The sequence below is a fragment of the Amblyomma americanum genome, chromosome 1 (assembly GCF_052857255.1).
Source record: "Amblyomma americanum isolate KBUSLIRL-KWMA chromosome 1, ASM5285725v1, whole genome shotgun sequence".
In the NCBI taxonomy this organism is placed as follows: Eukaryota; Metazoa; Arthropoda; class Arachnida; order Ixodida; family Ixodidae; genus Amblyomma; species Amblyomma americanum.
Window position 1 is genome coordinate 400749938 of NC_135497.1, and position 144179 is coordinate 400894116.

General features: G+C 44.9%; 1 protein-coding gene and 1 long non-coding RNA gene across 5 annotated transcripts; one reads left to right on the forward strand and one right to left on the reverse strand.

Moving 5' to 3' along the window:
- Positions 1-483: 483 nt before the first annotated feature.
- Positions 484-27960, reverse strand: LOC144102338 (uncharacterized). Of its 2 annotated transcripts, none has more exons than XR_013308199.1 (4): positions 27882-27960; positions 17415-17577; positions 15249-15382; positions 484-783 (listed from the first exon to the last, which is right to left on the reverse strand). It is a non-coding gene; the product is annotated as an uncharacterized LOC144102338 (long non-coding RNA). The 2 variants fall into 2 exon arrangements; XR_013308200.1 differs by lacking the exon at positions 27882-27960 and adding an exon at positions 21251-21381.
- A 5058-nt stretch (positions 27961-33018) lies between these two features.
- Positions 33019-102493, forward strand: LOC144115746 (mortality factor 4-like protein 1). 3 transcript variants are annotated; one of them, XM_077650237.1, is made up of 12 exons: positions 33019-33567; positions 34068-34114; positions 34208-34275; positions 37379-37465; positions 46737-46834; positions 63310-63425; positions 63576-63677; positions 95723-95814; positions 95961-96060; positions 97803-97872; positions 100954-101038; positions 101797-102493. In XM_077650237.1, exons 1-12 carry the CDS (start codon positions 33540-33542, stop codon positions 101879-101881), a joined length of 978 nt encoding a protein of 325 aa, XP_077506363.1. In that variant the 5' UTR covers positions 33019-33539; the 3' UTR covers positions 101882-102493. The 3 variants fall into 3 exon arrangements, 2 of the variants coding, with proteins under 2 accessions (XP_077506363.1, XP_077506364.1); XM_077650238.1 differs by having other exon boundaries at positions 63367-63425; XR_013311527.1 differs by lacking the exon at positions 101797-102493 and having other exon boundaries at positions 97141-97872; positions 100954-101022.
- The last annotated feature ends 41686 nt before the right edge of the window (positions 102494-144179 follow it).

Sequence of the window (144179 nt, forward strand, 5' to 3'; positions counted from 1 at the left end):
ACGATCACTGAAGTAGATTTTATTACTCATTCTGAAGTCTCATCCTACCTGAAACTGAACCTGCTTTTCAACCGCGAGACACTTTAGGCTGAGCTCACTTCATGTTTATTGCAGGCTTCATATGAGTACAATATCTGGGGAATGTATACAACGAAGACTCTAGAGGTAAAACAATTAGGAGCGACATCTTGTGATGTAGAAAACATAATAGCAAAATTGAAGCATTTTCTAACAAAATATATACAGAATAAAATATGAAAAACGTACCAACGCGAAGTACAGCAAAGCTGCTAGCATATCAACAATCCACATTGGAGATATTACATGTCCTAAAGACTGAGAGATAGGGAGTGTTATAGCAGTACTAAAACCGAATTCATACATCAAACGTGTCTACATTGTTAACGTCTTGCAGTCAGAGATTGGCCTCCAATATCCGTCGAATGTGCATGCGTTATTTTTCAGACGTTATACACATATGATAAAAATTACACTACACTACTACAACGTTAGAACATATTATTGGACATATTAGCGAATTGAAATTGACATCGAATTCCAACAATACGTCCGCTGGTACGCGCGACACAGCTGTTGTTCTTCGGGGCAGCGGAGTTCCCGTTCGAATCCATGTTCACCCGTGACGCGAGACGCGCTTCCCGGTTAAAAGGCGACTCGAAGGCGCTACATGACTGGTCCGTCGATGGCGCACATTGGCTCGCAGCAAGAGTCTGGTCGTGAACCGTGGGCATGGACTTCGCCGCTGCCCGCTGCCGCCTTTCACTGCGCATATGGAGAAACGAAAGTCAATACAGCAAACACACGTGTACAACGCGCTCTTCATATTCGATAAGGATGAAGGAGACAAATTCGTATAGCTTAGCTACGATGTGCATTGCACTTTCGAGTGTGCACATAAAGTCTTCCTACACGCATTGATGCCCTGGTTCATATTGCAGGGGTCAGAGTTCCACAGCGTATGCCACGGTTAACGTACCGTCAAAGCTTTAGAAAAGGTAACGCCTGTCGTTCCGCACAGCCCGCGTACAGTTTGCGGCTATCGCTGCTCGAAGAACGGAGGCATGCCTGACTCGGGTTCGCGTGCCCTCAGCGGCAGCGGCAACCGAAAGCGCTCTGTCGCTGGAGCAATCCGAGGTGCGTGCAACTGCGGGAGCATGTACATGGTTCATATTCATTCGTTCAGAGTTCATTCGAAGTTCTCGTCACCTGTGGTGCACTGCGCCTTTCAATACGCACGCTGTGCAGTCGGACGCAAAATCCAGATCGCCGCTAGTATACCGGCGAAACTGAAGAGCTCTGAAGAAATCTGAAGCGCACTTGTCGGTATTGCTCTTTGTATGCGAATTGGAGCATTGATGTCGCCTTAGAGAGATACTTAAACACATGCGCCTCATATGCTTAGTCGAAATGATATCTGTCGCATTGAGACTGATCTAAACTACATTTCTTTTAAAACAGAAATAAGCGCAAAAAATTTTCCCTGAATGACTCTACGTAGCCAACGCGTCTGAAACTGTCCGCAACGACCGATGGAAAGTGAATCTACCCAGACTCGCCACTTGCCATCGCCAGCCATCACCTGCACTAACGGATGTGTTTCACGTCCTCGAAAACTATAGGGACGCTGAAATCCCCCTACGAGCGCAATGCGTGTTCTCGATCCATTACAAATACTTGTGGCAACAACTTTCTGACGAACGTCCTCACCCAGGCAACCAGGAGAAGCTGCCAAGTCGCGCTGGGGCCCCCACGTATTGATTTCCCCTTCGCTATTCCACTGTCCAAAGCGGCCATGCGTTGGAATCCGGGCTTGCAATTGCAGGTTCCCACGTGCTTTTGGTTTTGCACAGACTTGCGCACAGGTAGAAGTGGACGAAGACGACGACATCCAAAGCACAGCGCGAGGGGCTGGCAGTTCAGCCATGCGACCAAGGCAACAAGTTCAGCGATCGGGATGTTGGGCTGCGGTAATGGCGTAGTGATATAATGCATTGGCGAGCGAAGCTGATCGGTTGGCACCGCCGCGCGCTTGAGCTCCATTCGCGGCAATAAAGTGCTTATTACACCATCACTGTTATCGACCAATCAGAAATTTTTCTTCGGCGGATCCGCAATTTTTATCAATTTTCATATGTGGCCGCGCTGTGATTGGTCATTGGTGGTCTGAGACTCCTGTGACGTCCACACTGTCACGACCAATCTCGGAATTTCGCATCTGACATGGGCGGGGTTTAATGTGAGGGTAGGTCTAATGCCATCGCATTAAAAGCGACGCAGGTGCACTCAGCCAATCGCAGATGCCGAGGAGGGCGAAAGTGTAAAGGCGCAACAGCTCACCCTCCTGCCTTCCTTTCAAAAGCGACCATCGCTTACGTGGTCTCCGCATTACATGCCCTGAGATAAAGCTGCCATAAAAAAATACATTTGGAAATGGCCATGCCCAATAGTTATCGATTTCAGCTATCATTAAATCGAATTTGTTCAGTGACCCGCCCTGCTCTCTTACTGGCCCCTAGCACAACGCCTATCGCTTTCCTTTCCATAGCTCGCTGCAATGTGCCCAGTACAATTTCAACCCATTACCTTAACCTCCAACTTTTTGCTCCGTAGGTAAGCACTCGCAAGATGATCATGATTATGAATTTTTATGGCGTGAGGGCGTCTATGGCCAAAGAGCGGCATAGCGCAAGGTATTTTTGACATCTCAAGGTGTGGTCAAAGACGCATTTACCAGGCATTTCACCCTAGATATGCGGAGCACCAGACCAGGGGACAACTTGTACCCATTGTATCAACGGTGGGTAGGCGGCACTGGGGATCAAACCCCGTCCCTACCGCATGCGAGGCGGATGCTCAATCACTCGAAAGATACTCGTAATCGCAGAAACTCGCAAGCTGCTATTCATAACATGAAAAAAAACTGCCAAGTGCACTTCACGCCGTTCTTATTTTCCTCGTGCCTGTTTAAATCGTCCATGCTATGCATGCAGTCCATTCCTTGAGTTACTATACAACGCATTGCCATCAGAAAATCTGAGATCGCTAAGGGATTCTCCACTAGCATTTATTGACCAACAGAAATATGGGGCGCTCGAGGACGCAGAAAATGGCCTGGGGTATAGATTTTCTCAATATTACCTACTAGCAGTTCACTGATGCTATATAACCCCCACAGTCCCCCAAAAGCTCCTATCAGGCTGGTCGACTGCCTGCTTCTTGCCTTTCCACTGAAGCCATCCATGAGTAGTGAGTGCTGGGGTTTTTACTCCACTCATTGCCGATTCCATGTCTAAATGGTGCCTTCCAACCATGACGTCATCATAACTCGTAGGTGCGTACCCTATGTAATCTTCAGCTTTCACCGCTTCTTGAACATTAATTCCGGTAACTGCAACCATCCTATCAATGCTGTAGAATTTATTTATGCTTCCAGCTATATTTTTATTATAATACGAAATTCTACACCTAGTTCTCGCCTATTCGCTAAACCGCGATTGTAGAATACATACACACACTTTAAAGCTATATATTCCTCTTATATCCTCTTAACCTCATTCAGCCCCATAACAACTGATTTAATGACCGATAACTCAACAAACACCACTGCTTCGCCAGCCTCAGTCGATAACGTTCTTGAGCTAAGCGTTGTCAGGTTCAGTTTGTAGCACAGGTCGGCACACTCATGAGTGCACTCATATCGTCTCGCTCACACTCACGTGAGCAAGGTGAGTGTGAGTCGAGTGCGAGTGACGGGATGTGAGTGTGGATTGTGATGGGTTTGAGTGATTGGATGTGAGTGTGAGTGAGAGTGAGTGGATGTGAATTAGAGTGGTCATGAGTGTGAGTACTCATAGTGAATGTGGATGTGAGTGGTCATGAGTGTGAGTACGCATAGTGAATGTGAGTGCGAGTGAGTGGATGTGAGTGTGTGTATAGATGAGAGGTGAGTAGACATGGGTGATGGGTGGATGTGAGTGGATGTGAATGGTTGTGAGTGGGCGTAGGTGGCAAGTGGAATTGAGCGGTGGGTGGACGCAACAGCGAAGTTTATCACGTGTGCCTATTCTTTCTATCAATCCCCTCACCTCTTTCATTTCATTTCTCCATTCTGCCTGATATCCTTTATTTCCGCTGCCCCAGCTCATCTGCTTTAGTATCGAGGGCAGATGCTGGGGCTAGCAAAATATTTTCCTTCCTTCCTTTATTATTATTATTTATAATAAACCACTTACTACTACTACTTCGCGACGATAGCATCCAATTAGCTATTTTCATTTTGGCAGCTGAGGGAAACAAATATTCACCACCGAAGGCACTCGAGGCCGCATAAGGCATCATGCCGGTGTCTTTGGGATACCGAAGCAGAGGATTCCGCTGGGGCGGGAACGGCAATCTTTTGTTGCTATACGCCTTACGAGTACACCGTTGGCATGGGCTCAGACCCTTCCCGGGCGTAGTGAGCCCCTACGAGTTGTGTCAGAAGGCAGCAAAAACCGTCCGACGGACGCCATGGCAAAAAATGTGACGAAAAAAGAACAGGGGAGCGAGGGTGGGGGAGGGGGGCGGTAGGAAGCCTATATAACTTTTCATAAACAAGTCGAAGGGTGCCAGTATGTTGGACACCTGATTGAGCTCGTAGAACAAGAAATAGTTGAGGATTAAGCTCCCCACGCACTCCCTAAAGCCCGCCCCCCTCCCCGCCCCTCCCCCTAAAAAAAGGTTTTTTCTGAGGGTACTGAAAAGGGTTCCGCTTGCAACATAGGCGCGGAATGACGGCGGCGGCAGTATGGGCTGCTACTGGCTACCCAGAGAAGTCAACAACTGCACTCACGCTTCCGCTGCATGCTTGCAAGGCGTGGTTCTGATTTGTGGCGCCCAATCTTCGGCACTGGGCGAATGAAATGGACGTGTGAGATGCAATTTAGTTTTACCTTTCTGTTTTAAATTTTTAAGCGGAATAACTTCTGTTTGCGCACTCCGATTCCAGTAATTCTATCCGCACTTATATCTGGACATAATGAGGCATCATTTGAACTGGATACTACGATTTCCTCTAAGAACTTCTGGACGGGGCTTTTACCTAGTAACATCCTACCGTTTCGAAAGGGCATGTACTACAAAATGTCTCACAAGTTATTATACTCCTGTCAAGCGCACAAGTTCAGTGCCCTTAGGAGGTGTCCGCTTCGTCTTCGTGACAGTTTAGGCTACGCGGTGCTAAACGGGAAGGCAAAGTGTACTCGTAGTATAAAAGAAAATGGCGACACGAAATGAACAAAATTTTTTAAGAGATCAGCGAAAAAGAAAAAGAAACTTTAAAGTTGACTGACGTGACAGCGCAGATAAAAGGAGCTTAAATAACAATAAACCAAATAGAAATATAAGAAAAGCCAGGACCAGCCAAGGACTATGCAGAATTTTGACAACAAACTAGATGGCGGCGTGCAGCGGAGTTGCTCCTGATCTTGTTCCTTCGTTGTGTTGCTTCGGTTGTTGCTATAACGAAGAAATATTTTCTTTAAATAGCGTTATAGCATTTAAAATTAACTTGTGAGTACTTTTTATGCACAATACATATTGTGCCTTCAGAGTCGCTGCTGTTGAGGTTACGCACTCGGCCCTCAAAGTGTGTTCCGTGAACACACTCCAACCGGAGTGCACTCTTCTACACCACGTGCGACGTTTAGGTTTTACAAAGTGCGCTTATAGTGAGTGATACTCTCCGAAAGTGCACTTGGCTTTCCCGCTTGACAGGGCGTACGCATTTTTCTCTAACGACGACTCCTCGACCAACGACGTGGCGGACTACAGGAGAATAATTAGGCGCAGTGTTAGCACCCCCTATGCCCACGCAGAGGAGCACGCGGTCTCCATAAGCACCGGTCTTAAACGAGGTTTCTAAAGCCTCCTTCAGACAGGGATCAGGTGCAGCGCAAAGAACGTACTGCACGGCGGGCATGTCCACTCGGTCAGGCATACCTGCTCTGGAAGCCAGCCCTGCTCTCTTAACTATGTCCCAAACGAAGCCCAACAGGCTGTTGTAAAGGGAACTATCAAGACCACTCCCCCCTGGATCCTTCTTCGGCAAGGCAAATCTTTACATCGGGGCCATTCAAGCTATTTTCTTTTTTTCAGATAACTCTCCATTTCCAACGCCGCGAAAACTATTCACTGTCGGCGCTTGCCTCCAATGTGTTCATGCAGACTGACGGACAGGTCATTGTCAAGGCAGACCCAATATTGTACTTACCCCCGTATTCACAAACGGATCTTATATTTATGACAAAGGAGCTGCTTTCATAAAAATAAGATAAGAAAAAGAATAAGGGAAAGTATAGGTGCACTTTAGATTTCCTATTAACGCTCCAAAAGAAAGCCTTAAGAAAGTTCTACTTATTGTGGCAGGAAACAAGCCTGGGAACGAGACTGCAAGATATTTTCAGAATAAACTGCTAGTTTATTCCCAAATAAGTAGCTACACATGACTGAAAACAATTAAACACGTGTTGATTCGTGCGTTAACATAATTTTACTCAAAGTTTGAATGCAAATATGCTACTTTCAGTGAATCGTCGTCTTTTTATTCTGTCAACACTTCTCCCTTTCAGTGCGTTGTTCTGTGCTGTTCATTTGGTGTTTGCTTCTGGTGTTTTTTCACCGCGTCTGCGTTGTGTTTGCAACCTCTCCTTTTTCGTTTTGTTTTTGTAATTTTAGCCCGCATATTTATTGTTTTTGTCATGGCTGGTGAACGAAGGAAGATTAATTTCACCGAGGAAGAAAGACGTATTCTCACGGACCTCTTTGACAGACACAAAGAAGTCGTTGAACACAAGCGGACGAACGCAGTGTCTGTGCTCCGAAAGAAGATAAATGTGAGCAAATAACGTTTGACTTCAACAGCCAGCACATAGTGCGACCTCGCAACGCCCAGCAGCTGCGTAAATGCTGGGAAAACCTAAAGGAAAAGGGGCGGAAGTGCAAGGCTGTCGACACGAAGGAATTGTTCCGTACAGATGACCTGCCTTCTCATCACATCCCTGTTCCGCTGTAATAAACCATCATCTTCCCTCCGCGGTGGCTCAGTGGTTACGCCGCTTCGCTACTGAGACGGAGTACCCGGGTTGCAATTTGGCCGCCTTTTTATATAGGAACGCAAAAGGCGTCCGTGTGCTGTGCGATGTCAGCGCACGTTAAAGATCCCCAGGTGATGAAAATTACTCCGTAGCACTCCATTTCGGCACCTATTTCTTTTTTCTTTTAGTCCCACCATCCTCTCTTCTGTCACGGTGCAATTGAAGTGTCCACTTAGTTGTGAAACTCAACATTACCTTTCCTCAAAAACCACTTTTATTTTTAGCGTACCCCTATGTTCCAAACATTGCATTAACGGCTGTACATTATTCGAATGTGAAGCTACTGTGGAGTGCTCTTATGTCAAGATATGTATCTAGCTATAGTCAAGACATGTGCTCTTCAGGCGGAGGCTCAGCGGTGCCGTCCTCGATGACGGACGAACTTAAAAGGGTTGGCGCTTTGGCCTCACATATGTCGGTGCGAATCGCCAACCCTTTTGACAGCGACCGCGCGCGACACGACGCAGCCAATGCAGCATCAGATTTTGCGACACCAGCTGTGCCTCGGCTGTTGGTCGGCGGTCGTTGCTGCAAAGGCTGCGGTCATTGGAACCTAAGGTACGGTTTGCCAACGCATTGCTCGTAATTAGCCCTTTGCAGTGTTGTGCACTGTTCACACCCGGCTGAATAGTATACATTTATCATCTTGAGTTACTTATTGTTAATATTGAAACCGGGCGGAAAAAGAGCGAGAGTATTTGACCCTCTGCAAATGCTGCGCCAGTGTTGAGGAGCGTACGCTTTTTTTGGACGCAAAAAAATAACGTGAGCAGCGCAAACACACACTATTTATTTGAAAGCTACCATGTCAAACCCACAGCAAGCAGGCATCGCTGAGCACTAAACTTTTTCAATCACCACGAACAAAGAGTCGATTCAGAATCAGTTCCAACTGAGCAGGCAGCAAATTCATTGTAATTGCACCCAGTTAAAAATCAGGATCAGTATTTTTGCTCGGTTATTTAAGTACCACATAATGCCATTATTTACATGTGCAATGTTAATGCATTCACAGACTGAGTAAGGTTGTGGATGTACCAAACTAGACGTCTAAACTTTTAACGACACGACTTTCTAACCTGTTGACAAAGTTCTCAGCGTTCACTTGAATCCTAGTCAAAGCGGACTGGCGTAGCCGCTTGGCTCTCTGTTGCTATTGCTAAATCAGAAATCGATCTTGTTCTATGGCCCTGCCATTCTGCATGTTAGTGTAATTTAGGAAAAAGACGACTGACGCCAACAAAGGTAATTTTTGGGTAAAAACACGACGTTTCCGGACCGGCTTGGTCCCTTCTTCAGGTTGTGACTACGAGCGAGGCGAAGCTTGGTTTTTAAGCCCTCGTGTGGAAGACTTCCGCGTCAGTGGCCACAAACCGTGGATTTAAGAAAAGGAAAGAGTCCCCAGAGAGCGGTTGACATTTTTTGTTGTCTGTTGGATGTGCCACGACTCGAGTAGAAGCCTTCTGCGCGAGTTAGCTTCGGTTTCCAGTATAATGGTACCGTCAAAGTCAAGAAGGGACCGAGCCGGTTCTGAAACGTAGTGTTTTATCCAAAAATCAACTTTTTTGGCGTCAGTCGTCTTTCTCCTAAATTAAATTCCCAAACAGACAGACTTCTATCAGATGTTCTCTTTCTATGTTAGTGTAAGTTATGCTCTTCCAGCTCTGCTGGTGAACATTGAACACAGTTCGTAACACGCAGTTCCTAGAAAAATGGAAAACTTGTTAGAGCCATTTGATTGGTATGGCCTCATGAATGTTAATCTACAGGTTACACATTGAAGGCACATTGCATGCTGATGTAAAGAGTTCATTTGCATTTCAGTCTAGCCTGATAGCACTGGTATCATATGAACGAAACATAGTTGAGCCTGTGGTAGCTGCAGCCATTTGAAGGATATCCATGCATTCCCAGTGCTTAAAAATATGAAAATGACCAATGATGCTGGACACAAATTGCTGCACGCCTATCATTCTATCATCGCATAGTGTACCATGTGATGTTTTCTTGGTCGATATCACTTACTGCTTTGGCTAACAGAAAAGACTGCTTATAAAAGACTGCTTATGGCATCTTGCTCTATTATATTATAGTCATGGCAAGGAGTAAAAACAAACAGCAAAAAGTGCTCATAGTATATGATATTTTGCAGAGTCCGATGACCTGCAGGATTTCCTGTACGATGAGAACACTGAGATAGTGTCTCTCAGCAGCCAGAGGGAGTTTGATAACCTGTTGCCGCCACCACGCCAGTCAGCCCCACAACCACTTGGGCCGGCGGCACATCCCACCATTGGCTTCGACGTACCAGACGCTAGTACAGCCCCCTCAACAAGAGTCAACCGACGCCGCACAGCGCTTGAAGACGAGTTTGAGGCACGCCTCGAAGCAGTGGCAGATGAAAAAACAACAGGCGAAAAGAACACCTCCTCCGCATGCGCATGATGCGTGCGGAGAGGAAAGAGCAGAAAGCTAGAAATGTTCAGAAGCTTAAAAATGCAATAAGCAGAAGGTGCTATTTTGCAGGTGCAATTGCTGTTGCTGCAGCGACAGATAGAAAGGGCACACGAGTGCTTTCTTTTCGCTTTTGTTTTTTTTGCACTGTTTGGTGTAATGGTTGACTACAAATTCACTTTACGTCAACAATAAATGCCTGTTTCACTTAAAAGTCTAGTTCAGGCTGCTTGGTCCGAGTTCATCTGGACTGCGTGGCACATAGCACACAAGTTCAAAGACACGTAAAACAATAATTAGTGCTTACAACCAATCTTTCTTCATTCAGCCTGGAAACTTTCAGGAAACTATCATCATGACCAAACTGCACTCTTATAATAGATTAACACCCAATGTTTCAGGAGGTTAAGCATAGCATTTTATCACTACAGTGCCTACAAGATCAGCCGAACACATAGAATTGATGAACTGAAATGTTGCAATGTAGGATCAGCCCATCACACACGACCACTGAATTATAGTGTCAATTGCAAGTCTGATACTAGGTGGACCATATTGGAAGCCACTTTGCCATGCATCAATTCCTGCTGTATCGGAAGTTTTATTTTAGCAAAAACAAGATTGCTTATGTGTTAATTGTGATGAGGTCTTTCTGTGAAGTGCTTAATACAGATGATTTCGAGCCAGCAATGCTCCTTGGCATACAGCTGCCACCACAAGGGAATGTAAGGCGGCTGTGTTGAATCGGTTTATTTGAATTAAAATTGTAATCATCGGCACTTAATGGTTCACAGTGAAATTTGCACAATCACATTTGGGCAGCTTATGACTGTTTAAGGATACAATTAATGAAGAAAATCATTTTTTGTAATAATATTGCCGTGGAGTTATATTTGATTGCACCGGTACCTTAATTGTATGATTTGTGCCAAACCGGATGCCTTAGGAGGTCCCTCACATTGCTGTGATGAAAAATGCTCAACAATTCGCTTACGGATTCTGAAGCCATTATGTGTGTCCTGCGGCTGTGGCTGTGCAGATGCCATCGCTGTTGCAGCAGGAACTGCGGCAAGAGAAGGCTGTGTGATGGTGGAAGGCTGAACATCTGGAGGGATTGGATCCACTAGGTGCAGGCTCAAGTTGTGGAGGGTGGCACACGCTGTTATCACGAGTGCAGAAGTGGAAGTCTTTATCTGGAGTTTCATATCCAGGCATGGAAAGCACCTTTTCTAAATTTCCAAATCCCAAACACCCTCTCTATGCTGTTTCGTGCCCTCTTCTGTGAGGTGTTGTATCTAGAAAAAAAATGTTGGCTAAAATGCTACAGTGCTCAATGAAGAAGTAATTTTCTACTCAGTGCTATTGTATTTATAGCTTACGTTCTCTCTGCACTGCTTTTAGGGTCCTTAAATGGAGTCATAAGGTACTGGCGACACGCATAGCCTGAGTCTCCAAGCAGGATTCCAGGCACAGCACCATTTCCGAACTGGGTTCTCGCATGACGGTTGTCGAAGATACGACTGTCATGGGCTGAGCCGGGCCAACTGGCGACGACGTCAAAAAATTGAAGCCGGGGCCCTGTGATTGCCTGGGAAAGAAAAATTCCCTTGTCATCAACCCTTTCAAACCGCTCACAATGCAGGCAAACTACGCCAGTATCATTACGAGTTACATTCACAATGTCACTGCGTCTTTTGAACACCAGTTTAGAGGCTACTTCTCTTTGGTCGAGCTGTGATTTGCAATGCCACAAGTGTGTGACGTCTCGCTTGGTAGCAACTAAGTTGAGAAACCACAGCTGACGTCAGAGACTGTCTCTGCGGTCGGCACGTTTCCCACCCACTTCTTTGGTGAGACACACACCTCAAAACGGTCATTAGCAGCATGTCGCTCTCATTACAGATAACCTACGCCAGTATCATAACGAAATTCATTCGAAATGTCGCTGTGTCTTTGTAACACCAATTTGGAAGCTGCCTCTCCTTGGCCGAGCTATGATTTGTAGTGCCAAAAGCGTGTGACGCCTGGCTTGGTAGCAACAAAGTTGGAAAACGACAGCTGACGTCAGAGAATGCCTCTGCTGTCGGCCCATTTCCAACCCACTTTTATGGTGAGACGCACACCTCAACATGGTCAACAGAAGCAAGCCACTCTCAATACAGGCAACCTACGCCAGTATCATAACGAGTTTCATTTGCAATGTCACTGTCTTGTGAACACTAGTTTGGAAGCTGCTTGTCCTTAGTCAAGATGTGAGTTTTAATGGTACCAGTGTATGCTGTTGGGCTAGCTAGTGACATAAAAAAAACTGCAGGTTAGGCTTTACAACGGCGGCTGCTGATGAAAAGGGGTGTTCGCTCCATCAAGACAAATTGCTAGCCCTCGTAACTTAGTCACTTTAACCCGAGTAGTACGGCAACAAAACACTTAAAAGTAATGACATGTCAACAGCTTAAGCAGGACTCTTAGTTACATTACATGTTGTCAACTGAAATAAAATAACTGCAATGCTTTTATTATGTGGAAGGTTGCCAGGGTAAGCTTGATGTGTTCATGCTACTATTCTTTTTAAATTGCATTTCTCTGCAACTTGTTATAAAAGAACTAAGAGCCCAATTTTTGTAGATAAGGTAACATAAATAACGCGAATCCAAATGGAGAAACGAAAACCCTCTGCTAATGCTGCTAAACCTGAGGGCTTTAAGAGAATTCTGCTAAAAGGTAGGAGATAGAACTGAGCACATACCTGAACATTGATGAAAAAATATCGTTTTCTGTTCCGGAACACCTCGGCGTCGTTGCCCCCGGGGCTCTTTATGCGCACGTGAGTGCAATCCAAGCACCCAGTCATTCCCGGAAACTGTCGCATTCTGTAAAATACCTGCATTACTCGAGGGGCTTGCGTGCAGTCAGGAAGCTTTACCAGCGCCTGAAACAATCTGGCTGCGATCATAGTTGTAACACGCTCTACCATTCGCGATACCTTTGGCTGAGTTATATTTACTTGGTCTCCGCTAACGACCTGGAAGGTTCTAGCGCCGTAAAAGCGCAGTAGCGGCAGCACGGGGCTGCCGCGGTCGTCAGTGTTCGCTTCCAGTGGAAGCATATCCAGCAGCTGCAGAGATGCTGGTTTCACGAATCGGTCCCGTGCGAGGATCTCGCCGTCTCCGTATACTTCCATTGGGTTCATGTGGTCCCTGATCATGTGTCGTAATGCTTTTGCATATGGGCGACCATCGCGGCTTTCAATTTCTCTTGCGAGGGCGAAGAAATCGACGAACGCTGAGAAACTTTCGTGGTGGTCAGCCATCTTGGATCCCATAAGTAGCGCGTTAAGCTAGCCCGTAAGCTACTTTAGAAATGCGCCCTTACCCTTAAGTTAATTAAGATCGCGAAAAAGTTCGTTTTAAGTACACGTTTGGATTCTGAAACACGTTTTGGCGCTGCCAAGTGGTGGAAGGTAAAAGATAAGTATAAGATAAGTTTTTGAATACGGGGGTTAGACACCGTCCAACTGTTCAACTTGCTGGCCACGGGGATGTGGGGAGCAAGGAAAGAGGAGGGGGGAGGGGGCTCGCCCCGCTGCCCTTAAATTTTTGTAAAGGGGCGCCAACTCTGCCTCATACCCTTACTCTGTTGGGCCTGTTCCATCGATGTTTATAGTGCAGTGTTAATCTCTGACTCCGGGCAGGCCGCCATTGGAATGTGAACCTGGGAACGTTTAATGCTAGAACCTCATCTAATGAGGCTAGCCTAGCAGTGCTGTTCGGCAAAGGACAGGGTTAATTGGAGAGACATGGGAGAGGCCTTTTCCCTGCAGTGGGTGTTCTTAGGGTGATGATGATGATGGCTTTGCAGGTTTTTTGACGACACTGGCGGCTGAGGACAAGCGATGTTGCGTTCCAAGAGCTGTCTACTTTCCGTGTCGTTTTCAGGCAATCTGTTCAAATTCTTTTTTGCAGCTAACAAAAGACAGATGTGTCATATTTTCTGTAGTTTAAAGGGAATGAAAATTCCTTCGGAAGCGCTTTGTAACAATGACTCCTCAGCGGCGCAGTGACTGCCTTCCTCTGCCGGGGTTACACATGGAACTAAAAACAGCTGGTGAATAATGTTTTGTATATTGTGCAATTGCATCACATTGAAATAGATGTTTTATTAGCGTTCCTCAACTTTGCGCTACGTTTTGACGGTAGGGGCATAGGTGAGAGGAGATTGGGAGGGAGGTGCTGCTCTGAAACTTGGTTCCCCCAAATAGAAGACCCTGCGCACGCCTGAGGACGCCGTTCAAAAGCGTGTCTGAGCATTTTAGCTGACGCTAAACAGGCACTCATCGTCTCAGCAGCAAGCGTTACGCACACGTGAGTAACACTGGTTCAGCACGTGGATGATACTTGAAAAGTAACCACCTCCTTCGAGCATCGAAACTGAAAATTAGCCAAAGATCTCGACGGAGCCCTGGGCAGCTCAACACCACATTATGTGTGACCAACTCTATGCCAGGGGAGCCATGAGCGATGTCGGCCGCGGCGGTAGACGTCTCATGCCTTCCGTTATCAGCGGACAAGGAAACAGTGAGTGAACGCGAATGCGAGTTGACGGACATGAGCTTGAGTGAACGGCTGTGAGTGTGAGTCAGCGGTTGTGAGTGTGAGTGGTCATTGTGGTTGTGAGCCTGAGTGGTCATGAGGGCGAGTGTGAGTGCTTGTGAGTGCGAGAGATTAGGAGTGCGAGCGAGTGTGAGTGAGTGGTTGCGAGTGACAGCGGACATGATTCGAGTGTGAATGAGTAGTTGCGGGTGCGAGTAGTCATGAGTAAGAGTGTGAGTGGCTGGTTGTGAGTGTGGGCGCATGAGTCGAGTGTAGATGAGTGGTTGCGAGTGCGAGTAGAAATGAGTGTGAGTGAGTGGATGTGAGTACGAGTTGCCGTGAGTGTGAGTGTGATTTAGCCATATTCTGTAACGAGGTATGATTTCTAATGGCAGCCTGCCGGAAAGCAAAGATTCTCAGCGTCCTCTGTTGCCTTACAGATCTCACCGACGTCTTTGGTCATTTGCACAGCAGCCACTGGGGACTGATGGCAGGAGGTGTATTCATACAGGAGACAGCGGTCAAGTACTGCAGCAGGGTAGCCAAATTCGGTTTGGTGAGGCGACATTTTTTCTTTGTTCCACCAGAGAATATTGCTATTGTAGTTGAACTTTTATAGCATAGCTTCATTGGCCCTAGGATCTGTTCGCCGAGAACAGGCAGCACCTCCCGGTTTTATTGTTCAGTTACGTCAACACTCGGATATTTTAACGGTAACAAATAGCGGCAGCAACGTGATTCGAACCATGACCTTATTGCAATCGAGGCGGATATTCTACCGCAAACAGCCATGCCATCGCCACCCATACTAATCACGCACAAACTATATCTAGCAAAGTGAGCATCCGAGTACTAGGTATCACCACCATCAGCTAACAGCCAGCTGCAAAAAAATAAAGGCAAGAAGCCTCGCTGAGCTTTACAACATCCCTCAAGACAAATGTAAGGTAAGCGTGCATAGCTGCTGTTCAAGAAACTTCCTTCCACAACGCGACACAGTTAAGCGAATGGCGGCTCTCTTCCTGGCCATGAAAGGCAGCATCGCGCTCACCTAAAATATTATTCGGCGTTCTCCTTGTCGAAATTCTCTGTGGCCAGGAAGTCGAAGGTGGCTAGGGCTGAGGCTACTGTATCCAGTGGCGTGTTCTCCGCCATGCTGACCCTCTTCTTTCGTGGCACCATTTTCTGCGTGTCCGACACCTCTTCTGAGACGATCCTCAAACACTACATACAGTTTCGGCACTCATACACTTCGCTCACCCCATCCTTCTCTTACCACAGTACAAGCACACATTCTCCGGGACAACCAGCACTGTCATCACTCAGCAGAGCGCGTCTAAACCGCTGCCATTACCGCTTTGAACAATCTTTTCCCAACACCCGCGCGCTCTATATGCAAACGTAGAACACATATTTTTTAAAGTCCCGTGGCTCTACTATCACACCATTACTTAAACCCTCCACTTCTATGGAGGAAGGAACACCTATAGGTCTTTGTTTTACCTAAGAGAAAGTATTTTGTCTTCCTTTGTCTCTCTTGGTATAGAGGGACCTTATTACTGTTTCGGCCAGAGTGAGTCCTCGCCTAGCGGTTGTTTTTCTGCTGCGCACTCGAAATCGCAGCGCCGCCCGGCATTTCACGTTGCATATAGAACCAGCGAGCGAGCACGTGCCGCTTCTCTCAGGACCTAATAACTGCATTTACGGCTCGTTTACATGTATGATACCGCACCTGTAGCACTGTTTAATATATGGAGCTAATTGAACACCTAACGTAACTCGCACAAAGCGAGTTTTTATACAGACCACTTCCCGGCGGATGCTCGTAGAGTGCACGTAGACAGTCAGCATCTGGTAACATGAACGTCATGTGACCAGTCGCGGAATCTACAGTCACGTGACTGTCATATGCAATCACGTGACGGACGCCGGGCATCTAACTGTAAGCCCGTTGTGATCGTTATGGTAGCCCCGATTGCCAGAAAGTCTGTAGTTCTTAAGTCTTTACTGAACGTTTTAGGCATTAGAAAAAGAGAGCCAACAAAACAGCGACAGCTTTCGCCGAGATTAGTGCGTTACGCAGCAAAGCGCAAACACTTGGCAATCTTTCCTTTCTACTCTGCCTCGGCACAACGTTGCATGAGTGTCTGATCGCCGTCATTGTAGTTTCACTGCGAGAGAGCATAATAAACATACGCCATCAGAGGACTCCTCGTTTGATATGGGAGTCGCTCAGCACATGACTCGTAATACGCGCTTGTGCCATCACTCGCACTGAAATTATGCCCTCTTGGCAACCCAATGCAACTGGTGACACTTATGGCTGAACTTGATTCATTTGAATGAAAGATCGTTAAATACGAGCCCCGTCTCCACGTTCCGGAACAGTTGGTTGAACGGGAGTGCACTAAGACGTAACCAGCTATATTGCGCGCAAATACATTATATTCCCAAATCGAAAAATTTCATAATGGACGCAAAAAAACCTATTACTCGCGCCGCCACTTTCTGCGCCTTTTTCAGCATACTTAATAGGCCTCCCCTACAGTCAATGAGTCTGTGATAGGCACCCACGTGCTGCCAGTTTTCGAAAGTGGGAACGTGTAAGCGTGCTCAGCATTTTAAGTTTACCTCAAGCTGGACGCGGCTATACGCGCGCTCATGAAATATCAAGATGCAGGTATCCGTGCCGAAGGCATGCAGCGATGTGTTCGACAACACGAATCGCCACGCGGAAGAACAGCGTTCGAAGATCACCTGGGCAGAGACAGCCGCCGCCGCCAAGAAATATGCAAGAAATCGAACATACACCAGGGTACTCGTAAGACAAGTGTGACTTCGGTATATTCGGTATGTTTATATTTTTACTCACTATCCATTCAAGAAATTTCCAGCCGCTGCTCGCGTCGGCTTAGAGAAAGGACCGTCGTTATTCCTTAACCATTCCGACGCAAAGATAATCACAGAAAGGGGTGGAAAACCTGCGGCTGTGGCTATAAGTTTAAATCCTGACGTACGACAAATATACAGCAGCGTTTGGGACTGGGGCGCATCCTGTTCAATATTCGCCCTCGTTCACGCAAATTCCCGCATAGCCTTTTCCAGCTCGTAACAATGAAATGAGCTATAGGTTTGTTTGGAGCAGCTGGGCAATCTCTTATAGTGCACTTTGAGTCAGGGCGCTTTTTCGCAGAGGGAGCAATGCTGATGGGTGTACCTTTATACTCCTCGTCCAGGTCTGCAGAGCAAGCGAAGTGCGCCAGCAGCGGTGGCTTTCCAGTCGTGCGGCGGGCGTTTCGCAACCACTTGCGCCTGTAGGACATCTATATGCAGGCAGGCTTACTGGTCAGAAACGACGACCTGTGTAGCGTCCCTGGCGCCTGCGTACACGGACGACCGTATACATGGGCGCGTAAAGGCGCCGAAAGACGTAATGAACACCAGCCTTAGTGATATGGCAGCAGTAATGCTGTTCTGCTGAACGCTATGTCGAGGGCCCAATTGCGAACACATGGGCAGAATTTTGATACAGGTGAGTGTTCCAAGATATTCCTACGGGATTTGAGGTCTCTACAAGTGAAGCGTTATTCAGGAGATTATGAGATTTTGAGAGGAGGCTCCACGTGAAAAAACACTGTAGGTGGTCGTGAATGTTCTCGAGCACTCCTCTACCATCAGCGCCTTAGCTGGCCGGATGCAGTTTTGGCACTCAACAATTTCTTCAATCAAACAAGGCACAGGATTGGAGGTTGAACAGTATCCAGTCGCCGTCGTGTGAGGCCCACGAGAATGAAACGCGTGGCGTACAGGGCGCGCAGACACAACGGTGAGTGCACTCAACACACCTCACTCGCACTTAACACGTGAGAGTAAATGTTAAACGTGAGTGAGCCCCTGTTTGAGTGAATGCATGTAATGGTACTTTCAGCTGGTGGTTTTCGAGTGCTCTAGAGCACTATTAGACGGGTGATCGCATTCGGGTGGTCTAAAAAGAGCAACAGAAATGTATTCAGCTGGTTGTCATCGAGCGTTTCTGACTTGAGCACACTCTGTCAGAGCGCTCTGAGTTGCTCTCACTTTCACGACGGAGCAGCGCCCGCTCTGGCAGAAATTGTATCGCGTGATAGTAGTGTTTTCGAGTGTTGTCAAGATACGCGCCAAGCCATGAAATTAAACACGAAGAACGGACCGCGCGGCCTTGCCGCACGGCGCAGTTTTCAGTACTCCTTACCGAGCTCGACGTTTCTGTTCAGTGCAACGTCGGCCGCATTCTTCAAATCACCCATGGTTATCATCTGAATTGTAAGATCTGTTTTAATTTTTCATATCAGATGATGCACCGAAAATAAATACATAGAATGCGTTTCACGTAATCATAAACAAAGATATATACCCTCGAAGACGCTATTTAGATGCAGACAGCCTAAAAACCTCTAAAAACCTCTAGCATGAGAGAAATTAGACGGTAAGTCGGACAGTATACACCATGGTGAGATTGGTTTAGAATTTATCAGCTGCCGATCCCCTGTTTTAAAGCAGCGAATAGCTCATAAGAACCCGGTATTGGTGACCTCATGTTACATGACAAAAATTACGAGACTATCATTGATGTCTGTTGATAGGTTGGCATGCTCACTCATGAGTTATGATGCATTGAGTGAGCTCCCTAAAACATAGACGCATGTGAGCATGCATGAGCGACCCCTTTTTATTGTGGGTGGATGCGAGTGTGAATGCATGTGAGAATGAATAAGCGCCTATAGCTGAAAGTGGTTGAGAGAGTGCGAAAGCACGTGTGAGTGCGGAACGGGTGTGGATGTGAGGAGAAAAATATTCGTCAGTGTGAATAATTAAGGCCATGCCGAGACACGATGTGGAAGGAATATATACCCAAACAGCGATGACTACTGTGGCGCACCTCGCGCCTTCATTACATCAGTGCCTGCGCAGAGAGGATTTCCCGAAAAGCAACTGACTGGCCTTGAAATCACACGCTGCCCTGTTTTCTACGCTATTGCATGTGAGGTGTTAGAAGGGCTCGATACACCTTCTGAGGAGAACACATCAACTCGCTAAACAAAGTTCATTGTGTTGTCAAGCACATATGCGTGAGATTAATAAAAAAATAGTAGCGGTTTAACTATGTTGCACCGATTGGTTGAGGGATAGCTGTTCTTGCTTCGGTGATTTGGCCATGTATTACTACTTGGCTTGATTTGATGCTTGCAGCTAGTATCCTGAGTCAGATTTTGAGGCTACCATCGTGACGCCCATAGTCAAATTAGCCTGGGCATCGAGTTTAGTCTAAATCGAAGGTAAATTTCGGGTTTGGTGCGCCAAATCTTGGAAGTGACCCAGGTCAAATATGGAGACGACCATCGCGTTAAGCACATTCAAATTACGCTGGACATCGATTTTGGTTCAAATTGAAGGGGGTCAAATTTCGAGGCTGGAGTGGGGCAAATTTCGGGCATAAGCCGAGTCAAATTCGGAGGTCGCCACTTCAATTTAGGCTGGACATCCGTTTTGGTCCAAACCAAAGGTGAAAGTTCGTCGGTCGGACAAATTTTGGGAGCTGCCCAGACCAAATTTGGAGTTCGCCATCTTATTAAGCTCATTCAAATCAGCTTGGACTTATATTTGGGTCCAAATTGTTGAAGGTAAAATTAAGGGGGTGAGAAAAATTGGTTTTTGGGGAAAGGAAATGGCGGAATATCTGTCTCAAATCTCGGCGGACACCTCAATAGCGCCGTAAGGAAAGGGATAAAGGAGGGAGCGAAAGAAGAATGAAATAACGAGGTGCCGTAGTGGAGGGCTATGGAATAATTTTGACCACCTGGGGATCTTTAACGTGCGTTGACATCGGACAGCACACGGGCGCCTTAGCTTTTCGCCTCCATCGAAACGAAGCCGCCGTGGTCGGGTTCGAACCCGGATACTCCGGATCAGTAGCCGTGGGCAAAATGTGGAATTTGAAATGGACCACATTTTGGAAACGACCCGGGCCTAATTTGGAAACACTACCCCATTCGACATCATCAAAGTATCCTTCGGCATCTAATGTTGTTTCTACGAAATTGCGAAGTCAGGTCACTTCAATGTCAAACACGCACCAGGACTGAAACTCGAGTTTTGCATTGAGTAGAGCTATCACTCCAATATAGTTCTAGACGCAGCAGAAAACCAACAATCATGCTCTCATCCTCCTTGCGTCGCACGCTCCTGCGTATGCTAGTGCAGAGATGGTCTTTCAGACGTCAGACAGCTATCATGGCTGCAGCCATAAGCCGTGTCACTTCCAAGCACCCAAGCACCCGGGGAATTCCCACGGACATCGGAAGAAGAGTGCGGACCTTTCGGTGTGCAAAAAGTGACTAGAGGAGAGGAAAAGACTCGAAGACACTGAAATCTAGATTTCAGCTACAGATAACTCAGGTGCTACGAAGCGCATTAAAATTTCTTGCTGGTGGATATCCGTGAAAAGGCGTCCTTTACCATCCCAGGCACAGCGCAACTTTATGCAGCGCCTTCGCTGCATTGTGATTTCGCGTGAGAGAGTCGCTTTCACTCAGTCGGGACTAAAAAAAAATCACGAAATACTGAGCTTGCTCAGCGGGCGGTTATGTTCAAGCGAAAAATTTCAAGTTTTTTTTCACGCACTCTCATCCCGATGGGACAAAAATGATACACATGAAACCGTGCAGAAAATAATTAACGAACCCGCGTGACATGCCGATGAAGCTCACGTGCCGAAGACAGAAGAGCGTTCGAAGATCATTTCGGCTGGACGCAGCCGTCGCCACTCTCAACGCCGCATCGGCACTTCACTAAATGTGTACGCACTCTTACCGCCGACGACCACGCTGCAAAACGGGGTTCCGGCGCGACCCACATCTTGCGATTTGCTGTACACAAAGGGCGATTATATAAATTGGACTTAATCGAAGTTATGCTCCTTAAGACAGGGATTACTATTGTGTGCTTTGTGCTAAGGCCACCTGCTGGAAGGAATCACAAGGCCAACGGAGGAGCATGATGAAAGCAGCGCCTCACCTGCGCACAGAAGACGGCCAAGGCAGCGAACATGCTGAGCAATGGACGCCTGCCACCGCGGCCAGTGTCCTCTGGCCCCAAGAAGTGTTCCACCAGTGACACGTCGAAGGAAGGTTCCAGTACAACCTCTGACTGTGGAGTGCGAGTCTTGCGCATAAACAAGGAAATTTCTATAGGAGACTACGACAAGATTTTCGCACCAAGCGTGAATTTTGAAAAAATGTATTAATAAAAATGACAGAAGAATATTTAAATAAAATAACAGACAGAATTTTGGTGAAAAAAGAAGAGCTCTAAGAATTTTAAAAGAATTAGTAAATCAACCTACGAGTTGCAATTATGTAATCATGAAGAATCCCACAAATTGAACCCAATGCAAATCCTTAAGCGCTTGTACCGAACGATAATAACCCTGGCAGAGATAGCGGGAGCCCTAACCTGGAGAGAGGAACCTCCAGGTAAAGCTTCCTCTAAAGTGCGAACTTTGTACAGTAGAAGAGAAAATTGTCTGCCGATTCAACTTCCCCGCATGCGTCACTTAGGGTTGTCGGTGTCAACCCACACCTGCATAGATACAAATTCAAACTGGGAATCCTGCACCGCAACCGCGTCATTGATACCTCACACAGCCTGGTTTCACACGAACGGACGTTCCAATTATATGCTAAGTGCTGAGAATCAGTGGTATTTAGTAAGGAATCACGTAACCTGGCTGATATGTGTTGGAACTGCTGAAAAATGGAAATTTCCAGGAGGCTTAAATTCGGGACAGAATGTGTCACTGGCCCGTCAAGAGCCGACCTTGCTAAGTAATCAGCCACCTCATTTGAATGAATGCCTGCATGGCCAGGGAACCAGACAAAACGGACAAAAATCGCAGGAAACGACTCAGAAAATATTTTTGGGATATTTTAAGGGAGACTAAATCTCACAATCAGCGAGAATAATAACGTGATTCACATGAAATGAAATTTGTGCGGAGCCAATCCAAGAGCCAAAAATTCGGCAAAGAATGCAGGAATATAATCAGGGATGCCGACAGAATAGCTCCAGGACAAATCATGCGAAAAGATGCCAACTGCAGCTTTTTGGCAGCTGACGGAGGCATCGGTAGAAAGCACCGTATGATATGGGCATTCCTCTATGTGATCAGAGAGAAGGCCGTTTAAAATGTTTGCCGACATGTGTTTAGCATGAGATGGGAAGATGTGGTCCAAATGAAATTCCACTTTTGCCGGCGTGTGAACAACACTCTGCAAATATCTGAGATCAACACCAATCGGTGCTTGAAGGTTCTGCGTTAACGTTTTTTGTGGCATTTGATACCGTGGCCAATGATGAAAAAACAATAAGGCAGGGTGAGACACAAATCGGAGTACTGCCATCATTCACCGGGTCTAACGACCTGACGAAAGTTCGCACTGTGAGTATTTGAAAGCGGGAATTTAGATCAGAGATACGGGCTTCCAGATAAAACAGGGCCTTTGAAACTGATTTTGGGGGACCAAGACAGACATAGAGCGCACCTTACCAATAAGATTAAGGCTTGAGTCTTGTAGTTTGCGCTACTAGAGAACAGATTACAACCAATGTGAAGTATAGCTCTTACGTAGGCTTTGTATAGTAACAGTAATGTGTCGCGGCGCATCCGAAACTATTTATTGGCGATTCGTGTCAGCCGGCCTAGAGTGCGTTCTCCTTTAAACACATTGTTCTTTATATGAAGGCTCCAATCTAATGCTGGATGATAAGTAACAACTAGATATTTAACGGATTCTACTTGTGGAATCTGGTTAGAGCGATGGACTAATGAAATGTGCAAAGGCGTGTCTGGCGGAAATACCAAAACGCCGCCTTTGTTACCATTCAGGGATAAATTAATGCCGTGATACCATACTGTAAGAGCACGAAAATATCTCTGCAGAATTTGGTAAACAGAATGGATATCCCTGGCCGAGGCGAAAAAAGCTGTTTTCTGCATACACAAAAACTTATATCAGGACGAATGGGGATGCCACTAACCAAAATAATAAAAAGCAGCGGTAATATCACCGATCCTTGCAGTAAACCTCTTGATTCATTATATGTATGAGAACATAGGGTTCCCTCTGTGCAGTAAATTATCTGTCCTCCAGAAATTCAGATATCCACGCATAAATGTAGGTTGGAGGACGTCACTGAGCAAGTCTGTTAAGTGGTATAGTATGATCTACACTGTCATAGGCCTTTGATATATCCAGAGTCACCAAAGCTGAAACTTCCCTTCTGCGTTGCGAAAGCCGAATTCTGCTCTCTAGATCCACATGCGCGGACCATATAGAGCATCTGCGACGATAACCAATATGGGCTGAACTCAGACCGTTCACGTCGTGAACATGATTTGTTAGGAAGGCAGCAATGTGGGCTAGTTGGTGCCACATTTGGTTTGAATAACGCGGTACACACTAACAAAACGATAACTGGAACGGAGGACACAGGGCAAGCGTGCTCGAGCTGCCACAGAACTCTCTGATTAGATTCTTGGACATAGAGAAAAAAGAATGTGGCAAGCACACGTGTTGGACGTACCTGACGAAAACGGGAAAAAGCTTCTTAAGTTATCATTCCGCGCATTCTAAATTGGTAAAAAGGAGTTTAGCAAGCAACACATTGGCGCAGTGTCTTAAGAAATCGTGTTCTCATCAGTTAGAGCGTAGCATCAAGCGGCAAATTGATAGGCTAAGGATGAGTGAGCACCCTGACGCACTAATAACGTCTGTGGCTGAAAAGAATCTACAGAAACTACTGGATAGAAAAATACGGCAGAAAAAGCATGCAGAGCAGGGTGCTGGTGTTGTCATTACTTATATACATAATGTTTCGCTCGGATTAAAGAAAGTAACAGACAGATATAATGTTACACTGGTGTTTACCGTACACAGGAAATTAGTGAGCCATTGTCATGAAACGAATAAGTCGAAGAAAAAATTAGCTAACACTTGTGGTATCGTACACCAAGAAAAGTTCGTAGAATGTGCCGCCGGTATAGTCTACAAAATTTCCTTGTCATGCGGCATTATTTACATAGGTCAATCAGGAAGACGTCTAAACACCAGGTTGAAAGAGCACAGTAATAACTTAGGAAAAAAAAGAATCCCGGAAACCTCGCCTCCCATTGCACAAATCACAAATGTTCACCATACTTTGATCAGACAATTTTAGCTCAGGCAAAGGAAAAGAAAGAAAGAGAAATAAAAAGCCTTTGAGATATTGGAGGCCGGTGAAGACGAGTGCGTAAGCACACCCTCGGTGTTGTTATCAAGTGAGGAGATGCATCTAATTAAGAAACGAAAGAGCGTGCGACACAGCCGTTGGCAATAAATTGATTTTTTCAGCATGTTCGTGAAAGGTATTTATGTACCCTCGTGCAAGAATAAATTTTAGTTGTTAGGTCGCGCTTGTCCTGTGTCCCCAGTTCCAGTTAGCGTTTTGTTAGTGTGTAGCGCGTTATTCACACCAAACGTTTTCTGAGGCAACTGTGCACTATTCTTTCTATTAATTTGACGACATTTGAAGTTAGCGCAATTGGCCGAATAATATCTAAGGCGTTTTCTGCATCTTTCATAAATAAAATAATTTTCGCTGTTTTCAAAATGGTTGGAATCCATGCATTATCCAACGAAGCATTGACGATATCTAAGAGGTCGCTTGTAAAATCTTGGGCTAAAACTTTAATTATACCAACAGTGACAACATCTTGTCCAGGAACCGCCGCCGCGGTGGCTGAGTGGTTATGGCGCTCGGCTGAAGGCCGGAAAACGCGTGTTCGATCCGAGCCGCGGCGGTCGAATTTCGATGGAGTCGAAATTTTACAAGCCCATGTGATGTGCGATGTCAGTGCACTTTAACGAACCCCAGGTCGTCGAAATTTCCGGAGCCCTTCAATACGGCGTCTCTCATAGCCTGAGTCGCTCTGGGACGTTAAACCCTCATAAACCAAACCAAACCGTCTTGTCCAGGAGCTGCATGCAGCATGCAACATTGCCAGGACTGAGAGGAGCTCTGATGCGTCAACCTCGGTATGATCTGAAGATAGTGAGAATGTGCGCAAAGAGCCGTTTCTCTGCGTCTGGAAACGTAACGCCAATCCCTGAGCAATACGTTCCAGGGTTTCCTGATCCTTTTGTGTTGATAACACTGTTGAACTAGCGAGGAGAGAGACTGCAGAACGCTTCGTTCCATGAATCTGTACAGGACCTTCTGATTACGAGGTTTTGAAAGATGTGTTTAAATTTTGGTTATACTCCTCTATGGCTTTTGCAGTTTTTATTTTGAAAGATGCAGGTAGAGTTTGTAATTTAACCAGTTAGCTGGAGTCTGGTTGTAGGATAGTCTCTTCTAGGCCGATTTTTTGTGACCATAGGCCTGCTCACATTCTTCTGTCCACCAAGGAGTCGGCTGTTTATTAGAGACTGCTGCGGTCACAGAGAATATAGAGCTGTCTACTGCATTTTGCAAAAATGAAACCGTCTGCTGAGCTCTGTCATCCCGGCTTGTACTAAGTATAGAGGCAAATGAGACGGACATCAGATTTTATAAATATTGTGGTTGACAAATTATGGCTTACACAGCTAGTTTTGAGCGGAGATAATATGATAACGAAAGTTATAGGAAGGTTATCACTATATGTACCCGAATCCTCTGTCGACCAATCAGTCACCTGTATCCTACCTGCTGATAATGTTAAGTAAATGGCTGAGCGAGCAACCCCTCGCATAAAGGTTATTTCTCTAGAACTGCAGCAGCGTACAGCATTTGCAGACAGCCACGACCAGAGAAGCTGGCCTCAGGAATCACTACGACTTCCCTAGTTACTATGGCGAGAATTAAAATCTCCTGCAATCACTACACTGCTTGTGCCAGTCACCAAGCTTTCTAAACAGTCTCTCCTGTGTACACTTAAAGGAAAATAGACATTAGCAATTGTAATATCGGCACAATGCGGAAAAAAATTTTGATCGCTAAAAGCTCACAGTCGGGGAGAAGAATGTTTAGATGGCATGGTTACCAATCCAGCTCCCCTGCCAACATTTAGATGTGACGTGAAAACTCGAAAGTTTCCCATTGAAAATGATTTATAAGGTGATAACCAAGTTTCTTGCAAAAGCACAATATCAGGTATATGTTTGTGAATAAGTATTTCTAGATCTGGAAGAGATGACAATAAGGATCGGCCATTCCATTGTAGCACTTTGAGACCAGCCATGATTACTGACCAATTGAAGAGCCAGAAACCGCCTCTTTAAGGATATCAACATGGGGAAGAACTTTGGGTGGTCCTTTTTTAGGTTTCATCTGTGGGGAACTAGAATCAGATGGTGACGAGGAAGCACGGCGCTTCTGCGTAGGGCACGACATTTCGACATCTGTTGTGCAGATATCAGTGCGACATTTACTGCTAGGGAGAGATATGTTAGGCGGGACCTGGGAAGCATCAGGAGGGGTTGTAGAGCGACTAGCACTAGCTGCACAAGTTGAAACAGATGCAGGCGTTGCTGCCAGGACGGATGTTGATGGTGACACAGATTGAATAGCAACAAAATGAGCCAACGCCTCAGAAAAAGTATTTAGTATTCGCTCAACCATATTATTAAGGGCTTTTTCTACTGCGGTCACAATTAAGGCAGTCAAGTTGGACTCAATGTCCCCCAAAGAAGCGCGCACACGACTAGCGTATGAATCTTTTTTTCTGTTAAGAGCAGCGTAAGCGTCTGTTCTTGAGCACCGCTTCTCTTTGACAATGTCAAAAAAGCTACGCTCTTCACTACGTTTTGTGCACGTGGCATCATCAGCTGAGTATATATTGCTGTAGAGGCAACAATGAGGCTGCTCTGAGGTGCAGTTATCAGCAGAATGACCTTCTCCACATAAACGGCAGCGGGTCTCCGACTTGCATGCTTTGCCGCTATGCCCGAACCTCCAGCAGTTGGTGCATTCAAGAGGGCGGGGTTCTAGAGGGTCCACACGGTAAACATTTGGCCAGAGTTTTAGTCCTGCAGGGCAGGAAGAATCAGCAAGTTATTGCAGACTCAGTAGCAACACGCGAGCCGTTTATCTCTCTACTGCAGCGGTAGACTGAACGGACCCCAACTCCTGCCGCCTGGAATTCTTCTAGAATTTCTTGTGGGGACGATGCTGGGTCGACACATCGTACGATACCCTTGACACATGCAAGCTGTTTGGGAATGTATGCTTTCACCGGCAGTGAACTGAAAATTTTGCACCGAAGCAAGTTAGCAACACAAGTGATGTCTGAGGACTTGCACACAATGCCTCTGCGGACAAATAGACGCACTTCAGAGATCTGAATATATTGAATGGGCTGTCAATGATCTTAGCTCCTGTTGAATTAGTTTGGGATTTTCACTTTGATCGCACCCTCATCGATGGGGACTATAGCCACGAGAATAGCATCAATGCCATTTTTCGGAAGTACTCAACCGGCATGCTTGAGCTGGTAAGCTGGCAAACGAAGCTGCCAACCCTCCACCTGGGGAGGTCCACATCTCTCAGCAAGACGCACCCTCAGGTTCACATGAACTGCGCCTTAACCTACGCCTTGGCCAAAACCCCCAACGTAGTACGGGCTCACCAATGATGAACAAGCCGGAGCCACCAGAAGAAGCAGAGAACAGCAGCAGTCAGCAAAACACGTCAGCTAAGCAAACTTCTTCCTCTCTTTCTTCCGTTTCTCTTGTCTGTTTTCTTTTTCTTTTTGATCACCATTGTGTGGGTCTGCTTATTTTTCCTTTTGTAGTTCTGACGGAAAAAATTACCAGTCCCGGAGTGCTTGGGATCTCTATTATAAATAGAAAGAAATAAGAAGAGCAACGAATACCGCCTGGGTTTTTGTTCCTTCCTCGTGTTGGAAACTACGCGAGGGAAGACCTTTAATAGTGCACGAGACAAGCATAGCACTCTCGTGTTGCACGCACGTAGATCGCTGGCATGCACCGACAGCTGCGATGAAGACAACAACCGAGCAGCGCAGGACAAAGATGACGAGTCTTTGCCAAGCTCGTAATCCAGCAGTGCAAAACTGGCGACATGTCTTCAGGGTCCGTAAAAAGAACTCAGCACGATAGCTCCTACTCTCCGCCATGCACAAAGTTCCAAAAGGAGCGGTTTGAGATGCAAATTCGAAAACAGCATTTGCATGAGGCTAGCCGGAGTTCGAGACCACAGTGATCTGACGCCATACCAGGTAAAGCCAGCGCTGATGAGCCACGGCAGCTACCTGCTACCCCGGAAGCGAGTACATCCGACTTCAAAGAAGACGTGGGACTTCATATCGCATCGCAGAGTGCCCCCTCCAGTCTGGGGGACCTGAATAGAGAAGCCTAGGAAGAGATAGTGACCGTAAGTCCTCAGGCAGTAGGCTAAACTCCACCGACTCGCTAATTCAGTTGTACTCGCTGCAGGAGCCCAGCTCATGACTACCCGCAACAAGCGATTTCCCCTTCGTGGGGTAACATGTCTGACGGCAAGCGAGAAGGCACAAGCTTGCCATGCCCTATATTTTTGACTGCGCATTCGTGTAATAAGAGAATCAAATAATTTTATTCTTAAAAAAAAAACTGCGCGTCCACCGTGCACTTTTTCATCGTCTCCTGCGCCACTTGCGTAGTTTGCTAACATGAACCGAGGTAGTGAACTGACCAAAATCAATTCGCCCCTGTCCACCTTAATAAACTGAACACATGCAGTCATTCAAGGCTACAAATATTAATCTTGCTGACAGCTTCAGGCGCTACAAGAAAGCGTACCGGCAATTTGTCAGAAGGATCAGTGCCTATTAAACCGCACACCATGCTTACGCATCTCCTCCTCAAAAGTAGAATGAATGCATGCAGGGAAGGCGTAACACATTTAAGGTTAGCTAATAGATGGTGGCAGCCGCGCTCTTAAATTTTGCAGTTCATATACGTTGGCTTACGTCGAGCTGGGCAGCTCGCATAACACCAATTGCGTTGTCGCAAATAATTGTTTCAGTAGTTGGCGGGCACGTGCATCAAAGGCTAGCGTCCAGTACTGATTACCTTCCAAGCTCATGAGTAGAAACTATTTTTTTCCTTCGCGGCTTCCGCACAGGAGGCTTCTTCAGGACAGCGTGTCACCGTCGGCCTTTGATCGCAGGATGCCCCAGCCCAAAACTATACACCTAAGTGCCACGGTATTGTGATTCATATCGACGCTATGACATACAGTCGTGCCCTGTTAATATGGAAGACTCGAACTATGAACAGCTTTTCTGGGGACCAATTTTTTGCAGTGTATTTACGCCTCGTTAATATGGAAACTCGCTGTCCCCACAATGGACAGGGTGAAAATGCACGGAGCTAACTGGGACCCACGTTTTTTGTGCCATCAATATGAACAGCGATAAGAACAAAATCCCGAGTGCTTCTACCAGATGTTCCGCCCTTTATAATTTGAGTGCAAAACACCAGCGAATGGCAGGCGAATGTGCAAATGGCGCAGTAATTGCCTTTCTGTGTGAGCATGGTTTCATGCTTTACAGTGGTAAGGAGCCAGGTCGATGCGCCTTACCGTTTTCCACATTGAATGGCTGATTGCGAAAAAGAATTATCTCTATGCTCCGTTGAAAAGCGCATTCAGCAGTTGTCAGCCGAGTGAGTACAGACATTTTGGGAGGTGAAGAGTCGCAGTAGGAGATACTTCATCACATAAGCAGGCACTATCATCCGCCTCATGCACCACTAGGTGCTTCAAACGTGCTTCAACTTAAACCATTTGATTTTCAAAACAATGGCGACCAGAATGATGTACCCGAGCTGATAAGATTGCCCAATTTCTACTTCACTGCCCTCCACAGTGCTAAGAAGTCAGCAACCATAAAACAGTTTTTGAAAATATTTGTTTTTGGTTTTAATCATGGTTCTTTATTACAGTGACACGCTTTATAGACACTTTCGCTCGGGAACCAAAGTGTCCACATTAACAAGGCACGATTGTATATGACTGCTATATAGCGTAGATCAATTTGTCATGGTTTGGAAAGCTACAGCACTCATCTGGCACTCAATAAAAACGCTAGCCCCAGAGAACCAGATATATTTAGAGGATATCCACGAATGGTCTCGATATCAATCATCACTTCGCGAGATTCATGAAACATCCGTGCGAGCATTCCCAAGAGACTATCCGTTGGTAGAAATTCATTTGACTTGCATTTGTTGACTTAATCAGAATGTCACTTCGTGCACATCGCTGAGACTTCAACAGGTGACAACGTTCATAATAAGACACAATTAAATTAGACAGGCTCGCTTTACAATCTCACGGAACTAAAGTCCATGTCGCTCGTAAAGCTCTGCAAACGGAGCTTCATGAATGATGCTCGATAAGACGACTTCCTTTGAAGCAAGTTTGTTTTTGCTTAATTCGATTCCATAATGCATGAGCAAGGTATTAGCAACACGATAAACATGATGTGCTCACTTGAATTTCTCGTTTATAATGTCAGTTTCATAATTGATTGGAATAGCTTAGCTCAAACAGCAAGTGCCACTGGTTCTAGCAGGACGGCCCTATGTAGGGGATATAGAAGCTCGTTGAAGCTGATATATATTGCATGACGTTTTCTGTTCCATTATTTGTCGCGCAGAGTTTTGTGTATTATTGATTGCTTGGCTAGATTTCCACAGTGACGCCTGATTCTAATTACGTTTATTAGACTCTCAAACGTCAACACTTGTCTGCGCGAACCATCTCTATTGCGATCAGCTTACTTCATATTAAAAACGTTCTTTTCGTTTTACCTTTGCAGAATATACAGAGGGCCACAGCGTTTTTCCACGCATGCGTGTGTTTTGCCCAACATCCGGCATCGGTGCCAAAAAGTTTTGGTTATATTTGTAGATGTCCATTCTGAGGCAATATGGGCATACCTGGACATAGAATGGACAAAGTTTGGTCATTTAGAAGCACCCTGTGTATATAAAATATTTTTGGAGGCACATTCTGTCAATACCTTCTGGATCTAATATGGCTGTTTGGAGCGTTACACCACGCTTCCCGCAGGATTGCTAAAAAAGGAAAGAAAAGAAAAAGCTATGCTTTGCGAGGAAAGAAAAGGCGCAGTAACTTTGTCGCTCTAGATGAACACTCGAGCGGCGTCTTGAGCGTGGGGTGAAGAAGGGAGAGCGAAAGTGTCACCAAGATAGCGCATGGCTATGTGTATAGCTTTGACAGTAAGGTTCCAAGCGTTGCTGTGGAGTCTGCAAAGTTGTTACGATCCTTCATGGTCGCAGCAATTAAAGGGACAAAGAGGACCACTGTATCGAATATTGTTCACAGTAAAAATTGATTCTCAGCTCTTTCTGGGAATGCTAACGCTTTTTCGCAGCAAAAGACGCATTTAGGCCTGATAAAATTCAACTTCAACTTTTTCTTGCCACTAGATTCACACTTTTGACGTCTACACTAAAGTTCCTTGCAGCCCCATCGAACCTCCTCATCCAATCATGTTTCTTCGTGCCTCGTCGTTTCGCGTATGCGAGGTTGCAATTGGAACCCCAGTTGAATCGTCTAATTGATTTTCTCGGTTCAAGCCGAATGGTGTTATTGTACAAACGTGCCAACCCAGGCACAAAAACCATTGGGTCTATGTAGGCTTTCCAAGTGGAATCAAATGGTCTCAGTAGGCCAGGCAGATCTATCGAATCCAATTTGATAGCCCAATTGGTTTAAATTGGATCATCCAGATGGAAGGTCCGATTGGAGCACACAATAAGCACACTTTGATGACCTTCCAACTGGCTCCAATTTTCATGACTGAGATCTGCATATTGCTAGTGCAAGCGCAGAACAGACTCAAATTAATTAGTTTCTTGGGAAAAAAGATATTAGCAGCTTAATCTGCTGAATTGCTTTCATTATTTCCACCATCTCTGCAGTCATAATTAAATACAGTAACTTCACACAGCGGACTAGCGACACTGGTTTCTGGACGAGGGTTCAATGATGGTGTAAATAAGCCCGAAGAAAAGTTACTTTTCTGGACATAAAATGAACATGAATTCTGGTTTTGTGTTACCTCTTCAAGCTTTTAGTGTTCTTATGGCGCTTATAATTGCCTGTAGCCCACTTCTAGCTGCCACTGTAGTTGCGATGCAACAGTTATTTCTTATATACATAGGTTCCAGTTGGTCCCATTTTCGTTCTGCAACCAATTGCATTGGCTTCCAATTGGTTCCAAAAACACAACTGGGAATTTTCGAATTGGACCCAGTGGTTTTTTTCGTCTGGGTATATAACTCTACACAGGCCCGCGGACTGCATACTGGGGATGCATATAGCCTGGCTCGTCTTGCCTCGCCAAACATATCGTGCTGGTTTGCCGCGGGAAAGTTATCAGGGCGAGTACTGATATCTCGTGGGGTGCCATGATCAACGCCTTTATAACTTTAGAAGGAACTGGGCCGGTTTGGGAATATAGAACTGCCGTTCCACGCTCTATATAGGTATATAACGCATATACTGCCGCTCCAAGAGCAGCTTCTGCATATAGTACCTACGTCTGCTATAAGCGCATCATATTTCCGACACCTCATCCCAGCTATACCCTCTCTGTTCGCTCTCAGCGTCTACGACCATGTACCCGATCGAGAGCTCTACACTCTCTCCGCATTCCTTTACTGTCACGTGAATGTCTGCCCTGCTCGTCTACGCTTGCTCCAATGAGCAGTTCTGCCTCAGATTCCGGCCCGAGAACACTTCAGTGCTACTGTGAACCTGGCTCCGCCGTCTGCTTTTCTACCTGCGCGCTCAACACGGTAACCATTCGTGTACGCGTAGAGCATTTGGACGGCAAGACCATTCCCTCTGGTGATGAAAAGCATGTCATATGCGTGTTCGAAATGCGGTTACATCAGCGGAGCAAGAACGCGCGCCCTGATCACTCATCATAACTACGAGACAACCCATGGCCAGATGCCAAAGCAACGGTCACGGCGGAATGACGGCTTTTGACCAAGACTGAGCTTTTTGTGTACAACGTTGGTTTTTCACGTATCCGAAATCTTTAGGTTTTGAAACAGTTTTTTTTCGCGCAAAGATTTTCTCAAGCCACATTGCTGCACAGCACATGTGTTTTGCACGCTTCGAGTAAAGGACGCTCTCGAGCGTTGTTTTTGTAGCACCCCCTGGGAAGCCTTGGACGGCAGGACGAAGGACTCTACGCTGGTCATCATCCGCGAAACGGCGTGAGTCGGCTTTACCGGTGATCATGGACCTGACGAATCGTTTTCAGGAAGGTAAGACGATGAACTATTCATTACTGTATGGCTGCATATAACCTCGTGAATCGATTTAGCTCTGCGCTAATTATTGGAGAGTTAAAGGGAATGTCCTCAGGTGGCTTAGGTTGCGAGAAAAGAGGCCGCTGTTTAGTGTGAGTAAGCATGGCGGCAGCATTGTGCCAGGTTACACAATTGCGAACTGCTTTTACAAAGCTGTAGTGCGCCCGGAACGGGTTATGATCCCGATCAGAATAATTGTATAGTTCTGCTTTAACCCGCCGCGGTGACTTCCTGGGTTTGGCGATTGGCTGCACAGCCTGAGGAAGGGTAATCCCTGTCGCGACGGCTGACTTTCAATGGAGGCGAAATGCAAAATACGCCAGTCTGCTGCGCGATGTCAGCCCACGTTAAAAAGACCCAGGTGGTTGAAATTAAACAGAAATCCCACACTACGGTGGCTTTAGAGACAACGATACGCTGAGCGTAATTAATTGTGGCAACTGCTTCTTCCCTAGATGAAAAGGTCCTGATTTTCGACGGGCCGCTCATTTATGAAGCCAAGGTGAGCGCTCTTGTAATTTCTTCATGCATTCAGTCACCAGGTATTTTATGGTGCGGCACTCTCGCCCATCTATCCGCCCATTTCTTTTTCCAGTGCCTCAAGGTTCGTATTAGAGACAAGAAAGCCCAGTACTTTGTCCACTACAGAGGATGGAACAAGAGGTATGATATCACTTCCCAATGTCTTGGTCAGCTCGTCCTGCGCATTGATTCTGTTTCTTTTATTATGCTATTTCACTGGATTTGCACTTAAGCAATCTGCCATAATTGCGAATACGTATAGAATGGCACATCTGGCTCAACTTTTAAACGAGTGTAGACTGTTTTGGTGGCTTGTCATCTCTAGAATAATGCGGCAGTCACTATTATGCATGGCTCACTATGGGGTATTTGCTTACGAAGAAGAAATAATTTATAGTCGAATTTTTCTGTCATAATAATAATTGTTTTTTGGGGGGGAAAGGAAATGGCGCAGCATCTGTCTCATATATCGTTGGACACCTGAACCGCGCCGTAAGGGAAGGGATAAAGGAGGGAGTGAAAGAAGAAAGGAAGAAGAGGTGCCGTAGTGGAGGGCTCCGGAAGAATTTCGACCACCTGGGGATCTTTAACGTGCACTGACATCGCACAGCACACGGGCGCCTTAGTGTTTTTCCTCCATAAAAACGCAGCCGCCGTGGACGGGTTCGAACCCGGGTACTCCGGATCAGAATTTTTCTGTCAGGCTGTTTTGGTTTCAGCTTCAATATTCAAAGGATGGCTGTGACATAACAATTTGGCTATATGTCACGTGAGGCATAGAAAAATGTTGATATAATCGCTACATCATTCTTTTAATTCACTACTGTGCTGAAGCCAGCCTTCATCAACAGCCAGATTGACAAGGTATGCAGAAGCAGTGATTATATTGCAGTTTTTTTAAGTCTCACTTCACCTATCACGAAGCTTTGACATCACAGTATTTCGGCTGTTGAAACCGAAACCAAACCAGCAGGAGAAATAAATTATATTATGAGTTATTGAGCGGTTGTAGGAGAATACCACGCAGTAATCCATGTATAATAAGGACGTACGCTTCTTAAAAACAAGAAGACATGCACTCTAAAGTTAGGTGTCTATGCAGCTTTGCTGTGTAGAAAAGCGATTTGAAATATTGTCGCTATGGTCAGATACGAAAAGTCTGAAGTCTGCAGTGAAGCGCCGCCCACTTTCAGGACCATCAAACAGAATTCCTCCATCACAAAAAGTAGACCGTTGTTAAAGTTTTTTTTTACATAAACGAGAAGCTAATCACAACACGAATATGTAAGCACAAAAATTTTGATGTATGTGGCCTGTTTGATACAGTCAAACATTAAAAAGATTATTTTATTCACTGTTGTACTTGGTTGCTGGAGTTGAATAGGACGGTGTGGATGGTGGTGGTGTGAATTCACAGGAAGGATTAGGCTTACTGTGGCCTGTCACCAGTTGCTTTGTCTAGGTCAATAATTTTAATGATTGTCTGACTACCACTGTTCATTAAGCACAGTGCGCTCTAAAAACTTAGAGTGGTTGTGACACTGATTGCCACTCAGTTCGGGAGTGCTCAGAGTACACAAAGTGAGAGACGTCCAGGGCAATGTTCAATCACCTCAGCTTTCCAGGAGTGTTTCTTGCTTGGCACAAGAACGTGGTAACACTAAAATAAAATGGGTCACATCACCCACAATATCACTCTGTGCACATAGGTGAAAAGGTGTGGTGAATATTGTGCATTCTTACCGGTGTAAGGCTGAGTTCATGCGCAGTCGATTCAAGAGAATAGCTCTGTCACGAGACAAGCCTGGTACACAAGAGTGGTTCAAAGGTGGCCAAAGTGCAGAAAAGTGTTGCGCCACTAGCTGTCTTGCGAAATTTTCATCCTTAGGGACAGCCACTGAAGATGGATAAGACCAGGCTTCTTAGGCTAATAGGTCTGCCACCGTGTTACCAGCAACGCCAATGTGAGATGGTGGCCACTAGAAGCAAAATGTAAATTCTTTAAACTCGGCTTCCTCAGCCAGGTTAGAGACCAGACGCTATCAACGGGAGTCCCGGGTTGCTGGTGCACTAGTGCAGACTTGGAGTGAGACAGAATGGCTACTGTATGTGGTTTGCAGAGACAGACGTTTGGGTGACCTTGCAATAGGCAATGATTCAGCCATAGTGGACGACACTACTCTGCAGGTGCCCAGCCAAAGACATACCAAGGCACTACAACTGAGACCGAGCAGGACTGTGCATGCCTGCTCACAGAGCCATCAGTGGGAACTTGCAGGTGGCTCCTGCAGATGACGTTAGGTGTTCAGGAACCAAGGATCTTATTTCTGCCAAAAGCAGTGATCATTTTGTGCATAAACCAGAGATTTTGAGGCAGCAGTGAATGCCATCATAAAACTGTGGCAGATTCTGATGACGCCTGTGTCCTGTGGGTGACCAACCCACTGTGCATAGGGTTTGAAAGGCTGAAAAGAAGTGACATTGCATTATAGCTAGTAGCCGACTGAGCAGGACGTGACCTTTCCGGGTCTCTCCAAGGCGCACTAATTGTAGGAGCAGTTTTTGGAGGTCTGCAGATGTAAGGAAAGGCAATGGGCTTCTTCTAAGGCCCTGCAAGAGGAAGCCTGGTGCGGAACCCCAAGTGCAGTCTTCAGGCCTTTCCTGTGCATGATCTCAAGGCGCTTATACTGGCTGTCTCGTGGTGACTGAAAGAGCAGCGAGTAACGAGTTCTGCTGGTCCCTGTTGCTGAGTGCAGCGTTAACATTGCTGCAGGACCACTACACTGCATCGTATCTGCTAAAGATTTCAGTATGTATAGCCTTGGTTGTGAGGAGTAAATAATAATGTCCACTAGTGTCTTCCATGTCAGGTGTGAGTCAAGGAGGATGTCCAGGAACCTTGTATGGCATGCCTGATTCCTGTGTTTCTTGGGTTCCATGCATATTAGGTCTAAATGCATGCAGTGATGTCTTTCTCCTGGAAACAGCACAAAGCAGGGCTTCTCTGTTGGCAGGGAGAGGATTACGTGGCCAAGTGCCCATGCACTGCCACTGCTGCCAATGTCTGTTTGCACTGATGACATCTGCGTGTGGGTATCTGGTTACCAGCATAATCATCTAGCGGTGATAGCACAGAAGGCTCTTTCTGTGATAGAGGACGCAATGGACTGTTACAAGTGTTACCAACTGTTCTGAATTTGTATCAATACTATAGCATTTATTCTCTTTTGTTTATTTGATGCAGTTGGGACGAGTGGATTCCGGAGAGCAGGGTGCTTAAGTATGACGACATCAACCTCCAGAAGAAAAAGGAGCTTGACGAGGCTTATAAGTGAGTTCTAGTCATTCTTCTTTCTTTGCATGCCTGCATGTGAAGGAAGGTATATCATTCATTATGGGCATCATGTATCTTGCAGCTACAAGATTTTTATGACTTTCCTAGCAGATGCTTGTGCATCTTTAGTGCATTGGATATAATAATAAATGAGCATATCACGAACACAGGGAAAGCTGTTCCACATAGTTTTCTCTTATGCTCATTGCCTGAAAATGTAGGTTTTCTTCTGCAGCGAATCCATTGAACCTATCATGGTCCTGCTGTCTAGTGTCTGAAAGTATGTCTTACACTCCATAACGGAATTCAGGAGCTAAGATAGTGGTTGCCAAACAAGGCGAAGTTTTGACTGTAGGTACCATATGGCAAACTCTTGTTAATTTGAACTTTGTCAACTCTGCTATCAACACTTCACGTGCATTAAAAATATCGAACCGTGATTGCCCACGTTTGAACTACTTAGTGTGATAAAAATATAGTCTAATTTGGTGCTCACTTGTTATCGACTTGTTCATTATTGTTCTTTATATATGCCCTTCTGCTTGGACCCAAGACCCTGCAGTATGTACAAAATAAATTTAAATAAATAAATATCCTTCAGATTAGAAATATTGACAGCTGACTCTGGTTCTCTTTACTACCGATCATTTGCTTCAAAGTAGTTCTCTGTTCTAAAAACTGTGAACGCTGTAAACCTTTTAGGAACATGGCATGATGACATGTATTAAAAATCTGCATCAACGTGGGATGTCAAGATGTAGGCTTTCAGTGAATTAGAAGCTATGAAGTGGAGGGGAAAGCATAATTGCTTGGCTTAGGTGCAGTAAAAGTCTCTCCCTGAGTTTATTTTCATGAGTTTTATTGCTGGTGGTCTTGTATGCAGTTTAACAAAATCAAAGAATATTTATGATGCACATACTACAAGGGGTGTGGCTGTTACATGGCGGGGTGGTGGTGCCATCGAGTGACACGCTCTGGACATGTATGTACAGAAACCCCCCCAAAAAAGGTAATCGGTATCCTAGAGGCATGGAGACCGTCCATGTATAAGAATGTGCCTGGATGGTGTCGCTGCTCCCTTCACTGTTGTTTTTGTGCTGACTACATGGCCTTCATTTAACGTAAAAGGGAGATTCATAGGACTTGCTACCGTAGCAACCAAGTTCCTCTTCATTTGATCATTGTGGTATCAAACATTCTCTTGAAGAATTGAAAAATGATCATAGAAGTTCCATTGATTTTTTCAGCATTGCCAAACCACCACTTAAGTACCGTACCAAAATTGGGAACTGCCTTGCCTCTCTTCAGTTGGGGTCCATTTTGCTTCCTTATGGTGTAGCTGCTTACAATCTGGTAGCAATTAGAAACCCTCTGTTCACCTTTGTAGAGGTGCAAAGGTCCAGTGCTGCTTTCATTGGCTGTAATACCTTCAGCTGAGATGGAGACCTTCTATTTGGGTGGGGTGCTCGGTGAAGCGCAGGCAGCCTTCTGGCGAGCCGGAGCTCGAGTCCTCCATCTCTTGTTTGCTTGAGGCCATCATTTGCGGTTTAAACTGGTGGTTCTGCTGAGCAGTTCTGTGCTGGAAGAGAAGGCGATGTTCACACATGCTTAATGCCATTTCCTAGCACAAAGTTTTGGAAAGATTGTCCAATAGGCGGCGTGTTATCATCTGTCACTGTGCAGCTTTATGCCCAATACCTTACGATAATGTCCTCAGGTGCTCTGCATTTTAAGCTGGGTCTCTTGGCATGACAAAAACTTCGAGTTACCTTGACTTTGCATCTACAAGTATCAGGAACAATTTTTCTCAAGATGTCCAGTGTAATTCAGATTCATGAGTTCCCAGCATTCACTTGGCTCAGGCACGACACTGGTTCTTTAGGTCACTGCTGGCTTTGGAGAGTCCTCTAGGCATAGTGCATTTTGTTGAGCACTGTTTTCTGTCTGAGCATCTATTTCAGACCACGATTTTTTGAGGAAAGGAAATGGTGCAGTGACTGTCTCACTTCTCGGTGGACACCTCAACTGTGCCGTGAGAAAAAAGACAGAGTGAAAGAAGAGAAAAGGAGGGGCTATTGTGGAGGGCTCCAGAATAATTTTGGCATGCCTTGATGCTTTTTGTAAGCAGGTTGAAGGTGTTCTGAGCAGGAGGTAGCACGATGGCTTCGCTTCTCCAGTACAAGAAATTCCTGTGCATGCTAAGCTTGTCGCATCTTTTGCCAGTATGCTTGTAAACATTTATTGATGATGCTGTGTGGCTATCCTTCTCTGCCTAATGCAGCACCTGGCTGAGAGTTTAGTCACAGGTAGAGTACTGTTGCAGTTGCCTGGCTGCCACTGTTGGCTCTTTCAAGCTCAAGGTTGAGTTCACCAGCTCTGATGGCTGTAGTAGGTCAGTGTCTAGCACTGTCAGTGGTAGCCTGCTGATGGAATCTTCGTTCCCATTTAGGCATCCTGGTCAGCGCTGATTGGTGTACATGTAAGTTCCTACTGTGATTCCTCGGCACTGGGTGTGTGAAGAAGTGATGGCTGGGGTTGCCGTTTCTGCAGCAAAGATGCTGATCTGCAGCTTATTGCCCGTGATTAGGACAGAGCTGAAGCACAGCAGGTAGTCCCTGAATCAGATGATGTCAAAAGATATTGCTTGTACCTCGTTTTCAAGAGGCTTTGTTGTGCTTGCTTGAGTGCTTCAGATGAAAATGAGAGTGGGAATTCAACATCCCCTATTCAATGGGAAAGCAGTGCAGCAACATGATATGGCATTGAATCTCAGACTAATAGACGTTGTCATTATGTACAAACAGCCTTGTTTACAAAATGGTTTGTTTGCTTTGGATGAAGGCTCTTTGTTTATCTATTCAATCCAATTATGCATGTAACGATGCTTACAAGGGTTCTAGTAGTGTAGACATGTTTAGCAGACATTTTCGTAACTACGAGAGAAGTCCACTGTAGGATCTCACGTCGCCGACATCCTCAGGCTTGGGTGCTTCAATGATGGCTTCTTTGTATTTCCTCAATGATTGAAGTCCAGATTTATTTATAGATCCCATGCCCCAAAAGTAAAAAGTGATTAAACAAGGTTACAGCTTAATTGAAACATTTGGTGAGCGCGATCATCGGTTCCAGTTGGCAGCTTGCAAAATTCATTAAGTCAGCTTTACCGCAAAGCTTCTTTCCAACAAAACATTATCATTGACACACTTTTTTGCACTCTCTGCTATTTATTTTGTTTTATTCAAGTACCTACAGCAACACAAGGGCATTATTGCAGGGGGGACATTGTACAAAAACATGCTTGAAAATGAGGTGGTAAAACATACAGCATACAAAAAAATAAAACGCTATACTGAAAAGTGAGCACAAAACGGTAGGCTTGCAGGCGCCATAGTTAAAAAAAATCACAATGCAGTAGGAAATTGGTAATCTGTTGCATGAAAGTGCGATGCAGCATAAAAATAAATAAGTGAAAGGGATGATCTGTCTCTACGGCATATTGGATGATAACAGGGACTGAAACTTGGCACACGTATTACATTGGGCAATACCCTTGGGAAGCTTATTCCAGTGAGCGCAAGTACGCGCCAACAATGAATTGCAGAAAATATCAGTGCGACAGCACATTTCATTAGCTTTCAGCTCGTGATCACATCGTTTAGAAATGAAGGGGGAAGGTTAAACGTAGAAGTTCTTGTTTATTCCTGTGAGACCATAGCGTAAAAAGTTCTAATCTTGTGGCTGATTGGTAGTGAGCTAGCGTTTTCCAGATGAGGTTTTCTTTGAATAATGTAATACTGTTGCAGAAGTTATTGTTTCCGGAAGCAAATCTTGCAGCGCGGTTTTGGATTCACTCAAGTTTTTCTATAAGGTAAGAGATTTGAGAAACGCATGCTGCACAAGCGTACTCAAGAATTGGGCGAACACATTTTTTGTAAAGCTGTTGCTTTACTTTTCTTGGGGCGTTATAAAAAATGCGTCCAATGAGGTTAAGGGTCCTAGATGATATTAAGGTCGACTATTACGTATATCTGTTCCATGTCATGTTTTCTGAGATATAGACTTCAAATATTTGCAATGTTCAACATTTTTAATAAATAGTCCATTCAAATAATAGTCTGATATTACCTGGAGATGTTTTTGGTAAATGATATGAATTGACATTTAGCAGTGATCACTGACATGTCCCACTTCGCGCACCAACCCTGAATTGTATTTAAATCATTCTCTAGGCTGGTGATATCACAGTCATTTTTAATATTCCTGTAAATGGCCCAGTGGTCTCCGTATAATCGCACTTTGCACTTAAGACCTTTTACAATATAATTGATAAAAACTAAATATAACAAAGCCCCAAAAGAGACCCTTGAGGCACTCCAGAAGTAGCGGTGACATGCGTTGATTGCGATCTGTTGATGAAACATGCTGTGTTCGCCCGGACAAGTAATTTGTAATTCTTGCGACTGTGGCAGGATGTATAGTGACAAGATAATTTATGTAAAACCAAAGTGCATGAGGAGTGAGAGCGAAAGTTTTATGAAAATTCAGAAATAAGGTCTCTACCTGAAATCCAATGTCGAAGGAATAAAACAGATAGGAGACACGAAAGAACAGCACATGACAAAACAGCGCAGCGACAAAATAGCGCAGGGAAAAAATAGCGCAGCGACAAAATAGCGCAGGGAAAAAACCGCATGGCGACAAAACAGCGCAGGGAAAAATAGCACGCGTCAAACCGAACGCCGGACAAAACGGCACAGCGACAGAACGACACAGCGACAAAACAGCACGACAACAGAAGAGCGCAGGAAAAAAAAACAGCACGACGACAAAACAGCGCAGCGCACTACGGTGCAGTGCTGCAGAGTATGTTGCAGTGGTCGAGTGCTCCAAGGCAGCGGGAAGCGTAGCTGTTTGTTGGCAGACTGTTTGTAGCTTTTTATTTTAAGCGAGACAATAATAAAACGACGCGAAAAATGCTGTTTGTATCTTTTTATTTTAAGCGAAAAATTAATAAAACGAAGCGGAAAATGCCCCTTCAAAGGGCCTGTTTTACCGATTTCATTGGATTCTCCCCTTTTACCGCAGCTCCCTCTGACCCATTCTCCCATGAAAATAGGTCGACGCCATTTCCTGGAGGGCCTCCTCTGAGGGGCATCTGCCACTTCGTTCTTGATTTGTATCCGACAGTAAAAAGCGAGCTCGTCCCTTATACTACAGTTGCTGTAAGCGCCTTGTCCGTGTTCCTTTTTTGTTCGTCCTTGCTACTCTTGCGCCTTGTATCCCCGAGTCATGCACCAAGTCGCCCAGCAGTCAATTTTTCTGAAATTAGATGATGAGCCTAAACAATAGTGTAATCATCCATTTAAGACAGGTGAAGGCTTGATGTGATGTATTGCCCATGTTCCGCTCAAAGACAGTGCGCTTTCTAACCGTCGAGTAAGTTAAACTTTTTTCTTGAATAAGTTCTGGCATCCAGAGGACTATGGCACGCTCGATAGTTTTCTCCGTCCTGTAAATAGTCATAAGGAGTCAGTATCTGTCCTTTCTATGGCAGATCGGGGCAGAATTCCACAAGTTGAGTCGTGTATGACAAGCCAGGTCTAAATTCTTGTTGTGCGTTTGAAAACAAATGATTGTTTTGAATGTTTTATCACAGCGCTGCAAATAGTTTGTTAATTATTTAGCAGCACACGCACATAGAGAGATGGGCCTGTAGTTTTGTACTTATTTTTGGGGCCGCTTTTATGAATAGCAACGACGTCTGCTACTTTCCATTGTGCAGGTAATGAATTGCTACATAATTATTTGTTAAAGAAAACGACTAAGAAGTGCACTATTTCTTCAGAGCAAGATTTTCTTACCTGGAATGGGATATCATCAGGACCCGAAGAAGATTTATTTTTCAGATTAGAAAGTTGTTTGAGAACACCATTATACCTGGCCCACAAAAAGGGTTAGCGGGAGGAGAGATGCGTCAGTCCCGAACATTTTTTTTTCTCTTTTGAAAGGTGAAGACGAATGCCTTCTAATCTGCATGAACCTGAACTTTGAACGGTTGCCATCTCCTTTCGAGATCGTACAAAGAGGACAGTTTTTGAAAGGGTTAAATGGCGTCTTCCGCTCACCATTACCTGTCTCTAATAAAAAACGAAACAAGAAGTTATTCTTGTTACACGAGTTTTAAAGACACTGCAATGAACACTGACTCTCCTCATGCACCACTGTTATAACGCGACAGAGTTAAGGATTCCTTTCTGCATAAAATTCAGCGGTGGTGATGTGAGCGAAACATTCGCGGAGAAGCAATCTGGGTGGGCCACCTAGATCATAGGATGCTGTGGCATCATCACTACCTGCCCAACGGTTTGTGAGCAAAATGACCACCGTGACAGGTGGCAGTAAATTAATGACCGGTCGTGAAATGTTGCTCGATGCATCTACCTGGAAAGCCCAAGCCCCACCAGTGGCAGCACCTGCCATCGCAAGGCATCGCTCAACCATTGCACAATCCCAAATACCATGAGTGGTATCAGGATTTCCAGGGATCTGTGAATGTAAAGTTGTTAATCAGCAATTCTGCATATATGTTACCACACCATACCCTCAAGGCAGAGTATAGGTGTCCCCTCCAATTTTTTTTTGTTTTCAGAACAGGGGGTGCTAACACAGTCTGTGAATGAGAGTGAATGTAAAAAAATCTTTGCGTGGAAGTTGACCTGAAAAATTTTGCAAGTTATCCATTATCATGCGACGTTGGCGGCTAAAAGCTAACGCTAACTGCTGTCTTGCTGTTGCGAGCCGTCCTAGCATGAACCTCATCTGAGACAGCAGTTGAAGGTATGTCTTCGCATTGTCACCGGTGTAGCTCTCACTGCTACACACCCTTTGTAGCCCGCTGTATCTTGGCTGTGGTGATGCAGTGCTGTTCGAGAGGCCACCGCCGCTTTTTGTTCAGGTGCTGCAAGGGCCTCTGGTGGATGGAGGTGGGTGTTTGGGGCAAAGTTTTATCTGACGCGCCACAGGTAATAACACACTATTTGTAATCGACTGCAGCTTTTCGTAATTTATCGATTACTTTTTCTAGTGGTAACGGTGATTTTTCTTTCTAAAACTTGTTGTAACCAACGGCACAGCTTTACGAACCTCAGCCTGATGGCAAGCACTGGTGCTAGCAGAGTTTTCACTGTGACACAGTGAGAACGGACTACAGAGAAGCATCAAACACAATCATGTCCAGACGACAACTGGGTCACCGCCGTCTTTTATGGCAGTTATTGTCCCAAGAAATACTATTACGTGACCTCTACGTAGAGACGCTCCGTCCTGCCATGGTGCTATAACCTGTCTCCTACTACAACCAATGCGGTAGCTTCCACACAGAGTACAGAGGCGGATATAGCTCAAGAAGCGTTAAGCCAAGATTTTTTTGAAACTAGCACTACTGAAATAGTGTGTTGTATTATCAGAAGGGAAAGTATGTGGACTACATGGTCTGGACACATACAAGACACAGACACAGCACTGCGTATATGTCTTTTGCTTCCTTGCGTTTGCAATTATAGTGCATGGTCATTTTGCAGCCCACATGTGTTACGTTCTGCCACCTCTTCTGTTCTCATGATCTCAAGAGCATTCTCTTCAGTGAGATTATTTTAACAGTCGCTGCTGTACAACTTTTTCATGCACCCCACACACGGGATAGTTACTCAGTATGCGGTTGAAAGCTGTTCCGAAGTCGCATTGTTCTGCCATTTGTGGGTGTTCACCGATGTACACCACAGTGGTTTTGCTTTCAAGCTGTACTATTTTATTGAAGTGAAAACTTTAGGAAATTTTGGGCAGAGGTGGGCTAATGTGGCTGTTACGGGTTGCCTTTACTTCCTTCAAATACTTTGTTTTTATGGGCACTAGCAAACTGCGGAATGCCACTTCTGAGCTCGTAACAAAGCTCAACCAGAATATACGCTCCTTTCGTTTTCATCAATGATTCCTTCGTGCTGTTGAATTAAACAGTGTGTCTAGCTATTTAATTGTTCACTGTGGTCATAGCTCTTTGTTGTACTTTTCTGCCTTACGAAGCGTCGCCATGTTTGAACTGTAGCGAATCGTATTTCACTTCACCTTGTGGCTACAGCCGCCGCGGTGGCTCAGTGGTTATGGCGCTCAGCTGCTGATCCCAAAGACGTGTTCGATCTTAGCTGTGGCGGTCGCATTTCGACTGAAGCGAAATGCTCGAAACCCATGCGCTGTGCAATGTCAGTGCATATTAAAGAACCCCTGGTGGTCGAAATTATCCAGAACCCTCCAACTAGGCGCTCCTCATAGCCTGAGTTGCTTCATAAAACCAAACCCAGTCAAGGCTGACTCGGCGCAGAGCACTGAGGGGGTCACTTGATGTGATTTTCCCGTGCAGCCAGTAGGGTTGCTGTGAAAAGTGTCTGCTTTTGTGAAGGGTGCCTAGCAGGTCGCTTCATGTGCTTCACTCAGTGTATGGGGACCCCCAGGTTGTTGCACGTCGAAGACACAAACCAGTGAGTGCGATTGAACTCACTGACTGAGAAAGCACAGAAAATAAGAGACTGGTTCAAGACAGCCAGTTCACTATACATTGTCTCCATCTTTTCTGAATAAGTGTCAATTTTCTTTGTACTGTTCGCTTGCTTTCTGTGAAATAATTCTTAGTATTCCGTGAGGTATCACTGTGCAATTTTTCAGTTGATAACTGCTAACAAGAATACTTTTTTGACACAAAGCAATGTTGACTTTCATGCCAAAGTCATAAATCCTATCTGCTCCTGTCTGCTGTCTTCCGACACTACTGGTCTTTTGTTGCGTTGTGGACATAACCAGATATTGCTTGTGTTTGCATGATTGACAGCGTGCGTGGTTGGTGATTCTTGGTAATTTAGCGGTTTCCTAAAAGAAATAACTCATTGTGCAGCTAGTTGCTCGGATTTTTTGGCAGGTTGTGGGCAACCTTGAAAACACGCAATACAAAATAATTTTTTTCCTCTCTATCAATGAACATTTATAATTCAAACATGAAAGAATTTGACCTTCTCATTGTGATTTGTTCTTTGCATGTGTGTGTGTATACTGATGCCTTTGCTCTCATGGAACGGGCAGCACTTAGCCACAGCTAGGTTCACACTGGTCAGTATTAGTCTGGTCTCTTCAAACACCCACTTCGGGTGCAAACATTTCATTGTAGAGGAGCAGTGGAGAGTTAAAATTTGCTGTCATAAAAGTGCTCTGTTCATACTTTCAGCGAAATGAAAAAAAAGAAACCTGAACCTGATCCAGAAGAAGAAATAGACTTGGACGACTCCTCAGTTTCTTCTGAAGAAAAGCCTCGAAAGAGGAAAGGTGTGTACTTTTTTCTTTGCTAACTGACACAGCCTATTGTGAAGAGTGACAGCACTGCGGAATTTGCTCTCCTGCATTTTGAATTCCATTACTTCTTTTATTAAAAATCATGAAAAGCTGAATACTATACAGGGAATTGCACATAACATGAGCCGGGGATTTAAGCAAAATTAGGATGTGTTTGGGCAGTGAAACCTAAACAGCTCTGTTGACAGTCATTTAAACCAACCAATGATGTCTTGAACTTATGCTAGTTAGTAATTACTGAAAACCAAGTACACTTTGGTTGTTCAGGGTATATGATAGGTGACAGTAAAAAGTTGCACCAGGAGAACTGTGAATGTGGTAATATTAATGAGTAAGCGTTATTGTAAATGTTTTCTGTGTGCTGTGAACAAAGCACAAGTACTCCGACTTAACTATAGTAGGAGTGATTGTTTTGAACATACTGCACCTGACAGTGATCCCCTGTGAGCCATTGACACTGTGTCACGCTGTCTGCATCAGTGTATGCAAGTGGCTATTTGCACTGTGAGAATCCAACTCCGGACCAGCGCGCGCGCCGCCGCTAGTGGCGCGCGTCCAGGGTGAGAAGGAGGTGCGCGTTCAGGAAGACGGCGACGCGGACTCGCCGGAGTGGCAGTGAGCGAAGCAGAACTTTTCGGTACACCAGTGAGGTTATTTTAAGCAGGAATGAACTTTGTAAAGAGTATAAAGAATTTCTGTGCTGTTGGCTGCAATAGCGCTTACAGCAATTCACCTGGGACCCAGTTTCAGTGTGTCTTCCCGGCCAGAAACTGAGACAGAAACATTGTTTTCACTCTAGGACGGAAGTCCAGCTTATACTTCCATTACAGTTCCGTATCACACAAATTGCTCTGTGAAATATCTAGTGAAGATAAGAGATCCTTCTCTCTCTTCAAAAGTTTGAGGTCGGCAGGAAAGTGTGCCTGAAAAATAAAAATAGACATTGTGTACTGCGCTTGGTAATGAATCGCATTCAGGCGCTTCTACTGAGCACAATATGTGCCCCTTACCATGCGGCTGCTAAAAAACACTTTTTTGCCTTTTTGTTTCTAAGCAGCGCATAGTTTCGTGAACGTCGTTTACAAATTCGGCTTTCAGATAAAAGTGACAGGGGGATGCAGGATGCTTGTAGTTGTCACGCGACATGCTACTGGATATTATGTCAGGTCATGCCACAGAATATACCACTGATTATATAATTAATCTATGATTAATTGTTAGTTTAAGACTGCCCACCTTAGTTGTAGCTATGTGCTGAATATTTTCTTCTTTCCAGTGAACTCTGTTCTGGGTGCTTACAGAGAGCTCTGCCATGTTCTTTGGAGCTACTATATTGTTTTTGATAATTTTTGCTTCTGCATCTGACAGACTCAGACATAATCAGAGGATACATTACACAAACTTATACAAAGTACACCAAAATTCAGAAAAATAGTTTCTTTCGTATCAAAGTTCAGCCGTTCGGCTGTGTCTCCTAGCCAGGGCAAGCCCCTTTCAAACAGTTCTACTGTGCCTCCTTGATTGTTTTTGCTAGTAGGAAGGTCTTCGCACTCTCCGAATTATTCGACTCGCAAGAGGTCATTCAGGCAGTAGTACCCAATATGCCTCCAAAATGGTTGAGCACATACTCCATCTTCACTGGCTTCACAGTTCCAAAAACCAACGAACATGCTGCACACCGCCCAGAAATATACCTTAGGACCATCACTGTTTGCCAAATACTTAGCATGCATTGTAGGATGCTATGAGATAAATTAAACTCACACACATGAAATGTAAAGGCTTGTCACTGCTGAGGAGAACAGGATTTCATAATGGCTTTTAATACATTCCAGTTTGTCTGACTTGGCCAGTTTTAAAATTTTGGGTAATGTTTCCTGCAGCTTGGTCTCTCCGCTCCAAAAAGCTACCAAAGCAGCGTCGTTTTCATTTTCCTGCAACGCCTGCCCTGCAGCTGCAGGTTGCTTCGACCAGGTTCCTGGTCGGTGACAGCTGTGTAAGAAAGAGGAACTGTTAAAACTTGCCTAAGCGAACAAAGGAATATTCCTTCGAGTTCATTGATTTTGAGGGTGCAGAGAAGCATGTATGTGCGATGCACTGGGCCGACACTCCACGCCCGTCTTCCACCAAAATTGCTTTCACATCGTGAACTTGACAGCATTAAAAAAGCTTGATTCCTTTAGCCGAGTATTCACTTCAAAATGAACTTGTCAGCCCAAAAGCAGACGGAACCCAGCTTCTATAAGCAGCGGAGCGCAGGCGCCTGCTGATATACAGCCATGGAAAATTGTCTGCTATGGTGCGGAGCCATTTAACTCGGGACTTCAAATTAAACGTTGGTGGCATTGAACGTAGCGCCGCCGGTGGAGGCGCCTGGCGAGTGCACAGTGCCTATAATTATATGTTTCTACCTTTTATGTGCTTTTTTAGAGTACCAAAGAAAAATAACAGTCGGAGTGTCTTTTCTTTATTACTTTGGCTGTTGATGGCTTTTTCTAGTCGAAACTTTTCATGTTTCTAATGTGGCTGGTATAGACATTTCTAATTATGGCTCCCTGGGCGTCGTCACGTTGCTCACCGAGCTGTTTTGCTCAGCCAGACCAATACTCCGTTCCATATATCAGGTGGAACGTTGTGAATGCTACGGAAGTAGTCTGGATGGAAAGAATAAAGGGAGGCGTGTTACTCCGCGCTTGTTCTGTGACCGAGTGGTCTATGGCATGAGAAAGCGACAGCGTGTTGTCAGCAATAACGGTGCATTTAATCAAGATCATAAAAAATATGTCACGTGGTAAGCCTACAGGGAAAGCATTTACTATCTTTCGCTCACCACAAATGACGCACAACTTTTTGGTCACTAATGCAGGCAGCGCAAAGAGCGCTAGTTTTGACAGCGTTGCACATGATGTTGAAACGGAGTGTAGTGCCATGGAAGCGGAAGTGGAACTGGTTTTATGAAGTTGTGTAAGTTAAAGGTTTCGGCGATTAAAATATGTTTCTAGGCTAATAAACAACATTGGGGCCAGTTAAGCTTTGAGCGAACCATTGCCAGAGTGTTACTGAATAGTGGGGGGAGAGAAGCCCGTTCGGAGGCGGCATTTGCAAAACATGGCTGAGTAGGTCATTCACTGCAGTTGTGAGGCACCTCGTTCTGGTGAGGCCATACTCAGTACTTGTGGGACATATCCGCAGCTCCATGTTCATTTCTTCACCAGTTGATGGCAAACCCACAGCTCCACACTATGCTGAACTCGAGGCCCCACTAGCTGCCTATAGTGAGGTAGCGTGTTCATTTTCCATGTGCCACTAGATTTGTATGGGCAAACAGGATCACGTGGTTCCAAAGCATTTATGCACTATGGGAAGCCGATGCCTTAGTACCATTCAGAACTCAGCTACTGCTGAGAGCCTTGCTGAGTTTACTTTCAGTTTGAGAGCTTTCTTGTTGTGCAGGTTAATTGTTTTAAAAAAAATAATTTTTCTGGCGAGAACACAATTTTGGAGTTTTTTCAATGTTGAGAAGGTAGTTTCAGTGACTGGTGGCATTTCCAGCCTACAGCATCATCATACTCAGACAACGCGTATTCTGTTGAAATAGGCCTCAATACAGACTGATTATAAGTTCCAAGCTTGTTCGCACTTGCTGCGATATACTCTAGTCTTTAATGAAACTTTAGTTCAACAGCCAAAAATACACACGTAGAATAACCGCCCATCTCCATTGCAGCGTCAGGCAATGGCTTCTGCAGGCTAAAATGGCGGCTTTTTCTCCTAACATGGATGCATTGGGGACAGACATAACAGACCTATGACTGCTATCTGCGTCTCGCATGGCACCTCGGGTGGCGAACTCTCTCAGGAGTATCTTGCGCTTTGTAGAGGTGAAATCACTTAAGTGTAAGCCACCTCCTCGAGCTAGAGTTTTATTGTCAAGTGTAGTAACAGTGCTTTTTGACAGAAACGGTTTTGCTCAAAAGTGTGTTGCCAGTGTCAATGCTATCGTTTTTTTGCTTTTCAACGTAACAAAGGCATTTCTTACAGTCTTTCTGCTCTCTAAATGTGGAGTGTCTGGTTCATCAAATGTGCAGTTGATATTTAAATAACAAAAACGACTTCAAATTTCTGTATTGCTTTAGGGGGAATATTGGAAACATTGTTTGATTCTCGCAGAAAGATTGTCGTATTTCCATTCAAGAAATTTGCTCGCAGACTTCCCAACACGCAGAGTAGGAAAGTTACGTAACCTTATTTTCCTTATTAGTTTTGTTCAGTTCGTATTTAGAAACATATATGAGGCCAAAATTCATGTACAGGAGAGAGATGCTATGAATGTACAATACGACTGCTACTTTGTTTGAATACAAAAGTGTGTGCAAATATGCAGATGCAGGGTTACACAATTGTACAGCATACTGGAAATGCTGTGCATGCAAAAAATGCGGTAATGTTGCGGCGTACAAGAAAACTACTTGAGGGGATATGAATGTAGTAAATTTTTTTCACTACTTTATTTCTTAAAATGCATGCCCATATTATTTGCAAAACTGCCCAATGGAGACTCAAAAAAGTTTAGGCAAATTCATTGTCACTTTCAAATATTGTGAGAATCGGTTCTTGGCAATCCACAGGCTGGTGGCCATAACTAGGTTCCCGTCCTTGGTACTCATCTTGCATGTCTGTTAGGGCAGTACTGTGCATTTAGTGCGATGTCATCATATCCTAGAAGAAAATGCCTACATCTCAGATATGATGGTGTCAGCTCCATCACCATATTGTGGCTGCCGCTTCTGCCATGGTTCTCTGGCCCAGAGCACCATGGTTCCGTAGCATGGTTCTGTAGATCACTGCAGGTTTGATCACAGATGGTTTCATTCACATTTTGTTGTGTGGCAACGAAGTCAGTATGAATGTCCCACATGCATAATTACAACCTGCGGTGATGTAACGTAAGGTCTGTAATTATTAGCGAGCATTTTATCCTTTCCTCTGATCACACTTGGTTATGCAGCTGTACTACTGACTCGCTCACTTTGAAAACATGATCAGAAAGCCCCATACATGTGTATGAGCACATACACCACAAAACATTTGCAGCATGAACTGACGGCCTGACTATCTTATTGTAAATACTCTTTATATTTTCTCATACTCTTGTTCCAAGTAAAGTGGCAGTTTTGTGTGTAGCATGATGACTTTTATAAGTGTGCCCTTCTTAGAGACTTGCGAGCCAAAAACACATGTCTGTAAGCACTCATGGCTTTCAGTCCTCTGCCAGTGAGCTTCAAGGCAGACCACAAGTTCAAAACTGGCTGTAGTAATAACCACTTTATATACAAGAAACCACAAATGTACGTTTACTTTCATTCGCAAATAACAATGCATGCATCAGATAGCATATTTCCAAACATTGCAAATTATACTTTAGTCATTATTCTTGCTGTAAGCATTTATCCCTCATTTGAAAGTGAAACAAAACTAAAATGAATACATTGAAGATAACTGAAAAATCATGGTCTCAGCTAGAACCAGGCAATATTGCAGAGAATTGTGAGTGTTGTAATTTATTTCTGTAACTGTGTTGACAGAAATAGAATCGATGTGCTCCTAACTGCATTACTGCGTTTCAACGTATCAGAACCAGTGGGCTGGGTACCGGCAGTCAGCTGACAGCTGCAAGATCTCTCTTTTCTGTACTTTGTGTTTGTGGGCTTGTACCATTATCTCTGAACTAATTTGCGCACCCCATGTTTATTGCCAAGGTATATAAAACATTTACCCGCATATTTTATGCTGCCGGAAGCGCCAGACCACCCGCTTGCACGTGGCTGCGCATAAGGCAGGCTTGGGAAGTTCGGGTCAGCCGCGTCACCGTGTGTGGCTGCAAAAGATTTTAATGGCGTGCGGATGATACATGTATGCTCGTGCTGGCGGTCGCTTTCCCAGACGAACAGTTGTGCGCACCAGAATCCGAAACTGCTGAACCGCTTGCTCCTCAGTTTACCGCTAGTCACCCGTGCCGCACGCAAGGGCACCCCCGCATCGTCTGATGTTTCCATTTGCCTCTGACTGCTGGCTTTGCGATTGTATGGTTGCGCGGTTATTGCTTTGAGCGGCGCAAGAGTTGTCATCCTGCAGTTAAACTACATAAGATGGGAGCGCAGGGGTATGCATCTTATACTTTGGGCCAGCTTTTTTTTGGCCAGCGAGGAGTGCGAGTTCGGGGGTCGACATATAGGTGGTAATATACACTATACATTGTGCGTTATTACTTTAGTAGAATGTTTAGGGTGTGTTCACACATTTTTTGCTAAATTAGCGCACCCTTTTTTGAAAAATTAATTTGCAGAAAATAGTGCTCATATACCACAAGGAAATACGGTATTAGTTCTGCAGAATTGTACAAACCCCATTTCAATGACGTCTTTGGGGAAAACGAATGCCTGCGACGTTTTCCTTTCACCAGGAAAAATACATATGCAAAACTTTGGCATGTTCGCAGAATTGCAGTGATGGCAGCTTGGCTAGCAATAATAAGTGGCAGCTGTGGCAGTTAAACAGCTTGTCATACGAGAGAGAAAAGGAGAAGCAGACGCCACAGATGCTGAACTTGAAACTGAATTTAATTAGAAAAAGTGTGAAAATTGTAAACTACATCGCACATGTGCAAATTCTGGGAAGAAATTAAAAAACAAAAGATAAGAGAAAACTGAAAATCACAAGTGTAGATACCTCACTAGTAAAAATGCGAACTTTTGCTACCATATAAGGCTGTGGGTGGATGTCTTAAAAAGGGCTCATGCTGCTTGTTGCTTTCGTATGCCTATAACTCTTTCGATAATCTGGTGAGCCATGTATCAGAGCACCTCAGCCTCTTATCAAAATGAGGAGACCACCCGCATCCTCGGCATTGCTTCACCAAGTGAGAGGCTGCATTTTCAGTTAATGAATATATTTGTGCTCCTTGAGAAATGTTAATGAGCCAGCCTTTTTTTCATGTGTACTGATACACAGCATGAATCCAATGGCATGCTTTAGAATACAGCCACGTATGGAAGCATCTTTGTGGTGCCACTGCTCTGCGCACAGATTTTTTTTTTACTGCAGATGGTGGTGATCTTTGCAATGCGCAGTTTACTGCTTTTAATAAAATGAAGGCCAGCAGCTTAATATATTATGATTGACTAAATTTTACCATTGTTTTCTAAATAGAGGACTAGTTTATAAATCATTAGTATCGATAATTCTCTGTATATGCTAGAGACTTTTTTGTTTTTCGGTATGATTGGTTTTATTTCCTACTAGAGATTTCCCCAGGCAACTTTAACAATATGTTAAGTTTGGCTTGGTAAGCTTGCTAAGTTTGAGGTAAAACATAATGAGTGTTTTTTTGCCATTGTGGCACCAATAAACTTCAATTGTAAAAACAACTGACTGTTACAGCGGCAGCTGTTCAGCGCCTGTTCCTGGGTTTTGCATCGTAGTAGTATCAGTAGTATGGTTGTATTTGTTGGCGTAACCATTGGATGCATTGCCATGGAAACCACTTGGAGGGTGGTTGCTACGGGAACCAACCGGAAGGTAGTTGCCATGTAAGGAGGGGGAGGGCTGGCGTAGAACGAAGAGGGTACGGTGAGAGCGTAGGAATGCGGTTACCATGGAAGGAGGAGGATATGACAAGAGCGGAGAATTTCCAACCGGAGGGTGGTCACCATGGAAGGAGGAAGGTAAAGCAGGAGCGTAAGGTGCAAGCGTAGGGTGGTTGTCACGGGAAGCACGCGGAGGGTAATTACTCTGGAAGGAGGAGGTTATGATGAGAGCTTCGCAATGCATAACCAGAGGGTGGTTACCTCGATAGCCATCTGAAGGGTGGTCACTATGGAAGAAGGAGGGCGAGTATGGCGGGAACAGAGGAGTGTAAAATTATTCATGTAGGGCAGCTGCTGAGTAACACGCCGCCTGAGGCACAGCCTAGAGTGACGGACTGGAGAGGAAAGCTAGCCAAAAAGCGAGCATGTGTGAAAAACTAAAAAAGACTGCTCTAGAGCTATACAGATATAAAGTCGCTGTCATGCTCTCTACCTCCATATATTTTTTTTGTAGCGAAATGTTTTGCCGCAGGACACAAATAATGAGTGAAGGTGTGACGAAATAAGTAGTAGTCATTAAACGAATGAAAAAAGGCTAGATAATTTGAAGAAGTCCAGTAGAGAACGATGGTACGGTCCCTGTATCAAGGCAATGTATGAAGCAGGGTTGCTTGGTGAAAGACCCACTACATTCAGGTGCCGGATCCTTGTAGGCTTGAAAGCTGGGCAGTCCCACAGCAAGTGATGAATGTCGGCTTCAATGTCCTCGTGTTTACATATCGGAAACCCTGGCCGAGGAAACAAATCTCGGTACTGAGGCCACTTCCGAGTGACGGCAGGTGTGAGGGCAACCCCGTCCCGGATCCTCCTCTGCGCAATCTCCTCTGCACGGGTAAGACCGCGGGGGAGGGTTACCGCACACGGAGGGAGGAGAGCACGTGTGCGGCGCCGGAGTTCCTTTCTTGAAAGGAGGGTAAAATTGTTCAAATGAAGGAGCCGAGGCAGTTATGAGTCTGGATTCGCAAGGCGGGTCGTTAAATCTGCCTAGCTTTGAGTGGTCAGCACGTCCTGTGGGACCCACGAAATACGTACCGGCTGCAGGATGCGTGCCGCAAGCCGGTGTATGTCCTGACATATCGTTGGACAGCGGCTAACATGTCGTAGCAACAGGACAATTTGAAGGGCGTCAGTGCAGATGACAACGCGGGCCGCAGGGAGCATAGTTATGTCGGCCACGGAGCAGAGTGCTTCTTGAACTGCAACGAGCTCAGCACAAAAGGACGAAGGGAGTTCCGTAAGTTGAAACCAAGAGGTTTGATTCAGGGCAGGTCTGCAAGGGCAGTAGACTGCTGTGGTTGCTTTGCAGTCTTGCATCTGCGTAGACAACAATGGATCCTTCAGGCAGGCAAGCATCTTGTTCCTCAAATTTCTGGCGCAGCAACGATGCCGAATTAGCAGATGTTGGTCGGCAATTATCTGTTGGCTTCTATGGGGAAAGAACTGGCTTTGGCGGCTCAATAATGGAGTGTGACGTTGCACAAGTCCTCAGTGCATGCGTGGAGTGCGATAGACTGGCCTTAAGGCTGCGTGCATCACGGCGCTGCTGCACAAGCTCAGCAATGGTATTGAGCTGCGCATTCTATTCTAAAGCTATGACCGGTGTGATCCGTGGAAGTCACGTAATGGTCCTCATAGCCTCTCGGTTCACGGATTCAAGGCGATCCCATTGGGCGCTTGTAAGAATTTGAAACTGGGCTTGATAGACAATGCGTGGCTGCAGTACTGCCCTCACCAATTGCCGTGCCTCGAACGAGCCTGCGCCACCCGTTTTAGGAGCAATTCTTCCAATCAAACCCAAAGTCTGAATAGCTTGCCTTTTTGCCTGAGAAAGCCATGCAGTCGCTGATCCTGATTGCTGAATCATTAAGCCAAGGATTCTTACACTCGGAATTTCCTGTAGTGGGGTGCCTGATAGACAAAGACGGATTGAACTTGCAGGAAGTTTACGGCGTCCCCAGCGGTTGGCGGCTGACGTGTATGTTGTTTTATGCACGGATAGCTGAAGTCCGATGGATGATGCGTAATTGGAGCTAACATCCAAGGCAGATTGAAGGGCAGCCTCCTGAGTACGGAGATTTTGGTGAGTACTCCACACCGTGACGTCATCAGTGTACTGAAGAAATTTTATGTCACGTATGTCATGCGAGCGCTAAGCCAGCGGGGTGAAAGCAATATTAAGTAATGTCGGCGATAATACTGATCCCTGGGGCACGCCGCAGAGAGCAACAAATGATCCGCCCGCTTCGCCACTCAGGAGTGTTGCAAATGTTCTGCCTTCCAGAAATGATTCGAGAAAACTACGCACTCTCAGAGGGAGATGAAACATGTCAATGGAGTTCACGACTGATGTCATATGCCTTTTCAACATCCATTGCTAAATCTGTACGCACATTGCGGCTGCGGGTAGATGACAAAACTGCAGATGCCAAGACAGCCAACCCGTCATGTGTAACAATATATGGACGAAAGCCGATTTGTGCGGGGTGACAAAAACCGTGCACTCTAGCCACCACGGCAATCGTGTGGCTAGCATTTTCTCCAGCAAGCTTGCACAGTGTAGGAGTTAAGGAGCAAAAGGGAGGATTGTTAGGCCAGTTGGTTCATGATTCAAGACTGAAAACGGCGATAAGGAGATAGGTCGCAAGTTTGCAAGGTACGTCGGAGGCTTTCCTGGTTTCGTGATAGGAATCACGACAGCGGATTTCCCGCTCTCGGGCACGACGCCATCCAGCCATACTTTGTTTAGCGTAGCGCTTATCAGGTTTTTGTACACCTGGTACTGAATATTGTCCGAGCTGGGCGCTGTTTTCCGTTTCGCATCATCTATTGCAGCCAGCAACTCAGGCACAGAGAAAGGACACGCAATTCCATCTGAGTCGACATCAGACGGCATTTGATAGACATGCGATGGGATGCCTGCCATATTTAACATTTAACTAGCGGCTGAAGAAGGCAAATCATCGTATTTTGGGAAAAACTTCCGCGCTGCTTCTTTGGCGAAATCATCTGGCGACAAGTTAGCCGCGAAGCATGCAGTTGCTGCTGCCCCAGTAGAACGGCGACCGTGTTCCACTGTACGGAATGTTCGCCAGAGAGAGGCATGCGAGGATTTTGCAGAAAATTGTTCGCACTACGCAAGCCACTGCCGTCGAGAGAGGTCGCGTTCATATTTGCATGCCTTAGCTGTAAGAGAGTGCAATCACGTACGTGCCTGCGACGAAGAAGGGTCTCGCGTAGCAGCCAGCTCGGCTTGACGGCTTGCCGCCCACAAGTTATAAAGGCCGAGGTCTGGAGCCGATCGACCAACATCAGTCCAGGCGGTAGTTTTATGCACTGTTTGTATGCGCTCAACAAGAATTTGCGACGAATATGGGGAGAGATAGTTCAGACAAGAGCGAAAACTGGCCCAGTTGATCACAGAACATTCGTAGCAAAGAGGTAGGAAATGTTAGGTGTCAAGACCGATGATGATAGGGCGATAATCACTTCCCCAGCAGTCTGGCTCCATGTGCCAGGAGGGAGTACCCGGACCCGGCCACCACGTCAAGTCTGGAGCATAGGAAGCACTGCAGTTTTACGCACTGGCCGTGATGTTCCAGGATGGCTGAGTAGCACAAATTGGGCATCCATGGAGGCGTCCCACACATGCCTGCCATGAGGGATCGAAGTGGGGTACCCTCAATCCTGGTGAGGGGCGTTAAAATGACCTCCGACTAAAATCGGATACCCGGGATACTGCCGACGGACACTTATTAAACAGCCAAGACTAATACGAGAGGAAGCTCCACCGGCTGGTCTAACGTAAAAAACGAGCACCACGGTTCCCTTCTTAAATTTCGCAGCCACTGCCACTACCTCTTGATACGACGTGCAACAGTTTTCGAGAGCAAGGCGTACATGCGGAAAACGTGAGTCCACATACACCGCCGCCTTTCCCGGGGTAGCAGCAGTTTGTACACGACGGTCTATCATTGAAGGAAACATGCAGGCACTGAAGCCTGGAATCGATGGCAAGGCGTTTGTTTCCTGCAGCAACATGGCCCATACCTGGAGCTTGCGAATTTGTAGTCGGGTCTTGAGCTCTCGCACCTTGGTGGAAATGCCTCTGCAGGTCCACTGCAGCACACCAGCACGGTTGGAACTTGCCATTTCTAGATACAAGCCCAAGCGCTGTAGAATCACGAACGTCAGGTTGGACAACTGATTGATCATAAACCGGAGCAAAGAAGTCGCAGAGTTGTCCTGTGGCATTGCGGTAATCTGGGAAGAGGCGGCAGGAAATGACACTGGTGGGCGGCAGGAAGGCGATGCTGCTGCGCCATTGATAGACGTGGCGGATGCTTCCACTGCCCGTGTACATCGAGCGAGCAGTTCACGGTGTTGCCGGAGCTTGGTGACCTCCGCTAAAAGACGGGCGATTTGTTCGTCGACTGCGGCCATATCGTCCTGCGGTAGTTCAGGCACACTGCGCTGCTTTTTTGGCTGTTTTCGGAGGAGTTATTTTCGCACAGTATTGTTAAAAGGCTGCTGAGTTGAAGGATCATGCGAGGTGTGCTCAGGGAGCTCCGGCATCTCGTCGTCATCCCACTGGAGAGCTGCGAGCCACTTGGATGTCTGCAATGAAGTTATACTGTCATGTATTGGCCAATGATTAGTCATTCGACGACGAGCCTTTCGTGTTGCCCTTTGTTTTGTCGGACAGCTTGGAGATGTTATCTCGTGGTCGTCAGATTTACAAAAGCCGCATCGATAAGCCACTTTTCCTTCCGATGTACCTTCAGCGCAGCAGTGAAGGGGCAAGATTTGCGCATATGCCGAGTACGAAAACAGTTATAGAAATATACCGCAATTGGTTTATATGGCCGATATAAAATACAGCCATAATAGTACAGACGGGCTGGGAGTATCAGAGGGCCTTGCAAGGTGACTGTGCAAGAACGCCCCTTTCCCATGCGTCGGGTCTGGATGACACGGTGCGTGGGACAGTACAGCTCACGCTGAAGGGCAGTTTGATCCTCAGTGATATCGACGTTGTAGACGACGCAGTGCAGCAAGTCGGAGTGTTCAACTAAATACACTTGTACTGGCACTGATATTTCACTTGTTAGTCAAACACTGGTGAACGTTTGCGGCCGTTCTACGGCCGTCAGAGTCGGAAGCCACACTGCAATGCTGTTGGACTTTACCCTGGCTGTGAAGCCCCGAAAACCTTTGGCTCCGAGGCAGGCGTCCAAGTTAGTTTGTAAAATCTTGTTTAGTATATCCGTGAGGCCTTTGTTGGCCAAGTATTTAATGGTCACTTTGTAAGAAGACGATCCGGCTGTAGGCTCCACCGAGTTCTCGATCGTAAGACAAGTGCGCTTGCCTTGGATGCCATCACTTGCCGAAGATGGAATCGGTTGGCTGTCGTTTGAGGGACGCTTGTGAGTTGCACGAGGGCACTTTTGCACGGGTAGAGGGGCCGATAAGTGCATTGTAATTCCTGGTTCATCATGCCATGCGGTTTGAAGCCCATCCGGAAGTGTAGAGTTGATGGCCATTGTCCCTGGGAGGAGATCCCTTACGAGCAGTTCGGCATTTCGGGAAGGCAAGAGGGGTGCATCTGCCGATGAACCGGGAGCACAAAGCTGGACCTGGCGCCGCGGATCAGGTGTCGACTGCGTGGCAGGTGCTGCCACGAGAGACGCCGGCAGAGCTACCGGCGCCAGCGAGGTAGCGGAGGCACTAAGCCTAGCGTCAGTGCCCAGTTCAGCTGCAATCGTGCATGGTTCCCAGGAGGCTTCAGATGGTGAGAGGACGTCTGGAGCTTCTTCAGTAGGCGAGGATGCACTTCTCTTCAAATAGGGCGCGTATTTATGTGGATGGCGAGGTTTTTCTGAAGAGCGATGTGCAGCCACCTCAGTAGGGACACACTTCTTCTCTCCCCTCCACACATTGTAAAACATAAATACGTTTAATGAGGACACTACAATAAGAAATGAACTTTTGAACCGCATGCTCGATTTATTTCTTGAACGGCTAGCTTATATCACTGGTAAGACCATATCTGCCAAATTTCATTATTCTAGAATAAGTATGAAGCACGCTATGCAACCTTTAAGACAAGAATGACTATGCTTGCATAGGAAAGCAATCGTTCACAAAATAAGGCTAATTTTCCCAATTTCTTGTGTTATGTGGCCTTAGGAATGTTCAGGGCGTAAAACTGTGAAAGTAATTTGTTAGTTTCATTAGAGTTAAGAAGAGTAAAAAATGTCATTCGTTTTTCATTTTGCAAAAATTTTAAACTCATTTTTTGGTATGAAAAAGAAAACCATAGACAAATTAAGTGCAGAGTTGTGTTCCTCACAAATTTCACTCCGGAAAGCTTGCTCGAATAATGATATATTATCAAGTAATGTTGGAACAAAAGTTTTTCTGAGCTGAAAATTTACTGAAAAACCGGAAACGAGAAAAATAGACTCATAAGATTGACAATCACCTCACGTCATTTTCACTGCTCGAATGTTCAAGAAACCTCCCAAGCGAAATATTGTCGTGTGGTGGTGACGTTGAAGAACACAGTAGCAATACTGTGAAAGACAAAACTAACTTTTATTGGGCGAACCTGTGCCCACAAAAAAGGCTACACTTACAGCACAACGGTAGCGGCGCACACGGTCGGCGATCGTCGAAAATCTGATCCGCGGGTCAAGCGCGTCGGCTGTTATATAGCAGTCGTCGAATGTTCCAGACTAATCGTTGGGACCCGCGTGCCTTCCACAAAGTTCTACACCATTCGCGTCAGGCGATGAAATCAGATAACATAAGGTTCGTCTACAACAGACAGCGAATAGAAGCATCGATGACTTGCCAGAAACTTTGGATAGATGAAGGCGCGTACCGCGCTGTGCGATAACACTTGTTAGGCGGCGAAACGTGGTCGCCCGATAAAGATAAGTACACGTGTCAATATAAAACATTGCCAGATATCCCAGAAGTGATATAAACCAGCCCAGCTAGTTTCAATGAAGCCGAGCAAGCAGTTCAAAAGTTTACTCTTTTTGGTAGGGTACCCTCTTAACAGGTATTGGTGAATCTCGCGATACACAGTGGTAAACATCCTGTCCATTTTTTCACTACGTTCACCTGCTTTTTCAGCTACATGACCCACATTCCAAGAAATTTCGATGAACTATGCTTCTGGCAGTTTTGTTTTGTAATCCATTCTAGCTCTTTTAAGCTGCAGAAGCGTTAGATAGCTGCCACGTTGGCTCAGTGGTCATGGTGCTCAGCTCTTGACCTAAAAGACACGGGTTTGATCCCGGCCATGTTGGTCACATTCTGATGGAGACAAAATGCTAGACGATCATGTACTGTGGGATGTCAGTGCACGTTGAAGATCGCTCCACTACTGCATCCCTCATAGCCTGAGTTACTTTGGGATTTTAAACCACATAGGCATAGACATCAGTGTCAGAGTTTAGGGATTTATGTTCGATAGTTTCACCTGCACAAATGTTTTCAAAATGCAATTTTCTTTTCAGAGCGCACTTTCTGGATGAGCTTTAAGCTTGATAACCTCGTATCTTTAACTTTGCTGTCGAAAACTGTTTCACCTTTTGTTGCTTGCTTTTTTTATTGCCACCTGTTCTTTTTGAGTAAGCCATCTTGAACTAATAAGTGAGAGATGCATCTATATACTGAGCAGAGACAAATGTTTCTACAACATGTGTTGCCTTACGCAGTGTAGGTGCAGAGTGAACCCTCTTGTTTACTTGGGGCTTATATCCTTGGGAGCCGAATTTTCAACTGATACGCCGCAATGCGTTATTACAGCGCAGAAGTAAACATATATCAGCACCATGTGCGCATCGCCTGCAGCACCCGGATGTGAAGGTGCATGACGCATGTACTCTTATCAAACAACAAATATGCTGAAGAAGGAGGAAGCTAAAAGAGAAAGAGCAAGATAAGAGCGAGGTGCAGAGCTAGCCAGCTGTAGCCCTGCAAGCTGATGGGAATGCACAAGTCAGAAAATAAAAACAAATAGCTGGCACCGTGGAAGAGAATAAGAAAAAGAAAGGATCAAAAAGAAAACTAGGGCAGTGCTTTTTTCAGGCAGCATATTGTTTGTTTCATGCCTTCACCTGTTAAGTTCACTTCTTGCATAATACAGTAAATACTCTGTTTTCAACAATCGTTTCACTGTGAGGCCATTTTATTCATGGTTCGCATGTAACAGACACCTAGCATGCTTGCATATATTTAGGGGAGACACTTCTGTGAAATTAACTTCCCATAACAAATTTTCGTGGTCCTTTCAAGATCATGTGTAAAATATAATTTTAAACGTTCAAAATATGCATTGAAAAGATGCATTGTGTCTTTTGTCAAAGCTTCGATTGTTAACATAGTGCCGTGTCAGTCTTCCCTTCCACATGTTTTGTCCCCATATGCTGCAAAAGACCATGACTTAGTACCAACAAGCATAAATGCCTGTTCTATTTAAAAAAACGGTTTTGTGTTGTGATCTGTCTCCTATGCACTAGGGCTAGCGCAGTGTTTGCGTACATTTTGCACTTGAAGCTGGCAAGAGGGGAGACTTTTCAGGATTAAGAAAAATGTAAGAAGGTGAGGCTGAGTGTAAACTGAAATTTTGGGCCATTTTGCCCCATTATTTTTGTTTGTCTAATAGAAAGCCACTAAGTAATTGATTTATTTTTTGTGTATCATGGCTTATTGGCTACAGGGCTATATTTGTGTAGTGCAGACATTGAGAATCACTTATGTTTTGTGGTCGTATCATTTGTGCAACTACAGGCACTCGAGTAGCATCTTCAGTTGTTTCTAATCGGCGGTCTACTACTCGGGCCGCAGAATCAGGTGGAGGAAGGCAGCGAAGGAAGCGAAGTCGTCGGGACACTCAAGTTGAGCCAGTAGGTTTTTACGTTTTGTATGTGAGAAGTCTGTCTGTAGTATGATAAGGAGGCCAGGCCTTCAGAGCGTTGGGTGAAACTGCTGTTTTCATTAACTCTCAGTTCCCACTTTATTGCTTACACTCTTCAAACATTCTTCTTTTTGTGAAGGGGGAAACATCTTTGTCCCGTGAGGAGTTCAAGGTGTGTATACCGGATGAACTGAAGCCTTGGCTCTTGGATGACTGGTACCTTGTAACTCAACAGAAAATGGTAGGTTTGGCAGCTGTACCACAGTGTTTGAGAGCTATACCTTTCTGCAAAGGCATATCTGCAAAATCTCTCTTTTTGTTTTTATTCCAGTTTTGCTTTCAACCTGATTTCGTTTTGACAGCTGCTGTGATGAGACACTGGCGTTAACCAAGACAGCGGATTTTAAAACGGTTGTCTGAGAGCAGAGACAAAAAATGGGTTTCCAGATGTGCTTCCACTTGCAGTTGTTTTGTTCCTGGTGCCTAATAAGCAGTAGGAGCGCATTCACGCGCATGAGCAGATCTCATCATAAGCAGATCGGTTATTATACATTTTCAGACTACATCCAAGCACCCATGAACTACCATAATACTATCACTAAGGCAAAGCCTCGTGCCATGCATAGATTAGAAAAAATGCAGGGATTGTTGACAAGGGCTGCAGCGAAGTGTAAGAAATACTAGTCAAGGCTCAAGCTGTGTTTCCCTTTGTTCCTTTCTTTGATTTTGGCATAGGAGAGACCACGGAGGCTCACTGATCTAGCAAGCACTTTTCAATGTGTGCGCCTGTTATCAAGTGTAAACAGACTGTGGTGTGGCCTTCTAACTATGTTGACCTGTTCTGGAGTAAAAACTGGAAGCTTTCTTCACATGTGCAACATAATTGCGTATGTCATCATGCTTGTGACATCCGCGGCTGTTTTAGCCAGAATTACTTTGCTTTAAAAAAGTGTTACTTTGGTTCAGTGCATGCTGTGTTTCCTCTAAGCTACATTTTTCTGGGAGACTACTTTTTTCCTTGTTGGTGCAAAAACTTCGCATTGATACGTCAGCATGCTTATGCGTTCTATGGAGATTCCTACATTTTTCCTAATTGCATGTAACTCCAATTCAGAGCTGCGTTTGGTTCGGCTCAGATTCTGTTGCACAGAAGTTTACTATTTGCAACAGCTCTAAGAAGATCTATCAAATTGTCAGTCTTTGGTTCTTCCTACATAAAATTTGGCGACCTTAGATGCCAGTCAACGCAAATCGTCTTTGTCTCTGAGTGACTGGACAAGATAATTTCAACTTGCCTCTGTGCCCGGTGTGCAGACTTGGAGAAACAAAGGCAAGAGTAAAATAATCATGTTGCGAGGAGAAAGGAAATGCCACATTTTAGGCTGAGGAATGCTCTGAAAAGCGATTTGTGGTGGTTAATGGAGCAGAATCCTGTTATCCCGGTAAAAAATATTGAAACGAATTGGAGATTCAACTTGGACTTTTTAATTGAAACCAGTTTCATTTGTGTTTTTAGCCACTTGACCAATTAGACCCAACTGAATCCAACTGGATCCAACTGGACCAACCAATTGGACCCATTAGGCCAGATAGTTTTTGGATCCAGTAAATATTCACATGATATAACAAAACAAAGCTTTGCAAAATACGCGTTTGAGAAAAATTTGTACAACTTAACATATTAATATGAGCAAAAGGAAAACTGATGTGATTTGTGAGAACTGCAGAGAGAGACTGCCTGGTTTCAGTCAAAAGTTTTACTACAGATTGGAAATTCACATGCTTTTATGAAATTCACGGCCAACAGACATGCAAACATCACACACAAGGAACAGTACACATTCAGACAGTAGTATCATATATTACCTCAGTATGTACATCGAGCGAACGCACTTCTGCTCCAGCTCATATACCGCATTTATGAGGCTCTCATGGTGAGGTCAGTGGTGCTTGGCCACTGAGCGCAATTATTTAATTTAATTTCGACCGCAGTGGTGGGACATATGATGAATACAATTTAGGAGGTTAATAAGAACAGAAAGTTGGGCTAGTTGATGCGGATTCATAATTAGCAGCGCATAAAATGAGGACAAAAGCGAACGAGCAGACACAACAAGCGCAGACTATCAATTGAGTTTTTAATAAATGAAAGGAAGCTTCATAGGCGTAAGCAAAACCGAAGAAAGGGAAAGACAGCAATCGATTTCCACGCGTGCGAAGGAACCCAGTGACATTTCATTCCTGCGTAATAAAGGTACACAGCAGCAACAGGAAAACAAAAGCAATTGCATCAGGCGATGCCCCGTACTGTCTACTAGCACTCAACAAACTGCGTAGAAAATCAACCTAGTTATCCTGCAGGCTGAGCGGCGCTGATGCGGCACGCGTGTCTGCTTCTATTTTAATCAAGTAAACTTCTGTCGACAGAAGCTTATTTGATTAAAAAAGAAGCAGACGCGTGTGTCACATAACCGTCGCTCAGGCTGCAGGATAAGGAGGTTCCTTTTCTGCGGAGTTTCTTGAGTGCGAGTAGATAGCACGGAGGTTGGCCTGATGCGATTCCTTTTGTTTTCCTGTTGCTGTTGTGTTCTTGTATCACGCAGGAATAAAATGCCCTTGGGTTACTTTGCACGCAAGGAAATCAGTATTTGTGTTCTCTTTTTTGTGTTTTCTTATGCCTATAAAGCTTCATTTCTGTAAATAAACAATCAGTTGATAGTCTGCGCTTGTGTTGTGTCTCCCCGTTCGCTTTCGTCCTTACTTTTTGCGCTGCTAAGTATGTAGGAGGTTAAGTTGCAGATAGCTATCTTTATAAGAACCACATTAGGTCTGCATTTTTTGTCAAATGTGCAAACATTCATATGAATAAATGGGGTGCAGTTAGACAGACCAATTATATTGAATTAGTAAGAACAATCGTGATCACCAATTGGGAACCCAGTTGGTCTAACTGGATAGTCTTTATTGGACTATCCAGTTGAAACATGATTTGCAATTGGAAACACTTGGAAGCCCACTTGGTTCCAATGGAGTTTTGTCTGGTAAATGTCGACTGTTAGGTAGCGTACCAAATATATAGTTAAAACCCGATTTAACGAAGTGATGAGCAGCCACAAATAAATTCGTTAAATCAGGAAGTGTATAAAATCGAGAAAAACATTTTTCTGCCCACCTAAAATCGAAATAGTAATGTAGCGGCACCCGTAAGCTATACTGCGGCATCGTATTTGACGACGGCCTTCGCCTGCACATATGAAAAGTCCGCGAAAGCGGCCCGAATAACTTGTGCGTGAAGGCGCTTTCTGGTAAAACTGATTCTAAGTCAAGATGACAATAGTAGCCAACTGCCTAGTCCTTTGTTCAGTGGAGCAGCGCGCCTTGCAGCCCCGTCAAAACAAGGCCAGGGCCGTGCCTTGGCTGCGTATGTGTCAGTATTGGCCCACTGACAACAAGCTGCAAAGCATCGTGGGCAAAATAAGTGAGAAATCACCTTAATTCAGTTGTTGCCAGAAAACTTCATAAAAGCGGGTTTTGCTAGATCGAATTTTAACTGTATTAGTATGTTTCATTTTATATTGCAGAATACCATTTTTCAATGTGTATTTAGTCCTTTGAAAATTTCCATGAATTGCTTATCTCATAATTGCTGCTAGAACTTTCAAAAAATAAGTGCTGCCGTTAAATCATTTTCTAATACATGCTAGAAAAAATTAAAAGGAGCGATATGTTGTGGGAATATGGGCCGACCGCCCTCCCCCCCCCCCCCCGCCCCCGCAATCCCACTCCGCGGATGCAGCATTTCGCTAACCGCGGATGGGTTCGTGCTCGAGGGAACAAAGGGAGTGGACGACAAAGCGTGAACACTCATATGCAATTTATTACACTTGCAAATAAAACACAGAGTGGGCCAGCTAGCTTCAAAACATCAACGAGGCATTCCTCGGAAATAGAAGGCTATGTAAGAAGGACTCCCACTTACCGGCTGGGGCACGGGCGCGACTTCGGAAATATCGGCGGCGAACATTTGCATGCGCCGACAATGGCGGCCGGGTTTTGCCGTTCGCGCTGCATTCTTGGGGCAAAGCCATCCCCGAGCATTTGTTGGGAAAGGTGACGAGAGCGCGCGTTTGCTGCAGTCGCTTCGCTGCCTTGAACCAGAAGTCCAGCGGCAGAAGTACGACGGATCTCCGTGCGCCTGCGGCGGAAGGTGACGAGGGCGTGCGGCTGCAACCGCTCGTGACGCTGGCCGGATCCCGAAGAGAATCTTTATGGTTCAGCGGAATTTCGCGGAACCTTCGCAGTGGCGCTCATGTTGCTGTTTCCGCATCCCCCATGAGAGAGACTTCTCTCCTCGCCCAGCCTGTGCTGTCCTGACGGTGAAGATGGGCCGCGTCGAAATGGCGGGGGGAAACAGGTTCGCCAGAACGTAAACCAAAAGACCTGGAGAGGTACAGTTGGAGACATTATAATATTAAAGCACACTCAGAGGTAATTGCCAGAGTTTGCATCAAGTAGGGCTTCTGTTCGCCTGTCAATCTTGTTTTATCTTCTTGGTATGGATGATGTGGTATGAGTATTTTTACTTTTGGCCTGGCAGTTTTTGCCCAAGGTGTTACTGAGTATATAGTGCACAACTCCACCATTGTGACAGACCATGTTGGCTGTGTGTATGTGAACACACTCTGTCCCAAGGTCACCAACGTACTTGTTTCTTGTTTTATGGTGGCTATAGTGCACTACAGGTCCTACCTCTCAAAGCCACAATTAGAGCGTGCGTAGGGGCAGGTGCCCTCTTCCCGGTCAGCCGGTTGCTGGAACAAGGATGTTCACATAGCTTCTTCACAAGGAGTTGGACGTTTCTTCCCATGTGCACCATCAAGCTGATCACGCTGAGCTGATAGGGCTGTGGCCTTGTCTGCAACGTCGTTGGCTGTTTTGACTTCTGGACCAGTTTGTGTGTGAGGTCGAACGATCTTTGTACTCTGTTCGGCCTTGGTAGTCTGTGTGACTGCCAAGCAGTTGGTTGACTTGACGGCTGGCTGCTAATGGCTCCTTCATCTTGCGACAGGAGACCTGTTTTGTATGGAACTGTTCCAGATAGAAATTTGATTGTGGCTTCACAAGGGCACACAGAAACTCTTCTCTCCTTTTGGACAAAAAAGCACTGCTGTCTCCTTGCTATTGCTCTTTCCTCCTTTCATGCGTGCATTCAGGCATTTCTTCCTTACTTTTGAACTCGTTTCATGGCGAGTTCATGGGCCAAAGTTTTGTCAAGTGTGTGATTCAGTGTAAGTTTCTTTGTGGATTGTAACGACCGCTGATTTTGCGAATGGGGCTACACAAACTTTTCCTGTAACAGTTAGTCTGAGAGTGACCCAGAGTTTGTTTTGCAGAAGGCAATATAATTCTGCCGCATGCTTATTGGCAGTCTGGCATTCTTTTTGTACGGCCTGCGGAGTTGTTGCTGTTTGGATATTTCAAGCAGTGCTGGAGAAAAATAGTTACCACTTGATGTGCCTGCATTCATGAAGAATCACAATGGCACCGAAGTTTAAGTCGGCACTTGTCGTCGGTGTTTCGTAGGTGTCCTCATTTCTCGCTTTGCTTAATGTGTCATTGTAACATTTCTCAGAATAGTTTGCTTGGCATTGCCAGCATGGGCAGGATCGTTTTGGCTCCAATAGTGATGATGGCTGCAAACTTGTTCTCTTTAAGCTGTTCAGCGTGAAATACTCATCCAATCTTTTAATGTACAATGGCCACTTCTCCACAGCTTCATTGAAGCTGTTGAGCTTTCCAGTAAGTGCTAATTGTGCTGCCATTGTGTCCAAAACAATTCTTGTGAAGTTAAGCTTAACTATTTTTGCTTCTCAATGCCTTGTTTGTGGCACAATAGCTAATTTATGAGTTATACTTGAAAATTTGATATTCTCGTACTCATTGCTGTATATGTTGTGTATGAAAGATTATTTATTACAAAACTGGTTAAGGGACACAGCATTCTGGACCACGGTGGAAGATAGGTTGTCCGACGATGCGGCTACTCTGTGATGAGAGAACAGCCATTTATTGTGAGTGGAAATGAGAGCTACCACTAGGGGCAGCACATGTTCAGGGGCCATCCTTTTCGCTGGTTCAGGAGCAGCGGCACACGCTCAGGGCATTTGCAGCCCTAGTCGATGCTCAAAAACCCCAAACTTTATATATGCTTGTTTTCCTTATTTCTCTGCCTAATTCTGAGCAGGTAAAAGCTTTTATACTGCTTACTGTTCAAATACTTCGATTGGTGACCAGAAAGATGTGTCCTTCGCTTGACGACGTGCGGTGCCCGCTGCCTCTGCATCTTGTAGCAGGCACCGGAGGTGCATACAGTGATTTTTTGCTTTGAATTGAATTTGAATTGAATAGAAGAGGATTTACTTTAGCCACAGCAACTGGACGAATTTCTAGGCAAAAATTTGCTTTTGCAGCTTGACTGGGCCCGGAAAACCTTTAGATATCAGTGGCTTCAATATATCACGTAATGGAAATGAACTAAGAAAGATACAGCAAAGAAGAACATATGTACAGCCATCAAATGCAAACAATGAATACACCTAAAACATACAATTGTATGGTTAAAACTATAACTTCTAGGCTGATCTAGTGCAAAATAATAAGTAATCAAGCAGTAAACATGTAATATAATCACAAAAATGGGCTTAATGTTCACTGATACATATTTTAAACATATGTACATACATGAAAAGCAGATATACACATCAAGTTGTATGAAATAATTAAAATTTTAGAAAAAGACTAAAAATTCTCTGTGTACATCACAGTGCACATAGAGAATGAATCTAGAAAAAGCCTCACAACTCGATAAAATACTGTAGCAATTCTTTGAATCTGAAATTTGTGGTATGTTTATGTTTGTTGAGTACATGCGGAAGATTGTGTTGCAATGTTTGGAGTTTATTAGTTCAAAAATGGGGAACAAACCAAGAATATGTGCTGCGGGTATTAGCAGAAGTATGTTTAACTTTTAGAGATGCTGTTTCAGTTATAAAGGCCTTGTAATAACTTATAAAAAAGAAAACAAACGTAGCATCCGGAAGGTATACTTGTGGTCAATGGTGATAATGTCATAAAATGGAAACAAAAAGTTTGTTGAGATAAGTAGTGTGCGTTTGAGATGTGGTGAAGGGCGTTCTTTTGGAGGCGCAGAATCTTTGCGACATTTGTTTTTGTAGTGGTTGCCCATATTAAGCCACAGTAATTAATATGAGATTCGAAGAATGCATAATAAATTTGTCGCTTAAGCTTTGAGGATAGCAGCGTTCGGCATCGTGAAAGTGCTCCTGTTGTCGCAGCGAGCTTTTTACAGATATTATTCACCTGCGTATCCCAGCTCAGATTAGATGAGAAAACAACTCAGAATTTTGTGCTCATGCACAATTTCAATTTCATTATCAGCGTATCTAATTGCGTGTTGAATTTCAAGAGGTTAATTTTTTCCCGGAAGATAATTGATTTTGTTTTTGCTGCATTAATATTTATCTTGTTGCGCTGTGACCAGACCAAGAGCTTGTCGAGCACATCATTGCATTTTAATACTAATTCGTGTACACTTTCACCGGAAAATAAGACTGCTGTCATCTGCATATACTATAAATTTTGCCGTTTGGTGTAGTGTAACAATATCATTTACATATAAATTGAATAATAAAGGTCCCAAAACACTTCCTTGTGGTACATAATGTGTAACTGTTAAGAAATTTGACCGTTCTGTATCGACGCATACGCACTGAGTTCTACCACTCATACATGATCGAAACAGTTTCAGTGGTATGCCCCGAAATTCGTAGAGTAGAAGTTTATGCAGTAGTATATCGTGATTAAGACAATAAAAGGCCTTCGTGACGTCAAAAAAGTTAAGATATAATGGTTATTTTCTATATTTTATAGTATATTTTCCTTCAGAGTCAATAAGGCTGTCTCTGTTGATCTATTTTTCTGAAATCCACGTTGGGCATTGCCTAGACCTTTATGCTTATCTAGAAAAAGAATTACTCGATCATAAATTAATTTCTCTAGCCCCTGTGAAAGTATTTAGAGAACAGATATTGGTCTGCAATTTGAAACCAATTTTTTTATCGCCTCTCTTATGAACTGCAGTTAATCTAGCTTTCTTCATGGCAACTGGAAATACACCAGTCTCAAGGTCCAAGTTTTAGATGAGTTTGAACAGGAAGGATATGCTCCAAAACATATTTCACAGGCTTTACTGGCATATTATATACATCTAATGCTGTACTGTTATTCAAATGAATAAATGTTTTGTAGACTTCCGATTCATTAGTTGGCTGCAAAGACATATTTTCGGGAACACTATGAATAGCCATATCCAAACTTGCTGGGTTATTCTCCTTTGGCATAGATTGAATAAAATGTTCATTAAAATGTTCCGCGAGTGCCTTTCCAGTCCATTCAAAGTTAATAAAAGTAATTCTGTTTCGCTCGGTGTTCTTCTTTCCGTGACCTAAGACCTTATTTACTACTTTCCGAACGATATTTGGGCTCTTTCAAGCGATATCAGTGAATAATTCCTGGAAGTGCAATTTCTTAGCTCGTCTCAATTCCGAAGTAAACCTGTTTCTGGCTGCTTTAAAACCATCTAAATCAGCAAGCGAGCGCGTGCGCAGAAAGAAGTAATAAAGAGTATTTTTTTTTTGTGATCATGCCTAGGTGAGCCCTTGTGACCCACGGTTTCCTTAACTTTTTGGTTTCTTAATGCTCCTAAATGGAAAGAGTTTGATGCAATCTTTACAAAGATTTGAATGAATGCGGCATAGGCATCACTGACAGCTTTGATCTGAAGTATGAACAACCAATCCTAAATGGCGACATCATATTTGAAAGACTGCAAGACTAGGTCTGTTATGTACTGCAATGTACTCGGGCAAGAAGCATCAGTTTTCAGCTCTTCTTTCTGAGTTGTAGATCATAAAGACTGGACAGCGGTCTCTAATATTTGATGTAATAGAACCAGCGTCTGAAAGGACCGTCTCTATGTTTGTTATCAGTAAATCAAGTATCGACATACTAGATGACGTGACGTGAGTTGATGTTTCAGTTACATTTGTGAAACTAGAGCTGTGAAGCGTTGTGATAAAGTCAATTTGCAGCAGTAATATGTTTAGAAATGTTAATATTAAAATCACCCCCGATAATTAGTCCCAGGTTATTAACACGTATCTATTCAAGAATTGTGTCAAAGAAGGTAAGCAAATTTGAAACATTCCCATCCGGAGGCCGGTACACAACTGTAACCACTTCCTGCTTATATTTCGAATTTAATATTTCAAAATTATTACATGATTTTCCAAACTCTGAAACTATCTCGTAGTCATGGTCAGAATCGACATATATAGCAATACTACTGCCGCGTGTAAGAAACCAATTAATAAAAAAGGTTGTATACCCCTCTAGGTAAAGCACATTGCAATGCTCATAGTGCCAAGTATCTCTCAACAATATTATTTTAAACTTGAAATTAGATTTATCTAGAAAACTACTAAGGCACTCATATTTGTAACAAGCAGAACGCGTGTTGATATGTAAAACCGGGTTTTCTATGGATTGTTCATGTTTTATGTTCGGAGAAAGCAAACTCGTGATAGCTCATTTTCAATTCATGCGTTATCGCTGCGCTGCTCCAAACGTGGCCTAGCAGATATTTTGAAGGTCTTTTTCATTTTCTATCTCCAGCGCATTAGAGCCGTCTGCCTAGCCTGCTTTGCAAAATTCTTCCGTTAACCGACCAGACTGACTTCCACTGATGCTCCCGTTTCCTTTTGGCAGCCAGACCAAGCAAACGTCTCAAGACTGGGCAAAGGTGTTCATTCACATAAATAGGGTCACTTCCTTCGAGTCCTTCATCGGTGTTTGTGAGGCGCATTTTCTTTGCTTTTGTGAGCGTTTCATCTCGTTTGGCCGGCGACTTGAACTGGACGAGAATGTTTGGCGTTTTGCTTTGTCGGGCGAGTAAACGATGACAATTCTCTGTCAGCTTCAAAAATAGGCTCACTGATAGCCTTCCCAATTTCGGAAACTGCCTCCAGAACACTTTCACTTTCTTTCTGCCCTACATCCTTGATTTCACTGTTCGCCTTTTGCGAGTACATTTCCAAACGAACAAGGCGTTTCTCCAGGTCTGCAGTATTTTGCTCTAGGGTCCTGCATTTTGAATGGAGAATTTTATTCTCTTCCAGCTTAGAGTTTTTTGTCAATTTCATTGTCCAGATTTTTTCTAGAGCTCCTCGAGTGTTTCGGTCGCATATTTGAGGGCTATGCTCAGCCCGTATTTCCCGAATTTCATTCCATAAACTCTGCTCAACTGATTCTTTCATCGTCTTCTTTTCTTGTCGGAGCTCCTCTTTAAGCTTAACAAACTCTGCTCGCATATCATCCTTCGCTTTAGCCAGGTATTTCGACATCATTGAACAACAACAGATTTCAACCAAGGCAGTGGAGACGACGTAGATAATTAATCAAGCGGCAGCAGTACGCTGTAAACACTAACCGGCAACATGGCCGAAGAGCGGGGTTTAGCCGATGTGCGTTCACGTCGTCGCCACTGCCATGTGAAGCTGGGGGCGGTGATCGCTTGGCTTTACAGGCTACGTTTCGCCGCTCAATGCGGTGTGCAGAAAAGCAGTGCCACGGACGGTGAAGTTTTGCTCCCGATGTGAAGGAAACAGCTCCATTCCGATGCTCCCCCCTATGTAGTCACTGCAGCAATTGCAACCGTTGGAGAAGTAATCGGCAACAAGGCAGAAGAGCGGGGTTTAGCCGATGTGCATTCACGTCATCGCCACTGCCATGACTTCACAAATTAAATAGCCGTTTCATCACAATTCTCCATCGACAGCAATTTCTGATTGGATGACCGGCAGCTCAGCTTACAGGTGTACTATGATATGCAGGCCTTTCTTATGCATTTCCTTCTACTGCGACTGCAGAGACGTGCTTTGATTCAATGTCGTGATTTGTTTTGTGCATTTGGCTACTGTTAGAAATGCATAAATATGTTTTTATATGGGCAACAAATTCTTTGTGCCTGCCTGCAATGGTGGCTACGTAACCTACAAGGAGCAAATATCACTATTCAGTGCTCCCTGCCTGCTCGGCGAAAGGCCATTCTCTGTACTGACTGTGTTATCGTGAAAAGGAGTGCGAAAAGCATTTCGACATTGGTTACGTCAGCCGAAACATTTTTCAATAACATGCTGCGAAGCCTGTCGCATGCAATCACAGCATCACTGAAAAGCTTTCATCACATTTCGTTCGCTCAGCGCAAAGTGGATCTAATGGCTGGTCGTCTAAATTACTGCGTTAAATAAATGTGTGACAATTCAGCAAACGAAACGATCTGTCAGCAGCAAGTCGTGCAACTTCAGAAAGCTCGCGAAGCTGGAAGCTGGTGCGCCAAATGTGAAAGACAAGCTTACCGTCGAGTGATAGAATGACGGCGCATCTGCCTCAGCTTCTACGAGGCTTCAAATTTCCAGCACAACGTGGTAACGCAGAACCAAACTGCTGTAGAGCAGGCTTGGGAAAACCGAGGGCATGTGCAAGCTAATCAAGCGGAAAGACGATTATATATTCCTCGTTCATGCGACGACTCGCATTTTACGACGAACGGGCGCAGGCCTGTTTGATTTCTCTTGAGGATAATGCATTGAAGCCTCGATTGTACGAGGAAAAATATGCACCCCCCGCTTCGTACAACGGCCGGCGGCAACCGACCAGAACGATAGAGGCTTGTGAAGCACTTTATTGGCAGACGTGACGTCAACCAAGTTGGTTTCAGGTCGGAATTAGGACGGAGACGTGCGTGCAACGATGCAATCGAGCGCAGGTCAGAATTAATTAGCGGTTCTGCTGACAGCCTGCACTCCACTTGTGCGACCTGCGGCTGTGGGTGCAAGGCGGCTCGCCTGGCCCATTTTAACGCACGCTTCACTGAAAATATGGAAATCAGCTGTACAGTCATGGACACAAGTTAGCAGGATGCAGATTCGCGGAAAAAAATTAATTTCTCAGAGGGGATTTTTCTACCGCATGAAAAACTTCATGTCTTCTCACGTTTCTATGAATGCTTTTCATCGACCTGCTGTGCCTAGCCGCACCGCATTAAATTTTTTCCGCAAATACGTATCCTGTACATTCATACCAGCATGAAGTTATTCTAGAGGCAGTAACAAGATTGGATGTTTCAATGATCATCGGTGGCTAATTTGAAAGTGATTTCTACTGTGATATCAGCGTGGAACACCTTAGGTCTAGCGACACCAAGCAAGCCAGGAGCGAGCGTACCGCTGTCACCTGGCGGGTCGCACATCAGTGCTGAAAGTGCGCCGCAAGTGCACCTGCTTCACTGGCGAACATCATTTTTTTTCCTTTAGGATGCGAATTCTTGTACAGACACCGCTGCCTGCTTCTACGTAATGACAGCGGTTCAAGAGGAGTCTGAACAAAAAGACACGTCGCTGGCGTCGTCATATACACCAATTTATTGGGGTGCTGCCATCTTGCATACGCACGACGTCTATCGTCGCCATGTTAAAATGCCGGACCACGCAGTTGTGCATTCACATGTGGGTCAGCGTAGGTTGTTTTCTTTCTAGTGTGCTTTAATTTCGGTGCTGCAGTCAGTATGACGCAAAAAATTATTGCTTGAGGTTGAGTCAAGATCACTAAAATGACATGTGCGGAGCTCGGGTTGCAACGAACTTGCAAAAGTTCATCGAATTGCAACAGTGTGTTGGTTGTGCCTGTGATTAGCATTGGAAGTTAGTGTTGACTCGTTATGCAGGCATTTGCCTCAAACGGCTTCCTTGAACGTTATATTGCGACTGTACAGAGCACGAAAAAAGCACGACAGATCTGCAGGGCCTTTATAACTGGACATTCGGTCTGCACTCGGACTTACGTTTCGATCGAATGTGTACGCCCGGAAGCTTGAACTGACTCGTTGCACTCCCACTCTGTACATCCTGAGAGTTGTACTTACTCTTCAGAATTTGATTTTCTATTTCACACCAATGATAACTGTGGCTGAATCGATCGCGGGTGATCCGTTGCTGGCAGTATTGTTTATATTGACACGGTGCATTCTTCATCTTTGCGCTGTTCTCAAGCGCACATCTTCTCGAGGCAAGGAAGCTTAAGTAAATGGTTGAGCAGCGGTCATTCAGCTGTTCGCCTCACCAAGCTCTGTGGTCCTGCGTCCATTCCGGTTTTTTGGTCCCTCCTGGTTCCATGAAAATATGCCCATTGCATTGCTTTATATTTCATAAGGCAAGACCGCTGTCATAGGATTGAATAGCTTTGGATAAAAACAGTCACCGTGAAAAGTTCCATGGAAACATGCCACGCACATTTGTTTACAGAAAAAGTATTACTGATATCGACTTAATGTGGACGTTGCCCACTATGTCAGGACATGTCACAGCGGTCAGCATCGCAAGTGCCCCCAAGAAAATCCACAGGGTTCTTGAAGCCAATAGATCCTCCATCGATGCCCTCCCAGCAGATGGGCATGTACATGCTGGGACCGTTCCTAGTTTCACACTCGTGTAACAAGCGGATCATTGCTGCTACGGACTACCTCACCCAATACACGAAAACTTAAGCTCTGCCAAGTGGCACAACCATGGAAGTTGCCTAATTCTTCGTCCATCACATTGTTCTGTGCCATAGCATCCTGGAAATTCTAATCACCTACCGGTGTACGGCATCGATGATTCAGTTGCTGCAGCAGATTTTGCTGCGCAGTTATACAACCCACTGGGGGACATCACACTATCCTAAAACGAACGGCTTAACAGAACGACTGAATAAAACGCTTGCTGACATGCTCGCATTGTATGCTGACATCATGCATAAAGTATTGGACTAAGTGCTACCCTTCGTCATCTTCACGCACAATACCGCGGTACAAGAAACAACGAACATATCACCGTTCCGCCCAGTTCACGGACGCAAAGTATCGACGATGCTGGACACTATGTTACCCCATCTGGATGAAGACAGCCTGCATGCTGATGTTAACACCTTTCTGCACACCGGCGAAGATACCCGTCAACTTGCCAGAGTGCAAATTTAGATTCAACAGCACCGGAATCCTTTGCGCTATAACCTCCGACGCCGTGATGCTGGGACACAACTGTAGATCATGTGTGTGTCTGATTTCGTATTCAGCGATCAGGGCTCAGCCAAAAGCTACTCTACCGATATTTTGGACCGTACTGAGTGACAAGACCAGTTGGGGACCTCATCTAAAAGGCTGTCCCTGATGCCTCTCAAAAGTCCCGACCATCCGTGCTACCTGAGGTGGTCCACGTGGCACGCCTCAAACCTTATTACGACCAGTAGAGTTTGGCTTTTATTTTTTGTGTCCAGAGCTACTCGTCTCTGTGCCATTTCGTTTTCAGGTGCCCACTGTCAGCATTCTCGACGGGGGCCAATGAAACGGTGCATTCTTCGTCTTTGCGCTCTTCTCGAGCGCGCGTCTCCTCGAGGTGAGGAAGTTGAAGTAAACGGTTGAGCAGCTGTCATTTAGCCGTTCGCATAATCAAGCTCTGCAGTCCTCCTTCTTCTCTGGTCTTCTGGTTCCTCCCGGTTAAGTGACGATATGCCCATTGCATTGTTTTATAGGTCATTAGGCAAGACTGCAATCATAGGATTGAATACGTTTGGATAAAAATAGTCACTGTTAAATGTGTAGAAAAATGCTATGCACATTTTTGTGGCCTCGCCGCATTGCTTTGGCGAGTTTAGCTCTCAAAAATCGAGTCCATATTAGACAACTCTGTTATAAAACTACAAGGCAGCATTTGTTGACCAGCCTATGGTTCTTGTCTTTCGTCTTTTTGTCGGTACATAAGCTTCCCTGTGGATGCGTTTCCGTCTAACTGTCACCTTAGTTAAAGTAGATTTCAAGATATAATTTGCTTAAAAACAAATATCTCAAACATAGTTAAAACACGTACTTCCCTTGCGTTCGTACCCAGGATGAAAAATTGGCGTTGTTTTATGTATGGTCTGTCCATTGTCGTGTTCTCCACAGACGAGATGACAAAGAAGGCAAGAACTCTTTCCGCCAATGTTTGTAACAATAAGCCATCGCCGCTCTTTGTCCGCAGGAAGTTCATGCAGCTGAAAAAGGTTGCTACGACAGTGCTGGCGCAGCTGGCCATGAGCTTCGCATGTTTCATTTCCATTTTTTTTTGTTTTCGGTAGTTGTTGCATCCGAAGAAGACCCAGTGTTTCGCAGTGAATCTCAAGTTCAGTGTCGCGGGACTAAATTCACAAAAGAGCAAAAACTTGACAAAAAGGAGTCAAGCGCCAAGCTAGCGCACTGAAAACATGTCGCGGGCACTGCCGGTTGCACAGGCCAGAGAGGAGGAAGGCATTCGGCATCCTGCCCACGAACTGGGTCGCAGGTCAAGATGGAAAATGGTGTATACTGCATGCCGCAAAACATATTCGGAGGGTCGGAGCACCCATGCTTCTGGCACGTCATCCAAATGACCATTTTTAACGTGCATGTCATGACTTACTATGCAGCAACAGGAGCGCTCATGCGCCTAATCTATAGCCGCCTCTTCGATGTTGGAAAGTCTGGCTGTGCGTGGTCTGGACACTAATTCTTGTGGAACGAAAATGGGAACTTTTATAACGCGCTGTTAAAAAACTAATTTTTGAAAGCCAGAGTGGCAGACGCGTTTTTTACGCGAATGCATACATGTGCAAGACATTCATTTTACGATGCCTGGATTATACAACGGTTTCGCACGGTCCCCTGAAAGTCACATAATCGAGGTTGTATTATAGTTATACGGCCTTAGCTTGCCCTAGTGTATATGTGCGTTGGCCTAAGGAACCAAACATACAGTGCTGGTTGTATTTATCTGTTCTGCGTCTATAGTTAGATACAACTCAAGGACAAAGCGGCTTTTCCCCATCACAGGACCCCCTTCCAGCTAATGGCATCAGCCAATCCTGATTAACCTGCTAGAGTGACAATGCAGGGAGCAGCGTGAAAATTGAGGAAGGGGACTATCCCCTTTTTTCTGCCTCTCCCTGCATTGCCACACCAGCAAGCTCATGAGTATCAGCCGCCATTGGCGGGAAGGGGGTCGTTAGATGGAGAAAAGCTGCTTCATTCTTCAGCTGTATCCAACTATAGCTTTTCTGATTTTGAAGATTTCTTTTAAGCATTCAAGAGCACGGATGCCAGTTTCCTTAAACGAGATTAGTGATAACCTGCTTATAATGTTTGACATCCTATTTACAAGATAAAAAATTAAATAGTAACTACAAAGTTACCTCTGGTTATTACACCGCCTATACAATTCAGAAATCAACACCGTTCAGTTTGTGCCATAACACGAGACGCATAACAGCTGAAGCAAAATACAACTTCCACATGTTGGCAGCTGTGCAGGTTTTATCTGGTTCTCTCGCATCTCTCTGAAGGCATGTTACACTGTGCTCACTTGAGTGCTTTCAATAAATGCCAATACAGCAGTAGTACAAGACCTCTGTTCAGCCATAATTTACAGGCCGCGCATCTCGACCGCCTGGGTGGCCGGTCGATACTCTTCCTCTTCCCCTTCAGCGCCAAGCCAGTCGAACCAGGTAGCGATGGATATGGAAAGGGGAGGCGATAAGAACCCCACTGTTGAGCAGCCATTACAAGTGTGTCTCAACTTTTAAGCTACAGTTGAGTTGAATACAATTATGTGTTGAGAAGGCAGCTGCTAGCAGCATCATTTAAGAGGTCAGTCATGTAGTTTTGAGTCTAACTATAGCCTGGAATGTGGGCAAAGATATGAAGGGTTGTTCCTCCAACCAAGAGTCGTTTTGAGCAGGCGAATATCATATATGCATCGAAATCAGTTTCCCTTGCCTAGCATAAGCGCCATCAAAACGAGCGACAGAGACCCCTAGTAGTGGTGGTGTCCTTGCGGCTTCGCCATGAGTAAAAGTCACACTGACTGGTCTTTCCTCGTGCTACCGTCAGCTCACCTCTATCTCCTACCGTTTTCTCTATCCATGTTGGCCCAGCGTGTAGGGTTTCCCTCTCTTCCAAGGTTGGTGACAAAGATGCGGTTTGTGACTGTACAGCACTATATTCGCATTTTTATGCTTGCGTCTGTGCCCCCAAGATGCAAAATAATGAATGGTCCAGTTCTTTAACATCCACTGCCTGGTAGTGTGTTTGAGACTTACAGTGGCTGAGTCAATTCAGGTGATCCAGGCCATAACAGGAGTGCGTGCCCATTACTAACTGTTTAATCAAAGCACATTGTGTTGCATGCTTATGGTGTTGCTGTGTCAATACTAGGCAAAAGCTCATAGGAGTGGCCATGAGCATCATTGTCCTGCTAACAGCAGCCGCCGGAACCAAGAACATCACTGATGGACAAGAATAAAGAGCTTACCTAGGGCAGGCGCTAAAAGTATGAAACGTTCTTGCTGCAAGGACATGTTTTTTTAATTATTCAGCGTATCAACGGGGGGAATATTGTTTGTGAGCTTGATTGCCTAAGTATGCCATGCTGCACTCCTCATTCCGGTGCCGGCACTACAGTATTTAGTTTTCTGTGTTGAATGGTGGCATTTGCTTTTTTGCATTAGAAGCTAGAGGCGTTGTGTACATTCTTCTTTTGAAAGTAATGAAAGCCATCATTTGGAATAAATAATGCGGAGGCTTGCACTTGGCAGGGCTTGAAATTTTTGTGCATCCATTTGCTAGGATGATTTTACTTCCCAAATTAAATAAGGACATAATGTCAGTTTTGTTGCCATGCATCTCCGTGCTAATGTTATTGCAGCAGGGAGTATGGCAGCACCTCTTGAACCAAGAGCCACTTGCTTCAAGATGAACTTGCCTTCAACCAGAGAGGAAAGTTGAGGAAGTTAGAATACTAGCTATCTGTGCAGATCAGACGGGATTACAAGGCAGAAGCTGATGGGACTAGTGCTAACTAGCAGCTGGAGCTATTGAGGCAACAGGGCTTTTTAAAAAATTGTAACTGGAAGTACAAAATCTTTAGCAAAGAAACAGCAGCGAAGGAATATAGAGTTAAATTGAGATTGTGCAACGAAAATTGACCTCAATGCTCATGAAAAACATTACATATCTGCGTGTGACACCACTTCAAGACCACAAAAATAACAAGCTCGTCATTACATCTTGAAGGATAAGGCAGTTTTTCTTTCTGCTAAAGCCACCAACGAACGACTGATGCATATATCTGCTGGTGTGAATATGAAAAGCTTTAATTATTTTACACCTTAACTGATGTCCTTGTCTGAAGATTATGATAAAATTAGAGAAGATGGGAACACACTTTCAGAAGCCACATTTAATGCTGATATGCGAGTGGGAATCGGCTTTAAGGAAATGCCTATGCTCCCTTAGTCCAAGAAGAATGCATCACCCTGTGTCTGCTTAATGTGTACTGCTCCAATCCACAGCATAGCGGCACTTCATAAATGATGCCGACACTGCACGGGCCAGGTGGGGTGGCGTGCGTTGCCAGGCTACCCCTTTTTTCCTCTCAGGGTGGACTTGGGTGGGTTTTACTGCTGTGTCACTGTGCTTTGCAGCTTATGTAGGACTTTTCTACCCATGTGGTGCGTTTCTGTAATGCAGAAGCTCAATCTAAATAGCCTCTTCATGCCTGCACAATTGTGAAGAGGTGTCTTAAAAGGCAATAAACGAAACCTCAGTGCAACAAAAAGCTAGCTTAGTCTGGTCGATTACACTACTAGCATTTTTTCTTGAAAAAAAGGTGACTGCATTAACAAACAAACTGCAGATGAAGTCCCAGGTTTCTTCCTCGCCTTCACACCTCCATGAAATTCCAGTGCTGTTACATCATTTTTACAATGCCATCTCTTAAACAAATTATAAAACAATGAATTTCTCAGCCTCGAATTGTGTTTTCGCAAATGATATTTCGAATGGTGAATATCTCAGATGAATAAACACAAAACCACTCCCGGCCACACTGGCCTCTGTGCCATACTCTTAGTCATCGTGGCTAATTTATTATCTTTCATGCAAATGGCGCCATCACTGTTTGCAAAAGAGCACCAATGACCTTGAGACCTTGTGTCTGGGTTGTGCTTCTGAAGATGCTGTATGAGACAGCTTCACGTAGGCCAATCAGGCAGGCATTCTCGCATTCTCATGTCAACAGCACTCACCGCACGACTTTTGTATTCCATGATACTTTTTGTCCCTACCAAGACAGTGGTGCATCTGAATGTAGTGAGCCACTCGTGGCGAGCAAAGGAGTTGCTTGACTAGGTGTATTTACAGGAATTATTGAGGGGTATCAGAGTCTTTTTCTTCTGTGTATTTTTCTGACTGATCTAAGCTGGTTCTAGATAAATTAAATTATTCGAAATTATAGGACTGTAATCTTTCAGCTTAACTGGACATAGCATTCCATACAGTGTTTTTGATTGCATGTCACACTAAAACCTTGGGCTAGAAATGACATCAGTCCAGCCACCTCTCCTTGCAAAAGTCTGAAACGCCTCCTGCAGTAAAATCTGTAGTCCAGTGCTAGCGAACAGTTAACATGGTAAAATTTTAAAAACACAAAAACAAAAAAAGCAAACAACGTGGGTACCTTAGCAAAGACAAAAAAACTGTTGTTAGTGGTTATAAGTGAAATAACAATGGAAGGAAAAGATGTTGCTAGCCGTGGCATCTGCTATCGCAAACCTGAAGCACCTGAGCTGCAACTAGCGGGAATAAAAGTACAGGGAGAGGGAAAGGAAGGGGCGAGCGATAGTAAGAAAGAATAGGGGTAAGGAGTAATATACACTATGTACAAATCCAGAATATAAAGAAAAATTAAAAAGGTGAAACACAGCCTTTTAGAGAACGACATTCACTGAGGCCCCCAAATCGTGCCTGTAACGCCAAAATCAAGCGCTTTCCAAGAGAGACTGCTTTTCTTCTAGAGAATTATTGGTGGGGTGCTGATGCACGTGTCCTCAGCCTTTTGATTGAAAAAACCTTCAATAATTTATCTTTCTGTTCTCTTCTTTGCTGCCGCCAAAAACTTTGTGTCCAGGATAAAGAGCCGACACATGAGGCTGGGACTGGAGTGGTCAGACATATGACCCCCGAACTTTTTTCACATTTAGGAAATGCGCGCCTCCTCTCTTATTGAAACAGCACCCAGTCTGACCAATATACACTTTTCCACATGTGAGAAGAATCTGATAAAGCACTCTGGAACGACATTCGGTATACTTGCTAGAAACTCTACTACTACTACTACTACTACTACTACTACTACTACTACTACTACTACTACTACTACTACTACTACTACTACTACTACTACTACTACAAGCACTAGAAACTACTACTAGAAACTCTACTACTACTACTACTACTACTACTACTTCTACTAGTACTACCACTACTACTACTACTACTACTACTTCTACTACTACAAGCACTAGAAACTACTACTAGAAACACTCCGCCTGTTTGTTTTGATTCATCATTGAGCAAATTTTAGCCAATTTCCATGGGGCCGAGAAAAAGACATTCACATCGTACCTTGCTGCTTCGATTTTCATGTTTTGCAACAGTTTGTGGATGTATGAAACAACTGCCTCACATTTCTTTTCCATCGACTTATTTCTTCTTCCTTCGTCCTCTACCAGGAGTAAGCCTCGCATAGTCTAGAAATGAGGGAAGGTGAGTAGCCAGCGGAGTGCAGGCATTGAACCTGGTTGTCAAAACTGGAATCAGCCTTATGTTTGCAACTGTTTGTTAGAGAGGCGTGAAGTGCAACAGTCACAATAGCCTGAATAACTATTTTAGAATGCGTGATGTCGATGAGTGGGAGACCTTTCTTTGATCTCGCATCTTACGCCCAACACATGCGTGTCATGAACTGGAAGTAATTGGCAGTAGCCTTTTCCTGCAATGATTAAGTGTCAGAAATATCGCAATAACTCTTAGTGTTGTTGCGGCTGTCAAACCTGTGTAAAATGTGCTTTGAATGACCACACTTCTGACAGCTTTGACGCTGTGCCGCATCGCACAAACTGTGATGGGGAGCACCCTGCATACTCCAGGCTGTGTTCGTCCTGGACGAATAGGAAAAAATTACAATCCTCAAGATAAAAAAACATTATATTTAGAGGAGCACAAAGATGATTCTACCTGAATAAGAGCACATTTTTGTTCGCTGGTTATGAACATTTCGCCGATGTGGTGCATGGGGGGGGGGGATTGCATACAGCTCCAGGATCTACCTACTATCCAGGCAAAGCAACTGGCAAAGTCATCCATGCCGCAGGTACATGCAGCATAAGTTTCCTTGTCATCTCTAAAACAAGGCGTGCCAATTGCCCTTGAGTAGGCAGCCCATAAGGCTGCTTTTCCATTGGAAGAACCGTAAAACCCATACACTCATGGCTTGTCCACAGAATATCAGCGCCCAAAGTTAGGTAATGGACATAACTGCCAGCTCGCCTGTGCTGCAGTAGTGGCGCTGCTCTTCCGAGCTTGCAGAAAAAAAAGCAACCAAAATAACGAGCCCTAAGAAACTAGGAACCTAAGTTTTTACTTATCCTAACCTTAAAAAGGCATCAAAAACGGTTTTCCTAATACATTGGAACGGTTCTGGACTTATCAAAAACTACAGTGTTGTAACAGATGTTTTTAAATAGAGCAAGCTAACAGGCCCCCTGGAGGCGTTCGTATTGTAGTTCAGAGTGGTGTTTCAACTTGCGAAACCAGACTTAAAGCCAAATATGAAGCTGTTGCAGTCTCTCTTAGTTTTAATACGATCGCAGTGTGTTCTGAATATCTCAAGACACATCTGACAGTAACGCTTCATGTAGTTGGAGGATTTAATTCCCCCTCCTGTTTTTGGGGAAGGGAACAAACTGACACTAGGGATCATATTTTATATTTTAGCCTGTGCATTAATGTCTACCTGCTCAATACAAGCAAATGCCTGTATTGTAGGCGTTATCGAAAAAAGTAACTAAATACGTTATTCGTTGCGCTAAAAAAGAGGAACGTGTTACCGCCTTACATTAGCTACAAAACGGTGACGCGTTGCCGTTACCTTTACCGTTACCGAAAAATGTACCGCAGGTTACTTTGTTGTTACTACTCCATGGCCATAAATTTTATTCAGTGCCTCTCCGCTGCAAGAACTCACGATAACAATTTTAGAAAGCTCATATTTGACAAAACCTTCTAGCCCAAAAAACGTTTGTAGCCGATATCCTGATTTAACGAGAATACTGGCCACGACAACAAGTAGACCGCTGTTTAAACTTTTCTCGTTACCTAAACAAGAAGCTTATGACAAAAAAATAATTGTGAGCTTTAGAATTTTTATATGTGAATTATGTGATATAGCCAAATGCTTATCATTCGGCTACCGGAGCAATATAGGATGTAGCGGACGCTGGCCAAGTGTAATGAACTGCTGTTTTTTTATAGTCGCATCCAACTTATAACTCTGTGGCACATGGTGAAGTCATTTTATGAATGTGATATTGTAAACACAAAATGACACTTCATCAACAACTCTAAATTCACAAAGAAATGATCGCTGAACTATCAACAAACTTACAGTAATTATGAAAAATGTAATGGCTCCAAAATGCTCAGCATGCCTCCGCTCTTCAGGGAGTTGTGTGTGTGAGTGGTTCGGGAAGGGGAGGTAGATGAAGGCAAGTATGTGAATGCGTGTTCGTGCACGTGTTTCGTGTTTTATGGTGATTTCCTTTAGTTGGTTGCGTCATCGAGAGCAGCTGTTTTCTGGCATGCATGCGAGCCGCAACAAAGGTCGCCGAGAGCACCTGTACGTTTTGTTTACTTGCAACATCACTTCAGGTGCCCTGAGCATTTTTTCTCTAAAAAAAGGGGCGGATGGGGCGGACAATTGGAATAAAAAGTAACTAGTAACGTGACACCTCACATTACCGCAAAATGTTAAGGAAAGTATGTTACCCGTTATAGCTCAGAAATAGTAACGAGTACATTATTAAGTTACCGAAAAAAGTACCGCCTTACCGGTAACGCCGTTACTTGTAACGCGTTACCGCCAACACTGGCAAATGCACATACTGCTCTTTGAGCTTAGGAAAAATATTCTGCATAGGTTTTCCTTTTAGTTCACTTTCTGGTTTTACATTTTTTTATATGCAATGTTCTTGAAAAACACCATGGATGTGATCACATGCCTGTATTAATCAGTTTATCATCCTCGCCATCAATCATCCCTAGCAAACTACGCTACTGGAAGCTCCACATAGCTGACTGGGCACTGTTTCTAGCAAAAACCAGTCTGGGCAAAATATTTTCAGAGAATCATACCGTTGACAAACTTAGTGGAATGTTCACGACCTATGTCACAGCTGCTGTGTTCTTAGCTATTCATCACTCATCAGTAGCAATGTGACAGAGCCACAAAGTGCGGTGGACATGAGAATGCAAGGTAGCAAAAAAAGAATCAACAAAATTGACCTGAGGTGTGTTTTGTAAATACCTGGTACATGAGAACCTTCTAAGCTTTACAAAGGGAAGAGCTAAAGTTATTCATCACCCATAATTAGCTCAATCAAATCAGAAAAAATTTTTTGAGCAGGTTCATAAACTTCGTGGCAACTACTACCTTTTAACAATCGCTCTCATGACAACCCCTTGTATGCAAACTAGTGTAGAGGAACAGACACACTCAATAGGGGAACATATCTCTAGAGTTTCTAGTTTCTTGCACTACATAGGATCCTTTATAAAGTACAGGAACAGATCCAAGATCTAACTTCCTACAAGTGGCAACATTAATGAACCTTAGAATAAATTATTTGCACTTCAAGAAATTCATAGAGTAATGTTTTCTCGTAAATGGCGTTCGCAAGGCCCCAATGAAATGCTTTAGTAAATGCTGGCCCATCTCTCCGAAGCAGCTGTAGAGGCACTTTTAAAATTTTAAAAGTAAAATATGGGCAATAAATAAACTAACTGAGGTTTGCAAAAAAGTGATTTTGGTTCCATTCGTGAAATCCGGAAAGCCACCGAACCCTCCTATAGCTATATGCTCATAGTCCTTACAAGTTGTCTCTCGAAATCTCTGAAAGTGTTCTGGATATCCCATCATCCTTTGTTCTTCAAACCCTTCAACTTATTGACACTCATCAGTGTGGTTTTAAAGAAGCATGCCCAAGGACCGACCATCTAGTCTGCCTTAAATATACTGTCCGAGAAGTGGTAATATATAAATGACACTTCTCGCAGTCTTATTCAATCTGACGGGGGCATACGACACGACCTGGTGGTACAGAATGGGACGCCTAGGCATGTGTGGCAGGATGCTGAACTGTTTGAGTGACGTTCAATCCAACCGCTCATTTGATGCCTTCTAGGCTCAACCCTTTCAAAAAACGTCATGCAGTGCAGTGGTCTACCACAAGGTGTATTCTAAGCACTATGCTTTTTGTAGCGAAAATGAACTCAATAGCCAAAACAATTTCCAAGCCCATTATGTATTCAGTTTATGTAGACGACCTCTAGGTAGCACGCATATCATCCATCATCTCACCCAGCAGAAGACAAGTACAGTTGACTATATAAATGAGTGACATGGGTAGACAGAAATGGGTTCATGTTTTCAACACAAATTCAGTGGCTCTTGTTTTTCTTATACAACATTTACAAACTGTATCAACCCTCTATCGGAATGAACATGCACTACCAGAAAAAGAAGATCACAAATTTTTAGGATTGATTTTTGGTAAAAATTTTGCTTTTCTCTCTCTCTTAAAAACCTATTCATTAAAGCCAACCGAGCCCTCAACATCCTCAAATGTCACGAACATGGGGGATAGTGACAGGGCATGCCTACTGCACATTTATCCCACTCTGGTATGTTCTTGTTTAGATTATTGACGTGTAGTCTATGGCCAGTGAGGCGATCATATTTGAAACGATTCAATCCAGTACATAATCTGGGTCTGCGCCTTTCGTGTGGAGCAGGCGGAACGTCCCCATAGCAAGCCTTTATGTGAGGCAAATGAGCCTTCTTTCAAGACTAGCTGCAGTGGCTCAGTGGTATTGGTGTTCATCTGCTGATCCCAAGGTCGCAAGTTCGATTCCCGCTGCGGGGCGGTATTTTGATAGAAGCTCACGTTAAAGAACCCCAGGTGGTCTAAATTAGTCTAGAAGCCTCCACTGTGACGTCCCTCATAGTCTGAGTCGCTTCTGAACATTAAAACTACCAAATCCAAAATCGTTCATTGAAGATAAAAAAACAGCACTTGCATACACATATTTTCTTAGGATACGAATACGATCACCTGCAAAACAGCTTTGTCATTCACTTATCACAATGTGCGCTTCTGGAACAATAAAAACTAATAAATTCCGAGTGACAAGGCTACTGCTGTGGCGGTTTGAAGACCGCATCCACAGTTTTCGCATACTGAACACATTATTTGATATTGCACAAGGTCACCCACTTCCTCCATGGTATAGTTGTCCCGCAGTGTGTGGCATCATTCTTATATAGTTTTATAAGAAACAAACCTCACCAGAACATATCTACAAGAATGTCTCACACTAGAGAAAAAAAAATTGGAGGAGACACTAAGCTCTGCCCCAAAGGGCCCCAGAAAAGGGCTCTCAATAAAGTTGCAGCATGCCTGGGATGTTAAAAGACGCTGCTTCACAACTATCTTCCAGCAATAAATATTTTATTGCGTTTTGTAGAAAGCGAGCTATATGCAGCCAAAATTTGGGCTTCCCTGTCTTCGCGCCTTTTCCTCGCAATTTTAGCACGCGAAAACCTCGCTGCTCCTTCGCCGGCCCCACTCATTCTGCCCCTTTTCTGCATCTGCCCGCTGCCGGCGCGCGCGGAGTGGCTGCGGCTGTGGCAGCTGCATGACGTCTGAAAGAATTTGGCGCGGTAAATCAATGATAACCCCCGGCGGGTGACGTAACTTCCACGGCATGATGTCGTATGCCAGGTTTAATGAGAAAGCCCGGCAACGCGCGCAGCAGTGAGGTGTGGAAGCGGGAATTTTTCAAAATGTATGGTCTCGTACGCGGCTTGAACGCTTGGTGTCCTGTACTCTACACAGTGCAACCATTTTAAAGCCAAGCTAAAACACGCATTTTTGTGGCCCATTAAGGGTATGATGCAATAGCGTCAATAGGTTAATCTCCGCGCATGTTAAATTGGTGCCTCTTGTGGGGTTGAATTGGGGAGATAAGTACGTTCTCTCCACTCAATCGCGGCTGACACGGTTCAAAGCCGCCCGGACCCCACCCTGTGATCGCGTACGCTACCGAGCGCTCGCCGACCACGGCGGGCCTTGCTCTGGGGGAACAAAGGAACGACACATTGGCTGACACAAACAGGCATTTATTGCTACAGAAACAATAACGCCAGCTAGCAACAAGGTACACTAATTAATCGAGGACGTCCGGCTCACCAGCAAGGTTCCGAGCGAATGTTCGCCCGCGCTAGGGCAGGGGATATATACTCCGAAGGCCGGACGGGACGAGTACGGGAGCCTGTCTCACCGTCGCTTCCTCGCCCCGCCGGCCAAGAGCGGAGCCGCGAGCGACGCGTCCGCTCGGGCCGACGATCCCAGCCGACGCCCCCCTCCCGCGCGCGGGCTTTGGCAGTCTCCGCGCAGCGATGCTGGCGCCCTCTCTTGCCAGTTAATGTAACTTACAAGGGAATGCGCTCAGCCTCGAGGTGAGACCGCCGCTGCACGGTGCCTCGCGGGAAAGCAAGCTCAGGGGGCTGCAGGGCAGGCCCCCCATACCCCCAACCTTAAATAGACCCACGCGCCTGAAGGTACATGCTATGGAGGAGTCTCCTGGTCTTCATGTCCTTGAGGCACGTCTTGCAGCGGAGGTCACGCCGACAGCGTCCACGCAGACTTCCACGGTATTCCGAAGGCGGCGTGAAGGTCTCCGCTGGGACGACTCGTATGGCCCGCGGACCACCGTGTCCGCAGGCCCGCGAATCGAAGGCCGGTGGGAAAACTTCAGGCCAGGATCCTGCAGTAGTCGCCAGGGCAGCAGCAGCCGGAGGTGACTGCTGACTGGTCTCGCCACAGCTGCCCCGGATGGATGCGGCGAACAGGATACAGGCCGCTCCGTCGCAGAAGGTGGCAGCGAGACGATGTGCACCGGTCAGCAAGCCTGGGTGGCTCCACCGGATCTGCAAAATTGCTGAAACGCTCTCGGCGTGCCCTTAACCTAGGTCACGGGAGGGGAAACGGCATCTGCCAGGGCCTCGTGGCACAATGCCTAACTCGCTAGCAAAAGGTGTCGGCGGCTGTGCAAACGCAAAGTTCGAGTGAACGAAGCCCTTTCTTGAGTTGTACGAGACTGCTCAGTTCGTGCGAGGTTACAAAAAAACGGGTGGGCAGCAAAGTGCGCCCCCTCTCAACGACACGGTCCGGTGGTCGTGTCTCTTTTAACGTGGTGCAGGCAGCTCCGAAAAGCGTCAGGCCTAACTACCACTCCGAAAACGACCGTGACCACAACAAAGACCCGAAACGGGTTATGTGCGCGCAGCCGGGAGGAGACGTCAACTTTGTGGGGTGGTCCTACCCCGCTCACTGCACAAAGCAGCTTCTGAGCGGTCGGCGCCCACCGTATCGGACGGTGTCGGAGCGCCCGGTGCCGAGCTGCAATACCAGCGAGCTCGTAGCGGCACCCGTGGCCTCAGGCCACCCGGCTCCCGGAGCCGCGACTCCCAGAGTCGTAAAAGAGACAGTATTGAAAATATATACAGTAACTCGGACCACTCACGCGGCTTCCGTACTCACTCGCCTCGAGCTAGGCGACTCCACGGGCGCTAGGCCTCGCGCTCCCTCGATGCGGACCAAGTGATTCTCGCGAAGAATCTCCAGGGAAAAAAATGTGCTTAGCATGTCGAAAATTTCAAACATGCTGCAGCGCAATACACCTTGCACTCAAGATAGCATGCCGCAGGTCCTAGCGATCAAAATTCACTCTAGGCCTAGCACTTGTCAGGTCCAGACAAAGAGCGTTCCTCGAACCGAACCGACAGTCGTCCAATGTTCCAAGAGCAGGCCCCACGTTGGGCTGCCAGATGGGTTGAATTGGGGAGATAAGTACGTTCTCCCCACTCAATCGCGGCTGACACGGTTCAAAGCCGCCCGGACCCCGCCCCGTGATCGCGTACGCTACCGAGCGCTCGCCGACCATGGCGGGCCTTGCTCTGGGGGAACAAAGGAACGACACATTGGCTGACACAAACAGGCATTTATTGCTACAGAAACAATAACGCCAGCTAGCAACAAGGTACGCTAATGAATTGAGGACGTCCGACTCACCAGCAAGGTTCCGAGCGAATTTTCGCCCGCGCTAGGGCAAGGGATATATACTCCGAAGGCCGGACGGGGCGAGTACGGGAGCCTGTCTCCCCGTCGCTTCCTCGCCCCGCCGGCCAAGAGCGGAGCCGCGAGTGACCGACGATCCCAGCCCAAGCCCCCTCTCCCGCGCGCGGGCTTTGGCAGTCCCCGCGCAGCGATGCTGGTGCCCTCACTTGCCAGTTAATGTAACTCACAAGGGAATGCGCTCAGCCTCGAGGTGAGACCGCCGCTGCACGGTGCCTCGCGGGAAAGCGAACTCAGGGGGCTGCAGGGCAGGGTCCCCACACTCTCTACTTCGCATTCATAGGTCCCTGGGAGCAGTCATATCACTCCTGGGGCAGTGGTACAGCGTTAACCGCTGCACCACTGCGCGGGGATGGCAGGTGCTGCCACTGGTGTTGCTTGTGAGACCTAGGCTGCTTTTACCGAGCGACCTCTTGTGACCCATCATTAATTGAACTACCACCTGCCACATTAGGCATGTTGATGCCACAAGGTCACAGGACCTAGGTAGTCCACTTGGCTTGCTTCTGTGGAGATATTTTTGCGCCTTTTTGCTTGCAGGCAACGACGATGATGGCTGTGGCACAAGCTTCGTAACGCTCTCGCAATATTGTGACAACTACGCAGAGTTTTATAAAGACGGTTCAAGAACAGTGCGTTACGTTGGAAGTGAAGCAGAGTGAAATGACTGGGAAAAGACAGTGAGGCTTCCTCAATCTGTAAAATCTTTACTGCTAAGTGTGGTGCTATTTGTATGGCTGTAGAAAAAATAATAAATGAGAACATTGAGAAGAGCATCATCTACACCAGTTCATTAAACGTACTACCAGCATTTCTCTTTAGAAATTCAGTTACATCATTAGTCGGTGACATCATACGCAATGTAACGAGAGCCACAACTTAAGGGCACATCATATAAATTTTGCTGGGTTGTGAGCCTCATCAGAATAAGTGGCAGTTAGAAAGATGTGTGCTGTGCAAGCTTGGCACAAGGAAATCAAGAAAGGATACATTTCCTGCACAGGTTGCAGGAAGTTAGCAAACTGTAATCTGAGACATGAATGCCAATAAAAATGGATTACTGAAGTAAAAAAATTGGAGAGCACTGCAGTCTGCTGCATTGAAGAAAAGCGAAAACATTTGCGTTTAAACGCTAGCAGCTTTTTTTTCAAGTCACTGTTTTAAGGTGACACTTATTACGTGGCTCTGGGATGACATCAGCAGCTTTTTGCATGTCATTGTTGTCATGTGACAGTTATTACATAGCCCTTGGACGACATCAGCAACTTTTTACAAGACATCATTGCTTCACATCAGTACACATCCCTAAAACACTTTACCGTCGTACAGACAACGCGTTTACTTTGGCCCCTCTAACATGCTTGAACCAACGACCCTTCGCGGTGTATGCGTTGCGTGCCACCTTGCGCACAGAGGGCCTTGGTTTGAACTGCAATGCTGGCGAATTTCTTGTTTCGAATTGTCATTTTTGTGCTGACACGCTCTGCGGACAGATCCTGTACACGTCACTCATGACACTGCCTGTCCTGTACGACATGTCCTGTACACGCCTAGCAAAGGTGATCATAGGATAATAAAAGTCGTGCTCACATAAGGAAAGTTTTATTGAAGTGATTTGATATTGCATTTGTATTGAGCAGACGTACCTTGCACACAGTTTATTCATGCAATACGAGAAACCAAAAAGTGAACTGTGAGGAGAGGTGATCACTATAAATCACAAATTTCGATCAACCGCAAAGCTCGTGTTGGTAAAATGTTTACGGAAATGCCCCAAAGTGGAGTAAATTTGTAATAAGGCAGTAATTACTCATTGGCATAAACCCAAGCGCTGCCATACGGCTACAAAGGAAAGCTATAGAGCATTCTCAGAACGTTCGCACTTAAAGCAAAATTCGTCCTGCTCAGGGGTTCAAACCAGGGACCACCGCTACACCGGAGCAGTCGCTCTACAAAGTGAACTAATCGGGATATCAGCTTATGGTAGGGCGAGAGCGAATTGGTCAATAACTCGAAGTGGGAATAGTGTTCGTCATATGTTTAGGGGAATCCCCTAAGGTAGAGTAAATTTGTAATGGCAGATAAGCCAATGCATCTTTTCCACATTCCTGGTGTGTTTACATTTTCTATGCGACATTTAGTTCGGTTCCAACTTTCTTCCAGCTCTCTTTTGGCCTGCAGCAAACTCTTGTGGTTTTGCAGTGCTCAGTGGCCTTGTTTGAATGCAATATTTTTCTTGTAACAGCCAGGCCCAAAGCTTGTCAATTCCACGCACAAGGTGGTCTCGGGCATTGAGTCTAAGGTTCTTGAAATTACAACTCTGAGTATTTTCGACAGAACATTGTGTAAGAAAATCTTGAACAACTTCCTGTTTTGCTGTTGTAGTGTCCTATGTAGCTCTCATAGGTCTCATTTCATTTTAGAAAGACATAGTCCTGATTTTGTGGACAGCAGGTGCCATGAAGGGATACTGGAGACTTCTTTGCTTTTATTTGGGATCACTCATGATGTGCCCAGTAATGCAAAAAAACATTTAGGCACTTTTTAAAAAACACAAGTGACACTGTGGCCCCTATAGATCTTATATGTGTACCACGAAGTTACTGTTATGAAAATTTTTGATGGGTTTAATCTTGACTTTGGCCAGTTCAAACTCTACTGATATTCCAAATATGTATTGTTCCTCTGGAAATACTATGTCAAAGCAGGATATTTTAATGGGAAGGAGTGTAAAGGGAAACCTTGTTGAACAGTCCAAATTCAAGTCACAGAAAATTTACATAGACACTTGAAATGAAACCTTCAGTGAGCATAGTTAATTCATAGAATACTTGGAGTCATGCAAGGTAGTCCTTCAAAAAAAGTCATCATTACATTGACTGCTTTTGTATGTGAGTTCAAGTGAGACACTTGACTTCATTTTGTCTTTCAAGATTTTTCTATCCACTGTCACCATGTAAACAGGAAGTAAATCATTATTTCTAAATTATGTTTCAAAGTTTTAGTGTCAACTTACCATGTTTCAGAAAGGTGTGAAACTCAAGACATTTCTGGAGTCTTAATTCCAGATAGGCATCGCATATTACACATGGTAATATACATTTATTAGACTGGAAGTTAGTTCTTTTTCAATAGTGCACCACCATACTTGTCTCATGGAAGCCCATGTGTTGGAAAGCAAACTTTTCTTTCTATCAAGTAATGATAACTAATTTTTCACATAATGCAGCAGAATATCGCATTAGCTCAAGTGTGCATTTGAAGTGCACTCATGCTATAGTATCATTATCATCTCTCTGCTAAAATATGTCCAAGGAGCACCACTCTACAAGTCTGAAAGTCCTCTAACAAAATCAGCTTTAGTCTGAGGAGGATTTAATGCATTGTTTCTTCTGACCATGCATTTCCATCGCAACCATACTGGTGTCTTCTCAGGCTTTACTGAATTGTGCGAAATCAAAATGTAATCTTGAAAACACCAATATTTTGCAGGAAAACGTTTTTGTAGATATGATAGCCTGAAAAAGATGCACCTCTAATTTTTTGGTTGTCTGATGCGTAGTAAATTTGTTAAGAAGTTAGTGGCTCTTGCTTCATTGTACGACACCGTGCACCTTGCTGTGACAATAGCAGCCTGGAGAGGGCTAGTGACAAATGTGACACTTTCACTTCGTTTTATATATAAGCAGAATAAAACCAATTCAGTAAATGGGCCCTGGCACTGTTCTGAGATGATATTTTATAACGAATGAAATAGAAAAACAATGTAATTGTATTTGTGTGCAGCTTGTTCAGGTTCCTTGCAGTGTCACTGTTGACCAGATCCTGGCTGATTATGTGACAGAAAAGACGTCACAGCCAAACACTTCTTCTCACCAGTGAGTAGCATTACATGATGTGCATTGTAATTCTTGGATGTCTTTTCTCTTGCATAGCTGTTGAAATGCTTATTTGCCATTTTATGTGATTTCTTGTGAACGTGAAGCAGCTGACTGCAAATCTACAGCAGACTGTTTTCATGCAGGGCGAGGATTACTGAAGTGACAAATGGCTTCAAGAAGTATTTCAATGTGATGCTAGGAAGCCAACTGTTGTATAAATTTGAGAGACCACAATATGCTGATGTAAGTCCGCACTTTTTGAAAACCTTTGTGCCATTGCGAATACTAGAGAACAAGGAACTAAACAAGAATTGCAATGTGGTATTTTGTTGTGGCACATTGTAACATATCTTTTAGGGTAAGCATGATGCTGGGGCTTTCAGTAGCTGTATGTCTACTTAGGGCAGTAGTGACTGCAGATCCGGATCACGAGAGTGAAATAACTAGAAGAATAAGAATGTGGTGGGGCTTACTTGGGAAGTTCTCCAGGATCATCAATGGCAGTTTACCAGTATCCCTCAGGAGAATAGTATATAATGGCTGTATCTTACCAGCACTCGGCTATGGGCCAAAAACGTGGAGGCTAACAAAAAGGGTTCATCTTAAACTGAGGACAACGCAGCAATCTGGGGAAGGGAAAGTGATAGGCGTAGTGTTAATCCTACCTGAAATCAAGAAGATGAAATCTGCTTGGGCAGGGCATGTAATGCTAAGGCAATAGAACGGATGGCTCTTAAACATAACGGACTGGATTCAAAGAGAAGGCAAGTGTAGCAGAGGGTGACAGAAGGTTAGGTGGGTGGATAAGATTAAGAACTGTGCGAGGATAATGTGGCTGTAGCTGGCACACGACCGGGTTAATTGGATAGATATGGGCGAACCCTTTGACCTGCAGTGGGTTTAGTGAGGCTGATGATGATAATGAACAAGAGTGATGCTGTGCCTGACATGCAGATGCTTTTGTATAGGATGTATTTAAAGATGCCCTGAAGGTGTTTCAAAAATATGTTTGGCATGCTATTTGGTGTTGAAAACCTTCACTGGTCTCCTCCAGCAAGAATTTTTTCATGCATTTCGCAGGAGGGGATTAGTTAGGAATCGGTGTTTTTTCAGCGATGTGTATTGCCTCGGGGCATAAAAGGGTATCTAATGATGGATGATGAGGATGCTTAGCAGGAATTGAAGGAATTGCAAGAGAAACTGGTGTTTGTTCTTCTAACACGTTCCTTTTCCACATGATTCCTAGCATGCTTAAATCTATGTACTGTCCTTTGGTCCCACCCAGTGAAACGTCTCTCGTTTTTTTTACCTTTTTCTTGCAAGGCAGCCACGTCCAGTGGTATCGCATGTGACTGGCTGGACTCCCGACGCTGCACGACCGCAGTTTATCTTCGCGTTCTTTTAGATTCTACTTCACTGTACTTAAGGCATGCTGTTTGTGTGAGACCCCTGATGATATCTCAGAAGTAGTTGTTAAAAGCCAATAGAGACAAGCACATTATATGAAGATGGTGTAAAATTTGCAACAGTAGCATAGTGTCTGTGGTGTTCACCTGCTAAGCGTAAGGTCACAGATTTTATCCCGGCAGTGACAGCTGTATTTCGATGGAGGTGAAATATAAAAAATACCCATGTGCTGTATGCTGCCAGCGCATGTCAAAGAACCCCAGGTGGTCTAAGTTATTCTGCAGTATTTCACTACAGCGTCCTTCACTGTGTCAACTCGGAACATAAAAACCAACAATTTGCAATTTTTGAAGATGGGATTCGTTAAAAAAGTTGAAGAAAAGAGCAAACCAGCTTTTGATAGCGATTATGTGTTTTCTGCTTCGTATGAAGTTGTAATTAGCGTACGTGTTCATGACGCTGTGATCTGATAAACTAGGCAAGTTCATTTAAATTGTTCAAAATGTGTTGTAGGCCCCTAATAGTTAATGCGGAGAAAATGTCCTGTACTCTAAATTCTCATACTTTCTCGTACATAGATACTGGAGGAGAGAAGAGGCACACCTATGTCACAAATATATGGTTCCATTCACCTGCTGAGGCTGTTTGGTAAGGTGCAAAGTTTATTTTTGTTTACTCTTTATGCTCGTGTTCAGTATTATAAGAGATGTTTCTACAGCTGTTAAGACAGGTGACATGATTGCTCTACTGTGAAGATAATTGCAGAATGTGTTTAATAATTTACTCTGCAGTGCGAAAATCTGTTTCATGGCTTCACGGTTCTAGGAGAGTTTAATTCTTGAATTAATGTTATGCTATTTGCTAGTGAACCAACATTCTGTGCTTGTGCTGTGCACACTTTGACTGCTATGCCCTTCTTATATACAGCACTCTATGACTCATGCTTTTAGGTTGCGAACAAAAATTGAAAATTAAAACTCTATCACTGCCTTTCGCCTGTATTCTAAAGACTGTCGTGGCAGCAGCTGTTTGCTTGGTGCCCATGAAATGATCGGTGTGCAGCACCATTGCTCTGCGCAGTGTTTGCACTTGGGGAGCTGTGGTATTCATCTCTATTGGTTTACAATAAAGCCATTTGTTTAAAACCAACTGAAGCACATCAAGTTAGGTGTCAAACCAAACAAAGCTTTTTGACTCAATGTCTCTGCATTTACAAGAGCTAGTGAGTTCGGCCAGTCATGAGCTGGACGGTACCCTGGGGCAATGAAGGAAATGTGAGCCCGCAAACAAGATGTTCAAGAATGCAGTGCACTGCTGGAGTTTCTAAGACACAAAGAGCAAGCTGGATCTTGTTTCAGCTCTCAGCTGCTGCTAAGCTTACTCCAAGCATGATGGAGGTTAAATGCTGATTGTTGAAAGAGTCTAGCGAGTCGACTTGATGCTTTCAGGTTAGTTAACCCAACCAGGCTTGCTTCAAATCTTGCCTGATTCGCTAGCATACACGTCAGCTTAGTAATTAGTTGCCCATACAACATGCGAGCTTAATCTAAATTTGTTGAACTGTTGATTTCGTGTAAATTACCATGCCGTAGTTTTGCCCTGGTGAAGCGCGTATTGGTTAGCTCAGTTCACTTCTTACGACCTATACCACCTTTACCAAAGTAATTAGGCTGTCTTCAGGAGGAGTAGAGAGGAGGCATGTGAAGGCGTAGATTTACATCACATAGGTTATCGTCATAGCTGACAAGGGTGGGCCACCACTCCACCTCAAACCCTGCAGCTGCCTGGTTAACTGTAGCAAAGATGCTACCATGGCAGCCATGCAGTGCAACATAGGGGTATAGACGGCTAACAAGGCCTCAGATGTGCTGCTTGGGGTACTGTACACGCATTCATGAGTTGTACATAGGGGTTGCACTTTTCAGTGTAAAGTGGAAAAAACAGGAGTACGCTGTATTTAGTTTTTGAAATTAGGTTTTAACTGGAAAAGGTCAGTATTTTTTTAAAATTTGGTTTTAACCATAAAAGGTCACTAATCTTAGCATGCAAGGCATAGCTAGGTGGCTGTTAAGTACGAGTTACACTCATTCGAAGTTGTAAATTAACTAAGGGAGGAAGCTAGGGACATGATGAGATGGTGGTATTGTTGGATAAGTCACGCAGCTGTGAGATTTGAGGCACTTTTCTGTTTGCTTACATGCCTCTGCAGATCGGGAAGCAGTACCTTCTTGCCGCCTCCTAGCTATAAGCAGTTTCTTCCCTGTCATCATCACCCGCTTAGAGCAATTAGTTGGCTAAGTTGGATTATCAGTGGCATTTAGTATACTGACACGAAACCGTGCATGGTCGTCATGAAAAGTATCGTTGTTGAAGCTACTGCGACGATTGAACCGCAGTTTCGTCGCTGTCGTCGAAGAAAACTTGTCAGCCTAGTTCTTCCACGTGCGTTTTTTGTCTGCTGCCTGTCTCAATAAAGTTTCATTGCTTGTTTAAGGATCAAAGCAATTCCTTCTACACGCACACAACTAAGTTCAAAATTACTGGTAAATGAATTTAATTACTGGCAAATGAACTGTTTATGCTGACAAAACTGCAGAGGTGTACTCTAAGTGACTTTTGCCCACACTGGATTTCCACATCAAATCTTCGAAAAAAGACAGTAATTCATGTGTTGAAAATAATATTTCTCGAAAAATCCATAAACTTGCATTCTGAAGTACCCCCCAAAAATCAGCAAAGGTTTCGAGAAATTAAAACCAAAACGTTCAACCCCTAGTCGTGCGCTATTCTCATCAACAGAGGTGAGTGTAAGGAATGCGCTATTTGCCTACGACACTGTCCATGCCTTTTGCGAAGAGCAGATGCACTACAGCTTTGCAAGAATCTGCCTGGTGGTTCTCTTTTGTGGTGGCTTGAGTGCAGTTCCAGTGCTTGTGCTTTGTCTTCAAGCATTGCTATGGAGTATTGAATAAGCATGACTTTGTGAAAACAAACTTTCGGCATGCCTCCCATATTTCATGTTCTTATCTTACAAGCTAAGGCTCTTGACATGCACCTATGGTTTTTTAAAGTCCTTGCTGTTGCCAGATGCACCATGGCTGAAATGGTGAAATGCTGAGTCTCAAAAATAAGATGTTATCAGGTAGCATGGACTTAAATGTGGCTGTGAAAGCAGCATCTTATCTTTCTTTCAGGGCTGCTATAAAGCTTCGACATACATCTATATTAGGAGCAACACTGATAAAAGTTACCATGGCTTAAGAGTAAAGAAAATGACCCATCCTTGCATCCACTGCTTTCCATATGTGATGCTGCCATATTTCATGATTTCAACAATTAAATAAAGAACACTGCTTGTAATGCACCAGCAACCAAGTTAGTATACGGCATGCTTTTCCCCCACGCGATCAGAGTTACACTTTCAATAGTGCAAGCACCGTCTTTTAATGTACATGTGTAGCACCTATAGAGCATAAAAAGAAAAATGAAGGCAGCTCTCATTTTTGTTCACAATGCCTTTCATCATCTGCAATTGATGTGCAGTCACTGGGTAGTTAGTGCTGCAAAATGTCTGCTTTTTGGCAGGTAATTGCTGCCAGTTGCCCAGGGAGAGCCATAGCAGGAATGAAAGAGCCATGTAGAGGAAAGATTCGCTGATTACTGGGAACTCTATGATACAGTATTCAGCAATTGTTTGAGGTGACCACAAAGATGTTCCTCTCCTTTCAGTGAGGCTCGACAGCATGCTTAAGACCGTACCATTGGAGAAAGCAAGCGTTGAGAATTTGCTGGCTGAAGTTGAAGACTTCCTCCAGTGAGTAATTAATCAAGTTATCTACACTCTTTAGAACTACCAAAACTCAGTGGAAATCGGGATGTAAGATAGTGTCTGGTGGGTGTCCTGGCGCAAACAGTCCTTGTTTAATTATGAGGTTTGTTTATTGCGCAGATGCATTAAGGTACAGCTGCTGAGTGGAAGGGGAAATACATTTTAGATACAGCCTGTAGGAGGGTTGGTGTTTACTAGTTTCCTGCTGAATCTGTACCGTCTGTTGCAAAAGTTTATTTTTTCACCGCGCCGTTCATTTCAGTGGCGGGGTGGGAAATAAACTTTTCCAGCAAATGGTACTTCCCAGTTTTTCTGGTTAAAATCAGCAGAAAGAATTATGGAACGTTCAATTCTTCTGGCATGACATCAATGCTGGCACTCGTGCCTACTGAAATTGTCACACATCATACTTAGGTGCACTGCGAGTCTGTTCTGTGCACTGCAATGGCATCTACTGCCGTCCATATGTTAAGTTCATGCCTTTAAAGCCATGCCAGTTTTGTTGCTGAGTGAACTGTAATAGTCTAGCATTGTTTAGATGGGTCAACTGTTACCGTAGGCGAAATGTGAAAGTGCTGCCTTTTTTCGCGCTTAGTCGTAAGCTGCGATATGTTGCTGCTCATGAGGGTTCAAATTTTGCATGGATATATATTGTTAAGAATTCAGTGAAACTTAGCTACATTTCTGCTTCTCCGCTTGAGGTGCAAAAATTAAAATGACCCAAACTGTTATTTTTCTTCCAGATACTTGGCTAGGAACTCCCATCAGTTGTTTACGTTCGATGACTACAGCACAGCGACTCGGGAATATATCCGAAGAGCCTTGTGAATTTGAATCCGGCACTGTCAGAGATCTCTCATTTCTCACTGCATTTCCATCTTCCTTGCTGCATTCCTTCAAAGCTGCAGTAAAGGAATCACAGGCTGTATGATGGCAGTTGCATAACTTCGGTAACTTATCCTCATGCTCCTCATTGCAAGGCGAATACTATTTGCAGACAGAAAAAACTGCTTCACTTCAATTAACATATTAGGATAATAATTTGGTTGCCATGTAACAGCAATTTTATTTGTTTTCTAGTAGGTGTATACATGTGAAGTGCGGGAACTGCTCAGATACCAGCATAGAAGCTATGGTGCTTGTTATTTATGCTCTTCAGAAGTTATTCTTCAGAATCAAATCGTAAAGCAGCTGCACTGACTGTCATTACGTGCTTGTGCACATGTTCAGCATAAAAACATATATATCCCGTTGGTCTTTCTTCTTGTTCTTTTCACTATAAAATCTATTTTAATTTACAGATTAATTTTCTGTGCAATATTTTAAGGCAGTACCTAAGTCTGAATTGTTACAGAAGAAGCTTACAGAAGTACCCTGTGAAGCAGCTGTGAATAGCTGCTATTAGATCGGCGTTCATGTGTTTACTGTAAATAAACATGTTCTCAGATGTATACTTTGTGGTCTTTTCACTAATGCAGGATACAACTCAAGGGCAAAGCAGCAAGCGCTCCTCAATGTAGGCCCTCCAGCCAGTGGCATCAACCGATTTTTATGACGTCCTGGTAAATCCATTGTTGTGCCAAAGCGACAGGGGATTACTCACTGCTCAGTCATGACTTCTAAAACATTGGATTTAGCCACGGCCTCCTATCAGAGGAATTTGGCGTTATTTGTATCCGATTATAGTATATTGTCGCCATTACGCGTGCACTATTTCGATATGGTCAAGTCTTATGCCCACATCATATTCAGATATGGTTTGTCAACAAGCGCATTTATAAAAAAAGCTTCTGCACAACAGCCATCCGTATGAGCTGGTTTGGGAAGAAGTCTTCCTTTGAACCCTGAATACCGGTTGATAGTGAGAGCCAAAGAGAAAGAACAGATGTTCATAACAGGAAGTAAATATCCAAACACGAAACCTCCTCAAATTCTCCCAGAAATATCCCATCAGGACATTTGGAATGTCCCAAGGAGGCGCTCATTTTTCCCGAAGACATCCAAAAAATGTCCCCACAACTAGCCGCGTCCAAAAAGTTGTGCGTCCCAGGGACAGCCCCAAAAGGTTGATTCTAGATTTGTCGGCTTTGACTAAATAAAATTATTTCTCCTTTTTCATGCAGACATCAGGCATCTAAGCGCACATATGTGCCAAATTTCAGGCACATGCTGACGTTACAGGTGGTGTAATACATCTGTCCACTTGCGTAAATGCTTGCTGGCTAGGCCATTCGGACTTACCAGTTTACATTAAATGTGCTTTAACAAGGTGAAAATTTGTGCTGATTGGTGCATCATCTTGTGACGGGAGCAGCGCAACACGAGACAAAGAGAGAGGCGGGACACGACGCTGAATAACAACGAGATTTTTAATGCACGTTCGTCGAATATATACATCTCGCTCGTATAAGAAGGAAAAGAAAGAAGCATGAAAAACGCATAAGATGTACACGTGGTGAAATATTAAGACATCGCACGCAGATAATCAATTTCTCTGTCACGAAGCGCTATTGAAGGTATGCAGACGCATATGTCGCTCTTTGGTCGGATGTTGAAGGGTTTTTCAATCTCCCTGGTCCGTCGATCAAAATATGACGGGATGACCATTGTGTTGATAAGCTGCGGAGCGCATTCATGCTCTCTGCAATGTTTTGTAATTCACTTCTGATGGCGTCCATTAGGGATCTTTTTTGCTCTCGAAGCCGTTTACTCAAGCAGCGCCCTGTTTGACCAATGTAGGTACGTCCGTACATGACAGAGGTGTTTCATGAACCCCGATTTTCACACATTTCACATGTTTTTCCGGTATTTTTCTTGCACTGATTTTTTCTTTGCTCGCTATTGACTTTGGCGCACAGGCTTCTTAATTTGTTGGGTGCTGACATGAGCATTTTTACACCAGCTCTTGCTCCTAACTTTTTGAGACTGTGGGAAATGCCATTAATGCAAGGAATGACCGCGCACGGCTTCGTTTATTCTGATGTGGTTGTGTCATATTTTCTGCCACAAAGTGCTTGCAGAATCCCTTCTGCGACACTGGATAGCAGTCTCGTCGGGCAACCTGCTGCATTAAGCCGACGGTTCTGGGAGTCAAACCTGCCCTGACCATCGCGCGCCGCTGCACCAGTTCCAAAAAGAATTATGTGGGCACGCCGAGGTGCTCGGGAAAGCTGCAATCAATCCGTAGCTACGAAGTTCACGACAGCCCAATGATGAGAGCAAGAACTGCCGCGCCCTGGGGCTTGCGCGCGAGCGGCTAGGGGCTGCGCGAATACGTGTTCGCAAGATGGCTTCCCTCCAGCGAGGAATCCGGGCGAGCGACGGGAGGCCATTACTGCGCCTCTGCTAGACAGTGGCGCAACGAGGACTGCTGGTATTTGGAAATACCTGCAGGGACCGCCGAACCGTGCTGAAGTTGGAAACACTATAGAAGACGGGCACGTTAGTGACCGCCACTCCCAGCGGTGCGATGAAAAGGCAGTCTGCAGTCGCCTGCCTGCCTGCCTGCCTGCAGCATGGAGCGGACGGCACGCAAGATAGATGCTGGGTGAACTGCGCTTCCTTCGGCTGTTTGAACAAAACTGTTTAATCTCTCAAAACGGCGAGTGCAAGAGCAAAACCTTCTCTCCCTGTAGCTATTTGGCGCAAAGGAGAGAGAAAAGAGCGAGGAGTGAATTTGTATGTTTTGTTGAAAAGCATTGGTCCCAAAACGTTCTCCCACTTACCTTTCTGGAACCAAAATGCTATGATTTGTTTTTGTTTCTCGAAAAAACGCTTCTAGGCCTTCAGTGGGCGCACTGCCCTTTTGCATGTGATTCTGTATCCTGCCTCTACGGCCTGGAAATGTTCGATAATTGTTGTACTGAAACTGGGACATTCCATCCTTTCTGGGCGCACCTGGGGCGGTACGGTGTTTTCTGGGTATGTTTTTTAGGGCCCAGTGACCTAAGCTGCATCCCACGGATATCCCATATGGGCGATCAGATGTTTCTGTGAATTACAAAAATGTTAACGAGGATGTTGCATGCATACCTTTATGGCCGCCTGCACGGCGACACAGAGAGATCCCTTTCATGTCCACAATAAACATCACGGGGATCTATCAGGGACACACTGTATGTTTTTCTTCGCGATTTCTTAGAACGCACAGATATTGCCTCAAAGGGGAAATACTTGTGTCCTCACCTGAGTGGGCGGGTAACGTGCCAGGGCACATATCCTATATGGTTTATTTGCTTTCACAGAGCACAATAATTATTTGAAGGATATTGGCAAATGGTCCCAATATCAATATCGTTTTGGGAGAAGCTGCCGCAATGACTCAGTGTTTACAGTGATCGGCTGCTGACCCGAAAGATGCGGGTTTGATCCCGACTGCGGTGGTTGCATTTCAATGCAGGTGAAATTATAGAGGCCACTGTACTGTGCGTTGACAGTGCACGTAAAAGAACTCCAGTTGGTTGAAATTATCTGGAGCTCTCCACTAAGGCGTCCCTTATAGCCCAAGTCGCTGTGGGATGCTAAGCCCCATAAAATCATAATTCGTGCTTAAAAGCAAGTTACATGCGCTTTAAAGATACCGAGGTGGTCAAAATTATTCCGGAGCCCTCCATTATGGCACTTCTTCCTTACTGTCACTTTCACTCCTTCCAATTTTATGTTCTTGTCATCCACACTACAATAGATTAACCTGCACTGACATCGCACTCTCCTTACCCTTTTTTACTGTCCCCCACCTCTTTTATTTCATTTTTCCATTCTGCCTGCTATCCTTTATTTCTACTGACCGGCTCAGCGCTGTAACCACTGAGCCAGTGTGGTGGGTAGAGAAGGACATCCTAATTCCTTGTGACTCTTGGTACAGGAAGCGCAAACAAAAAAATTTGGTTCCTATACACTAAGATGGCACCCTGGGCATGTTGGTGATTCATAATGAAAATGTACAGCGCAAATATAGACGAGGACACAAGGAATACACATAGAACACACAGCGCTGTTGCGTTCATATGTGTTCCTTGCGTCTTCGTCTTTATTTGCGCTGTACATTTTCATCTTGGTTCCTATTGCCCCTGAAATAAGTGCTGATTTTCCCGCTTTGTCCTCCAGCCAAGGTGCTAGTAACAAAGTGGCAGCAAGGTGCAGGCAGCAGCAGAAGCAGTCTTTGTTGAGACTATGGTTCAGATCATTTGACGCCTGAAGGCATAATTGTGCATATTGTAAGCTGAGCGTCCGAGCTTTACTTTGTTGTGTGCTGGTGTACACATCCCTGTGTGTTAGTGTGTTGTGATGTGCCCACCAGGTTGGGCTGGTGTGGTCTAGTGTGCACACCAGACTAAAGTGAACATCAGAGCGCTGGTGTGTGGTAGCGCGCACATGAGAGAGATCGTGTTTCTTGAGTATGTAACACTGCCCACAGAAGCCAATTTATTCGCTCTGTTTGGATCACGAGCAGCTCAACATAAATGCACAATTGATGCATGGGTGGACATACTATAGAGCCACGGTTTCCATGAAGTCATAAAGCCAGCAGTGGTGAATCCTGTTACATCTGCCGTACCCTACAATGTCATGCTAGAATTTCCAAGGGGATCATCTTCAAGTTCATGAGAATCAGTTGATGCCACTGGCGAAGGGGGGGGTGGACTCATTTGAGAGGATTTGTGGGTTTCTCCTTGAGTTGTATGGGGCTATAGCCTACAATACGCTGAAATAAATTGACAGTGCTTTCTACAGGAAATATATGTGCATCAGCAGATGTGCTCTTATAATGCAAAGTGGGAAGGAATACTTTTGCATATATACATGCTGTCGTGGGGCAGGGGCCCTATCAAACCCGCAAACCCGAGCTCCTTCAAATACCGCGTCCGAGCCTTCGGGCTCAGGAAATATTCCCGTTCACTACCAGGCTATGCGTGTGAGGTTGCAACAGCTTCATGTTTTCAGCGCAGTTACTGACATACAGGAGCGCAACCTTTTCTTTTTGACAGTTCAATGCTATGTGACCCAGCTCATTGCATCTGTAGCAAGTGAGCGGCCTCCTAGCCTCAAACGCGACTTTTTCTTTCTGCGTTTTGGCCACTTTTGCACCCTTCTCATTGTCTTCCTTTCTTTGAGGTTTATCGGAAAAAAACTTTTCTTTCGTCTTTCTCGACTGCAGAGTTCCCAAAGTGCCTCTCGTGACGGTAATTCGCACTTCTCCTGAAAATACGGGGCCTATCAACTCTACTGTTGCTAAACTGCTGGCGCGAAGCATACTCCACAATGAGTTCGGCAGCTTTTGTCGCAGCTTTTGTCGCAGACTTTACATTGTCCCGCTCCTGTAGCCAATTTCTTTGCTCTTCAGGGAGGCAGTTGTAAAACTGCTCCAACAAATCCTCTCCACTAGAGCGTCCCGGTCACTTTAGGACCCGGTGCCCTTACACCATTCGACCAAGTTAACTAGCAGCTTGTACAAATCGGGATCCATTTTGACCCTCGGCTTCTTAGCTCCCGAAATCCCTGCGTGAACGCTTCGGCGCTAAGTTTACTTTCGTAGAAGGCAAGCCTAGACTTTCTCATAGTTGTCCGTGCCCTCCTTGCCGAACCGCGCGACATCCTCCGATGCCTCGCAGGGCAGAACAGTCAGTAACCTTTGATACCAAGTCTATCAACTGAGGGACAGTTTGTCGCACGTTCATCCAAAATTTGCAAGATACAGACAGATATCCCCTGATACCACATATGGCTGCATGTTCCTAGACATCTTGAACTCTTCCTCCTCGTTGAGAAGAGGTACGGCTTGCTGTGGACAATTGCCCGACCTCTTGCTCAACTCCACTTCTGACTTACAGAGCTCTATCGCCCGTTCCTGTTCTTTTCCTTCATTCTCTCTTTCACGCTCACGCATTTTGTGCTGTCTGAGCTGCTCTTCCTTTTTTGTTCTTTGATGTTCCACGCCTCACTGAGCTCCTCATCATCTGCCCCCTAATCAGCGATTGCCTGAATAATCATGGGTTTTCGTGCTAGACCCTTTAGTATTGATCCCCAATTCCTTATACAACAGCAACAGGCCCGGCTTCTGCAGCTTCTGTAGGTCCACTATAGTCCTGAGTTTAGGCTATTTCCATAACAACCATGCAAAAATACCAACCCTCGATGACTTAAGCACTAACCTCTACAAGTTCTAAATTTTAGCCCTGTTTTAGAATCTGGTCCAGATCAGAGGAAAGCCAAGCACTCACCCACACATGTGATCATTCCCTCAGACAGCTGCTCTTTTGTTGGCTGACCGTTGTTGCCGCTTGTAGGTTCCGATCTCACCGCTGGCCACCAGTTTTCATGGTGCAGGGGCTCACTCGAACATGGGCGCCTTCGGGTAGCGTGTCAGAGTCTTCGGGTTGAGGAAATATGAAACATGAAGTTTGGGAAAACTAAAAAGTATCGGGTTTACTGCCACTTTGAAGAAAATTTTACATAATTAGATAATTTACATAATTTATAAAAAGCAAACAGTCAAGTGTTAAAAGTTCATAGCGTCGAGCGACTAGATAAGCCTTGTAATCCGGGCCCAGAGGAATCTTTCTCACTCAGGTCGCCTGTTAAATATTCCAAGGCTCCGCCCCTCCACCAGTCGGCGGCATATTCAACACGTGGCACCGATCGGTAGAGGGTCATTCCACGCCAAACGTCCCAGACGTTGAGCTCGACCATATCCAGTTTGTTCGAAAAAATCGTAACGTGCGAAACTTATCGAAACTTATCGTAATGTGCGTAATGGAAGCCTGAAATATTTTTGCGGAAAAAAGTTATTCGTGAGGTGAGGGCACTTTCAATATTTAGAAAAATCTAGAAACCAGGCACTGCTCAATAATTAATAACAAGTTCAAATTTTTAGAAAACACTTCAAAAATTTTTCATTGACATTTGCACAGATTCTGCCTTTCGATATAATTTGGTGGATGCAGCTTTACATGAAAAATGATTTTTAAAGAATCGAAAAATTATGGAAATGTATCATTTTTGATGTTTTTGTTTTAAATATCAACTTGCTCTCAGAAATTCGGAAATAGCCATTTTGTCCCCTCAGATGTCTAGTACCAATATGTTACACGTAATGAAAATGCGTGCACCTAAGTAAAAAGAAATATTAAAGTAGAATATAATTATATAATTGGTTTTGGGGGAAAGAAAATGGCGCAGTATGTGTCTCATATATTGTTGGACACCTGAACCGCGCCGTAAGGGAAGGGCTAAAGGAGGCAGTGAAAGAAGAAAAGAACAGGTGCCGTAGTGGAGGGCTCCGGAATAATTTCGACCACCTGGGGATCTTTAACGTGCACTGACATCGCACAGCACACGGGCGCCTTAGCGTTTTCCTCCATAAAAACGCAGCCTCTGCGGTCGGGTTCGAACCCGGGAACTCCAGATCAGTAGTCGAGCGCCCTAAACACTGAGCCACCGCGACGGGGCTATTAAAGTTGAAAAAAAAGTACGTTTTGAGCCAAAAACACTCCTAATTTCACCCTGAGGTGGTCCAAGTAAAAATACAAACAATAAAAATTTACGTAGAACGGTTTATTGGCTTTCTTCTCTGAAATTTTTATCGACGTAATTATTGTTTAAATCGAGAAAAAAATTTCTGAAGTTGAGCTTTCGGGCCGCAAGTGTCGTCGCCTTTTAACGTCTCTTCAGCACAGAACACGGCACCTGGCATTGCAGGACACTTATGGCCAGATAACTTCATTTCCTGTCGTTCGCTGTCGTGCATTTTTAGGGCTCGAGCTAAAAAGATATCGCGCGACATTCGGCGGATGGTATGCCATAAACGAGATTGTTTTCGCTTTCGAAGTTCGAACAGAACCGCTTTGGTGCGGGGAAGCCAATTAAGAGAAGTTAAGCAGGGGTATTCAGTCTGTTGTCTGGCATGGACCACGAGAAGGGCTGACCGGCTGGCATGGCAGGCGTATCATAAGTGCTTTATTTATATCCGAATAAGATCGCGGAGAACGCTCGCCTCGGAGCGCATGCACGTTAAGGTGCGAAGTGCACACCTCTGCGGTGAGTAACGAGAGCTCTGGCGGTGAACGCGGCCCTCTCGCGCATAGGTGTGTCGCTGGCATGAAGGTGCTTCGCCAGCAGAATGGCTCGTCTACAGTTCTCGCCGGAGTATTAATGCATAAATTGCGTTGATTAAACCAAATACAACAAACACATCACATCGGAAACAATCTGGCATGAGCCTCTAACGCCCTTCAAGGGTCAGGTACCACATGATGGTGTTGCGTCGCGGATTGTTTGAACACCAGATAATTCTGGTCATTTCCAGAGAGGCGGTTCTCAAGCTCTTATGCTGGTGATTACGTCTGTCATGGCGCCAAAAATAAACACCGAACAACTAGCTCACTTGGGCATGTGCCGCCCTACACTCTAAAAAATGTGTAAAAAGAAGTAACTTAGAATTTTACCCCTTCTCGGCACTCATGGAATAACTTTGCACCCTTGAAATACCTGCTGCGAGACGTTTAGTCTGTTTCGTGAAAGTTGCACCTTTTTTATTCCTTTTTGTCGGTGTAGAGAACTGTGTTTCGTTTTTTATGCCAAATATGGCGGAAAAATGCTTCCGGGGATTTCTCCTAGAGGGCACTTTGGATTTAGTGACTTAAATGTTGGAGGCGAAAGCAGAACTTCGGCATTGTTTGCACTGGCGCAGTATCTCCATGCTGGCGGGTTCTTTTTTACGGAAAAGCGCAGTTTTCTTTTTTCTTAAGAAGTAAGCTTTGAAGCGCGGCAGTTATAGTTGATCAAAAATACATCTTTTTTCTATGTGGAAGTTAGAGGAAGATGTCTTATATAAAGAAAAAGCTTTGTATGGAAGCTTTCCTGTTTTTTATCCTCCCAGAGTTGCTGATCATAACTGACCACTCTAGGTGTTATTTTCTCTTTAACCACAAAACTGAAAACAATGACAAAGACGAATCTTTTTTATGGTGCAATGCTCAAAGAGGCAGCCAGACGAAATGCATTTTTGTGAGGTCAGGATTGATTACACAACCTTCGTTTTTTGAACTTGCATGGATCAAGGTTTTGTATTTCTTCATTCCTCAAATACGAAGTAGCACATTATTTTACTTCTAGCTTTAAGATGGTTTCGTGACCAACGTTGTTTGTAAAGCACGTCGGATGAGGGCAGTTGCATGAACGCGTCCTTGAAGCAAGTTGTTCTTAAGTGGTGAGGACCCTCAGCGGTGTAAAACTGGGCCCTCGTGGTAGTACGCGGGACGCGTTTATACTCAGACTTAACGCACGCGCGCGTCACGGCGACGTCACGTTGGCCACAGCGAAACCCCTCTACACTCCAACGGTGCTTGACCGCCGACGCGTTCGGCGGGTTCGGCCAACACCCCCTGGACAGGTTTTTGACCAAACCGGCTGGCCGGCGCGCCGGGACGTCACCGACGTCATATCACATGACGCGCAGGCCTGAAAACCTGTCCAGGGGGTGTTGGTTCGGCGCACATCGCCCACACTAGCGGTAAATTGGAGTGTGTTTTGATTTCGCTCCGAGCGCGTCGGCCTCCGCCGGCCTGGCCATACCGGTTCCGCCTCTCGTCGGGGCGGCGTTTTCCTGTTTTCCGAAACTGATGGGAACCGTCTAAAGTTCAGGTCTGCACAGATTAAGGTGAATACCCCTCTCTATTTCTGAAAAGATTACAATGGGGGCGACTGACTCATCTCTAATCACACTACCCCGGTTCTTTGTAGAGCAGGAAGTGAAAACCAATCTGGGACCCAATGTGTTTGTCGGAAAACAACTTCTTTAAGTCAGTTTTTCTGGAACTTTGAAACTTGAAACCGAAAATTCTCCTTCACCTGAATACAGCCTTTTAATTTCCTTCTCTTCCAACAGAGGGAATGTGAGTCAATCGCCTTTCATTTTTTTTTATAAAAGAAGTGAGACTGACGGCCCATAATCGCACAATGCCGAAGCCCCACAGGTTACCACCAACTTTCGAGATCGAGTGTAAAGGGTGTTCCACATGCAAGCGATTCGGCGAATAGAGCTAACAGCGGCGCGACGCTGCGAAGCGTTTCGCGAGCTTTCGGTTCACATTCGTCGCCACTTCGCGTTTCCCACCGCTACAGTGGCTAGAATTCCAGCAACTCTACAGCTACAGTGAACTAGATGTTTAACTGTAGTACAACCGCTGCAAAAACCAATGTTGTTGGCAAAAGATATGCGCTTGAAACCGGTTTTGGGGGCCTGCAAACACAAAAAAGCGTAATAAATCAGCACAATTTTGTAGTTTATTTTCATAGTTTATTTGAATACATATAAATCTTGCGTTTTAAGCATTCAACATCACTTTATATAATTTCTTTTTTAAACAAAATTTTGTACGTGCGGCGTACAAGCACAAACACGAGTATATGCGCATGCTTTCTTGCACGAGGCCTCTACTGGTCACGTGGCAACGCGGAGCCGTCATTGGTTGAGATGGGGTGCTGCCGCGTCGCCGCCGCGAAAATTTCCAACTTGCCCGAACCTCGCCGCCCCGCCGCGGTGGCTCAGTGGTTAGGGCGCTCGACTACTGATCCGGAGTTCCCGGGTTCAAACCCGACCGCGGCGGCTGCGTTTTTATGGAGGAAAAACGCTAAGGCGCCCGTGTGCTGTGCGATGTCAGTGCACGTTAAAGATCCCCAGGTGGTCGAAATTATTCCGGAGCCCTCCACTACGGCACCTATTCTTCCTTTCTTCTTTCACTCCCTCCTTTATCCCTTCCCTTACGGCGCGGTTCAGGTGTCCAAAGATATATGAGACAGATACTGCGCCATTTCCTTTCCCCCAAAAAAACAATTTAATTTAATTTAACCTCGCCGCTCCAGCCGCTGGAGCTTCCTTCGCCACTTGAGAGAGGGTGTATGCGCCGCGGCGGCGGAATTCGCGAGCGGTTCGCTTACATGTGAAAATGGCAGTTGCCGAAGGGTACTCGGTTGCACCGTTGTACCTGTTTCGACCTGTTCTTCGCGTTCGCAGCCATGCTTTGCACACAAAAGAACTGAGAGCGAGTATTTGTTGTGGATAAGCTAGAGACCAGTGCTGGTACAGGAGGCGACCTTGTCGCCTTATAGAGTAAGAGGAAATTTTGGATTCACTGGAACTTTTGGCTACTCAGTGTGTCCTTTCAACAACACCCCTCTCATATAGATAAAAAAGCATCTTCCCTCTTCCTTTTCGAACAAGAATGCGGAAATGTGAACAAGAGTTTTCGTTTAAAAAATATGTGCTTTATTGCAGAGGCTGCTACTACATATTCTGCAAGTTGTTAACTGACCACTTGTGGATACCAGTGAGTCATCTTTTCCGGGAAAACTTGTTATCCAACTAAAAGGTCACGAACCCAAACGACACACTCACTTTCTTCGTGAGAAGTAAAACTCCGGATGGTCGCGCGCTGTCTGCGGCAGAGGCTAGGCAGGGAGAGGAAAGTGCCTTCGTCGCCGTTCCGTGGTGTGTGGATTGTTCATTGTTCGGGCTACAGGTGCAGAGGGGTGAATGGAGGAAGTTAGAGCGCCGGAAGTTAAAGCGCACGCGCGATGAATTTTAGCGCCAGGTACAAAAAAGTCCAGCCAGCAAAATGGTGGTACGTGGAAACGTGTATAGCAAGAAGGAAAAGAGAAAGAAGGACTTAAGGAGGAGAGAAAAAACATGAGTGGGAAGTGCACCCTTCCTTGCCCCTGAAAAACAGCGCTCCTATTGCTGACATGCTTATTTGGAATACTTTTGGAATGCCGCCCTTTTGAAATGTGCTGCTTTTATGGAAGCTCCTCTCCCGATCTTTTCCAATGTACTCCTCTCTGAGGGGTAACAGACGAGTCGGTACCTGCTTAGCGGCTTTGTCCTCTGTATCGTTGCATGTTTTATTAGCTTCCAGATCCTACAACCCTAGTGTTCTTCACAACACAGTTTTCACAAAACCTCCTAGCGGCCACCACCTCTGGGGCTAGATTACGGCGGTGAAAGGCGATACGTTTTCCGTAATCCGCTTATCGCCAACTTTTTTCCGCGTACGCAGCGGAAGGTAACCTGTGCGACCAAAAATTACTCCCGTGACGTCACGGCTTGTTAGAAAAACAAAATGAGGAACTTTTTTTCTTGTGTAATTGACTGCTTTCCGTCTTGTTAACACCTGTAGTCCTTGTAATGATTATTTCTACTATTATTGAAGCATATTTTCTTGCTTTCATAATCTCGTCCAAGCTGATGTCAGTGGAAACCACTTTACAAGGAGCGACATGACAAGAGCGTCTCCAACACATTGAGTCGCTTTTCAAGCGTATTAAAACGTAGTTCAACAGAGCTGGCCCTCGTTGCAGAAACTGCTTTATCTTCATACAAGTGGTGAACATGAATTGATAGTTCATCGACGCGACGCAGTTTTTTTCGTCGCTGTCCATCGCGTTTGCGAGATGCCTTCAGAGCGATGGATTCGGATAAGATCAGGAGATAGATTTCAATCGACACATTGAGTAGCCTCCGATTAGCTGAGAACATAACTCAGGGCCTAGGAAAGAATGGGCCATGATGTAACGCCAGTATAAACACTGAGCAGAGAAGGGTCGGAGCAAAACTAGATGAGAATAAAAGTTATTATCAACTGGCCGGGAATCGCAAAATTGTTGCACTGCCGCAGGTCTGGACCACATGCATGAAATCGCTAGGAGAATATGAATGAGGGAGCTGGAGAGCACTGACAGACACTCTAAGGTTATGTCTAGACCTGGAAACAAATCTTGCCACACATCGATCAAAAACTTCAACGTTAACGAGAAGGCTTCAAATTAAAATGTGGAAAACAAAGATATCCGTTTGAGTGTTTTAAATGACGCGGCAATCTGGAAACCTTTATCAGACATACCGTATGCGCTATGCATACTTTCAGGTTCTGCACAATGGCATGCAGCTGGTTAGAACAGCCATGCATTTTTTTTAGCAAAGCTGCGTCAAACCTTCACTCTCAGAACGCTTTGTGGTTCATCACGCGTAATATTGGTGCACTCTTCTCAAGCAAGGCAGCCAGAATCGAGACGGGCTCCCTACGCACAATTATATCACGTTCAAACACGCACGGACCGTTTGGAGCAATGGCAGTGTTATTACGTGGAAGCCCGCGGGTGCGTTTTTTAACTGCGCAAAATTTCGGGCTGATGTCTTTGTACTTAAAACAGCGTTTTAAACACCAGTTTTCGAATCCCCGCATGCATTCTTCCAGCTGCAGCAAAAACCATCAAGTACCATGGAATCAATTTTAACGCAGCAGCACCTATCCCCACTTCGGCACATGCAACCAGCTTCCAGGCGCCCTCTGCAATATGCTGGGCGATAACTAGTTTCACATAAAAATAAATCGGAAACATTTTTTAGCAACGATGAGCCAGACCGTCACGTAGTGCTTTTTTAAATTATATATTTCAGGGTACTTAAAAATGATGAGCACTTTTCTACACCTATTTTTATTACCCAGCTATATAGTATAATGTCGGAAAATGGCAATATTTAGGCCATTTTTCTGACGCTGCTATCTTTATTGGCCGGAGCATGCTGTGAACATCGTAGGTTAATGGTGCAAAGCTGAAGCTGTTAATAGCGCAGATTGGTAGTTTTCTCGTGGTGGAGCGTTAAAAGCCAGTTCCGACCGTGGCTTTGCGGCGCCAGTAAATTCCGGACGTATACCTTGGACATCGTTTCATCGAATCACATATATATCATAGAATTCGGATATCGAACCGAACTTCATTTACTGAAACGATCGCAACTACACCGAATAAATCTATTTGCTACTTTCATCACAAAACACAGAACGGTGGCAGATTACCTAAGCCATGTTAGAATATTCAAGCTTATGGCTGGCTAATATGCGAAATAAACAGAAAAACTAACTTAAGTTAGACTCCAGCTAGTTAGAAAGAACTTAGAAGCTAGCTAGCTTCCACGCAGTTCCACTCACCCACGTGATCACTGCATATAAGCGTTGCGTTATTTCCTTTAGAACCTCGGGCCCCCTATGGCACAGCAAATGATCTGCTGTTTTAATTGCGTTCACCTGTGTTTCTCGTTTTCTGGTCCGTTCTTTTTGTGGATGTACAGTCGGGGACAAAAGTCTGGAGACCACATGTTCCGCAAACGAAGCCAATAGCTCTGCTATTAGCCGGCGGCTGGAGACCACGAATGTCAAAATTTTGTTCTTTCATCTCCACAAAATAAGTGCGGTCTCCAGCCGCTGGCTAACAATAGACATATCGGCTTCGTTTCAGGACCACGTTTTCTCCAGACTTTTGTTCCCGACTGTATGTTCTGTACAAATGTGTTTCGAGGGCGGCGGGGGGGTGAAGGGAGCATGCATGCGTTCTGCAATTAGAATAAAATTGTCGGTGAAATTAGTTTCTTTCACTGTAACTCTTGATTTGACATCAAGCCGGCGCTTTTCTAGAAGGAATACCGAGCCGCCAGCGTCGCTCAGTTCTTCAAAAACAACATAAGCAGGGCACCGTTGCATAGAGGCAAAGTTTGAAGGAAAGAAAGGAAAGGAAGAAAGGAGTCGTAGGAAGTGCGATTAATTAATAGAGGAGGTAAGCTAATCGCAGCTGCGAAGCGCTTGGACCGAAATGGTCCGCTTTCAGCACCGAATTGAAGAGAATGAGGGAGAAAGCGATTTTCAGAAGAAAACGGAAATACAAAATGAGGGCTAGAAGCTCTAGGAACCAGTTCTGGGAGCCCTCCTGTTCGTGATTATTTTGTTGTGCTCAATAAAAAAAAATTTAGGGGGATTTTTTTGCTGACACATTTCATTTTTACATTTCGCTACATTTCGGCTACTTTTTCTCTCTCTTCGGCGTTTAGTTCTGGGACCCATTTGACAGCTCTGCTTGAGGCGCATAAACATGCTTTGCAGCTTGCGCCTCGGGCTGAAAATTCTCTCGGTACTATGCCATCGCCTATGTCGCAAAACAAACGCGGTGTCCCTTTTCTTGCCCTGTGGGTGTTGCGCAGCGTAAGTGCAACCTTTTCTTTCGGAGCAACCGCGGTGCCAGTATTTGGGTTTTGGGGGGGGGGGGAGCTTGCAAGCAAGTGTTCTTTACGTTATCAGGCACACACACAGCACACGCACAATGAACCCTAACACCCCCTCCCCCCCCCCCCCCACAAAAAAAAAACAAGACCGGAGCTGTTTGAGTCTCTTCGAAACACGTAAGCATGGTTTAGCCAGCCACGTGGTTTGAGTAAAGCTGCGTTTACCTGAAAAAATACAATTCAGCCGAAAAGTGAAGAAAACAAGTCGTGCCTCGTTAATAAGCCCGCCGTTATTATGGACGACTCGAATTAGGGACAATTTAAAAAAGCTAGCCGTCGCGGCAAAAAAATGTCATGACATCTGACGCGAAGGCAGCCACGGGCCTGAGCTCAGTTGCTAGCGGAATTTCCTTAATCACACACATAAAAAAGGAGGCATAATTTGCGCTGTTCCTTTCTGCCTCTGTGCAAAGACTGCGGATAGGGAGCGCCGACGAGCCGACATGGCCTTGAAAACAACCCGGCAAGCCGGCCCGAAGAGCGTTTCCTTCTCTCTTTTTATTTCGCCGCGTGGAATGCGCGTGGGCGCGGACAGCTGCGGGCACTGCTAGAAAAAAAGGAAGAAAATAAAACATTTTCTTTTTTTACCAGGTGACCGAAGAGACTGGATTTTGGCGGCATTGGAAGCCGAAGCCGAAGGCAATCTTTGCCGGCGGCATGGCCAGCATGGCCACGGCACGTTAGGATGGTGGGCGCAATTTTCCTTCATATCAGACACAATTCGGCGTTTGCACAAACGTTTGTCTGCTGCCTGTAGCTGGTTCGAGTCCTATCGTGTCTTTTTCCGCTGTTCCCTCTGTGGCGAACGTGTTCAGTTCAGGATGCTTGCTACGAAGGCGGATTTAGGTTGCAACGACTTGGCGTGCGCGACTTCGTGAGGCCACCAGCGAGGGCGGATCGAGCACGCGAGAAGACTGGAGAGTTGCTTCCATTTTGACTTTGCGTCGATACATGTAAGTCATCAAGCAGTGCATCTCCACATGCGTAGAAAGTTGGGCTTGTTGACGTGAATTCGTCTTGAAAACAGTGCTTAAGGTGGACAACACGAGCTCCTCCGTCTTTCTCGTCCCGTTCAGCAAGGCGGAAATTTGGGCGAGTTGGTAAGTATGCATCATTTTTGCTCACAGCGCAAAAAGAACGGGACACGAGGCTAAAGACAAACACAAGCAAGCGCTGACTATCAACTGTTTTTTTATTGAACGAAAGGCGTATAAAGCCGCCGCGGTGGCTGAGTAATTATGGCGCTCGGCTGATGGCCCAAAAGACGCGGGTTCGATCCCGGCCGGGCTTTCGAATTTCGGTGGAAGCAAAATTCTAGAGGCCCGTGTACTGTGCGATGTCAGTGCACGTTGAAGAACCCGAGGTGGTCGAAATTTCCGGAGGCCTTCACTACGGCGTCTCTCATAGCCTGTGTCGCTTTGGGACGTTAAACCCCCATAAACAAAAGCATTAAATTCGTATTATATAGACAATGAAAGACTTATTAAGACAACAAAAGTTATCTGGAAGGCACATGCGAGGTCAGATAACTCAATTCCTTCTCGGATAATGTATATATGTACGCCTTTTGTTCTTCAATAAAAAATCCAGTCAATATTCAACGCTTGTTTGTGTTTGCATTTCGTCTCGTGCCCCGTTCTTGTTGCGCTGTCAGCAAAATGATGAATATTTCTCGTTCCGTCTTTCCCGCTGGTATCAAGACGAAGCTTGGTGATTCCGCGCGAGATCAAACTGCCTAAATATTTCGTATTTTAAGTTTTCTTGATGCAGTAGGCCAACAGTGAATTCCGTTTTGTGAAAGTATTAATATTATAGAAGAAAAAAATTATAAACGATGTCGTGGCAGAAGCAGCGTTTCCAAGCACAGCTCATTTTCGCAGATTTGCCATGACGTAAGAATCTGGATATAAAAGCCATGATGGATATATTTCTCGTGCTAAATGTACAGGTGAGAAGGAATATGTGAGGCTTATTTCCGCAATCTTGAGGAAGTTGTTTGCTTGGAAAAAATTTCGAAACCGAGACTATATTCAAGATTTTTTCTCCGCAAATGTTAATCACGTTACCTTCAAATTTTTAAAATAGAAATGCATTGAGGTGCTAGAATGGTGTACCGACTTTTATTGTTACATAATATAGGAAAGTGAAAGAAATATTGCCTCAAACTTGGCATTTCTGAAACATAGTAGTGTTTTTCAAAAATGTTTTCAACAAAAAAAGCGCATCTCAAATTTTTCTTAAAATTCAGAAAAAAGTCTCAAGAAGGAGGTGAAAAAAATGTATGAAAGAACATGTTGCATTATTTTGTTTCCAACAATATTATCCAAGCTCAAACTTGTAGTTTTTTTAACGTCAGCAGGAGCGCCTAAATAAGGGGACAGATGCTGCAAAAACGCGCTCCGCTGCTCTAAATTTTCTCCAGATCCCAACACTGAGACCTTTTTCATCAAGAGAGATCATACATAATTCTTTTTGAGGACAGACACTGATCTGTGACGTAAGCAGGATTCGGCAGTGCCGTTAGGAGAGGGTACAGGTAACAACTTGGAGTGCGGCCCATTGGAATGCATCTAAAGAAAAGTTTGGTATGTAGTTCTATTACTGCACAGTGCACATATGAAGCTGTGTGTGTACCTAGGTCCTCGATTTGTCCTTTGATTAGAGGCGTACTGTGGCTAATTTTCTTTTCTAATTCGTGTTTGATTTAAAAAATACATTTTGGTTTCTTTCTTAGCCGCTGTTAATTTATTTGGATTGGTTATGCTGGTATATCCTAGATTGGTGATTGCCATTCTGCAGTAGATATTCCTTCAACTTATGCACAATTTTCTTTAAGCTTTTGCTTATCACAGAGCCTGCATAATGCCTATGGTACACGCTATGGTACAGAATGTGGATTTGTAAAGCACCTCTGACAAGCACATACTGCGATGTTTTTTAAAAAAAACACTGACTTTGAAATGATGCTGTATACTTCCACGTTCATTTCTACTATGTAGTTGGTTTTTTGATGAAAGACAACCTTATAGGTGCAATGTGCAGTCTGAAAATTGCATTGAGAACTTTTGTTTACCTGCACTCAGCGATAGCGGTGCTACTGAATTCTGTTTGTTACAGATCGGTGTCAGTCCACAAAAAGTACTAGGTATGCTGTCTCTTGATGGAAAAGTTCTTATTCTTGGGATATGGGGAAAATTTAGAGCAGCGAAGAGTGTTTGCTGCTGCCGCCCCCTCATTTAGGCACTCTGGGTGATGCTCAAAAAACTACAATTTTGAGCTCGGATAACATTGCTGGAAACAAAATAATGCAACGCGTTCTTTCGTATTTTTTGCTCTCCTTCTAGAGGCTTGTTTCATGAGATTTATGAGAAGTTAGAGATGGGGTGTTTTTTCCTTTGATTTTTAAAAACACTACTGTATTCAAAAATGCCAGATTTAGGGCAATACTTCTTGCACCTCCCAATAATATATAACAATGAAAGCCGGTATACTTTTTTAGCACCTCAATGGTTATAATTGTGAAAATTTGAAGGATATGCGTTATGTATTTGTGGATAAAAAATGAAAATAACGTCGTTTCAGACTTGTGTAGTTTTCGAAATAGTTTCCGTTAAGCGAAAACTTCCTCAAAATGGCAGAAATATGCCCACATATTCCTTCTCACCTGTACATTTAGCATGAATAATATATACGTCATGTTTTTATATCTAGATACGTCGTGACAAATTAGCGAAATTGAGCTCTGCTTGGAAATGCTGCCTCTGCCACGACATCGTTTATAATTTTTTCTCCTCAAATATTAGCATTTTCACAAAACAAAATTCACATTTGACCAACTGAATAATGTGCGCGTGATAAGTAAAATATTTGAGAAAATTAAAAACGACATATTTAGGCAGTTTGGTCTCACATGGAATCACCCAGCTGTCAAAAGGAATAAGATATGCGTCTAAAGATATAAATATATGACCCGTACAGCGCAGTGATTTAGCAGCGACCGTACTCGCTGCCATAACCTATAACCGAGACACCGTGAGCTCTGCCTCTCATGATATTTGGCATTATGTATGCTTGCAATCAGCTAGGATTTTTTATGAAGTACTGTGAAGTTAAAAGTTTGTTCTTTGTTTTGTACGGTTAGTTTTACTAGCGGAAGCATTTTTCTTTTATTTGAACCATGGTTTATGCTACATAGGGCTTGACGTTCCAAAGTGACTCAGGCTCTGAGGGAGGCCGTAGTGAAGGGTTACGGAAATTTTGACCACCTGGCGTTCTTTTTGTGCACTGACATGACACAGAATTCAGTGCAGATATATTTTTAGAAGTCTATAAAACTAAACTCTGAACATTCTGCATAATAAAATTTATGCCTTTTGATGCAAGCAGTCTGTCTTTCTAAATGTAGGGCATCAGGTCAATTTAGCATCTTTTCAGCTAAAGCAGTGCTAGCATCACTCGTCCCCGCACAACAATTATTAGTTGTGTGATGCTCAGCATGTAGTAAAATTTATTCATTACAGTAAAATCATCTAAGTAATCATCGAGGGTAAATCTGACTGCTTTTGCGTAATTGTCGAATCAGATGTCTGATTTTACCATAGGTTTTCACGTGCAGTTCAATTACAATGTAGTGCTGTACACACGGTACACCCAGGGAATCAAAGAAATAAAAAAATGCCTGAAGTCTGGTTTATTAAATGTGTCCTAAGCACTGTTTAACACTGGCAAAGATTAACCTGTGCACTTTCACGACTTTCAGTGCTAGCGTTTGCTACGCTTTTAGTAAAAAAAGGCAAATATGCTGTGGCATAAAATTCTGCAACCCCAGCTTCAACTTGCTCGCAGTGTTCTTGGCATCCAGGCTCCGTCTTCTACTCTCTTTTAATGGTGCCCAGGATATTGCCTATCCGTGCTCTGTGATTCCTAGTGGGCTGAGCCGCCGTGCTGCAGTATGAAAGCAGCAGCGCTTCTGGTGGCTTTACAGAGCGTGACGGGGTGCCGGAAAGGCAGACACGCCCTCCCTGTCGAGGGACTGTAATATATTCTAGTTCACTATAATGATGTCGTTGTAGCAGTTACACTGCTGCCTGTGAAATAAAATGCTGTGGCTTCCTAGACAGTTCTTCTGCGCAGTAAATTTATATCAGCAGGCCTGTTTACATTAACTTGTGTTACATATTTCTTGTGATAAAAAGATGGTACGCATTTTCAGAGGATGGCCTACATCATCATGTTCATATTTAATGCAGGCTGTCAGCAGCTGGCTTTGCTGCTTCCACTACAAGCAGTGCCAGTGCCACGACTTGTCCAGGCCCTGGCCCTTTTTGTACTTGGAAAAGCTGTGAAAGCTTGGATTTATTCACTGAGGGCATCATTTCGATCTTTCTTACAGATTTCTGAACTCATAAGATGTCATTAACACATTTAACACTGCTTTTGAAATGAGCAATGTTCAAATGTTTGCATGTGAAGACTTGGGCTTGCCTATTTATTGTAGCAGATGCCTTTGTGAAATGCTTGTTGAACTACACAACCCAGGTGTCCTGCTTCCCTTTGGTCAGAGTGACTGAAAAACTATAGTTACTGTTGTCGCTATGTCAGCAGAATAAGGATTAGAACATGGTCTTGCGTTACCAGCTTGTAATAGCTGACAGAAATTTCGCAGTAGCAGTACCAGTTACTTATTCCCTGTAATTTTTTTCGGTACTGTAATATACTCCCATAATTCTGTGGTGTGATGAAGGCTATGAACTGATAGCATTCTGTGGTCTGATGAAGACTATGAACTGATAGCAGTGTGACCTAATATTCTGCACATACATAGAGACTAAAACTATTTGCGTTCTGTCATTCTCAGTTTATGAATATTGAATTATGCTGCTTTTTATGCCTTTCTAATTGTAAATATGTTCACTTAAGCATTATGGCGACACTTACAATGGATTGAGTCCCTTATAGCCTGAGCCGCTTTGGGACGTTAAACCCCCCATAAACCTTACAATGGATATAAGTTTACCTGCATCACTATGTAATTCTTAGGGCAATGAGACCAACCTCACGAAAAGTGATGCTTTTGTAAGCTAGCGATGACAAAACAACAAAATACAAGTGTTACCATGGCCCGCCGGTTTAGCAACTGCGCGTGTCTACAGTTAAGTTTTGATGGGGATAGCAGAGGCTTTGCAACACCGCCATTCACTTGAGAACAGTGGCAACCAGTCTTTGGGTGTGTACGTCAGGAGTTTGAATTGAGTATTTGGATCAGGAGTTTGAATCAAGCATTAGGAATTATTAAAATTCAATTACCTCAGTGCTAAAGTGGTTCTGGCTGCCGTAAAAACGTTAATGTACCGAGAAAGAGCCAGAGAGCGTACCGAGAACTCTAATTAGATTATAACTAGCATGACTGGGTAGAAGTGAGATTTATGAATCCGTCACTCCCCTCCAAATGTCCCAAATATTGCGCTCGACCATCTTTATTTTGTTGAAGAAATTTCTTTAAATCTGGTCCCAGCGTGTGTTATCTAAGCTAAAATATTGTTGCCGGAAAAAAGTTGATTTTTGAGGTAATCTTAGTTTGAACAGTTTGGAAAGGCGTGAAACCAGGAAGTGCTCAATAATGATTAAAAAGTAGAAATTTTTATAAAAACACTGCACAAGTTTTTAAGGATGTTTGCACATATTCTGGTTTTCGATATGATTCAGGCCATGGATTTTTGGATGGTATAGGTAGTTTTAAGTTTAAATTAAATTAGGGTTTACTATTTTGACATTTATAAAATATCAGCTTCTTCTCGGAATGACTTTCTTGTATAACTAGATTTTTATTATCAATAAAAATTCTTACAGCTGATGAAACTGAATGCGTCAAAGTGAATTATAATACTGAAGTTGCAGAAAAGTGTGTTTCCGAACAAAAGAAAAAATGTTATTTCACCCTGAGGTGTTCCAAGTCAAAATGCAGACGATGGTGGGTTTAGTAGAACAATTTATTGGCTTTCCTTTCTAAGGTTTTAATTGAGGTGGTTTTTGTTCAAAGCGAGAGATTTTAAAATTCGAGCTCTCGTGCTGCAAGTTGCGTCATTTCTTAACGCTTCATGGAGTAACACAGCACCTGTCATGACACATTCATGGCCACATAGCACTTCAGTTTACCCTCACTCACTGTAGTGCATGTTTAGGGTTGGAGCAAAGGCAGGTATCGCATGGAATTTGACAGGTGCTATGCAATAAGCGAGTTCGTTTTCGCTTTTGATGTTCAAACGAACACGATATGGCATTAGGCAGCCAAGAGCAGCAAAACTATGGCTTTTACTGTACTGTCTCGCTTGAGCCACAAGGAAGGAACGACCACCCGGCACAGCTGTTGTGACACCAGTCCTTTTAATGTCCGAATAAGACCACGGAAAGCATGTGGCTCAGAGCCTACGTGACTGTACGAAGTCCTCACCACAGCTTCTGGTAACGCGCGACACACTGGCGCTGCCGCTGCCTGACCGAGTGGAGCTGCCTTGCTCTCGAGTGATCAAACATACTGTGACCGCGGCACCGCCACGCAGTCTCCTCCTGCTTGAATCCTCTATACTCTTTTTCTTGCATAGCAGGGAACGCTGCTAAAGTAGCACGCCTTTTTGCAAAGGTCAAGTCCGTGCCCAAAATGTAGTTCACCATAGAATCACCGTGACCACATGCATATTTCGTGCTGCAAATCTCCATTACCATGAGTGACAGCCTGCTGCCCTTCGTTCTACCTCTTGCCACATTTTTGTCCTGCGGCTGATCGAGGCTTCGAGAAGTAAAAATGATACGTGGTGATACGGTATGCATCATAGGGTGAATCGCATTTACACTATCGACGCCTAAAAAATAGTCCTCACTCAGTGAAAATTATAGCCAGAGGTCCTGAACACTAAGCGCCTCACAGCTTTGAGCATGGTTTTCAATGATACCAGTTGATTTTATTGCCGCTTTGGTTTCGTTCCAACACTGAGCGATTCTTTGAGAAGAGATGATATATGGTGGAGTAAAATGGTTTTGCGGACACACTACATCCACAGCGTTGCCTGTTATGAATGAAACGGAGTGTATGTTTCTGTCATGTCTCTCACAACAATGACTTTGTATGACATGAACACACTGAATAACAATGTCACTGAAAGCACGTGCACCCCGGCAGCACAAAGAAAATCTTTTTCCATAATTAGCTGTTCGTCTACACAATGTTCTGATGCTTGCTCACAGTAGAAACTTCACTTATAATAGAGAGCTGTGCTGTGCTCTGTGATGAAGAGGCGCAAAGAGACGACGCAGCTCGCGGCAGATGAGCGTAACTTCAAAAATTTTATTCTCGCTTTAAACAAAAATTACCTTCTTTTAAACTTCTGAAATAAAACGCAATTAACTGTTTTAATTAACCTGCCATCGCTGGTATTTTTACTTGGACCAACTCAGAGTGAAATGAAAGAGTTTTTATGATCCCAAACGGACTTTTCTGCAACTTCAGCATTTTATTTCACTCCGACTCATTCAGTTGCATGAGCTTTAACTTTTTTTATGGGTAATAGACATCTAAGGAAGAAAAACTGCCAATTCCTAATTTCCAAATAGTAGATATTTTTTACATGTCATAGTAGTAGAACTTTTCATTTATTCACATTAAAAATAACTATACTGTTCAAAACTACAAGCTCTGAATCATATCAGAAGCCAACATCTTTGCAAATGTCATTAAAACATTTGTGGAGTATCTTCTAAAAATCTGGATTTTTGGTCGATCATTGAGCGGTGCCGGTTTCAAACGTTTTCGCATTGTTCAAACTGCGTTCACCTCACGATTAAATTTTTTCTGCATCTTGCTTAGATTTCACACATTGCAAAAATTTTACATGAATTTTTTTGAACAAATCGGATATGATTGAGAATAATTCTGGGACGTTTGGTTTGGAATGAGCCATCCTTGATAGTCAAGGGATGAAGTTTTGGGTGAACTGCGACTTCTTTCACACTTAGCTTTCCTGATTGTGACCAATTTTCCTACAGTGCTGCTTTCTCTTGACGTAGTTGTTTGTATTTTGAATTTTATTTCTGCTCAGTCTTAATAGCAGGCATAGTTTTTTCCCCAAAAACCCTGCATTTCTGGTTAACCAAAGCTTTGGCACTCATACTCTAAAGTCATCACTGTAAAGAGGCACATAGTACCTTGGTTGTGACAGTGACCAGTGTGACTGACTGCAGGTGCCAGAGAGAATAATAAGTATATAGCAGTCAAAATACCTTTGTATAGCCTGCCCCCATTGAGTGCACCCACTCCATAGCATTTTCTAAATCTCGCCCCCACCCCAGCTGCATATAGCTTAGATCCACGTGCTTTGCACTGACATCGTTGGACAGTAGATAAGTGCAGGTATTATCAACTGAAGGCCTCAACCCACGTAGAGGTGGAGTTCTAAGTGTGGGCGCACTGAGCAAGAAAGTGCACTACAAAATATTCACCATAATGCTGATTTTTTGTGTGGTGTACAAATCTCAACTAACACAGCACTGCAGCATCAAAGTAAACTAGCCACTTGGTGGCACTAAGGCGGGGTAGAAGCCCTTGTGCAGTAATTTATCTGCTGATGGTGGCCCAGGCATATGCAGATGTTCTTCTGTGTAGCAAGTGCACCAAAAGAAAGCCACTGATTGCCATTTGGTGGTGATTTTATCATGTAACCAGGCGCGTCACTACCTCCTTTTTAGCAGCCTGTAGTTGGATATAACCTGAGAATGAGGTAGCAGATGCCCGTTAAAGGATGCCCTCCAACCAATGGTGTGATGACCCCCATAATGTGCAGGTCCACACGGGACGGAGAGGCAAAGAGACACCGTATGGCTCAGTTTAAACAAACAGGTATATTCAATAATTACACATGGTTAAGGTTATACTTCAGAGGCTGGGGCGTCCGAGCTTACGTGCCGACGACTTCATGGGGGCGATGGAGTGGCTCCGGAGTTGGGCTCGAGCGGTTGCTGGCAGAAGCTGCACGCCGTCGGGCTTCGGCACTGAAGGCTCTCTTGGCGAACGATGTCGTCCTCAGCGTGTATGCAGCAGAATTTCAATAGTCGTCCGTTTCTTCGAGGATGGTTCACAAACCCTTCCTCTAGTGTCGTTCGGCTTGGAAGATGAACAGGAGGCGAGCTTGTAGATGATGACAGCAGAGCATAATTTTACAACATACATATACAGAGAGTTAAACTGGAAAAAGCAGAACTGAATTTTCAAAAGAACAAACTTTGCACTACTTTACTCATCGACCGGGCAGGTTAGTGCCTAAGTAGCATCACATTACATGCTAAGCATGGAGCCCCAGCTCAGACTGGACTGCATCCGTTTACATGTGCTTTTAAGCACTTGATTAACAAAGGACTAAGGGCGGTCATTTCCAGTGGCCCGCCCAAAGCATCAATTCTCCAATCCAAAATAACATGCGAGATGGGGACCACCCCTTTGGGTTGGGCTTAGCCTCGAACCCAGAGTCTGTTAACAATACAAACTAAATAAACAACAAAAACGCCACCACTCTCTCTCAAGTGAGAGTATACACAGGCTCTCTCTTCGGAACTAATTCACTAGCGCCTGTCTTTCCACATTCTTGGCGAGTACTGCCTGTCCGCCATGACAGGTGTCCGTCGCGGCCCTTCTGGGAAGCTGTGGGTGCCTTCCCGGCGATAGCCCACGACAAAGGGGGGGGAGGGAAAGAATGTCGTCTTCGCGGTAGCGCATAGCGTCGGCTGTGGTACGGAGCGCTCTGGCCCGCTGACAGCTCCCTTGTCCTGGAATGTAACCGGAAATTGGGGAGGATAAAGCCTGTTTCCCCGGGGCGGCGGCGGGTCCGGTTTTTCTGGTCGTCACTCAAAGAGCATGGCTGGGTAATTGATGATGCCGCTGTCACGGGTCTCCGTCTACGCCGCGCCGTCGAACGTGGATCCTCGTAGCACACACGGAATGTCACAATGGTGTCGATCGATTCTCACCATGTCCTCGTTAATCGCCTTAGACCTGCTAGTGTGACATCGTCATGGGGCGGCAGACGAAGGGGGATAAACCAGGTCTTAATCAGACTAACCATGACATCAGAAGAAGCGGTCAGTGCCATTGTTTGAAGGGCCTTTTTTGAGCGGCTGCTTTGTTCTTTAGTTGTTTCTGAGTGTAGCATGCTCTGATGGCACTCATATCATTTTTTGCGTCTTCATGGCACATATGCTCACGCACCATATTAATTGAAATGCAGGAAGCCCCCATATAGCTGTCATCTGAAATGATTAAATTCTGTGTAGCTATTGCAAGGAGGTTACGGTATATAGAGGCAAATGAAAAAGCTCTTCTCGAGGCAGTGCCATTTTTACAATATATAGCCCTAGTTAAGTTACTGGTGGACACATCTAGTAGCCTCAGAGCATGAAATACTTACAGCGGTTGATGCCATTTTGTGATGGAACCTTAAATTGGCAGAATGTTGTGGCACATTGACCCATCTGCCTTAGTTTTTCAGGAAACGAGGAACTGTGAGAACTAAATTTCTTTTCGTGCAGTTTATTTCTTCCTTGGCTTCATGCAAAAACTTGGGCACAGGTTGTTTCATGAATGTTGTAACTGGAAAACTTCAATTCTTGTAAGTTATTGTTTTACAAAATTTCTCGTCTTCCATGCCTATTTATGTGTTGTCTATGTCTATTAAGTGCATGTGCATTTTTGTCTGCTGCCCAGGTCTGTCCTGCTGCCTGGTCCTCCAGGATAAGAAATGGGTGGACTTGTGAGCAGTTTGGCTGTAACCTTATTTAAAATAAAGGCCATTTGTGGTATGTTTTCTTTTCAGTTGTGAAAAATCTTGTTTTGTTATTGCACTGTGCCTAAATCAAAACGTGCAACTGCTACACATTATACATGCCTGCTTCTTGTGCACATATTGTACCACTACTCTGCATGATTAGAAGGCGAGCCATTGCATTCTGGAGAGAAACACTAACCCATAGTTTGAGAATAAATTTTAAGCCACACCTGATCATACATTCCATTTTTCAGCTGGCTTGAGCTTTCACTTGTAAGGTGCGAAAGTGGTCTTCATAAATTAGTGTTGGTTTATGCCTTAGGGGGAGTACATTATTCATATTAATGCACAGCAAGGTTGCACTAAGGCAATGTAGTGCATAGCTTGTTATTTGTGGGATAACAATAGGCTTTGAAAGGATATCATTATGCTTACAAATGTACCATAACCTGTTAGGAGGACAAATCTGCACTGTTTGGCCATGTATAACATTGCGCCCTTTAAAAAAATATCAAATAGAGCATAGCTTTATGCTGCTGTGGAATTAAATTACGCTGTCTAAAAAAACACTAGACAACCTAACATTGCACTGGTATTGATGGCATAAATTTACGCTGCTGTGGGAGTAAGAGTTAACCTCTTTCGACTAAAATGTTTTCCTGAAAAGGCGTAACTATAGCCTTGGGCAGCATAAACCTACACTGCCTTTCAAGGTGTAACTTTATGCTAGAGAGAGTGTAACGTTACACTGTCGTGGACTAAAAATATACTTTCTGAAAACGTGTAACTATAGTCTTTGGCAACATAAACTTACACTGCCTTTAAAATTGTAACTTTACACAAGTGAGAGAGTAATGTTTACACGGTTTGTCGTGGACCAACACATAGTCTTGGGCAATGTAAACTTGCACTGCCTTTCAAGGTGTAAATTTACACTCGTCAGAAAGTAATGTTTACACTGTTTGTCGTGGGCTAAAACATAGTCTTGTGCAACGTAAACTTGAGGTGCCTTTCAAGGTGTAACTTTACACTAGTGAGAGAGAAACGTTTACACAGTTTGTCGTTGACTAAAACATAGTCTTGGGCAGCATAAACTTGCACTGCCTTTCAAGGTGTAACTTTACGCTAGAGGGAGTGTAACGTTTATACTGTTTGTCAAGGACTAAAACTTTAGTTGGAGCAAATTGTGTAATATTACCCTCTAAAAGGTGTTAGCTCAGCGACAAGTGGTTTACCCCCAAAAAAGAATAAAATTGCACTCTTTTTTTAGAGTGCACGGTGCATACGCCAAGTCAGGAATTGGGCGATCTTGAAATTTGTCGTATTCATCAAAATTATTGTCCGGGCACCTGCACAGAAAATTAGAATCTCAAGAAAATTACGCTGTAACAGAAGGTTTTCAGAGACATACAAGTACTTTGCAAAGTCTTAAATAAAAAGAAAAGTTGAAATTTCCAAGTAACAGCCACAAAGCAGTCGCAGATGACTGATAATACCACACCGCTATCACGCATAACACTGCATAGTTCTCTGGCACAGATTACTTCCATTGCCTCGTACCCTATCAATGGCAGACTCCTCGTAGCACATTACGCAACGCCAAACCGACCGAGCGGCGCAAACGGCCGATGGCTACCGGCATGGCAAGAACTTGTCGTCACACGCTGAGGGCGGAGCGGTTCGCCGACAGCAAGCAGTGCCGGTGAACGAATAAGCAGCAGGTTGGTTTTGCCCGCAAACGTTTGTTGACGCAGTCGAGCATATAGGCGGACATCATGCTTACATTGTCAATGACTCATTTCACGTGATGGAGCGCATACCTAAATGTGTTTGGTCACTGGTGCTTAGGCCATGGTCCTGCGCCATGGTCATCTTGAACACAGAGTGTGCGGTCATTCCATTCATTGCGGTGGTGGATTTATCGGGGTGGCACACGGATTGTTGCGTTTACATTCGGCCCACCACTGGTCGTCAACAGTTCGTAGAGCCTGTTGTATAGGCACTCAGTGACCAACCGAAGGACAAACTTCATCCCACACAGGGCGGCACCATTTAGTAACGCATTGCTGAAGGCAACTATAATACAATCTACAAAGTGTCGAATCGGGATCATGACCTCTATGCCCTGGTCTCCGCCCTCGGGCGAAAGCCAACTTGGGCAACCGAATTAAAACCGAAAGCCGTAAATCAGACTGAGCCAGGCGAAGAGTATGACACTTCTATTCTTGTGTTTGTTCAGAGGAAGTTAAGGGAAGGGGGAGGTCACTGACAGTGACAGTGGTGCTTTTCGTCATCACTGTGTCAAACGCTATGGGAAGCGATTACTGGTCGTGCCCTGAGGTTAATTGACTAATGCAATTCTCGTGTTACACCCTTGCACCCCAACGATCTCCAGGGGTGCAACTAAGGAAAACTACCCATTTAACATCCTGCATCTTAAAGCGGGTCGCATAAATGGGTGTTACCTTATGAAAACACCATTTTCACAAAAATCATGGGTCCTGTAAAGGTTAATAGATGGCATTCCACCCTTAAGGGTGCAAAGTGGTTTACAGTAGCTGTCACACACCTGTAATCCTTCACTATTCACAATGTTAAAAGGCTGCAGGTCTGTGGCGAACAAGAGGACCGGGTCTCTGTCGAGTAAGCTCTTTCTTGATGACGTTGTCGTTTTGCGCCTAGGAACCGTCTGGAAAAATTCTTCACCGTCGCGGCAGCCCTAGCAGCCACCTTCTTGCAGTCGGCTTGTAGTTTGTGAACGTCCATCACGTGTCTTTGCATGTCCGACGTGCTTGCTGTGCTCCCTTAATGTTTAACCCTGCAGTGGCGGAGGAAACACGAAAATATGTGAATTCTCACAGTGAAATGATGAAAAGGCTACGACCAAATAGTTTAGCTCCGTAAAGAAACAAACGTGCTCTACTCACGATTCGAAAGGCATTGAGTTGCCCTCGTTTGATGATTTGGTCAAGCAGCTCTCGCAGAGTAGTCAGTTGCAACTGTCTTCTGCTTTCCCCCAGTGAGGTACGTCAAATGCCCAAAATCTTTCTAAACAAAACTTGACTTCACATTAGAATGCAACGGAATAATTCGGAAACTTACAACCAGCATCTTAAACACTTCGAGGCTAGAAAATTCCATCTCGTTAGCTAAAGTACTCTCGCGCTGGTGCCGTTTTCGGACCCACAGCCACACAGCCCACGACCGTCAAGTCGTGATTCCCAGGATCTGAGACTACTCGTTGCGCCATGTTGCACTTTTTCAGATGTTTCGGAATTGCACGTTGGCTGCCGCGAGGAGAGCGAAGTTTCTTTTGTTTGTTTTGTGTTGCTTCATTGCTCAACTCCTTGACATGATTATCAGCATCTGACAAAGAAAACAATTAAACATCAAAACAAAATCCCAAACGCAGGTAGATTAGCTGGGAGAAATATATTTATTCATATTCAGAGGGCGCGCCGATCAGTTGGCGTCCGCGGCGGCGGCGCAGCTAGTGCAGTCGGCGGCGGCGCACCGAAGCCTCGCCGCACACCTCTACGCAGGCGCTGCAACGCAACGTCCGCTGGCTAGCGTACGTACGCAAGACGCAGGGCTTGCGCTTGTGTTCGGCGCATACGCACTACCGTCCCCGCAAGCTCCTTGCGTACGCTAAGCCGTTACGTACGCACAGCTAAAACTGTATAGTATTCTTTTCAGCTATCAATACAAAACTCTCGTTTAAGGAAGTTGTGACGTATGTTAGGTCAACAATACGTACACACAGGACAAGCGAAAAGCGATAGCGGCGTAATTAAGTACTATATATATATATATATATATCCCCGCAATCAATTTATTTGACAGTTCAATGTTAGTGCTGCCGCCGTGGCTCAGTGGTTATGAAGCTCGGCTGCTGTCCCGACGAAAGACGCGGGATCGATCCCGGACGCAGCGGTCGAATTTCTATGCGATGGAGGCGAAATTCTAGAGGCCCGTGTACTGTGCATTGCCAGTGCACGTTAAAGAACCCCAGGTGGTCGAAATTTCCGGAGCTCTTCACTACGCCGTTCCTCATAGCCTGAGTCGCTTTGGGATGTTAAACCCTAACAAATCAATCAGTTCAACGTTAGTGTACATGAGTCTGACTTTCATTCCTGGAACTATCGTCTCAAGCCACCAGCTACGGCGCAATCAGATTTGCGGCTCACGCGTCGTATAGAATTTTCTCCGTGATATATAGTACAATTTTATGAGGCGAGTGCGAAATTTTCGCTCTCTGAGTTTTCATTCTATTCCCCTTCCCATTTACCTGTCTTTTAATCATGACCCATCGGCATATATGTTAGGCATAGTTCTGAGGAATGGGAGTGATTCCTTATTGTAAATGTTTTCATCGAGCCAAGTTTGTAAGGTAGAATCTCGGTACATGTGTTGACTGTATTGAAGATACGCAGCTTAAGCATCTGCATTCTGTTTTCTTTTATTTCGGTGCTACGGTCACTATGAGCAAGCGGGCTACAGCGCTCCGCCCCAGATGCAGGCATGAAGCCAGCGGTAGGGTCGTCGCGCCTCTAGCGGCGGCGGGCGACGTAACTCCAGGAGAAAAAATCGCATTGCTTCCGCGGAGAATGCGAAGGCCGCATGAAAGAGCGCGCGCGCCCTCCTCGAGACCGCCCGTGCTTGACAATAATGAGTGTCAACACTCTCCTCCGCGCGGCGCTTACGAGCAGCTGGCTATCGAGTGCTCCCAGAGGGCTGCAGTCCGTCTGTGCCTGGGACTTCCCCGTGGCTCCCAGGTCCCGGCCACACTTGCAGAAGCCGGTGTGTGGCCCATGGTGCTGCAGGCTCAGCGGACCGCACTCCGCCATGTTGAGCGACTGAACCTCGCCCCGGGCGGACGTCCCCTCCTGAGCGCCTCCTCGGCCATCCTCATTCGCGAATGCGGAGGGTTGCCCAGGAGCTCGAGCAGCTGGTGGGTGGGCAGCCAGAGCACCTTCCTCCCCCTCCACGACGGGCCTGGGCCATCTCTTCCGGGTGCTCATGCCATCACGTGGCGCCAAGCCAAAGCGCCTCACCCCTGCAGTTGGCCTCCGGCAGGAAGCAGCAGCGACCCTGGAGGAGGACTTGGCGGGCTGCACGCACGGACGGGTCGGTCCTCATGGGTGCCTGCCCGTCTGCCGCAGCTGCTTGCACTGCACCTTCGTTGGGAGAAAGCCAGCAGGTCAGGCTTCCGCATGTGGCCAGCTCGACCGCAGCAGAGCTGGCGGCCCTCCACCTGGCTGCCGACATCCTGGAGTCCCACCCCGCACTGCAGTCTGCGGCCATTCTGAGCGACTCCAGGGTGGCCCTCCAGCTTCTGCAAGAGCCACGGGGCCGGCTGCCCGTCGTACGCAAGCTTGTCGCCAGACTGAACGGCATCTGTTCCCGTGGCTGCTCTATATCCCTGGCCTGTATCCCCAGCCACGTCGGAGTCCCAGGCAATGAGGCAGCAGGTGCTCTTGCCAAGGTTGCCCACGGAAGCCATACCCTCTGCTCTACTGCTTTAGTGCCCCTGGATGTTGAAGTTGATGTTTATTGCGGTAATACATAGTTCTTGCCCTTGAGGCAGGGCCAAAGGAGGGAACACATCCTCCTGACTAGGCCCTGGCCTCGGAGGGCACCGACGGTGCCGCAACAGTGGCGCGTCAGCAGTCGCTCTTCACAACAACAGTTGCATAAGAACAAGCAACATTATCCAGAATATTCTGGTGTGTCAAAATGTACATATGAAAAAGATTAGGTAACAGTGCGGTGCAAAAAGCAAAAGGAAAGTAAAAAAGTTGATTAGTAAATTTAAAGGCAATGAGTGAAAAGAATGCTCTTTTCAGGGTGGGAGTAAGAAGTGAAAAGAAAAACGAGAGAAGGTCACAAGACCGCGCATTACAAAAATCATGCAGACAGTAATATCAAATTTCAGCATTCACGCTTAATTTTGCGAGCTGTTTTACATTTCTTTGCAATATCAATCAATTTAGGGTGAGCAATACAGATTACCACGATTTGATATTCCACAGTTTCCTTTCTATAATTCGTACGAGAGTGCACTACTACAACTGAGGTTTTCCGAAAAAAGTAACTTGTATCTCTGCTAAGGTATTGATTATAGAAGCTGTTGTAGTCCTGCGTTATTTTTGTGTATACAAGAAGGCATAATATGATAGTGTAGGAGACTGTAACAGGTGGTATAGCAAGCTGCTTCATTAGTTCACCTGCGCTGATGTAGATTCTGGAGGGCATCAATAATCGAACCGCTTTACGTTGGAGCGCTAACAATTTTTCCATTTCAGTTCGGCCGCAGGTGCCCCAAACTAATAAACAGTAGTTGAAATATGAATGAACAAGTGAAAAGGACATTTTTTTCTTGAACCAAGTGGGTAGATGATAACGAAGTCTATATATGATGCCTATAGACCGTGCTGCTTTTACACGAACCTTGTTTTTGTGATCAGACCAGCTTACAGTTCTGTGAAAAGTGACGCCAAGAAATGAATGGCTGTCCACTTGCTCTAGTGTAGTCGACGCGTAGCACAGTGTGATATCATAACCAGTCGGCTTATTTTTGGCACGGAAAAGAATAAATTTTGTTTTCTTTGTATTCAGTTGAGGTTTGTTCAAATACAACCAGGTATTTAGTTCTTGTAGCCAAGCATTTGACTTTACTTCTATTTCTTATAGATTAGCGCCAGAGAAAAAAACATTAGTGTCGTCGGCATATAACACAATCTGTTGAGTCATTGGAATGTTGACAATGTCGTTTATGTAGAGTATAAACAACAAGGGACCTACTATTGATCCTTGTGGCACGCCGTATTTAATAAGTTGCATGTCAGAATGAGAACCATGTAATACACAAAACTGAAATCTTGAGCTGAGGTAGTTACGAATAAGGACTAGGGCTATTCCCTGTTCCCAGAACAATCACGGAGCGGCAGCTGCTAATGGAGTACCCCGACTCCAGGGTTGCCCAAGGGACACCCCCTAAACGCCCGCCAGATAAGGGGATCACCAGACGGCAGGGGTCCCTCCTCCCCCGGCTCCGCATCGGATGCTCTTGGACCGGGGCTAGGCTCCATCGCAAGGGTTTGGCCCTCACGGCGGACTGCTCTCGCTGCGGTCATACAGAGGAGACCACCGATCACGTCCTCCTCGCCTTTGCCATCCATCAGGCAAAGCTTGCTGCCTGCTACAGGGACCTGAGCCTTCTATCTGACTCGGCCAGTGCCCTCCTCTTCCCCACCGGTCCCAACGCTTCCAAGGCGCTCCGCTATCTCCGCGCCTTCCTGGAGGAGACGGGCCCGGACGGCTATTGCTAGCCCAAGGCAGCTGACTGACTGATTGATACGACTGCGTCTCCCGCATCTTTACGCTCCAATTTTGCTCCTTCCTCTGAAACTCTACCTATCCTTCTTCTCTCTATCTGCACACCGGAAGTGGTGGTGGTGCGTTAACATCAGTCACAGGCCCGTGCACATTCCTTTCCTCTGCCCCTTTCATCCACGTACTACTACGCGCTGCGCTTTGCTCCTTGTTTCTCCTTGCGCGTCGGCTCCCAACGCTGCACAAGGCACGCCTTTTCGTCCAGGCGCCTGTAGGCCATCCGCAGCATTGAATTCTGGCGCATGTTTTGTGGTTGGCTGGGGGCCGCACTGAGTTAGCAAGTCTTCATAGATGGTGGTTGAAGCATTGGTAATGCTGTAAGTTACTTTGTGGGTAGTTTTCTTTTCTGTTTATGCCGTCCCAATCGGGCGTTCTTATGCGAAACAAATCTCTTTGTGGATTTGAAGCTTCATAAACTCTCTGTGCCGCGAAATAAGGGGTTCAGGTGCGTGTATCGATGTTAGTATTGCCGTTAGCAATATCTATCTGTTTTAGTATTTGTTGAGTCCGTGCGGGCATATAAAGCGCTTGTATTATGTTTGTCAGGCGTTGTGATACGATAGTAGCGAGTGCAGAGCAACGCCAGTGTTCAGTTTCCTAATGTTAATGCGGCTCTAGTGAATTGCACCTGAACCATATGACAGACTGTAATACGGGACAGGGTCAGCGACGCCGGCAACCAGTCATTGACCCCAATAATAGGAGCTGGCACACATGACCTTCTGCATTTCAATGCGAAATCGTTTAAGGACCGTCGAGCGGAAAAACCGGCGCCGTGCGTTAAATGACGTTAGTTGAGTGCGGTGGTACCATGACGAGTGTGGTGTGATGCATAGGAGAGAAGCATAAGAGCAATACTGATTAACAATGCGTAGGTAATGAGCGAATCAGAAGTGACTGCTAATTAGTGGGCGTTAATTTTTCAGGTGTAGTGTGTGAATAAAACCGGCCAGAACACCAATGCACTGAATGGAAATAAAATATTAGTACTTGAGTTTAAGAATTCAAAGTTGTGACCCCTAATTAGGAAATAAAACGGCTAAAAATGCTCTGTATGAAAGGACCAAATGGTAGTACCTAATTACCGACCCCTAATTTGTGACATGTATTGAGTGAAATAAATGTTCAAAATGCTCCGAATGTAATGAATCGTACCTGTACAGGGCGTAGTAAAGAACTAAATAGTAACACCTGTTTACAGACGCCTAATTAGCTAAAATTAATTAGTGAATGAAACGGCTAAAAATGCTCCCAATGCAAACAAAAAGACAGTACCCGAACTGGAATTTGTAAAGGACTAAATAGTGACAACTAATTGCCAAACCCAAACTAGTGAGAAGTAATTAGTGAATAAATTACCAAAAACGCTCCAAATGTCAAATTACCAGTACTTGAGCGCAACGTAATAAATGACCAAAAATAGTACCTAACTACTGACCGCTAAATAATGAATGGTAATAAGTGGCCTAAATGACCGAAAAATTCCGAATGTAATCAAATTAACAGCACTTAAACTGGAGGTAATAAATTACTGAATAGTGGCACCTAATTATCGACTATTTATTAGCGAAAAGTAGCTAATGAATGAGCCGACTTGAACTGCAGTCCACTATGCACTGATGACTGAATTTTAGGAGTGGCTCAGCCAAAATTTCGGAGCGACCATCGAGCTGGGCGTGGTCCATTATACTTCGATATCAATTTTGGTCCAATTTCCTAAGTCGATTTTTAGGTGACCGGTGCCAAATTCTGTTGATGGCCGGTTCTAATTTCGGTGTAACCATCCAACTAGGCGTGTTTTATTATACGTGTATATTAATTTTGTTACAGAACCCCATGTGGTCGAAATTTCCGGAGTCCTTCACTACGCCGTCCCTCATAGCCTGAGTCGCTTTGGGACGTTAACCCCTCATAACACCCCCCTAAAAAAATTGGTGCAATTTGGCTAAGGTCAATTTTTGGGTGAACCGTGCCTAATTTTTGAGATGGCCCAGGCCACCAAAGTCGAAGTTCAAATCATGGTCGGGTCATGACTGACCCTGGCTGTGTCTTTCATGAATAGGCAAAGTGTACGCTAGGCTTTATGATATAGTGTTCATATGCAACTGTTGCTATGCAGCTGCTTTAGAAGTAAGCAGAAAAGCTTTTTCTTGAGGTAGCAGCCTCCGTATTAGTGCTTTCGCACCAAAAATACCACAGAAAAGCTTTTACACCAAGAGCGGAAGGCTCACAGCCACTGCATGGTCATAGATATCAACTTAAAGCATCCGCGATCTCTTTGCGACTCTGTCAACAGAGCCTGTAACTCAGCCAAAAGCAAACTGCAAATCATCAACCACTAATACATGGCCACGGTATTAAAATCAAACGCAACAACTGGAGAACTACAGCGTGGAATAGCTAGTGCTGAACATCCCTCCACGTAAGGGATGGAGATAGCGAACAAGTTTGAAACAACTCATCTGTAAGGCACTGTTTGGCTTTCGGTAAAAAAAGGAAACGACTTCTACCCTGTTCAGGAAAGGTGCGCTCAAGCTCACTTTCAAATGCATGCCTTTCGCAGTACAAATCAATATTTAAGGTGCTGCTACGCTGTTCGTTGTCGGAATGAAGTCCTTTCTGCGAGTGTTGTGAAGCCACTGCTTCCTTTAAGCCATCACGCTTTCCTGCGGGATCGTAAAAACGGCGATGCCAACCTCACGCATATTACTGCAGTTTAATGCACAGCAGCGCGGCATAACGCGAGCGCTGAGCACGGAAACCAATGCGTGCTACGTCCGCTGCACCCATGCTAGGCGAAAAATGGCGCGAATAGAAAAGAAAGTCACAAGCAAAACGCAAGCGGGGTGCGTTTCTATGGGAAACGGCAGGGATACCAATCGGCGTGATGCAAAACCAGGCTTGACGCCCATGCCTGCGGCCTGGCAGTGCAGAAGCGAGGAGGTCGCGTGGCGGCCGGGAAGTTGTAAGAGTGGCGGTACTTTGAAATTATCTAGGGACTTTACTGCACGCTAGAGTGCCTTGGAATCCTTGACTAAGGACACCGCGCACAAAGACCGGTCTCCCTTCTTTAACTTCTCTTTCCTGTACTGGTAATGTGAGGAAAAAATATGAAGCGTTAGAGTATTTTGGGCACCAAGCATGCCTATTCTTTTTCGCGGCTTTTACTTGGCGCCCCGGCCGAAGCAATCTTGCAGTTCTCGCGCTTTATTATTCATTAGAAATTCTGCGCATATTCTGAGAGCCCAATGTTATCACCCCGTTTACATTTAACATTGCCACCTCTATTCATAAATATATTTCGCGCAGTCATTTTCCTCGGAGACAAACAAAAAATAAATCGTTGGAAGATAATTAGGATAATATGATCATAGCAAGAACTACTGCAACATATTTCATGGATGATCGATATGTGTGGCTGGAGATATAGCGTGGCATAGTTCATACGAGCATATAAAAGCTGACAACGACATTTCTGTACAACGGCCTAGGGTCCTTCGCCAAAAGAATGCCAGAATCTGCATGAGTGTATTGATTTATTGAAAATTACGGCTTTTTTATGACAAGCTGTGTGTGTTTGTGGTTGTGAGTCTCTATAGGTGTTTTTAAGACGAAAGTCTTAGCTCTTCATAAATTGGCGGACAACGCTTTAACACTCCCGCATAAACGGTGTCAGCCTTAAATTTCAGCACAGTCGAGACTAGGAGAGAAAGAAAAAGAAGATAGCTATGCGGCTGGCATATGTAAAATATAAGAGGGATGCTCCAAATGCACTCCAAAAATTGGAGGGGACACTTAAGCTCCGCCTTAAGGGTAAGACTCGGTAGCGTAGTGGGTCAAGTCTCATATATGCTGAAGGTCATTCTCTACTTAACATTCACAGATCCCTGGGAGTCCTCATATCCCTCGAGACGCAGTGGTGGGTAGGTTAAGCGATGCGGCACTGACCTGCGATGGCAAGTGCTTCCAGCGGTGGGCTTTGTGTGGCCTAGGTTGCTCTTCTCGAGCAATCAATCAGTAATTTAACTGCCACTTGCCACGTTGGACAGTTTGCTTACTATCCGGTGGGCAGGTTGGGATGATGCCGCAAGGTCATGTGACCTATGTGGCCAACCTGCCTCCTAAGTTGCTCTCTGGAGACCACTTGCCAGAGCGATTCTAAGCAAAGGAGAGAGGAAAGGGAAGGGGGGGGGGGGGCGTGAGGTGGCCCAGTGCCGATATTTTCAATGAGCAGATATATTCTATAATCTTCGTAGAATCATTTAAACTGGAAACTGTGAACAAAAATTTTAACCAGCCTGAGGAGATGCTCAGCAAGAATATGTCGAACACTTTGGACGCTAGGCGAGATGAATGGGCACATCATACTGATTGTTAAGGGCAATAATCTCATTTTCATGAACATTGACAATACTCCAAAATTCTGGAGGGTTACTGGATAAATTCTCAGTCAACGTAAAGCAAAAAGAGTAAACTTCAGAATCATTCACTGCTCTGAAGTAATTGGTTCCTTGTGCAAATATACCTCTCAGAATTCTATTATTTATATGTTGTTTGCTGATGGGTAGTGGTGCTTTTTTTAATTAAAAACATTATAGCGTAGTAAACTTCTCGCAGTTCGTAGCAGCTCAACGAAATGCAAGACTCGGGGCACGGCCGGAAAACGAACAAACAAAAAATAATAGGCGGGGTCCCTTTTCCAATTTCGGTGGGCGCGCAGGGCGCACCCAGACTTCCCACACTTTTCTCTCACGCCCTTGAGAAACTGAGAAAAACGTGCGCTTATTATGAAGAGAGGCTTGAGGAAGAAGTAGCTGGGCGGCTGTCGCAAGAAAACCAGCCTCATTTTCTAGCAATTCGTTTCTGCCAGAGAAAACATAAATATGAGATGGCTAGAGGGAAGCCATGGACTTTAAAAAAGCTTTACAAGGGGAAGAATCGTAAATATTTAAGGATAAAATGTGTTTATTCATATCGCTCGAAAATTTTTATTCTGTAGATGTTTGCGGTACATTTTTTGAGAATGAACATAGGTGGTAGGTGGGTATTTTACAATATAAGACCCGGTGACATAAGAGCTGGACATCTGACGCTACTAAAAAATGGACATCCTTTTTTTATGTCCAGGTCATTTCAACGTGCTCCAGCGCTTTACATTTCTTCCTAAAAAATCAACAGGACGCTAAGAATTCAAGAACACAGACTCTCATTCATGCCGTCCACAGCGCCACTGTGCAGGCGCCGACTTCTTGGGCATCCTGATCAGCGGCGTCGCAAGGGAGGCAGGCAGCGTCCTCTGGCAGGATGTCGCCCGTACCTGCCGGCGCCGCGATACGTGATGCTGTTGGTGCGATCACAGACGCCGCTGCAGCCGCCACCCGAGCCTTCCTGTTTCGGCTGCGGCCCGCACATTATTCTCTTAGCCTACCAAGCATAAAACAAGACAACAACAAGAACAAGAAGCAGCAGGACGTGCCGCGTGCAGAAATTCTTGTAGCGACACTGGTCAGATGACAGACGCGAGACTTCACACGGGACCAGCGGAAGCGTGGGAGGGGTAGCATGTTCGCACGCGCTAAGTCAGAAGCCGTTTGGAAGAATGCTGGACTTCGCGCAAAAGGTAATGTTGTCAAAATAAAGCCTTCCTGCTTCTAAGACAATTTCATTGCATCGAAGGTATTCTCGCGATGATCCGGGAAACCTAATACACTTCTCCAAGGCTACGTATAGGCCGGAGAGAGCGTTCAATCCGTAACCCCCTCCCCCTAAATTCAACTTTTCCGTCCTATCAATTCTTTTCAGCTTATACTTGATTTTGTTCGTTTTATGGCTGTGCATTGCGCCTAAATTCGCCGAAACGAGCAGAGGCGCATTTCTTGAGGGGGAACTGCAGCTACAGTTTGCTGCGGGCTTATCAGCGGCCATATACTTAGCAGCTACCTTGTCATGCAATACTACAGTACAGTATTGTGGCTTGCCATGTTTTGTTGCAAGCTGGACACGCATTTCACTCCGACACAAATATTAGTGTCGGCTACTGCCACTGAAGAAGCTGGGAATGGTAGGACTCAGGTTTCAAGTAGCCTCGAATAAAGACTACAGAAGTAAAGGCTGCAAAATTTTCAATAACAGAGAACGCTGAATTGACAATTTTTTCATGCTGAAATAAAATACGCACAGTAATTCATGGCATGCAGATTATAGCAAGTGAAACTGCCCACTCGTCCGCTTAAGGCCGCACAAGGGCCCTTAGATCACAAAGAAAAGTGAAGCCTAGAAGTGCAGGCGGAAGTGAAACTAATCGTCGCAAGCTCCGCAGCCCCCTGGTTGACGATCAGGGTATCTCAGGCTGAATGACCAAAATGAAGTATGAGTATCGAATGAACATGCGGTACCAGGTTAAGGCGTACCTGCACGCAAGACGAAAACGATTAGGAAACGACCTACGCCAAGGCGAAGTTACGCTGTGAAGAAACTGGTTCACTACGTATTTATTTATTGATTGATTTATTTGAGTACCCTAAGGGCCCATTAGGGCATTACAAAGGGGGGGGGGACGAAAAAGTTCAAGCATGAGTGAAATCTGTACAATGTAAATATATGAAGGCATTAGAAACCATAAAAAACATCTAGCAGAAGCAAACAAAGAAAGAAAGAAAGAAAGGAAAGAGTAACGAAGTTTATACAATGTTTAGTAGCGTGAAACACACATAAGAACCTAAAATGTGAAAACTTTTTGAATACATTACTGGTGTGACTGCAGTGTGGACCACAATGCAGGAACTCCTCATCATAATAAGCAAGCAGCTTATGTAGACAGATGGCTGGAATTCGAAGTGAATCTATGGTGCGACATTCAGTTTCTCTCTTCTGAACTCAGTTACTTACACTTAAGATTGCCACGAATGAGCGTTATAACTGCCATACTGCCCGATAATTTTGGCCACCTTTATTAAACGAATAATGAGGGCAAGTTAACCTGCACCGATAAATCACCACAGTCTAACGGAAAAGAGGCTGCTTGCGCTGAGAACGAAGATTTGTTGAAGTAAAAAAAAGCTATGAAGTACAGGTATCGCCGTGACAAGTCAATTTCGCAAGAAAACTACTTTGCGTCGACATTCGTTGGCCGCGGATCACATAGGCTAGGATACAGCACCATTCACTTCCAAGCGGTCACTAAAAGGTAATTGAACTTTCTAAGCTGATGAATCAAGCATACCATATTAGGGCAATGGTACCGGTTCAAACAGCATTTTTGGCGGGAAAATCGCAAAAAGAACATTACGCCCTCATTGTAGACAGCACAGCAGGCAACCTATAAGCAATTGCATTTTCTTCTTTACAGTGTGGTTAAGAAGGCCATCATGTTTTTTGTGTATATAGTGCAAGTTTGATCTGAATAGTGGGCATAGTTTTAAACGCAGTTTTGTCAGGAAAAAATTCGTTGTTTTGCTTTTAGACAAAAGTCAACATAAACAGAATCACTCATAAAATCGACTTTCTCACGAACAAAAGTTACATCGATAGTTGTCCTCAGTGTCTCTAACATTATACTGCGAGATTATCTTTTGCCTGCATTATTGTTTTTTGAGGAAAGGAAACGGCGCAGCAACTGTCTCACATATCTCGGTGGACACCCGAACCGCGCCGTAAGGAACGGATAAAGTAAGGAGCGAAAGAAGAAAGCGGCTTATATTTTTAAGACCTTGTAACGGACGGTGACAAACCAAACAGGCCGCGTTTTGAAAATAAAATGTACTGACGCTAGCTTTATTATATTTTATCAGGCATTCAGCAGCTGAGTAGTTTGCTT

Coding starts and splice junctions, on each gene's coding strand:
- LOC144115746 (XM_077650237.1), top strand. CDS start 33,540: ATGGACCTGACGAATCGTTTTCAGGAAG. Junction 34,115..34,207: donor CGCTCATTTATGAAGCCAAG/GTGAGCGCTCTT, acceptor TTCTTTTTCCAG/TGCCTCAAGGTTCGTATTAG. Junction 97,873..100,953: donor TCACCTGCTGAGGCTGTTTG/GTAAGGTGCAAA, acceptor CTCTCCTTTCAG/TGAGGCTCGACAGCATGCTT.